The sequence below is a fragment of the Coregonus clupeaformis genome, chromosome 4, assembly GCF_020615455.1.
Source record: "Coregonus clupeaformis isolate EN_2021a chromosome 4, ASM2061545v1, whole genome shotgun sequence".
NCBI classification, from domain to species: Eukaryota; Metazoa; Chordata; class Actinopteri; order Salmoniformes; family Salmonidae; genus Coregonus; species Coregonus clupeaformis.
Window position 1 is genome coordinate 18,291,131 of NC_059195.1, and position 144,179 is coordinate 18,435,309.

General features: G+C 43.7%; 3 protein-coding genes across 4 annotated transcripts; all 3 read left to right on the plus strand.

Annotated features, from left to right (window-relative positions):
* The first annotated feature begins 14,231 nt into the window (after positions 1-14,231).
* On the plus strand, positions 14,232-15,102 carry LOC121556037 (zinc finger protein 16-like). The gene has a single exon (XM_041869894.2). The coding sequence runs from the start codon at positions 14,247-14,249 to the stop codon at positions 15,099-15,101; it is 855 nt and encodes a 284-aa protein (XP_041725828.1). The 5' UTR covers positions 14,232-14,246; the 3' UTR covers position 15,102.
* Positions 15,103-33,379: 18,277 nt separating this feature from the next.
* On the plus strand, positions 33,380-87,490 carry LOC121552069 (potassium voltage-gated channel subfamily H member 7). Of its 2 annotated transcripts, XM_041864744.2 has the most exons (16): positions 33,380-33,880; positions 34,314-34,544; positions 46,150-46,305; positions 51,787-52,242; positions 52,454-52,474; positions 54,575-54,789; positions 56,960-57,385; positions 72,591-72,990; positions 73,132-73,331; positions 74,378-74,630; positions 79,547-79,752; positions 81,646-81,742; positions 81,893-82,117; positions 83,523-83,679; positions 85,302-85,485; positions 85,688-87,490. In XM_041864744.2, exons 1-16 carry the CDS (start codon positions 33,805-33,807, stop codon positions 85,946-85,948), a joined length of 3,564 nt encoding a protein of 1,187 aa, XP_041720678.2. In that variant the 5' UTR covers positions 33,380-33,804; the 3' UTR covers positions 85,949-87,490. The 2 variants fall into 2 exon arrangements, with proteins under 2 accessions (XP_041720678.2, XP_041720689.2); XM_041864755.2 differs by lacking the exon at positions 52,454-52,474.
* Positions 87,491-112,124: 24,634 nt separating this feature from the next.
* ifih1 (interferon induced with helicase C domain 1) lies at positions 112,125-135,704 on the plus strand. The gene is made up of 16 exons (XM_041864730.2): positions 112,125-112,835; positions 122,022-122,196; positions 122,428-122,628; positions 123,192-123,263; positions 125,642-125,856; positions 127,209-127,419; positions 128,500-128,717; positions 129,870-129,971; positions 130,113-130,236; positions 131,804-132,019; positions 132,130-132,386; positions 132,623-132,772; positions 133,053-133,214; positions 133,374-133,567; positions 133,811-133,904; positions 134,475-135,704. Exons 1-16 carry the CDS (start codon positions 112,404-112,406, stop codon positions 134,667-134,669), a joined length of 3,018 nt encoding a protein of 1,005 aa, XP_041720664.1. The 5' UTR covers positions 112,125-112,403; the 3' UTR covers positions 134,670-135,704.
* Positions 135,705-144,179: the final 8,475 nt, after the last annotated feature.

The following is a 144,179-nucleotide window of genomic DNA, read 5'->3' on the forward strand; positions in this document are numbered from 1 at the left end:
TCAAGCGCTAATGTTTACTCTTTGGTTTGGAAGGCTTTTGGATAGATTCTGTTTGAAGAGCTCCCTTCAAATTCGCTTATAGTGCTTCCACTGCTAGCTAGCTACCACTGCTAGCCACTCTTTATTCCTCATCTACCTGCACTCATGTGGACCTCGCCTGTCTCTTAAACCTGCCGCTGCCACTGGTCTCCGGGATCAGTCATTGTGTCGGGGAAAGAGATGAAGATGGGGAAAAAAGGCTCAGCTAATGACTAGCTCTTATGCATCAGTGCACTTACTAATGAGCTTCCAGGGAGAGGCTGAAGGAGCCGGGAGCGAAGGCTGAGTCGGGATGTGAGAGGCCTGGGCCATCACTTTCCCGCTGTGATCCCTGCCTTCCCACTCACAGGGAGCCCGGCTCCCAGACACTAATGAGTGTTAGAGGGAAAGTCCAAGCCAGGCGTCCACCTACCAGCCTTGAGAGCCCAGCCCGGTGCAAGACAGCAGGGGTCAGACGCATTCCTGAGCTCTTAATAATTTACATCATATTGATTTCCTTACTGTTAGACACTCTCACCTGCATGGGCTCGCTCTTTCACAAAGAAGCACATTCCAACCAGAGAGAGGAATTATAACGATATAAAAGAAACCATGTTTCTCTGCCACGGTTACAAACGAGTTAAATGTAACATTGAATTGAACCATCTGTGCTCTAGTCAGACTACTGTGCTTTATGCGTGTCAACTAGGGGCCTGTAGACATACAGGTATACAGTTGACTTTCTGCTCATCTAAGGCCCTTACAGCAAGATATGAAATGTACCAATAACAGTGGTTTAATTGTTATGTTTAATATGTTTTAGTGGTAAAGGGGTGAATACTCCTTTACCTTCTTTGTCATGTAAAACATGTGCTCTCTCATTTGCCTGCAGCGTCTTCCAATACATACATCTTTCAGGGGAAATCATTATTTTTCATAGGAAAAAAAACCAGAGAAGTTATTCAATCAAAAAAAGCCCTATCAAAGGTAGGAAAATGCAAAAACTCAAACTAAATTATGCAGTTAGCATTCTGTTTAACCTCAGAAACAGAGAGGAAGAAATTATTATTCTCCCACTGTCAATATGCTGATCTGTATACTCAAATATGCATCAACTTAGAACATAGACTTATCCTCACTCTGATTTATAATTCAAATGATATGAATGTTACATAGGTATGGTGGCATTTTGCCCCTCAATAGTGCCACTTCCAATACGATATTATCATAGCCAGGCTTTTGAATAACTCTCTCCATCTTCCTGCTTCATGGGAGGGAAAAGAGAACTACAAAGTTTACTCCGTCTGTCTCTTGGTTTAGAAAAACATCCAGACTGTGAGCACACAGCCATGTGGTCAACTGAAAACAGCCATACAGCCATTGGGGCCATAATGTGTTGGGGACGGATGCTCTCCTCTCCTCAACCGTCCCTGGCTCAACTACAAGAGCCCATATGACGGGCTTTTAGCCCAGCTCTGCTCGTCTGACTACAGTATGGTATTCTGACACTGTCACGCATGGCCAGAGCACCACTTCTTCATATCACCAGTCACACACGTCTGTCTTCTGTCCCACAGAGGTCACTATAGGAGCATCTGTCTGAAAACATCCAGTTGTTTTCCTCTGCTTGAGAATGGATAATTAGCACAGGTTGGGACGAATATTACAGTGTAAGTGTGATCTGTAACATATCAAGTTTAGTTAATAAATGAGTGTTAAAACTGGGAGGCAACCGCACAATTAATGCAAAGAACGAGGCCCTCCATTACTGGATTCAACCTTCAATGTTTAGTGATGAATTCAAAGAGCTTGCCCATAGTTCTTAAATATCATTATTTTGACTTCAAAGTACCTGTACCTTACGTACAACAACTGCTGCTTTTTACTGGCCATTGATGCTATGAGAAATGACATTAATGTGACCATTAAAAACCAACCCTAATAATAACAGTGTCAATGTTTAATATTTTGATCACCAACAATTATGTGCTTTCTTTGGAGAGTAATCTAAAATTGTGCTGGGCTTCATACCTATAATGGTCAATCCTGCCCTCTGCTGGTAAGAAAAGGTATCACTATCAAAGTCAGTTCTATGGCCATTCTATGCTATCTCTCTGGCCTACTGGCACAGGTCAAAGAGTAAGGATATAATGCTATTGTGAATATAGGGGTTGCAGTTATAAAACATTGTGTACAAGGATATTAAAACAGATGAAAAACAGATGAAAAACAGTTCTCCAGCTACTGCTGCATCATAAAGTCAGAGTGAAACTGAACAAAACACCACTGGTGTGGATGGTTGAGAAGAACATTAGACAAATTACCATTAGGAAAAGCGACAATGAGATACTAACTGTAAGGGCATATAATACTTCCACTCCTTCCACTATAAGATTTCCAAGTGTCTTTGAGCTACCTAAAATAAATATTTGATGTTGGTCAATGTCAGTCAATGTTTCCATTGCTGTTAAGCAATCTATTCAAACATAAAAGTCAATCTAACTTCATAATAATTATCTATGTATTTATCTAAATATTTATCTCAGAAACCTAAGCCTGATAAAGAATGTCTCAAGTGATGTGAAGCATTTATTAGGAGTGCAATGCTTACCATCCACAAATATGAACCCATCTTTAAACAATAATGTTTCCAGACTGCTTATACCCGATAGCCAAAACCTCCCTGTGCTGAAATAAAGACCTTGGATCTGCTTTCTGCTTCATTGGGTCTCAGTATTTATTTTAGATGTCCTTAAAAAAACCTGGTAAATTGCCCAGCCATGACTGTAATTGTTTATGAGGTTGTAAATTGCTTTGCAGTGGCTGAAACTAATAGCCGTTGCACATGGAAATTCATCCTGTGGGCTATTTTCCTTACTTCTATTTTAATGTGAACTAGTTTTATTTCCTATTCCTCCACAGAGGTAATGTAGCCTGCCTCTTGCCATGCAGTTCCCCGGGAGCATTTACAGTCTGTCTGCCTATAAGAAATTAGATCCGATAGGCTTTAGCAGTGGGGAAAAGACAGTCTAGTCACTGTTTGAAACCCATATGGATTGTGTTCACTTCACAAGTCAGTGAGTAATCAATAGTGTGAAGGGCTTTGCTTACATTTCTGCAAAGTCACATTTCCCAAATAACATTGTTTACAAACCATGAGTACAATGTCCCATTTTTCCTTATACCCCATGACCGCGATCGATAATAGACAGTACTGTGCAGCCGTTTTCATTGACCTGGCCAAGGCTTTCGACTCTGTCAACCACCGCATTCTTATTGGCAGACTAAATAGCCTTGGTTTCTCAAATGACTGCCTCGCCTGGTTCACCAACTACTTCTCAGATAGAGTTCAATGTGTCAAATCGGAGGGCCTGTTGTCTGGACCTATGGCAGTCTCTATGGGGGTGCCACAGGGTTCAATTATTGGGCCGACTCTTTTCTCTGTGTATATCAATGACGTCGCTCTTGCTGCTGGTGACTCTCAGATCCACCTCTACGCAGACGACACCATTTTGTATACATCTGGCCCTTCGTTGGACACTGTGTTAACAAACCTCCAAACGAGCTTCAATGCCATACAACACTCCTTCAGTAGCCTCCAACTGCTCTTAAACACTAGTAAAACTAAATGCATGCTCTTCAACCGAACGCTGCTTGCACCCGCCCACCCGACTAGAATCACTACTCTCGACGGGTCTGACCTAGAGTATGTGGACAACTACAAATATCTAGGTGTCTGGTTAGACTGTAAACTCTCCTTCCAGACTCACATTAAGAATCTCCAATCCAAAGTTAAATCTAGAATCGGTTTCCTATTTCGCAACAAAGCCTCCTTCACTCATGCTGCCAAACATGCCCTCGTAAAACTGACTATCCTACCGATCCTTGACTTCGGCAATGTCATTTACAAAATAGCCTCCAACACTCTACTCAGCAAATTGGATGTAGTCTATCACAGTGCCATCCGTTTTGTCTCCAAAGCCCCATATACTACCCACCACTGTGACCTGTACGCTCTTGTTGGCTGGTCCTCACTACATATTCGTCGCCAAACCCACTGGCTCCAGGCCATCTATAAATCACTGCTAGGCAAATCCCCGCCTTATCTTAGCTCATTGGTCACCATAGCAACACCCACCCGTAGTATGCGCTCCAGCAGGTATATCTCACTGGTCATCCCCAAAGCCAACACCTCCTTTGGCCGCCATTCCTTCCAGTTCTCTGCTGCCAATGACTGGAACAAATTGCAAAAATCTCTGAACCTGGAGACACTTATCTCCCTCACTACATTTAACCATCAGTTGTCAGAGCACCTTACCGATCACTGCACCTGTACACAGCCCATCTGAAATTAGCCCGCCCAACTACCTCATCCCTATATTGTTATTTATTTTGCTCATTTGTACCCCAGTATCTCTATTTGCACATCATCTCTTGCACATCTATCATTCCAGTGTTAATACTAATTGTAATTATTTTGCACTATAGCCTATTTATTGCCTTACCTCCATAACTTGCTACATTTGCACACACTGTATATATATGTATTTCTGTTGTATTTTTGACTTTGTTTTGTTTTACCCCATATGTAACTCTGTGTTGTTGTTTTTATCGCACTGCTTTGCTTTATCTTGGCCAGGTCGCAGTTGTAAATGAGAACTTGTTCTCAACTGGTTTACCTGGTTAAATAAAGGTGAAAAAAATAAATAAAACATTTAAATAAAAATGGCATTGCTCAGATATCAAGTTAGTGAAGCCATGTCTGAAGTATAAATCTAGGACCCATACAGTGAGGGAAAAAAGTATTTGATCCCCTGCTGATTTTGTACGTTTGCCCACTGACAATGAAATGATCAGTCTATAATTTTAATGGTATGTTTATTTGAACAGTGAGAGACAGAATAACCACAAAAAATTCCAGAAAAACGCATGTCAAAAATGTTATAAATTGATTTGCATTTTAATGAGGGAAATAAGTATTTGACCCCCTCTCAATCAGAAAGATTTCTGGCTCCCAGGTGTCTTTTATACAGGTAACGAGCTGAGATTAGGAGCACACTCTTAAAGGGAGTGCTCCTAATCTCAGTTTGTTACCTGTATAAAAGACACCTGTCCACAGAAGCAATCAATCAATCAGATTCCAAACTCTCCACCATGGCCAAGATCAAACAGCTCTCCAAGGATGTCAGGGACAAGATTGTAGACCTACACAAGGATGGAATGGGCTACAAGACCATCGCCAAGCAGCTTGGTGAGAAGGTGACAACAATTGGTGCGATTATTCGCAAATGGAAGAAACACAAAATAACTAACAATCTCCCTCGGCCTGGGGCTCCATGCAAGATCTCACCTTGTGGAGTTGCAATGATCATGAGAACGGTGAGGAATCAGACCAGAACTCCACGGGAGGATCTTGTCAATGATCTCAAGGCAGCTGGGACCATAGTCACCAAGAAAACAATTGGTAACACACTACGCCGTGAAGGACTGAAATCCTGCAGTGCCCACAAGGTCCCCCTGCTCAAGAAATCACATATACAGGGCCGTCTGAAGTTTGCCAATGAACATCTGAATGATTCAGAGGAGAACTGGGTGAAAGTGTTGTGGTCAGATGAGACCAAAATCGAGCTCTTTGGCATCAACTCAACTCACCGTGTTTGGAGGAGGAGGAATGCTGCCTATGACACCAAGAACACCATCCCCACCGTCAAACATGGAGTTGGAAACATTATGCTTTGGGTGTGTTTTTCTGCTAAGGGGACAGGACAACTTCACCGCATCAAAGGGACGATGGACGGGGCCATGTACCGTCAAATCTTGGGTGAGAACCTCCTTCCCTCAGCCAGGGCATTGAAAATGGGTCGTGGATGGGTATTCCAGCATGACAATGACCCAAAACACACGGCCAAGGCAACAAAGGAGTGGCTCAAGAAGATGCACATTAAGGTCCTGGAGTGGCCTACCCAGTCTCCAGACCTTAATCCCATAGAAAATATGTGGAGCTGAAGGTTTGAGTTGCCAAACGTCAGCCTCGAAACCTTAATGACTTGGAGAAGATCTGCAAAGAGGAGTGGGACAAAATCCCTCCTGAGATGTGTGCAAACCTGGTGGCCAACTACAAGAAACGTCTGACCTCTGTGATTGCCAACAAGGGTTTTGCCACCAAGTACTAAGTCATGTTTTGCAGAGGGGTCAAATACTTATTTCCCTCATTAAAATGCAAATCAATTTATAACATTTTTGACATGCGTTTTTCTGGATTTTTTTGTTGTTATTCTGTCTCTCACTGTTCAAATAAACCTACCATTAAAATTATAGACTGCTCATGTCTTTGTCAGTGGGCAAACGTACAAAATCAGCAGGGGATCAAATACTTTTTTCCCTCACTGTATGGACTCCAAACTTTCTATAATTCTGAACTCTGACCTAATCAATCAATTTCCTAAGGACTAACATGTTGATCACAAGCATTGATGTATATCAATATACAATTTTGTCATAAAATAGAACATATTGTGTTAACATCCCCTGCCATGTGGATCATGTTGTCAAGTCTACGGCAGCAGCATCCAAAAATGCATTCTGATTGGGCACCTAGTCATGCAATGTCATAAGGTATCACCTTTATTGCCTTGTTTAGGAAGCTCATTGGATCCCAGGGTGGGGTCAAATTGACATTTTTTTTCTCACAGAGAGGGAAAAAGGTTGTTCACTTTTGCAGACAGCTACAGCTAGCTGGGGGTGTGGGGGTTCTATGCGGACATATGGAATTGTTTTAAGAAGGTCATAACATGGATCATTTAGCCATTTTATTTTCAATTTTAGGACCCCTTTAGGTATGAAAAAAATATTAGATAAAATATTGCATTTAGCCTTTACTACTGTAGCCCATAGAAACGCATTGAATAACAGTCAAAAAGTGAATCATAAGAAATAGGGCTTTGAAGTGTCTGTCCTATATCTAGGAGATATAAGAAAGCACAGAAAATATTTATAGCCTAGATATTTTTTTACATACTGTATATTTAACCCCTTTGTTTTGTTGCCACAAAACTACCTCCATACTTCCATTCATTTGAATGGGTTTCCTTTAGAGGAGTCCCCTGACAATTGTGGGGGTCATAGAGTAGAACAAAGAACACAATCATGTCCGCGAGTCTCATCTTTCCATAGAGAGGTCATATTATACTGAACAAAAATATAAACGCAATATGTAAAGTGTTTGGTCCCATGTTTCATGAGCTGAAATAAAAGATCCCAGAAACTTTCCATATGCACAAAAAGCTTATTTCTCAAAAATGTTGTGCACAAATTTGCATACATCCCTGTTAGTGAGCATTTCGCCTTTGCCAAGCTAATCCATCCACCTGACAGGTGTGTATGTTACTTAGATTGACGCACAGGTGAGTCAATAGACTATAGGGGGTTAAGTTCTGGTAGTGGCGCAATGAATAATTATAGCTAGTTGGCTCAACTTTGATCAGCGTGGATATCTGAAAATGGCTGGGCACTGCCAAGAGCAAAAAAACTGAGGAGCACTATGTCGGGACAATGCAGAGCTCACCGAGCAGCCTGCTAGCCCGACCACCAAGGTTGAGAAGCAGCAAATGCAATACCCACCCACCCCCCACACTGCCCAACAAGATCGAGAAGAGCCATGGCCTACCACCAGCAGCACGAGGGTAACGTCACAACAAGCACATGCACCTCCGTTACCCCAGCCACTTTTACCTGACAACCTCGGTGATGAACAGCCAGCGTCGGTTTGTCTTGACACTTACCCGAGCCGCATTTTCAGTGGGAGAAAGCGGGCCTTTTGTAGCGCCTGGTTCAAGGTCTGCATTTGGTTATGGTGCACTTTATGTCGTCTGAGAAAGCGAAATGACTTTTTCTATGTATGTAGCTCCCTGTACAATCTCTCTAGGAAACCCACAGTGGCTGCACAGTACACACTTGGGGAAAACTGAAAAGACTTCTTGATCAGAGATGGACTGGCATCCTCGCCACGGTGTCAGTCATTTTGAAATCAAGTGACATCACAGAGTTGCTCGGTGAAATCGAATCTCCTCGCGCAAAAGGCACAGATGTGAGACTTGAGGTCACAGGCTTATTGAAAGAGGTGACAGAGCCAAACTTTAAGTTTATTGCTAACATGACTCACACAATCCTGGGGCTCCTTGACCCTTCTAACAAGTTACTGCAGTCTGAAGCTACTGATCTGCACACCAGTGTCAAAGTTGTCCATAGTATGTATTGGTGTGTTGAAAAACTGCGTTGTGATGCTGAATTCGAAAAACTTTGGTAGGCATGTCAGGAGCTAGGCCACAAGCATACCATCTCCAAATGCAAGAGTATGTAGCCTAGTTGAGAGCACAGTGGGTCAGCATGATGATGGACATGAGAGGGAGTGTAGATGAACGTTTTTCAGCACTTTGGATGCCGTGCTGGGGAAATGTCATCACAATTTAGCAAAGGAAATAGTCAACTGGTGGAAGCTCTGTGTGCCATGGATCCCGAGAGCCCAAACTTTTTGGATGTGAACAAGGTTAAGCCATTGTTGGATCTAACCAAAACGTAACCAGTGGAAGCAGGAGTTCATTGTGGCTTGCACATTCTTGCGAACTGAATCGCAATCACAGCAAGCAACAACAAATGGACCCCACTCAGTGTTCTTCGATGGTTACGGTGTGTGATGTTTTAATGAGCGCATCCTGGGCTACCAGTCTTCGTGGAGCTTCTCTTCAACATCGCATGCTTTCTTGTGCACAAAATGACAGTTGTTGTGTATATGGCTGCATTTCAAATTGGCCTACATTTTTGTACATATTGTATGTCGCAGTTGTATAGGACCAATACAATGTGTAGCCTACTAAAGGAAGTAGGCAAATGTTCACTCTTATCATTCATTTGCATTACACACAGTCGTAATGTGATGTCAATACTATGAAAACGACACAGCCTATTTTTTCGGCCCCTCCCTGCACTCTTGCTATTGTGTGTGTGGTGTGTGTGTGTGTGTGTGTTGCTCTCTGAATGGGCATTTACTCTTATTCGTGGCAGATTCAAATTGGCTACTGTCATGTAGGACATTTCACATCAGCTATGAATATAGAATATGCACTTAGTTTGATTGTTTGCTTTTCTGAAAGTCTCCCACAGAAAATATGGTGCACCTGGAGAAGTGGCGGCTTGGCTTACTGTAAGTTACACTCATTAAGGAGGGTCACAAATTCGACAGAAATGTAGCTTATAGTTCTCAGTAGCGGTGCGTGGGTAAAATCACTGGGGAAGCTAGAACAAAAGCCATATTACAACCTATGTGTTGTGATAATTGCGTTGTTTGCTCTATAGCCTGTTAGTTCATATGCCTTGCGACCATGATATATAGGCCTAAGGCCAAGACAATAAGAAGACAGTGGCAGAATAAATTCAACCACACATTTGTTTCATCACAAAACCGGAGAGCAACTTCTGTCTGGTGAAGTCCACAAAAGCATATTGCATTAAACAGACCGCATAGTCTGGGTAGCCATTTGATTAGATGTTCAGGAGTCTTATGGCTTGGGGGTAGAAGCTGTTTAGAAGCCTCTTGGACCTAGACTTGGCGCTACGGTACCGCTTGCCGTGTGGCAGCAGAGAGAACAGTCTATGACTAGGGTGGCTGGAGTCTTTGACAATTTTTAGGGCCTTCCTCTGACACCCCCTAGTATAGAGGTCCTGGATGGCAGGAAGCTTGGCACCAGTGATGTACTGGGCCGTACGCACTACCCTCTGTAATGCCTTGCGGTCGGAGGCCGAGCAGTTGCCATACCAGGCAGTGATGCAACCAGTCAGGATGCTCTCGATGGTGCAGCTGTAGACCCTTTTGAGGATCTGTGGACCCATGCCAAATATTTTCAGTCTCCTTAGGGGGAATAGGTTTTGTTGTGCCCTCTTCACGACTGTGCTTGGACCATGTTAGTTTGTTGGTGATGTGGACACCAAGGAACTTGAAGCTCTCAACCTGCTCCACTACAGCCCCGTCGATGAGAATGGGGGCGTGCTCGGTCCTCTTCTTTTTCCTGTAGTCCACAATCATCTTTATAATCATTATTTGGATTTCATGTAATGGACATACACAAAATAGTCCAAATTGGTGAAGTGATATGAAAAACAATTACTTGTTTCAAAAAATTCTAAAACATAAATAACGGAAAAGTGGTGCGTGCATATGTATTCACCCCCTTTGCTATGAAGCCACTAAATAAGATATGGTGCAATTACCTTCAGAAGTCACATAATTAGTTAAATAAAGTCCACCTGTGTGCAATCTAAGTGTCATATGATCTGTCACATGATCTCAGTATATATACACCTGTTCTGAAAGGCCCCAGTGTCTGCAACACCACTAAGCAAGGGGCACCACCAAGCAAGCGGCACCATGAAGACCAAGGAGCTCTCCAAACAGGTCAGGGACAAAGTTGTGGAGAAGTACAGATCAGGGTTGGGTTATAAAAAAATATCAGAAACTTTGAACATCCCACGGAGCAGCATTAAATCCATTATTAAAAAATTGAAAGAATATGGCACCACAACAAACCTGCCAAGAGAGGGCCGCCCACCAAAACTCATGGATCAGGCAAGGGGGGCATTAATCAGAGGCAACAAAGAGATAACCCTGAAGGAGCTGCAAAGCTCCACAGCGGAGATTGGAGTATCTGTCCATAGGACCACTTTAAGCCGTACACTCCACAGAGCTGGGCTTTACGGAAGAGTGGCCAGAAAAAAGCCATTGCTTAAAGAAAAAAATAAGCAAACACGTTTGGTGTTCACGAAAAGGCATGTGGGAGACGCCCCAAACATATGGAAGAAGGTGTTCTGGTCAGATAAGACAACATTTGAGCTTTTTGGCCATCAAGGAAAACGCAATGTCTGGCGCAAACCCAACACCTCTCATCACCCCGAGAACACCATCCCCACAGTGAAGCATGGTGGTGGCAGCATCATGCTGTGGGGATGTTTTTCATCGGCAGGGACTAGGAAACTGGTCAGAATTGAAGGAATGATGGACGGTGCTAAATACAGGAAAATTCTTGAGGGAAACCTGTTTCAGTCTTCCAGAGATTTGAGACTGGGACGGAGGTTCACCTTCCAGCAGGACAATGACCCTAAGCATACTGCAAAAGCAACACTTGAGTGGTTTAAGGGGAAACATTTAAATGTCTTGGAATGGCCTAGTCAAAGCCCAGACCTCAATCCAACTGAGAATCTGTGGTATGACTTAAAGATTGCTGTACACCAGCGGAACCCATCCAACTTGATGGAGCTGGAGCAGTTTTGCCTTGAAGAATGGGCAAAAATCTCAGTGTCTAGATGTGCCAAGCTTATAGAGACATACCCCAAGAGCTGTAATTGCTGCAAAAAGTGGCTTTACAAAGTATTGACTTTGGGGGGTGGGGGGGTGGGGGGGTGAATAGTTATGCACGCTCAAGTTTTCTGTATTTTTTGTCTTATTTGTCTTATTTCTTGTTTGTTTCACAAAAATATATATTTTGCATCTTCAAAGTGGTAGGCATGTTGTATAAATGAAATTATACAAACCCTCCAAAAATCAATTCTAATTCCAGGTTGTAAGGCAACAAAATAGGAAAAATGCCAAGGGGAGTGAATACTTTCGCAAGCCACTGTATATAAGTTATATTTAAAAACTGGTTCTCCAGTAGATTATTAAGAAAGGCTCATGCTTTGTTCAAAAATGGACTTTTTGCCTTTATACAGATTACAATTTATAATTTTGGATTAATTGAAAATGAAACTTTGTTCAAAGTATCACTGTTTCTTAAACAAGCCATACAAATCTGGTTACAATTTCAATTTTATCCTCCAGAAAAGACAGAACAAATATTACAACAAATATTATGGTTAAACTCAAATATACTGATTGAAAAAATATATCCTTATGGACAAATATATATTATATGTATTAATTATATTATGAATAGAAATGGTAGTGTTATGTCCCATATGCAGCTATCGAAAATATATAGGAATGTTTGCTCAATCCAAAGTTACAACCAACTGATTGCAGCATTACCGCAAAAATGGAGGAGGCAAGTGGAAGAGGGAGAAGGTAGGTAACTTGTTTGTCTGCCATATATTAAAGATAAAAATTGGCTGGAAAGGATTGGCATAAATAGAAAAATATAACCGTTTCATTTGAGGACAAAAATGTTGACAGCTGCGCCATACAGGTATAGCTGGGAAGAGATTTTCGATATACCGATTCCATGGCACATGGTATATGAACTGATACAGAAAACAACACTTGATTCAACACTTCCAGTTTTTCAATTTAAATTATTATAACAATTATTGCCACCAACAGAATGCTATATATATGGGGCATACATACAACAATCTCAGCTCTGCAGATTTTGCCACGAGGAGACAGAATCACTAGATCATTTATTCTGGTATTGCCCTTATGTAGCTTGTTTCTGGTCACAGGTTCAGGAATGGTAAAAAAAATCCCAACATTCATTTAAAATTAACCCTACAAATAACAGTGTTGGGTGATTTGGAAAGCCCATGCTTAGCTCCATTCCGTTAATTTTTTATCCTGAATAACTCCCCAGTTCTTAATGATTACAAGCATACCCATAACATGATGCAGCCATCACTATGCTTGAAAATATGGAGAGTGGTACTCAGGGATGTGTTGTATTGGATTTGCCCCAAACTTAACACTTAGTATTCAGGACAGAATGTTAATTTCTTTGCCAGTTTTTTGCAGTATTACTTTAGTGCCTTGTTGCAAACAGGATGCATGTTTTGGAATATTTTTATTCTGTACAGGCTTCCTTCTTTTCACTCCATCAATTAGGTTAGTATTGTGGAGTAACTACAATGTTGTTTATCCATCCTCAGTTTTCTCCTATCACAGCCATTAAACTCTGAAACTGTTTTAAAGTCACCATTGGCCTCATGGTGAAATCCCTGAGTTAGGAAGGATACCTGTATCTTTGTAGTGCCTGGGTGTATTGATACACCAACTAAAGTGTAAATAATAACTTCACCATGCTCGAAGGGATATTCAATGTCTTTATTTTTCTTATTTTTTACCCATCTACCAATAGGTGCCCTTCTTTGCAAGGCGTTGGAAAACCTCTCTGGTCTTTGTGGTTGAATCTGTTCGAAATAATTGTATGTGTGAGGTACAGAGATTAGGTAGTCATTAAAAAATAATGTTAAACACTATTATTGCACACAGAGTGAGTCCATGCAACTTATTATGTGACTTGTTAAGCACATTTTTACTCTTATTTAGGCTTGCCATAACAAAGGGGTAGAATTCTTATTGACTCAAGACATTTCAGCTTTTCATTTTCAATTAATTTGTAAACATTTCAAGAACATAATTCCACTTTGGCATTATTGGGTAGGCCAGTGACAAAAAAAATCTCAATTTAATCCATTTTCAATTCAGGCTGTAACACAAAATGCGGAACAAGTAAAAGGGTGTGAATACTTTCTCAAGGCACCAATGATAGTTTTTAAAACCTTTATGTTAAGTAGGCAAGTCAGTTAAGAACAAATTGTTATTTACAATGACGGCCTACACCGGCCAAACCCGGACGACGCTGGGCCAATTGTGCGCCACCCTATGGGACTACCAATCACGGCCAGTTGTGATACAGCCTGGAATCGAACCAGGGGGTCTGTAGTGACGCCTCAAGCACTGAGATGCAGTGCCTTAGACCACTGCGCCACTCGGGAGCCAGGTGTGCCAGATATATAAAGATGTTAAATTATTCACAGAATTTTGTGGTAAGAATGAGCCCAAAAAGCTGTCCAAATGGCTAATCTCTGAAGATCTTATGATCAATAATTGCAACATGTCATCTTTAAACATGTAAAATGTATATGCACATGTGTATAGTCATGGATAAGAGCTGATTAAAATGATATAGTCTGGTTCCAAGCCTGGGAAACCACCATCTTTTGAGCAACGGCACTGTAATGAAGACTTCATCACACAACCCAACATATCTCCTGAAGACTCAGTGGAACATTACCCCACTTCTGATCATCCAGAGGAACCAGGCACACCCCGGCTCGCGTCTACAGAGGTGTTCAGCACAGAGCAGCACCAGCCAGACAAGGACTCACTAGAGCTAGTGATGGTGAAGAATGAGAAAGAGGAGGAGCTGGATCAGACCATGGCCCTGGCAGGACCTGACCAGTTTGTCATGGATGAGACTGATGGGCAGCTGTGGACCTCTGTGGATCCAGGCAGAGACGCTGACCCTGATGGCCACCCAGATTTCTCCTTTCATTCCACAGAAGAGTACTCTCAGAATATCTCAATTTTCCCATCTCATAGTGGGCTGCCATCCGTTCCTACTATGACAGATGATGTAGGGCCATCGCTTCACTCTTCTATATGGAAACCACATGCTAACATGTTCAGTGCAGGATCACACATGAAAAGACATGTCAGGACATTGGCTGATGAGACTAGACAACAGATGTCAGATGGAGAGAGCAGCGAGAGGCTGAACTTAAATAATGAAGGAAATAGTTTAGCTCTACAGCCAATGCAGCATCAATACAGGGCTTCAGAATCAACAGTGAGAATGAGTGAATGCATGACAGGGTCAAACATGGCCACCACCTCCACCTTCTCTGGATACAGCCTGAGTCGCAGTAGTTTTAACATGGTGAAGAGAATGAGGACTCAGTGGAGGTCGGGCGGCACCACCGAGAGGCGTTTCAGCTGCACCTTCTGTGGGAAGAGCTTCCAGCGTTTCAGCGAGCTCAAAGTACACCTCCGGAGTCACACTGGAGAGAAACCGTACACCTGTGAACAGTGTGGCAGGAGTTTCACCCAGCAGTGCAACCTGATCAGACATGCTCTGGTCCACACCGGGGAGAAGCCCTATGAGTGCACACAGTGTGGGAAATGCTTCACCCAGCGCTCCAAAATGAAGTCACATCAGAGAACTCACATAGGAGAGAGTCCAGTGACTCAATATGTGGTACCTACATACCCTGGGGATCCACACACAAGTGTAATGTTGTCTCAGAACAGATGGAACAAATAGTTCATAATTTCATAGTTTTTTTCTATAACACTTTCTATGTGAAAATGTGGTACAGAAGGTATTTTAAGACATTTTGACCAGCTTTTTCATCCAATTGATTTGTGAAATGGTTTTCATGTTTGACTGTTGACTGCTACTCGTTTTCATTGGTGGTCCTCTGTAGCTCAACTGGTAGAGCACCGCGCTTGTAACGCCAAGGTAGTGGGTTCGATCCCCGGGACCACCCATACACAAAAATGTATGCACGCATGACTGTAAGTCGCTTTGGATAAAAGCGTCTGCTAAATGGCATATTATTATTATGTTCAGCCCGCCTTTAATGTAGGATACGCGGGATCCCTTTGAGCAAAGTTATGTTCTATAAATCAGTTTAGTTCTTTCAGTTTAGTCTGGATTTTAAATGTGAATATGTCCATGAACAGAGTACCCTGGTGTTAATAATTCCAAATGTACATGCTCATAATTTCCACAAGAGGGCAGCCTACAACTTTTCATAAATCAATAAATTCAACATTGATAGTCTACTCTACACTCTCCAAAAGAGCATTACATTTTGCATGACAAAAGTTAACATTTTAAAGAGCGTCTTCATCCATACTAACATTGCTGTTCGGACATGCCAAACAGTTAGATTGTCATAGATGAATATTGTTGAATCAAAAAACCGAACTAAACCCAACTAAATATGAAAAACCCTAACTAAATAGGTTAAGATTATGCCTTATAAAGTAAATAAACTAAATCACACAAAAACAACTCCCTGTGACAGCCTCAAGCTACCTATAGAAAGAGGAAAGGCTTACTTACTAACTTACTTACTTATGCTTTGCAAGAAACTATATCTAAATAAACTTGAACAAAAACAAGCATATATCAACATATATAAGCACATTATAAGGAACATACAACCAATTATGCATTTAGGCAAGTATGTTGAGAACATTGGAGTGTGAGGTAACATTCTGTTAAAGATAGCAATTATAAATAGTTCACAGAGGCAATATTATTTTTTAAATAACAAAGCAGGTTGAACTACAATTTCATCACTGTGCCGGGAGTGATAGGATATGAGGCAGCTAAAATTCAAACAATAACGGAGCTTCTGATGAGCTGCTCCAATAACTGACGTCTGAATAGGGGTTGTGCACATTTAATAAACTGGATATTTTGCCTGGTCTTGGAATATTAGTTATTAATTAATTCTGCAGCTCATTTTCATTCAATAAAGGGTGACTAGTGAATTAGATTGCATCAAATGAGAGTTCCTCATCATTTCTGGAACACCTTAAATTATGCAGCATGAATTTCCAATTAGTATGGATGACCTTTCTGTAACTAATGCCATGCTGAGGTCTGATATACAGTATGTCAGTGAACAATTTACAGTAGAGGAAAACTCAGTGAATCCAAGACGCTTACTGTAGGCAAGCCATATTACTGAATAATAATAATATTTTCCCCTTGCAAAGGAATGGCCCTCACCAGGATATACAGTTGAAGTCAGAAGTTTACATACACCTTAGCCAAATACATTTAAACGTTTTTCACAATTCCTGACATTTAATCCCAGTAAAAAATACCTGTTTTAGGTCAGTTAGGATCATCACTTTATTTTAAGAATGTGAAATGTCAGAACAATAGTAGAGAGAATGATTTATTTCAGCTTTTATTTCTTTCATCACATTTCCAGTGGGTCAGAGGTTTACATACACTCAATTAGTATTTGGTAGCATTGCATTTAAATTGTTTAACTTGGGTCAAACGTTTCGGGTAGCCTTCCACAAGCTTCCCACAATAAGTTGGGTGAATTTTGTCCCATTCCTCCTGACAGAGCTGGTGTAACTGAGTCAGGTTTGTAGGCATCCTTGCTCGCACACGCTTTTTCAGTTCTGCCCACACATTTTCTATAGGATTGAGGTCAGGGCTTTGTGATGGCCACTCCAATTCCTTGACTTTGTTGTCCTTAAGCCATTTTGCCATAACTTTGGAAGTATGCTTGGGGTCATTGTCGATTTGGAAGACCCATTTGCGACCAAGCTTTAACTTCCTGACTGATGTCTTGAGATGTTGCTTCAATATATCCACATAATTTTCCTTCCTCATGATGCCATCTATTTTGTGAAGTGCACCAGTCCCTCCTGCAGCAAAGCACCCCCACAGCATGATGCTGCCACCCCCGTGCTTCACGGTTGGGATGGTGTTCTTCGGCTTGCAAGCCTTCCCCTTTTTCCTCCAAACATAACGATGGTCATTATGGCCAAACAGTTCTATTTTTGTTTCATCAGACCAGAGGACATTTCTCCAAAAATTATGATATTTGTCCCCATCTGCATTTGCAAACCGTAGTCTGTCTTTTTTATGGTGGTTTTGGAGCAGTGTCTTCTTCCTTGCTGAGCGGCCTTTCAGGTTATGTCGATATAGGACTCGTTTTACTGTGGATATAGATACTTTTGTACCTGTTTCCTCCAGCATCTTCACAAGGTCCTTTGCTGTTGTTCTGGGATTGATTTGCACTTTTCGTTCCAAAATACGTTCATCTCTAGGAGACAGAACGCGTCTCCTTCCTTAGCGGTATGACGGCTGCGTGGTCCCATGGTGTTTATACTTGCGTACTATTGTTTGTACAGATGAACGTGGTACCTTCAGGCATTTGGAAATTGCTCCCAAGGATGAACCATGATGTCAAGCAAAGAGTTTAGTTTAGTTTTTAGTCATTTAGCAGACGCTCTTATCCAGAGCGACTTACAGGAGCAATTAGGGTTAAGTGCCTTGCTCAAGGGCACATCGACAGATTTTTCACCTAGTCGGCTCGGGGATTGGAACCAGCGACCTTTCGGTTACTGGCACAACGCTCTTACCCACTAAGCTACCTGCCGCCTGAGGCACTGAGTTTGATGGTAGGCCTTGAAATACATCCACAGGTATACCTCCAATTGACTCAAATGATGTCAATTAGCCTATCAGAAGCTTCTAAAGCCATGACATCATTTTCTGGAATTTTCCAAGCTGTTTAAAGGCACAGTCAACTTAGTGTATGTAAACTTCTGATCCACTGGAATTGTGATACAGTGAATTATAAGTGAAATAATCTGTCTGTAAACAATTGTTGGAAAAATTACTTGTGTCATGCACAACGTAGATGTCCTAACCGACTTGCCAAAACTATAGTTTGTTAACAAGACATTTGTGGAGTGGTTGAAAAACGAGTTTTAATGACTCCAACCTAAGTGTATGTAAACTTCCGGTGGAGGAGGAATAATGGTCTGGGGTTGTTTTTCAGGGTTCGAGCTAGGCCCGTTAACGCTACAGCATACAGTCGTGGTCAAAAGTTTTGAGAATGACACAAGTATTGGTCTTCACAAAGTTCGCTGCTTCAGTGTTATGAGATATTCTTGTCAGATGTTACTATGGTATACTGACGTATAATTACAAGCATTCCATAAGTGTTAAAGGCTTTTATTGACAATTACATTAAGTTTATGCAAAGAGTCAATATTTGCAGTGTTGACCCTTCTTTTTCAAGACATCTGCAATCCGCCCTGGCATGCTGTCAATTAACTTCTGGGCCACATCCTGACTGATGGCAGCCCATTCTTGCATAATCAATGCTTGGAGTTTGTCACGCCCTGGCTCTGGGGACTCCTATATGTTGAACAAGGGTGTTAGTTTCTATGTTTAGTGTTCTATGTTCATGTTCTAGTTCATGTGTTTCTATGTTGGCCGGGGTGGTTCCCAATCAGAGGCAGCTGTGGCTTGTTGTCTCTGATTGGGAACCATACTTAGACAGCCTGTTTTGCACTTGTCATTTGTGGGATCTTGTTCCGGAGAGGTTTGTGTTTTGTTAACCTTAGGACTTCACGTATCGTTTTGTTGTTTTGTTGTATTATAGAAGTACTCATTAAAAGATGTACGCCTATCACGCTGCGCCTTGGTCCGGTTCTTACGACGATTGTGACAGAAGATCCCACCAAATAAGGACCAAGCAGCGTGTCCAGGAGCAAACGCCGGAGGTAACGCTAGTGGATGTCCTCCTCGGTTGGGGGAAGATCACCGAGGAGGAGGCCGTCCGCTACCGGAGGGCGATGAGGGAGGATGCCCAGGCAGGAGAGGAGAAGCGGCGCCAACCGGGCCGTCGTCGTACAGGCGAGAGGCAACCCCAAGACATTTTTTGGGGGGGGCACACGGCATGGACGACGAGGCTGCTGGAGGCAGCTACAGGACGAGTTTGTGGATTAGGAGAGGAGGCCACCGGGTTTGGGGGGCTGGAAGGGAGGTTGGCGGAGCCTAGAGGTAGAGCAGAGCCAACTCCCCGTACTCAGGCTAGGCAGCGTGAGACTGGGCAGGTTCCGAGGTATGCGGAGCTGCGTACTGTGCCGCGAGTGGTCCGGCACAGTCCTGTACGTCCTGTGCTAGCACCACGCACGTGTCGTGCTAAGGTGGGCATGCAGCCAGGACGGAGTGTGCCGGCTCAACGCTCGTGGCCTCCAGTACCCCTCCTCGGTCCCGGATATCCTGCGCCAGTGCCACGTGCTGTAGTGCCAGTACGAGTGCACAGCCCTGTACGTCCTGTGCTGATGCCTCACACAGAGTGTGTAAAAATATGCATTCAGCCAGGACGGGTTGTGTCAGCTCTTCGCTCCAGACCTCCAGTCCGTCTCCACAGCCCGGTCCGGCCTGTTCCTGCTCCCCGCACCAAGCCTGTGGTGCGCGTTGCCAGCCCAGTCCGGCCTGTTCCTGCTCCCCGCACCAAGCCTGTGGTGCGCGTTGCCAGCCCGGTCCGGCCTGTTCCTGACCCTCGCACCAAGCCTGTGGTGCGCGTCGCCAGCCCGGCCCGGCCTGTTCCTGCCCCTCGCACCAAGCCAGTGGTGCGCGTCGCCAGCCTGGCCTGTTCCTGCCCCTCGCACCAAGCCTGTGGTGCGCGTCACCAGCCCAGCCCGGCCCGTTCCTGCCCCTCGCACCAAGCCTGTGGTGCGCGTCGCCAGCCCGGCCCGGCCCGTTCCTGCCCCCCGCACCAAGCCTGTGGTGCGCGTCGCCAGCCCGGCCCGGCCCGTTCCTGCTCCCCGCTCCAAGCCAGTGGTGCGCGTCGCCAGCCCGGTTCGGCCTTTCCTGCTCCCCACACCAAGCCAGTGGTGCGCGTCGTCAGCCCGGGCCGGCCCGTTCCTGCTCCCCGCACAAAGATAGTGGTGCGTGTTCCCAGCCCGGCCCGGCCTGTTCCTGCCCCTCGCACCAAGTCAGTGGTGCGCGTCGCCAGCCCGGCCCGGCCTGTTCCTGTCCCTCGCACCAAGCCTGTGGTGCGCGGCGCAAGCCCGGCCCGGCCTGTTCCTGCTCCCCGCACCAAGCTAGTGGTGCGTGTTCCCAGCCCGGCCCGGCCTGTTCCTGCCCCTCGCACCAAGCCAGTGGTGCGCGTCGCCAGCCCGGCCCGGCCTGTTCATGCCCCTCGCACCAAGCCTGTGGTGCGCGGCGCCAGCCCGGCTCGGCCTGTTCCTGCCCCTCGCACCAAGCCTGTGGTGCGCGTCGTCAGTCCGGCACAGCCCGTGCCTGTTCCACCGGTGCCTGGTCAGGTACCGGTCAGCTGCTCCACACCGGAGCCTAAGCAATCCGCACCACCGATGTCCAGTCCAGCTCCAGCCAGCGGGACCAGACCAGGGGCGCTACGGGGGGGTAGCTAGAGAGTGGTGGTCACGCCCGGAGCCGGATCCGCCTCCGAGGCGGAATGCCCACCCGGCCCCTCCCCTGTTGGGTTTAGTTGGCGCGGTCGCAGTCCGCGCCTTTGGGGGGGGGGGTACTGTCACGCCCTGGCTCTGGGGACTCTTATATGTTGAGCCAGGGTGTTAGTTTCTATATTTAGTGTTCTATGTTCATGTTCTGGTTCATTTGTTTCTATGTTGGCCGGGGTGGTTCCCAATCAGAGGCAGCTGTGGCTTGTTGTCTCTGATTGGGAACCATACTTAGGCAGCCTGTTTTGCACTTGTCATTTGTGGGATCTTGTTCCGGAGAGGTTTGTGTTTTGTTAACCTTAGGACTTCACGTATCGTTTTGTTGTTTTGTTGTATTATAGAAGTACTCATTAAAAGATGTACGCCTATCACGCTGCGCCTTGGTCCGGTTCTTACGACGATCGTGACAGAGTTTGTCCGAATTTGTGGGTTTTTGTTTGTCCACCCGCCTCTTGAGGATCGACCACAAGTTCTCAATGGGATTAGGGTCTGGGGAGTTTCCTGGCCATGGACCCAAAATGTCGATGTTTTGTTCCCCAACCTAAGTGTATGTAAACTTCCGACTTCAACTGTATTTTACAATACATTTTCAATTACTGTTATTTGAAGTATAGCAGTTTCCCCTCTATATATACAGTGTAGCTGTAAAACGCTGTCTTTTCTCCTCAACATATTCTACTCCAGTGCAAGATAATGTCAGTAAAAATATGGGCTTCACATAATCAAATTTTTTGATGAATGTGAATGTGGAAAGATAGCTTAAGGAAAGAGACTGACGTAAATGTGGCTGCTTAATTGAAGCATAACAGAATTTGAGAGGGTAGAGAAGGGCTTTTTGTGTTGGCAGTCCTCCAGAGGAGCTCTGCTTTGCAGACAGACTACCCACAAAGACAGTCCCCGGTGTGGGCTGTGTCAAGCAGACAGAGCTGGAGGAGAGGGGCTTGTCTGTGCCTGACGAATACAGTGTAATGCACTTACGTGGTAAAGACACAAAGAGAGCTGTATGATGTAAGGGGATAAGCTTTCACCTGGTTGTTGCTTTCTATTGTATCAAACTGCAATAACAAGCTACATTTCAATGCTGCCAGCAGCTGAGTTTCCCAACAGTCCAAATGACTTTAAAATAGTTCACATTACAATGGTTTCGTTTTGATCCCGAGCCTCCATATTTGCAGGCCAGATGTGAAGCCTGGCCAATTGGTTATGAAGAGATCACAGCCTTAGAACTATGGGAAGTCAATTTACATTGAAAAAAAGCAGGCAGGGATCCATTGGGGTACAGCAGTTTCCATGGAAACGTCTGATCAAGCAGACCGGATGGATCTAGCAGCAATGAGGTAATCACTCCATTGAGGCCTGCCAGCAGTTTGACAACAATGGTAATGAAATGGTTCCCTTCTAAACTTCACAAAACGATGCTAATAGTTTTGAGCTATATCCTATGACAGCCGTATCAAGAAATCTCCCTAAGAGAAAAAGACAGAAAACTAACAGTTGCTTTCATCAACAATTAATATGTCCAGCTGGTTTGATAATGGCTGGTTTTGTGAGTGGCAGGATGAAATAATACTCCTAACCTGTTTGTGTAACATCATACCTGTTTTATCAGCTGTGTTCTAATGCTACTGCAGATAAAGGAAATGCATGTGCCTTTATAGGTGGTTTCATATCAATATAGTTTAAATATTATATTCTGCATATTTTCCATATAAAATACTTCCTGCTCCACCTCTCTTCCTCTCTGATCATGTACCCTTTTATCTTCTCTTTGTCTCCTACCGTAATGGTTTTGAGGCAAGATTTTCATTGTGCAAAACAAATTAATTATTAATGACGGAAAATTGGTACTTTGGAAAAGAGCTCAAGGATGTTACCTTTAGCGTTCCGTTGAAAATGGCAGAGCTATGCCCCTGGGTAAATGATCAACACTCTGGTGTTGTTGGAGCCTTGGAAAGCCATTTCCATCCGATAAATAAGGGCACTTATAGCTGGATCAGCTCAGTGGGAAACCATTACAAGACCATTTGGAAATGATAAAAGGTTTTAAAGTGAATTCTCAAACTAGATGGATTTATATCTGGGGCCTGATTATTTGATAGAATCCGAATAAGCCAGTAATGCAGACTGATATGAGATGTCCTACGTAAGTATATGTGCTTTTTGTTTTATCATTATATTGTTTTATTAAATTTTTAATTTGCTAAATGGTCATCCATCTGAATCATGTAAAAAATATTATAAAGACCAAAATATTATTCAAACTGAATTCAATTGGCTGTCACCAAGCATTTAAGTTCCTGCTTATGTTTTCTAAGTGCTGTGTATTTCTAGGGTGTGAGTCCTGGATGGGAGCCACCAGCCCACTAATACTGTTACACAGTGTTACACTAGAGATAATAGGAGGACCTGAGGACGACGCGTAGCTTAGAGAGATGAGCCTGCAGTCCCAGCTTGGACAGTGACCGTAGACAACGCCAGCGGTTCACCGTAGGGCATTGCCCTATTTGTTGGAGACATCAGGGTGACTTATCACTCCTGGCCTACAGTGTACCCTGCCTGCCTGCGTACTGCTCTATTCTCACGGGACCCAGCAGCAGCTTCCTACAGATAGAGGCACTGGGGACACATGGTGCCACACTTATCACCCTGCAAATTAATGGAAAAATATGAAGTGAGGCGAGGTCTCAAAGCAAGCTGTGGACTGAGCAGGATAAGTGGGAGGTTTTCACCGCAGCATGCATTCTCATTATGCCTTAGTGATGCATCCTCTACTACTGTACCACCTCTATCTAACTCTATTAGGCCATGACAATCGATGAATGAGCTTATTGTTTTCTTTTTGAAAGCAGATCTGTCCTTAAAACTCAGTACACACAGTATATAACTTTAAAATGTTGCCCAAGATGTCTCTAACAGGGTGGATATTCCCTGTTACTGGTAGCGTTCTTCAGCGTTTTCTATTGTGTTGAATGTGCTCTGGGTTTGATTGTGTTTGTCTGCTTGCTTCAGATAACGATCTGATTGAGCACACCTTTGCCCCTCCCGATAAATGAGGAGCACACGGTGCACTTTGGGCGCAAGCCAAGCCAGATCAAGTTGCAACGCCAGTCGTCATAAGGTTGAGTTTTAGTTTGATTGTTGATGGCCAAAGCTATATTTAAGCTGCAATATGTAACTTTTTGGGTGACCTGACCAAATTCACATAGAAATGTGTGTTATAGATCTGTCATCGAAAGCAAGTCTAAGAAGCGGTAGATCTGTTCTATATGCGGTATTTCTATGCTTCCCGTTCTTAAGTTTCGTGTTTGCGTCTTTTCCTTTTGGTTTCGTACACCAGCTTCAAACAGCTGAAAATACAATATTTTTGGTTATGGAAAATATATTTCACATTGGTTTAGATGCTACAATGATTCTCTCTACGCTATACTGAAATTAAGCAAACTATTAGAATTTTAGCAACCAGGAAATGTATGCATAGTACATCTTTAAAGTAAGAAAGAGTCATTGGTTGTATCTTGGTGTGGCAGCTTTGAGCCCAACAAGGTAAAGCGCAACCTACTGAATTGTTTGTATTCTGATATGTATACTCTTAAAGGGGAAGGCTAACATATTGAATTGAACGTAGCTTTGCGTAACTAACTATTACAGCGTTGTGTGGCTTCTGACTGTGTTCTGTTTGCTGTCTTATTCACCTGTAAGCATTGTCTGGCTTCTGAACCGTTTGCTGTGCCTTACCGAATAACTTACACTGAGTGTGCAACTCAATATTAGTAAGGTGTCCCTAATGTTTGGTATATTAAGTGTTTGATATCCTTGTAACTATACTGAACAAAAATATAAACGCAACATGTAAAGTGCTGGTCCCACCATGTTTCAAGAGATGAAATAAAAAGATCCCAGAAATGTTCCATATGCACAAAAGCTTATTTCTCTCAAATTTTGTTCACAAATTTGTTTACATCCCTGTTAGTAAGCATTTCTCCTTTGCCAAGATAATCCATCCACCTGACAGGTGTAGTATATCAAGAAGACATTTAAACAGTGTGATAATTACACAGGTGCACCTTGTGCTGGAGACAAAAGGTAGTTTTGTCACAATACAATGCCACAGATGTCTCAAGTTTTGAGGGAGTGTGCAATTGGCATGCTGACTGCAGGAATTTCCACCAGAGCTGTTGGGTGAGCGGTTTGCTGATGTCAATGTTGTGAACAGAGTGCCCTATGTTGGGGTTAGGGTATGGGCAGGCATAAGCTACGGACAACGAACACAATTGCATTTTATCGATGGCAATTTCAATGCACAGAGATACCGTGACAGGATCCTGAGGTCTATTGTCGTGCCATTCATCTGCCGCCATCACCTCATGTTTCAACATGATAATGCACAGCCCCATGTCGCAAGGATCTGTACACAATTCCTGGAAGCTGTAAATGTCCCAGTTCTTCCATGGCCTGCATACTCAACATGTCAATTGTTGAGCATGTTTGGGATGCTCTGGATCGACTTGTACGACAGCGTGTTCCAGTTCCCACCAATATCCAGCAACTTCGCACAGCCATTGAAGAGTGGAACAACATTCAACAGCCTGATCAACTCTATGCGAAGCAGATGTCACGCTGCATGAGGCAAATGGTGGCCACACCAGATACTGACTGGTTTTCTGATCCAGATTAGGGCCTAATTAATTTTTCAATTGACTGATTTCCTTGTGAACTGGAACTCAGTAAAATCATTGAAATTGTTGCATTTTATATTTTTGTTCAGTATAGATTGGAGTGTGAGGATTGGCAACAACACCTCCTCCACACTGATTATTTACACAGCTCTCTGCTGTATTCCCTGTTCACCCACGACTGTGTGGCTTTGCACGACACCAACTCAAAGTTTCTGACAACACCATGGTTGTAGGCCTGATAACCAATAACGATGAGTCAGCCTATAGGGAGGAGGTAGGTGAACTGTCATTGTGTTGCCAGGACAACATCTCCCTCAAAGTCAGCAAACAAGGAGTTGAGTCTTGACTTCAGGAAGCAGAGGAGGGAACATGCCCCGATCCACATCAACAGGACTGCAATAGAGAGTCAACAGTTTTAAGTTCCTCTACGTCCACATCAGAGGACTTGACAAGGAACAACAACACCACCACTTGTCAAGAGGCCTCAACAGGGTCTCTACTTCCTAAGGCGGCTGAAGAAATTCGGCATGCCACCCCGAGTCCTCTCCAAATAGTACCGCTGCACCATCGAGAGCATCCTGACCGGTTGCATCATGGCCTGGTATGGGAATTGCTCCGTCCATGACCGCAATGCCATCCAGCAGGTGGTGACGGCCCAATACATCACCGTGCTCCCACCTGTCCAAGACATCTACTCGAAACGGTGCCTGAGGAAGGCCCGCAGAATCATCAAGGACCCCACACACCCCAGCCACAAGCTGTTCTCTCCCTTACTGTCGGGCAGATGTATCGGAGCATGAGGTCTGACACCAACAGTCTTGGAGACAGTTTATATCTACAAGCCATCAGACTGCTGAACATTTGAACTGGACTGACCACCTGCTCTGATTCTCTGCACCTTAAAACACATGCACTCACTCACGTACACACCCACGTATACATTCATGTGGTCCTCTGTGGCTCAATTGGTAGAGCATGGCGCTTGTAACGCCAGGGTAGTGGGTTCGATCCCCGGGACCACCCATACGTAAAAATGTATGCACACATGACTGTAAGTCGCTTTGGATAAAAGCGTCTGCTAAATGTTATATTATTATTATTATTATATTATTATGTTACACACATCTCAACTGCTGCTACCAGACTCTTATCATGATTGCTAAATACTACACAATTTAAACACTTGCCCCCCAATACCCCCTTCCCCAAAACAAAATATTGGACTATAAATTGTGCCTTCCTGTATTATGCTAAAATGTTTATTATATTCTACTGAGACATTTACTTTGTTCCTATTCTTTTATTTCTTATTGTTGCATTGTCGAAGAAACCTGCAAGTAAGCATTTCGTTGGACTTTTCAGCCCTGTTTACATGTATATCCTACTACCAGTCACTTTTTATGTATAATCCCACCTCAACCACTCCAGTAGCCCTGCACATTCAATGGTACTGGCAATGACCTGTATATACTTGCATTCTCATGTTTCTAACTCGCATCATAGTTCTTGTGTGGTTTTATTTTATATTTTATTATATTATCTTTATCATAATTATCACTGCATTGTTGGGAAAGGTAAGAACTTCACTGTGCTGTTTTACACTGGTTGTATCCTGTGCAGGTGACTAAACTTTGAAACTTGAATAATACAACTTGAAACTTTAGCAAGATTCTTGTGCAACAGGCAATAATTTGTGGTACAGCCTTCAACATCTACCCCTGGATTGAGTCATTGAAACTCTAATTACCTATTTATAACATTGTAATAAACTATATATTTTTTACTGTTTAGTGTGATCTGTTTCCATGGCATTGTATCCAGTTGTAGTCCTGGAATAGTATTTCTTATGTAAAGCCTGCACGTTACACGCTAAACCTCAACCTCTAGGAGATTAGAGGATGCTGTTAGTTACATGAAATGGCCACAGGTGTGAGTCAGCTCTTGTTTTTCATTCTGTTTTTCTTTTCATCTCATTCATGGCAGATGGTTTTGGCTGCTTGCAGGAGTGGTGTATAAGCACAGCACTCTATTTTACGCCGGTGGATTATTCTCCAAGATGGGACAGTAATGGTTTATATGGACAATGAGTAAGCCCTCTGCTGTGCTGTGTTACCAGGGTCGCCCTAATCAGTGGAGATTGTGTGTGTGTGTGTGTGTGTGTGTGTGTGAGAGAGAGAGAGAGAGACAGGAGAGCAGCAGGGGCGGGCACTGCAGGGGACAGAGATTCAGTCCCTGCCTGCCTCCCTGCCTGCCGTGAGAGCTGGATTAGGCACTGTACGTACACTGGCTGCTGTTTTCAAATTGCTCTAAATTCTCTGAGATTAAGGGGAAAATGAATGAACAGTGACAGTCTGTCATGGGGGAAAATGCTTAATATCAAAACAACCATGCAATATACAAAACACATCCTTAAAAACCAATATGCAGTATACATGGGGTCGTGTTTCAAGATATACTGTTGAAGATACATTATCCATTAAGCTCACTGTATACCGGTCTTAAAAGTCATACAAATATAACTACAACAAGCAGGAACAGTGCTGGGTACAGTATTTATTTTATAAGGAGGTTTACATTGCTTTGCTCACTTTCAATGTTTAAAGAGTATCCTTTGGGCTGATGATCAATGTCCTTAGCTGAATGATGCTAATCATATTCTTATATAGCCTTCCACTACAGGCTGTTAGTGGGGCTTTTAATGCCAGTCTTAATGTCGGACTACTCCAGACTGCATAGTGAACCATATGGGAACAATAGATCCGAGTAACCGCTCCCTGCAATGTAATAGACCTGGGGATGTGTGTGCAGCCTACTGGTAGTATCTGTTTGTCAATGTTATAAGCCACAATACTTCTACTTCCATAGTACTGTTAGTCTCTGACATCTCTCAAGCAGTATAGACAGTACAGACATTTTCTTCTGCAATGCATCATATCCTTTTAATGACAGTTACTTAGTTAAAGGGGCAATCTGGGATTTAAAAAATGAATGTACCAATCCCAGATTAATTGCAAATAAAAAGCCATATCTCAGACTGCCCATCTTAATCTTTTCTTTTTACTGGCCAGTCTGAGATATGGCTTTTTCTTTGCAACTCTGCCTAGAAGGTCAGCATCCTGGAGTCGCCTCTTCACTGTTGACGTTGAGACTGGTGAAGCTGCCAGTTGAGGACCTGTGAGGCGTCTGTTTCTCAAACTAGACACTCTAATGTATTTGTCCTTTGTTCAGTTGTGCACCGGGGCCTCCGACTCCTCTTTCTATTCTGGTTAGAGACAGTTTGCGCTGTTCTGTGAAGGGAGTAGTACACAGCTTTGTACGAGATCTTCAGTTTCTTGGCAATTTCTCATATGGAATAGCCTTAATTTCTCAGAACAAGAATAGACTGACGAGTTTCAGAATAAAGTTATTTGTTTCTGGCCATTTTGAGCCTGTAATCAAACCCACAATTGCTGATGCTTCAGATACTCAACTAGTCTCAAGAAGGCCAGTTTTATTGCTTCTTTAATCAGCACAACAGTTTTCAGCTGTGCTAACATAATTGCAAAAGGGTTTTCTAATGATCAATTAGCCTTCTAAAATGATAAACTTGGATTAGCAAACACAACGTGCCATTGGAACACAGGACTGATGGTTGCTGATAATGGGCCTCTGTACGGCTATGTAGATATTCCATTAAAAATCAGCCGTTTCCAGCTACAATAGCCATTTACAACATTAACAATGTCTACACTGTATTTCTGATCAATTTGATGTTATTTTAATGGACAAAAAAATTGTTTTTCTTTCGAAAACAAGGACATTTCTAAGTGACCCCAAACCTTTGAACGGTAGTGTACATCTAATCAGGACTTCAGTAACCTGCAGCCATTAGAGACATCAAACCACTGCTGGTATGTAGGTGCCTTCACCATGTCATGGTTTGCAACCAAAGTGAGTGCCAGCCATCATACAAATAGCTGGCGCTGCTGGAGCTATTTCCAGTCTTTCACACTCAGGATGCTGACTGCTGAGAGATGAGGAGCCAGATTGGAGCATCTGTAATGTCCATACCCAAGGGCACTAGTGCCTCGGTGGGAGACTGTTCGCCTTGTGTGGAACACTCAAACGAGATCAGTAAATATCACCCCTCACCCACCCGTCGGTTCTCATCTGCCATGAACACTCAGCATATTTGATCACATACAGGGCATTCGGAAATTATTCAGACCCCTTGACTTTTTCCCAAAATTGTATGTTACAGCCTTATTCTAAAATGGATTAAAATAAATACATCCTCATCAATCGACACACAATAGCCTGTAATGACAAAGCAAAAACAGGTTTTTAGAAATGTTTGCTAATTTATTAAAATAAAAAACGTATAAATTACATTTACATAAGTATTCAGACCCTTTACTCAGTACTTTGTTGAAGCACCTTTGGTAGCGATTACAGCCTTGAGTCTTCTTGGGTATGATGCTACAAGCTTGGCACACCTGTAATTGGGGAGTTTCTCCCATTTTTCTCGGCAGATCCTCTCAAGCTCTGTCAGGTTTGTTGGGGAGAGTCGCTGCACAGCTTTTTTCAGGTCTCTCCAGATATGTTAGATTGGGTTCAAGTCCAGTCTTTGGCTGGGCCACTCAAGGACATTCAGAAACTTGTCCCGAAGCCACTCCTGTGTTGTCTTGGCTGTGTCCTGTTGGAAGGTGAAAATTCGCCCCAGTCTGAGGTCCTGAGCACTCTGGAGCAGGTTTTCATCTCTCTGTACTTTGCTCCATTCATCTTTCCCTCGATCCTGACTAGTCTCCCAGTCCCTGCTGCTGAAAAACATCCCCACAGCATGATGCTGCATTCACCATGCTTCACCGTAGGGATGGTGCCAGGTTTCCTCCAGACGTGACGCTTGGCCTTCAAGCCAAAGAGTTCAATCTTGGTTTCAACAGACCAGAGAATCTTGTTTCTCATGGTCAGAGTCCGTTAGGTGCCTTTTGGCAAACTCCAAGCGGGCTGTCATGTGCCTTTTACTGAGGAGTGTCTTCCGTTTGGCCACTCTACCATAAAGGCCTGATTGGTGGAGTGCTGCAGTGATGGTTGTCCTTCTGGAAGGTTCTCCCATCTCCACAGAGGAACTCTGGAGCTCTGTCAGAGTGAGCATCGGGTTCTTGGTCACCTCCCTGACCGAGGCCCTTCTCCCCCGATTGGTCAGTTTGGCCGGGCGGCCAGCTCTAGGAAGAGTCTTGGTGGTTCCAAACTTCTTCCATTTAAGAATGATGGAGGCCACTGTGTTCTTGGGGACCTTCAATGCTGAAGACATTTTTTGGTACCCTTCCCCAGATCTGTGCCTCGACACAATCCTGTCTCTGAGCTCTACGGACAATTCCTTCAACCTCATGGCTTGGTTTTTGCTCTGACATGCACTGTCAACTGTGGGACCTTATATAGACCATTGTGTGCCTTTCCAAATCATATCCAAATCAATTTTATTTACCACAGGTGGACTAAAATCAAGTTGTAGAAACATCTCAAGGATGATCAATGGAAACAGGATGCACCTGAGCTCAATTTCAAGTCTTATAGCAAAGGGTCTGAATACTTATGTAAATAAGGTATCTGTTTTTTATTTTTAATACATTTGCAAAAATTCTAAAAACCTGTTTTTGCTTGGTCATTATGGGTTATTGTGTGTAGATTGATGAGGGGAAAAAATTATTTTATCCATTTTAGAATAAGGCTGTAATGTAACAAAATGTGGTTAAAGTCAAGGGGTCTGAATACTTTCCGAATGCACTTTAAATCGACTCGGATATGTGCATTAGCCATATTCTGGCACCATCTCTAGAGTAAATACAAGTTATTTTGTAGTGTCTTGCACTGTTCTAAGAATCCGTTTCAACATAACAAATTCAGCTTTAATTGTACAACAGTACGGACGACATCAAAACACATGCCATGATTCTTTTTATTATTTTTATAACCCATAACTTGATTTTGGGTGAATGATGACCAGGCCTGGTACATATCTGCAGGGTCCCAGTGTAACTGCTGTAACTGTAGAATGAATAATGGGTGAGGCCTCGCAATTCCCTTAATGCAACTGTGATTGAATAAAAGCCCACAGATAAAGCCTTAAAGCTAGAGGAAGGCTGTGTTTTCCTGTAAGCCACACCAACAGCTCTGCTTAGCCACATTGGCACCACCACGCCTTGCAGAGATCACAACACATCAGGTCAAAGCTAAAAAAACACACACATTCACTCTGGGTCTAAATATGGCTTAATTGAGACTTGTGAAGAACTGTCACGGATTAAATAAAAAAACGCCTGGAAAACTAAGTTTCACAACGAAGCTGTGCCTTTTACTGGTCTTTGGAAAAAGTAGTGCTCAGCTGTTAATGTGACCTTTAGCATTACAATAACTAATAGTGTCTGCAGCTGCATATCTTTTACAAGATAATATACAGGTAACTGCCAGAACAGCTTCAATGCACCTTTGCATATATTATACAAGTGTCTGGAACTCTATTGGAGGGATGAAATGCCATTCTTCGACAAGGAATTCCATCATTTGGTGTTTTGTTGATGGTGGTGGAAAACGCTGTCTCAGACGCCGCTCCAGAATCTCCCATAAGTGTTCAATTGGGTTGACTGGTTACTGAGACGGCCATGGCATTTGGTTTACATATTTTTCATGCTCATCAAACCATCCAGTGCCCTGTGGATGGGGGCATTGTCATCCCATAGGGGACATAGCCATAGTAGCCAAAATAATGGCCTGCCCAGCATTTCTATACATGACCCTAAGCATGATGGGATGTTAATTGCTTAAATAACTCAGGATTCACACCTGTGTGGAAGCACCTGCTTTCAATATACTTTGTGCCACTCGTTTATTTTTTCAGTTACCTGTAGATGTCTTGTATGTGCTATATTGTGTATTTGCATGCAGTTCAAATACTCTGATATACATATCAGAATGAGATTAAAATAGTCCTCTAAAAAGAATGCTGGAAGACAAAATATGATGCAAGATTTTACACTCCACAAGTAAAAGCTTATAATGAAAGGAGACATAAAAAAAAAGGAGGGGACAGTGCAGTACACATGCCATCTATTGAATGTATTGTTTGTTGGAGAAGATGGGTGGTGCGCTCCTACTGAAATACATGGACAGATGTTGCAGGACAGTAAGAAGGGCTTTTCATTCTGCATACATTTGCATTTTTTTTTTATACAAAGATTAGCAGAGCTGTCGATTGGGCATTTATGGATTTCATGAGTTCAAATATAACACCCATTGAGTACATTTGAATTGTTTTTCTACACAATAAGACAGAACAATGCAAATAAAAAAATGCCAAAAACAGTGCTAAAGAGTATTTTATAAGGAAATCTAGCGTCTGAAACTTCAGCACCATGGACAAGTCTTCGTGTGCTATAACAGCATAGGCTTCTCACAAGCTGTTACGGAACGCTTTCATGTTATCATTTCGAAATGGTAAAGCTCAAGCTGCCCAGTAATGGCATAACAAATACTATGAATAAAGTACATCTTTCATTTCTCGTTGTGGATTAATTATTTTTGTACTTATGAACTCACTGAGCAAAGCCTTTTTCATGAATATATAGCCTATCCTGTCCATGGATGATATAACGTATATACTATACGTAAATAAAAACCACGTGCCTCAAAGATGTAAGGTTCGTGCTATCTGGGATCCTTAGGACGTCCCTACCCTAAACCCTACTCTTACCCTAACCCTAACCGTCTGACATTTCAACTTCAAAATTGGGCGGGGACGACGTCCCAAGGATCACAGATAGCAAGGACAAAAGATGCAACTCATAGCGCACATATTTCCTACGCACTGAACACGACATACTGTATGTACAGGTCGAGATTGCTTGACTGATTATGTAGTTTCTCAGCACAGCAAATTAACCTTACCCGAGGTGGCAGCGCTGTGCATTAAGCCCCTAGGGTGGTAACGTGACTCCCCCTGGCATATCAGCCCCTGTCCTCTATTCTCGTCCACCACATCGCCACAGAGGACGTCAAGATCGCATCCATCTTCAACTAGAAATGGTTTACAAACTATATCTGACCCAAGCAGCAATCCTCCCCGATTCCGTACGTATCCGCAAGGAGTCATTCAAATGCGCTGGTGTGCATGCTGGCTGAAGTGTACTCTAGTGAATTTGGGAAAGGTCATTTAAAGTGCAAGGTGAGTGCGCCGAGAATGATTTGTGACAAAGGAAATATCATCAAGAGGCAACAACAGTAACTTCAGGGTTTCATTGCGAAAGCGCCTTTACACAAGAGCACGGAATAATCATGCCTGTACGAAGAGGTCATGTTGCGCCACAAAATACATTTCTTGGAATAATAATACGGAAATTCGAGGGACAGAGTAAGTATACCATCCCTGGTATCCTCGTGTTAATCTAAAGTGTTGTTCTTGGCATTGTGGCGCTTGTGTTTTATTAGTCTGTTTGTGGGTATAGAGTTGGCATAAAGTTACATTTTTAAAGCTGTTTGATCTTATGAATCAACATGCATATTTATCCATTTAAGAATGGATTTGTTAATTTTAAGAATGCGTTAGAGTAACACATCAAGCAGTGTCAAGAATGTATTATGTTATGCTCTAGTCTAAGTCTGTTCTCAGAAATCAAGTGCTATTTGACAACTTCTCAAATTATACCACCTTTGTATTAATTATATCAAATACTGGACTGTCTTCAATTTACAAATACTCTTAAAATGTTCATAAACCTCCAATCTAGAGACTACATCCCAATTGGTTTGATAGCATTGTGTTTTTTTTCTCCTTTTTCTTGCAGATAGGAAATTTGTCATAGCCAATGCCCGGGTGCAGAACTGTGCAATCATCTACTGTAATGATGGCTTCTGTGAGATGACCGGCTACTCCAGATCGGACGTTATGCAGAAGCCGTGCACCTGTGAATTCCTCCACGGCGAGCACACTGACACACATGCCATCAGCCAGGTGGCCCAGGCTCTGATGGGCTCAGAGGAGCTCAAGGTGGAAATCACATATCATCGCAAAGATGGTGAGTCAGTGTCAACCGGGCCAGCAACAGAGAGGTGTTGTTATACACTAGGTGTGACATGCTGTCTCTGAGAAATCATAAGCTACAGTCTCGCCACAAGACGTCCACCTCAATATTTGAGTCCCAAATGGCACTCTATTCTCTATGTAGTGCACGACTATTGACTAGAGCCCTTTGGGTTCTAGTGCACTATAAAAGGGAATAGGGTGCCATTTGGGATGTAGACTTGTTTTGGTTATATGTGCTGATATCCTACTAGAGAGAATCGGTGAACACAGTAGAGATGAGGTTATACCGTTTTGACAGTGCACTTGACAGCGAGAAGTAATGAGAGCCTTTCTTTCCATTAAGAAAATGTCTCCATTGACCTGTGCAATAAATGTTGCTATTCATGTGGACGGAGCAAACAACATTTATAGGAAATGACTATCAATATCCATATTTCCTATCTATGTAGAATGTGGATCTTCCTTTGCATTTACTGAACTATGCTACTTTTTGAAAATATTGTATTTAGCTACCATCAATAACAATTTTGGTCTTAAACCATTATGGATATCATTGTTTTGATGAGGTATGATGTGAGAGAGTTTCAGCAAATGTTATTATACTCTAAGCGAGGAAGCAAGATAACCTTTGACAATGATCTCTGGCTTGATAAAAAAAAAAAATGCCATTGCATAATGGAGGTGTAATCAGTGGCTTGGCAGACAATACCAGAAGACTGAACATTCCAATTTATTAAAGACCTTGGCATTGGAGAGGTATTATAGCAATATACAGCATCTAGGAGCATGAACCAGCATATTATCAATTTCCAATGTATTTTATGTATAGTAGAGACTGGCAGTGGCAATATGGTAGTTTGTACCTTCTCTTAGTCCTACTGTGACTAAGATACATGCAGTAGAGAGAGTGGATCTTGACTCTGACAAGGTCAATGGGGCTTGGTCAGCTGCCATGACACAATAGGGAGTAGTGTGTTGTCTGTGACTGACAGAGGAAAGGAAAGTGCTGTCTCAGTTCACTCTAGAGCACAGTATACTGCGACTCACCTGCCTTCCTCCAAGGCTGTTCCAGACTATTTTAATGGGGATACGAATAGCTAACAGCGAATCAATGTAGTCTTGTTTCACAATGAAAATAAATCAATGAATGACTGCAGTATTTGCATGCCGTCCTATAAAATCTCTCAACAGTGGAGAGATGGGCCATGCCCAGCCACAACCCTTATAGAGAAATCTATGAGAGTCTGAACAAAATAATTCATCTAGTAATCAATGTACCATCATCAGAGTGGAACCAGGGCTACATTCCAAATAGTACCATATTCCCTACATAGTGCACTACTTTTGACCAGAGCCCTATAGGCTGTGGTCAAAATTAGTGCACTATATAGCAAATAGGGCACCATTTGGGATGCGGCCCAGCTTCAAAAAGGTGGGCTTTTCTGTTTTCCTCTCAATTTCTTTCCAACGCAAATTAGATCTAACTGTCAGTTCAGAGTTTTTCCCATAGAGATCCTATTCTAATTCCTTATTCTATGGCTTTTCCTGACCATATGAACTGAGCAGGAAAAGGACATGTGAGTTGCCATACTGAGCTTATCCCTGTGAGGGGTGACACCAGGTCTCATTCTAACTGTACTGTACATTATGTCTATGAGGCATTGTTATTCAAGCATAAGGTCCTTGACTCCTCTAGATGTAATCCAAAAGCAGATGTTGTTATTATCTAGTCTATCCTTGTTTGACTGTTCTCGTGAGGACCTTCAGTCCTCTTTGGGTTCCATTTTCTTGGGCCACTATCTCCATATGGGTGGAGTTCTTTTTTAGCTTGACTCTAGACATGATATGAACCATAGTCAGTGCAGGCAGCAGTACTGCCGCCCTCTGTAAAGTTGCAGTGAATTAAAATGAAGTTGCTGCTCAATGACATAAATCTACAAATGTAATGCCACCTCCTGCCATTTTCAGGCAGTTTTGGTCAGTATAATTCACCCCTCAAAGTCAATGCAGGGATAGTATATGATGACAGGAAGGCAGGTTGTATTTTTTGTTCCCCCGGTTCACGGCAATAAAGAACGTTGAACCCAACTTATTGTCTGCTGTTCACTATACTGTGTACATGACTGTAGATTCACCGAAAACTTCCAATAGTTCCATTTGTTTTCTTCCAGCAGCAGCAGTCGTCAGCCTAGACATTTCTGCTAATCACGTGGAAATCAGAGCCAGATGCTCCTCGAGTAAGTCGAATAGATTGTTTTAGAATCCTGGAGAAAGACAATTACACAAAGTACTCTAGGGAGCCAGTGGTGAGGAGGACTCTTTGAACATGTACCATCTCTGAAGAGCAGGGTTTTAAAGTCACTTTAGTCCCTGTGTAGTTCTGTATAAACTCAATGTGTCAATCATGGTTAATAAGGAATGGGAGCAGAGTAAAAGCCATACAACACATTCAAACTTAATCATTACACTTTCTCTCTCTCCCTCCCTCCCTCCCTCCCTCCTGTGCCTCAAGACAGGACTCTTAATACTCCTCCGAGGAGTCTAGAGTGAGCCGCAGAGCTCATGAATAAAGATGTCAGCGATGACACTGCAGTGACTGGGAGTGAGCAGCTTACAGCGTAAATGCATTACAGGGCTATGGAAGGACACAATCCACAGGCTCCCATAGATGGGGACACAAATGCAAGATTCATGACATCCTTGAGAGCAATGGGCCTATCGACGCAAGTTGTTTGTCGTCTTCTCCTTTGACCCCATTTTGCTAAAGCATTTTGCTAAAGCATTTTGCTAAAGCCTATCACATTTCACCTAGTGTAAATGACATTAGAGACAGTGTTGACAGCATAGAGAAATAGTTGAGCATTAGGATGAATAGGCGATAGTGTCACGGCAAGTAGTAGGAAGTGTGGGTCTGACCAATATTAAATCATGACTCACAACTCGATGGTGTTAAACCTTAGGTGCTCTCTCCCTCTCACTGACTACAGGAGCACGATACTATCAAATGAATCATAGTCATGCAGACATGTTAGTATAAAACTGTAGATGGGAATAGTCATGCTTAATATAAGCATCTCCAATTGGGTTTTCATACTGTGTCATGTTCCCACTGTGGGGGGATCTTGAAATGCACTGTCAGTGTTTGAGAAAGCCCGGTGATGACATCATCAGCAACACATCTCTAGCTCTTTGCCCTGCAAAAAGCTGAAATGTTAAGCTGCTTATGTGTATGCTTCGAAATAAAGCAGAAGGACAATTAAGACCACAGTGAGATACACAGCCAAAACAGTCGCCACAGGGACATCATCTTTCATCTCGGTGTTGAACAGTAAATGGTTGCGAGAGGAGATAAATCCATAATCACGTCTTCCCTCTCAAAGAAGATTCCTAATCAATGAGATAAATACCTTCCTTTGCTGGGCTTTGTAAAACGATCCTATTCTGAGGGGTGTAATAATACTTTGGAACTGAATGAGTGAGAACAAAAGGAAGCTGACACTGAGCAGCATGCTGAAGTTAAATACATAACAGCCCCAGCATAGCTAGCCGTGCAGCTGAGGTATGCGTGGGTGCAGGGTTTCAAAGGTGACTCCCCTTTGAGGAGCTGAAGGGCCGTCTCCCCCCGCTGCAGGGTGATGGGGAGGAGGGAGACGACCCTTCAGGGGGGGACACAGGGAACCCACAGTTGGCTGCTGCGGGAGACCTGGATGGCTGCGCTCAAAAATAGGTGCATGCATTTTTTTTTTATCTTAGCCTCTTTGGTTACTCCCAGTATGTCGCAAAACACATTTAGTGTTTGCCAAGGTCAGATGTTTATTAGTTAATGATTGGATGAAATTAAAACATATCAGGTTTTAATTAGATTAGTAGATTTTGTAGAAGTCTTCAATAAAATGAGCCTGGTTTATTCTCCAAAGATATAAATGCTGTTCTAGACAGGCTCTCTGTAATTATTATCTGACAAAAAGCTAATTAACACTGAATTGGTAGCAGATGGAGTATTGGACAGCACATCACGAACACACGCCTCGGCCAGTCGCCCTACATATCCACATATGAATTCATATCTCCATTTCATGGGGGACCCTGTTGAATCCAATCCAACGGCCACCAAACCATCTGGTTTACTTCCAATTAGCTTTTGCCAGTAATTAGCTATTTCAGCCCATTAGATGACAACTATCAGCTAGCTGGCTAGCTAGCAAAACACATACAGTAAGATGCACTTGAAATTGGTGTTCATCTTGATGACTTGGAGGACACTGATTAAAGATGAAAGTAGGCCATGATGACTAGCTTAGGGCTGTCTAACACAGGCGAGATATGGCCACATGGCCAACAGACTCCAAACAAAGGGTTAGTATGCCTTCCCTCCCCTTACATATTCCCCTCTTGATTGGCTATGCCCCAGTGCGGTTGTGTATGGCCTCCGCAACACAGCCCTGCAACAACCATGTCACATTGTATTAGCACGATAACTATGGAGAGTGTCATGACTCATGTATAGCCTGCTCCATCTGGAACTGCTGTTTTTCTCTCTAAATGTTGTGATTCATAGCAAGCATAGAAAATGAAGATCAGTGTTAAATGTCTTTAATATGGGAATGTTTCTCCCTCATTGCACTAGCAACCCCATTTAACCTTAAGACAAGTCTGCTGAACAAAATAACAAAAATGTGTGCCTATATCAATGTTGTTTTCATTAATATAATGTACCCATAAACATCCTAAATAGTATGAGTGAGCACTGAAGATCATATGTAAAAAAAAAAAGAGATGGGAAGCACTGCTCATTACTAACTGTCCTAACCCCTTTAAAAATAATTGTAGACTTCTCTTTCTCGTAAGAATGCTTCTGTACAGAGAAGTATTTCAAGACTAAGAGCATCACACAGCTGTAGACCTTTAGCAATCAATAATGGCTTGATTAGCAGCCATATTTTCAATTATTGATGGTGGAAATAGAATCTAATGAAATGTCCATCATCTTGAAATGGGAACGGATATCAATACAGCACTGTATCTATGTATTCACACAGGCACAATACTTCTACTTGACTGGCAAGACATTGACCTTGTGCAGTCATTGGTAAGGAATAATATCTATTTTTATCCATACTTGAAAAGCGTTGAAAGGAAAATGATAGTTTGCAATGTGATGTACGGTCATCATGTGTACAGTATGCAAAGTAACAGTAATTCAGATATATCTGAAGACTTCACTTACTATTGTCAACACATTGAATATAGAGTAAATTAAGAATACATTTCCCTTATCAGCTTTGTCTCTTTGCAGACTTTTGGGAAAATTTGAAATTATAAGACTATCAAATCGTTCAGTTACAACATTATTTTCCTAAACCTAATATCTGTGCATCTTATAAATTACACAATTGCTTTGCCCACTGAGCTTATGCATTCATAGTCAGCTTGATAAAATATTTTTCCATGACAGGTGTATTATCCTTAAAGGTCACAATATCACTAAGATCTGCATTCCTCTGTGGCCTGGAATCTGACATTCAATGGGACCAAGGTAAAAGCGCTGGAAATCTCATTTGACCTTCTGCGAGTCTGAAGACAGTGATCATGCTGGGGGGCTGAGAGAGCACCTTAGGGGGTGAAGGGGCTGCTAGGGTGACACTTGAAGTGAAACTTGAACCCACCAACTGGAATTGATGATAGACATCCAATCACTGGTAGAGACACTAATGTACACTATTAGACCTTGGATTCTCCTGAACCTACCACTTTCAATTATCATTACCCAACCTGCCTGCAAATGATCTACAACTCACAGGTGTTAACTCGGTCGTATTCGTTAGTGCACACCATCTTTCTTATTGGACAAGTTCAGTTAGTCCCTCCCCGTTTCAGTCCGTTGTTTTCCATTTGGTGCCTAGTGAATACAACCCTGTACACAACTAATGACACACTCATTTAGGATATGTATAGCACTGAATAACACATCTTAAACCATAGGTCAAATGCACCACTAAATGCTCTTATTGCACATTTCTCAGTGCTTTTTAGTGTGATTTACCACCAACCTGAGAGGTGCACATACTGTACGCAACACTGTTTATTCTGGCAGCTTTCCACAATCATGCACGTAGTCTGATTTGATCCGTGTCCTGGCAGAGGGAATGAACTGGGGAATTCTCTATTCAATCAACACACCAGAGTCTGTCTGCCATAACAATCCTTCCTAATGACAATGAAAGGATGTGAATAGTCTCCTGACCACATGAAACCAGGAGTAGGAAATGATTGGAGTAAGCATGTGTTTGTGCATTTGTGTGTATGTTAACATTGTAACGTTAAACCATCTTATAATATGATAGAATCATCTTGAGATCACATGACTAGGCTGGATGTATCATCAGAACATCATAAATATCTAAAATGATGATTCGGATTCTGCCATTCATCGCCCCAGTGGAGGTAAAAGGAGGATGTTGGCTAACATACACCTGAGTAGAGGTGACTTTCAGCGGGGGAGGAGGCACCCAAATAGGGACCCAAATAGCTCAGCCTTTTAGCAGGGTATTGTTTTCCCATCTGGTAAGTTAAATCAATTCCCAAACATGCTTCCGCTGAATCATACTGGCCCCCTCTTGGGTCCAAATGGGTCTCCTCTTTCCTGCTGCATTTTCTTTACTCTGCTCACACAGTAGCTAGTTTCCACAGATCTAAAACATGACGCAATGTGAAACATTCATGTATGCCAACTAACAGATACAAGATCCGTGTATACACTGAATAATTTATTGCTGAGATAGATGTCTAAGAATATGAATAGGGGTAATTTCCATCATGTAATTGTGGGGAATCCTAAATGCAGTTAACTAAAATCGATGAATGATTAATGATTAAAAGCAATGACGAGCAGTATTGATATCAGAGGAGATGAGTGAGGAGTTTTGTACACCAGACTTTGTTATAACCCATACCAGATGAAGGTGCTACACTTATTACCAATACCCCACAATTACAATAATTGTGATATGTGGTTGACTTACCTAGCTATTTTAAGTTGAATGCACTGACTTTAAGTCGCTCTGGATAAGAGTGTCTGCTAAATGTAAAAATAAAAATCCAATAAAAATGTAAATGTTATTCACAGTTTTGGAAATAAAATATTGTTGTGAAGAATGGTCATTCCATGGGGGCTGCTGATGCATGGAGGCATCCTATTAAAGTCTGACGTGTAAATGCAGTCCAACAGAGGTTTGTTATATTTAATCAGACAGACAGCCTACTGCTAATGAATGTGACTGGCAGTGTGGATGTGAGATCCAGCTCTGAGGAGATTACTGTGAACACTGGTAATGTGTCCTCTGCTAGCCTGGCTGGTAGACGGGGAGAGACACATTTGCATAGGGACGGATGGGCATCTTTTGATATTTTGTGCGTATTGCTTATTATTGCACATCAGGTGTTCTACCTAGAAGAGCAGCAGATGTGTGGCTTGTTTTATGAGGGCAGCGAGACTCTGGGAGAAATGGAGTCCCATTGATGAAAGGTTTTATTTCTGTCTAGAAGTGATGCTTCTACTCTGCATGACTCTGAATTAGTCTGAACCTGCTTTTTACAATTCAATGATAATGCCGATGGCATTATAATGCAGTGGGAGATATAGGGTTATGGAGGCTGCACTAGGAGATTAGGGCTGGAAAATCAACAGTTGATCTAATGACAGATTTAGCCACCAGATAAATCGACATCATCAGTGGCAAGGCTGTATTAATTTTTAAACCATGTATATAGGCATCAGGAGACCACCCTCAACCTCCTGGCCCTCCATTTTCTGATGACAATGTGCGCTTATGAAATTATTTTCTTTGCGATAAGAACTGCAGTGGTCCATGTTTGCTGTGATGTAGTGTACTATAAAATAGATGGCTCTCCTATTCCTACCACCTTGCCCAGTCATATTCAAGGTTAGAACTACTTTTCTAGGGGTTCTGATGCTTCTAACCTTGATTTGCATTTTGATAACATACAGTATCTACAGTATTTCACTTTTTAATGTGTATAGTATTGCTTACTAGGTGTTGTCCAATGAATTCTGCAACCACTCCCTCTTCAAATCAGGGTTGATTAGAAGAAGCTGTTCAAAAGAGGATATTGCATTATCATATCTTTGTACTCCCTGACGAAGGCCATGCAGCCGAAATGCATCAGTTTTTACTCTTTGTTTCCATTGAACATGCAATACAAACAAAGGCATTTTAATTAATTATATGAAGAGTGCCTTGGTCTTCCTTTCTTTTGAAGGAATGCCTCTTATTCAAATTATATAGCCGCACAAACATACATAGTTTATACTTGTTTATATGGAAGGACCCTTAACATTTCAGTATTTACAGTGGGGAAAAAAAGTATTTAGTCAGCCACCAATTGTGCAAGTTCTCCCACTTAAAAAGATGAGAGAGGCCTGTAATTTTCATCATAGGTACACGTCAACTATGACAGACAAATTGAGGAAAAAAATTCCAGAAAATCACATTGTCGGATTTGTAATGAATTCATTTGCAAATTATGGTGGAAAATAAGTATTTGGTCACCTACAAACAAGCAAGAATTCTGGCTCTCACAGACCTGTAACTTCTTCTTTAAGAGGCTCCTCTGTCCTCCACTCATTACCTGTATTAATGGCACCTGTTTGAACTTGTTATCAGTATAAAAGACACCTGTCCACAACCTCAAACAGTCACACTCCAAACTCCACTATGGCCAAGACCAAAGCGCTGTCAAAGGACACCAGAAACAAAATTGTAGACCTGCACCAGGCTGGGAAGACTGAATCTGCAATAGGTAAGCAGCTTGGTTTGAAGAAATCAACTGTGGGAGCAATTATTAGGAAATGGAAGACATACAAGACCACTGATAACCTCCCTCGATCTGGGGCTCCATGCAAGATCTCACCCCGTGGGGTCAAAATGATCACAAGAACGGTGAGCAAAAATCCCAGAACCACACGGGGGGACCTAGTGAATGACCTGCAGAGAGCTGGGACCAAAGTAACAAAGCCTACCATCAGTAACACACTACGCCGCCAGGGACTCAAATCCTGCAGTGCCAGATGTGTCCCCCTGCTTAAGCCAGTACATGCCCAGGCCCGTCTGAAGTTTGCTAGAGTGCATTTGGATGATCTAGAAGAGGATTGGGAGAATGTCATATGGTCAGATGAAACCAAAATATAACTTTTTGGTAAAAACTCAACTCGTCGTGTTTGGAGGACAATGAATGCTGAGTTGCATCCAAAGAACACCATACCTACTGTGAAGCATGGGGGTGTAAACAACATGCTTTGGGGCTGTTTTTCTGCAAAGGGACCAGGACGACTGATCCGTGTAAAGGAAAGAATGAATGGGGCCATGTATCGTGAGATTTTGAGTGAAAACCTCCTTCCATCAGCAAGGGCATTGAAGATGAAACGTGGCTGGGTCTTTCAGCATGACAATGATCCCAAACACACCTCCCGGGCAACGAAGGAGTGGCTTCGTAAGAAGCATTTCAAGGTCCTGGAGTGGCCTAGCCGGTCTCCAGATCTCAACCCCATAGAAAATCTTTGGAGGGAGTTGAAAGTCCGTGTTGCCCAGCGACAGCCCCAAAACATCACTGCTCTAGAGGAGATCTGCATGGAGGAATGGGCCAAAATACCAGCAACAGTGTGTGAAAACCTTGTGAAGACATACAGAAAACGTTTGACCTGTGTCATTGCCAACAAAGGGTATATAACAAAGTATTGAGAAACTTTTGTTATTGACCAAATACTTATTTTCCACCATAATTTGCAAATAAATTCATTAAAAATCCTACAATGTGATTTTCTGGATTTTTTTTTCTAATTTTGTCTGTCATAGTTGACGTGTACCTATGATGAAAATTACAGGCCTCTCTCATCTTTTTAAGTGGGAGAACTTGCACAATTGGTGGCTGACTAAATACTTTTTTTCCCCACTGTATTTCTGTATACGATGCCTTTCTGAGAAGCTTGTTTGGTATCCTTTGAAATAAGTGAGCAACACAATTTTCCTGACATTGATGCACTACCGAGGCCTCGGGGAAGCTGGCCTAACATATTGCACCGGCTCTAAATAGATTGGAGGACCCTAAGGAATCGAAACCCATTTTTCCTGTATCATCATTATTGTTGGTAATTAGGTTGTAGTGCAGCTTTAGCATATGTGTTATAACTAATTGACACAGAATTCAGCCGAGTTGAGCTAACTGGAAGAGCACAGTCAGTTTCACTTAAAAAGGTGCTGATGGCGTTGTCAACTTTTTCTTCCTTTATTATTACAGCAAGTCTCAGCTATAGCATGTGAAGCATTCAGACTGGCAGATTGTTGTTGTTTTGATGTAGTGTCTCCAGCAGTGCTGAAATCATTTGCAATCTGTTAAAACCCTACTAAGTTCTGGTGTGGATATTCTGATCGTTTTTAGGGGTTTGCGTGACATTTGAAAGATTCAAACAGGCAACATTTGCTGTCATGTACAAAATATTTAGTATGACCATTACCTAATGTAACACTGATTTGGTGCTGAGATTATTAAGCTTTGATTAAATGTTGCATTCAATGTTTTGCATATACTATATTGTAGCCTAACTGTTTAAGTTTCCATAAAACACACATTCACTGGGTGGGGGTCGGTTGTTTTTCTTGCTCCATTCTGCCTGGAGAAATTCAACCCAAGGTACTGATCCTTCTATAATCCAGTCAGTGCATTCCAGATATTGCCACCTTATGGGCATAAGAAAGGGACTTTGTCTCAAATGGCAGCCTATTCCCTAGTGCACTACTTTTGACCGGGGACGCAGCCAAGGTCTTGATAGTGGATTTTTCCTGCACTTGAGGAGGCAGCTCAGCAGTAGTGGGTCTGGTATGACCCACTACAAACCCTGAGAGTTGACTCTGTTCCAAGCATAGTCCTGTCAGTCTTATGTGTGCATTGTAAATTATACCCTTTTCCCTGTATAGTGCACTGCTTTTTACCAGAGCCCTATGAACCCTAGTCAAAAGTAGTGCACTATAAAGGGAATAGGGTACCATTTGGGCACATTCTATGTGTGCAATGTGAAGCTCTGGCCTGTGTGCTGTAGCCAGGATGGGCTGAGGGCAACATGACCATGTTTTACCTCTGGGCCTTTTATCACATAAAAGCACGCTATAAGGTGCTCTCTTGACCAGTCTGTGTCCATGTCAAATCAGCAAACTGCCTTACTATCATAAAGCTAGGGAATTCATGATGAACACTTAGCACTAAGAGAGGTGTTAGCAACATGACATTACAATATCAATATTGCTAGTGGAAAAATAATAATTGGAATAATAATCATCCCTCTAAGTATTGCCGTCTAGGTGTTGAAGTAATTTTTTGCAGGACACTTTTTTCTCTCCTCGGAAGCTTTAGAAAAAATCCAACTCTCAACATTATATTATTATTAAAAAGGAGCCTTCTCAGGTACAGTAGCAGGCATCCATCTTAGAATGGGTTAGAAGTTATACTGTAGTGGAGCTCAACTATGGAAGGAGAAGATGAGGTGCATTAGCTTTTAGACATGACAGGTTTATTATTTCTTACAGGGACGGACTTCCAGTGCTACACTCACATAATCCCGGTGAAGAACGAGGAAGGCGTAGTGATGTTGTTCATTCTAAACTTTGATTACGTACTTGAGGAAGGAAGCAGCGACTCGACAGAGAAGCTGAATCACTCATCCCCGGAAAGAACTGATTCCAGTGAGTATCCAGATTCCTGCCCTGTATATGTCTGCTGGTAATGTGGTATTACCTTTGTTTTGTACTGAAATGTAATGTTTCATCCCAAATGGCACCCTATTTCCTATATAATTCACTACATTTGACCCTGGTCAAAAGTAGTGCACTATATAGGGAATAGGGTTCCATTTAGGACACAGCCTATGTAATGATGTAAGACTGCAGCTAGATCAGAGGAAGCTCATCCCATTGGAAGTCCTAACTGACTTTCCAGTCCACTAATAGAAGTGCCTTCCTTCCAGTTCCCAAAGACACACTCCTCTTCAATAGAAGGGCAATTGCACATATGGATTCTACTAATTGTGATTATTCATGCTATCCTCATCTACATCTGCAAGAGGCTAATTAAGCAAATCAGAGAGATTCAAATCCAAATTCCTGGAACAAATGTAGCTTAAAGAAACTGTCCAGTGTTTCCAGATTTTATGACATATGACCTATAATTAATAACAATATGAGTGAAATAGTTTTCTTAAAAAAAATTTGTAATTATGTACAGTGCCAGTCAAAAGTTTGGACACACCTACTCATTCAAGGGTTTTTCGTTATTATTACTATTTTCTACATTGAACCTATGTTATACATTTCTTACCTCCTGTTTTAGGAACTGAGTACTGCTCCTATATATAGGACCTTCCACCCCCAACTGGGATATGGATGCCTGATGAAGACCTAAGGGTCGAAACGTTGTTATAAATAAATATCACCTGGGAGGATGAGCAGCATTGTGCAGCGTTTTCCTTTCTGTTTTTCATGAATTTGCCTACAACTCCAGCACCTGCGGAAAGTACCTGGATGTGCCTATGTCCTTCAGCTTTTGTAGAATGATAGTGAAGACATCAAAACTATTAAATAACACATATGGAATCATGTAGTAACCAAAAAAGTGTTAAACAAATCAAAATATATTTAATATTTTAGATTCTTCAAAGTAGCCACCCGTTGCCTTGATGACAGCTTTGCACACTCTTGGCATTCTCTCAACCAGCTTCACCTGAATGCTTTTCCAACAGTCTTGAACGAGTTCCCACATATGCTGAGCACTTGTTGGCTGCTTTTCCTTCACCATGAAGGCCTGATTTACGCAGCCTCCTCTGAACAGTTGATGTTGAGATGTGTCTGTTACTTGAACTCTGTGAAGCATTTATTTGGGCAGCAATCTGAGGCTGGTAACTCTAATGAATTTATCCTCTGCAGCAGAGGTAACTCTGGGTCTTCCTTTTCTGTGGTGGTCCTCATGAGAGCCAGTTTCATCATAGCGCTTGATGGTTTTTGCGACTGCACTTGAAGAAACGTTCAAAGTTCTTGAAATGTTCCGTATTGACTGACCTTCATGTCTTAAAGTAATGATGGACTGTCGTTTCTGTATGCTTATTTGATCTGTTCTTGCCATAATATGGACTTGATATTTTACCAAATAGGGCTATCTTCTGTATACCACCCCTACCTTGTCACAACACAATTGATTGGCTGAAACGCATTAAGCAGGAAAGAAATTCCACAAATTAACTTTTAACAAGACACACCTGTTAATTGAAATGCATTCCAGGTGACTACCTCATGAAGCTGGTTGAGAGAATGCCAAGAGTGTGCAAAGCTGTCATCAAGGCAAAGGGGGGCTACTTTGAAGAATCTAAAATCTAAAATATATTTTAGATTTGTCTAACACTTTTTTGGTTACATGATTCCATATGTGTTATTTCATAATTTTGATGTCTTCACTATTATTCTACAATGTAGAAAATGGTAAACATAAAGAAAAACACTTGAATGAGTAGGTGTGTCCAAAGTTTTGACTGGTACTGTATGTTAAAAATAAGCTTTTATGTGTCTGAATGTTGTGGGCATATATATCGCTCATAAAAAATATTCATGCGAGTACACTGCTGATTGGCCAGCTCAGCCAATGAGCCAACATTACATCATGTTCGATGTCGGAAATAGCAATCATTTTTTAAACAGTCTGTTTGAGATACAAGTTTGAGGTGTTTGTTTTTAAAGTGTTTTCACCAATTTATGGTTTGGTCACAAATATGAGTATAGGACGAGTCAACAACATGATTTGGGTATGAGTTAACAGAATATTAACTTTTAAAAGTGATGTTCACCGGACAGTTACTTTAACATCTGAAAGACAGATCACTAGATTGTGTTTCTCTTCACAAGTCAACTGAATAGAAATCTGAACCTAATAGATAATGGGCTGTTTTTCTATCTATCTATCTGACTTGTTCTCCCCACTGTATATATATATATATATATATATATATATATATCAGCTGCTTCCATAGGATGAATGGATACAGATGCCTTTTTACCGGCGGGAGAGCTTTTGCATGGCCTTTTTTATTCCACAATTTATTTGGCCTCTGTCATTGTGGAATATTGGCATCTCTTTATTTTGCTTCAGCTGTGCTTATTTTTAGATGAGAACAAAGCAGTGGTATTTGAACTGGGGGCCGTGTCTCTTTACCATCTTCTCCACTGCTGTGTGTCAGAGGGTGTAAATGTCAACAAGACATCTCTGCTTGCTCCTGATTTGGAGGTGCCGAGCATCTCCTCTCACTGAGCAAGGCAGAGCCATCCGCACGTTCAGCATGAATCCTGAACACTGCACTGCACCCAAGGCGGTGGGGGTTGTGTGCGTGTCCTCTGTGTGTGTCGTGTGCGTGTTGTGGGTGTCATCTGTGTGTGCATCATCTGTGTGTGTGTTAGTGTGTGTGTGTGTGTTCATAACGCCACTGATCAGAGCTGATTGCTTGCTTTCATGCTAAAGGTCTTCACTGAGGGGAACAAACGCCACAGAAGGAAGGGACAGATAAGCATCTGGTGTGATCGATCAGCAGATTCCTCACCACAAGCACACTTATGACCAGTGCTTTATCCATTTTATGCATAGGCTTGCTGTTATTGGCCTCATATAAATATGCTTTCCTTGCAAAGTGATTTTGGGGGCAATGGGGAACTAATTATGAGCCTATGCATACTGTCTCCAGGTATCATAGCAACTAGCACAATAGTACGAGCAAAGGAGAGAATAATCCCTTCTTCACAGTCTGCACACAGAACCCCCTTCTCAGCATTTTCAAGATGCCATCAAGACCTGAGCAAATAGAAGTAAAAAATTACCAGGAAAAGTGATGCGTTGGACCGTATGAAAATGAATCTTTCCTCAATGCTATTTATAAGGAAATGACGGTGGTATAGATTCACATAAAATACAATACATTATTTGAATTTAGGACTTAATTGTCAGCTAAATTCACTGGGTGCAACCAAGAGCTTTTCTTCCTCTTTGAACCATTTAATTCTAATTTCATACAGAGTTATTGCGACGGATTAATAGCTGCTGTATGAAATGGAAAATGAATGTGTTTAGAGCAAATGACGCCTAGAAGGCTTAGTGGTATAATAGAGAAAGAGTACCACATGCTCTCTCTTTCTTCCCAATGGAAATAAATACTGTACAGTAGTGGGGATGAAACTAAAAGCATATTCTAAATTTAATTCCCTGTCTTCTTGCTTCTGTATTGCTTCTATATCCTGTTCCTTTGACATTTCTACAAAACACACAGGAACTGTGTTCTACATAAGTACATTTTGACATAAGCAGGAGTAAAATACTAAAACAGCCATTATTAATTCAGAAGGCTCAGTGAGGATCAAGTGCTCCCTGCCCTACCATTCATAAATCAACAGCTTCTATCTGCATTCATACAAAGCATGTGTCAGAGCTCGTGAAGGAGGCCTTGTCTGGTGATGCTGGGTTTACAGCTTGATGTCATTTGCATACAGATTAAACCAGTGAGAGGAGGAAAGCAGCAATAAATCCATTAGGCTACTACAAAAAAACTGTATGTAGGCTTGCAAAATGTTGGTAACTTTCCCACATTTCTTTCCCCAATATCCTGTTTGGAGGATTCCGGATTTCCTTCTTATTTCCTGCTGATTCCGGGAATCTTCCATCTGGGATTTCATGACATTTTGGAAAAGCTACCAGAACTTTGCAACCCTAACTTTATACTTCTGGAACTTGGAGTTCACCTGAAACAAGCAGCCCTCTACTTTCCTCTGGCATCTCAGATTATTGTAAATCAATACACCTACTGTGATGAGGTGATGTTGAAGGAGTCAGGCGCAGGAGGGTAAATCACAGAATAACAGGCTGTATTCCGCAAATACAGGGTTACACAGAAATGCGTCAAACACTCTAGTGCGCAAAACAAGCGCACTGGAAAATACAAGGCACACAGGGAAGTATCCCGGCGATACAAAATACACGGAGCTCCACCGAGCTTCACTATCCTCCACAATAAACAATCACACACAAAGACAAGGGGGCAGAGGGAACACTTATACAGGTACTGATGAGGGGATATGAACCAGGTGTGTGTAATAAACAAGACAAAACAAATGGAATGATGAGATGAGGAGCGGCAGTGGCTAGAAGGCCGGTGACGACGAACGCCGTAGCTTGCCCGAACAAGGAGAGGTGGCAGCTTCGGAGGAAGTCGTGACACCTACAGTAGAGACGCTGAGGCATCTATTCCTATGTCCATAAAGAAGGCAGGTCAAAATTGCAGATTTTCTGCCATTAGGGGCTATTTCAGTGGCCTGTCCAGGGGCCCTGTTGAGTGTGATGGCTTTATTGTGTATTAGGGTTGTAACATAAGCAAATGTGGTTGGGGAATGGAAACAGATGGCAGTGACATGATGCAAGGAGGGTGCTGAACGATGGCTGCCTCATATTTATGAGTGAGCCTGGGGCTCACTTTCACCCCTTCTATTGTTAATGAACCCAAACTACAGTTCCCTCACCGTTTTTATATGTGCCTGTGTGTCCACTCTGAAGACTTTACTGGACAGTGGACACACATGAGATACTGGACACACCATCTCAGTTAAATTAAGGAAGGAGATTCATTTTACGTTGTGTTTCCACTTATAACCTTGAACGCGATATGATACATTATGATACGCTGCGGCGTACGCCAATAGATAGTGCCCATTTATCAAAGTTTAATTTCTTAATCATCAAATAAGAAAGAACACTATGACAGGCGTAACAGCAGTATACACACTATGCACCGAGGGGTAATGGGGCGATCAAGGTTATTCAGTCACGTACCATTAAATGCCATTGGATTAGAGGTCGATTCTCCTGCTTTCTGCTTTCTCTGTTTGATCATGAACACATAAGGTAATCCAATTATAGAATTCCACACAATCAGAGAAATGAAAGTGCACCTTCCAGCTCAAAGAACAGTAATGACATTTGCATTCATTGAAAATGTGACTGAATTGACTAAAGAGTTGTTGCTATTGCTATGCTTTAGATCTTTTACATTTTATGTTATACAGTCAAAATCATAATTTCTCATCATTTAATCATTTGATTGTTTAATGCAGGAATAAACACGTCCATCATTTTCTGTTGTTTAGGAAAGGGACGATTCTTCAGATTCCGCCAGGCTGCCTTGAGTCTGGTCTCCAACAAACAGTCTCTTCCACAAGAAGACCCAGATGCCGTCATGGTGGACTCCCTCTCCCCCAAACAGAACGAGGACTCAGTGGCTCTGACCAACTTCCAGTCGCCCCTGACCGAGGACAACTGCAGCCCCACCGATGCCAACGACACACGGGCCCTCATCAGCTCCAGCCACCAGTCCTCCCAGGCCAGTGTGCATGAACCCGGACCCCTGGACCACTCCTCACCCAAGCAGCACCCGTGGGACAGGCTGTACCAGACGGAGGCGCACCAGTCCACCACCTGCCTGGCTCACACCATCTCCAGAGGCAGCATCAGCAGGAGCAGCATGAGGCGAGCCTCCTCCGTCCACGACATAGAAGGCTTCAGTAACTCCAAGAGCATATTCAGGGACCGACACGCGAGTGAAGGTAAAGTAGGAGGATGAAATGTCTAACGAAAGCTTTGTGGTCCCTAGATTTCAAATGGGGACAGAGCTATTATCATCTTTGTGTCCTGTGAGAGCTCCTTGCTCAGGAATTGTGTATTATAGTATACTATTATAGATCTATGCCAGCATTATTTGCATCCACACTATTTCTGTCTTCTCTCTTCCTCTCACCACTATGACGCTGCTTTTAGACAATGGTCGCTATATCAGAGGTAACGATGTGTTCCCTGACCATGCTTGTCGTGCATTGGACTGTTTGAAGCATGTATCCCAATCAAGCCAATTGACCAAAATGAGTGATGATGATTTCTCCCTGAAATTCTACTCTCAATGAAGTGCTGCACTTGAGAATGTGTTATGACTGAGACAGTTGAGTGCTTTTGTCATGTCAGCTATTTTAAATGTCTTTAGATGATTGATCAACACCTCCTGAATGAAAGCCTGCTGCCTCCACTGAGTGCTAATATTGCCATCCCCACCCAACCCAACACCTGCATGAAAGAAAGCTATTTTGCTTTCTTGGGGGGGAATCAGTGGTCACTATGCTCTGTCTGCTTCCCATGAGTTTCCCTGATCACCAACGCCAACCATCATCAAATATGTGATGTTTGGCTAACTGCTACAGCTTTGACCTCTGTCCACGTACTACACTGCTCAAAAAATAAAGGGAACACTAAAATAACACATCCTAGATCTGAATGAATGAAATAATCTTATTAAATACTTTTTTCTTTACATAGTTGAATGTGCTGACATCAAAATCACACAAAAATTATCAATGGAAATCAAATGTATCAACTCATGGAGGTCTGGATTTGGAGTCACCCTCAAAATTAAAGTGGAAAACCACACTACAGGCTGATCCAACTTTGATGTAATGTCCTTAAAACAAGTCAAAATGAGGCTCAGTAGTGTGTGTGGCCTCCACGTGCCTGTATGACCTCCCTACAACACCTGGGCATGCTCCTGATGAGGTGGCGGATGGTCTCCTGAGGGATCTCCTCCCAGACCTGGACTAAAGCATCCGCCAACTCCTGGACAGTCTGTGGTGCAACGTGGCGTTGGTGGATGGAGCGAGACATGATGTCCCAGATGTTCTCAATTGGATTCAGGTCTGGGGAACGGGCGGGCCTGTCCATAGCATCAATTCCTTCCTCTTGCAGGAACTGCTGACACACTCCAGCCACATGAGGTCTAGCATTGTCTTGCATTAGGAGGAACCCAGGGCCAACCGCACCAGCATATGGTCTCACAAGGGGTCTGAGGATCTCATCTCGGTACCTAATGGCAGTCAGGCTACCTCTGGCGAGCACATGGAGGGCTGTGCGGCCCCCCAAAGAAATGCCACCCCACACCATGACTGACCCACCGCCAAACCGGTTTGCTGGAGGATGTTGCAGGCAGCAGAACGTTCTCCACAGCATCTCCAGACTCTGTCACGTCTGTCACATGTGCTCAGTGTGAACCTGCTTTCATCTGTGAAGAGCACAGGGCGCCAGTGGAGAATTTGCCAATCTTGGTGTTCTCTGGCAAATGCCAAACGTCCTGCACGGTGTTGGGCTGTAAGCACAACCCCCACCTGTGGACGTCGGGCCCTCATACCACCCTCATGGAGTCTGTTTCTGACCGTTTGAGCAGACACATGCACATTTGTGGCCTGCTGGAGGTCATTTTGCAGGGCTCTGGCAGTGCTCCTCCTGCTCCTCCTTGCACAAAGGCGGAGGTAGCAGTCCTGCTGCTGGGTTGTTGCCCTCCTACGGCCTCCTCCACGTCTCCTGATGTACTGGCCTGTCTCCTGGTAGCGCCTCCATGCTCTGGACACTATACTGACAGACACAGCAAACCTTCTTGCCACAGCTCGCATTGATGTGCCATCCTGGATGAGCTGCACTACCTGAGCCACTTGTGTGGGTTGTAGACTCAGTCTCATGCTACCACTAGAGTGAAAGCACCACCAGCATTCAAAAGTGACCAAAACATCAGCCAGGAAGCATAGGAACTGAGAAGTGGTCTGTGGTCACCACCTGCAAAACCAGTCCTTTATTGGGGGTGTCTTGCTAATTGCCTATAATTTCCACCTGTTGTCTATTCCATTTGCACCACAGCATGTGAAATGTATTGTCAATCAGTGTTGCTTCCTAAGTGGACAATTTGATTTCACAGAAGTGTGATTGACTTGGAGTTACATTGTGTTGTTTAAGTGTTCCCTTTATTTTTTTGAGCAGTGTACTACATGTCCTTTACTAGAGCTATGCTATACTGTATTACCATCTCTCGACAGTAAATTCCTTTGCGTTGTCTTTATGTTCCAGGTCCGTTCAATCATCTCAAGTCCAGTTTGCTGGGCTCCACCTCTGAATCCAACATCAACAAGTACAGCACCATCAACAAGATCCCGCTGATTGCGCTCAACTTCACGGAGCGGAATAATGACAATAAGGCACACTCTCCCCCATCGTCAGAAAACACTATCATAGCACCCAAGGTCAAGGACAGAACGCACAACGTCACTGAAAAAGTCACACAGGTGAGACAATTGGCTGTCTGGAAAGCACATTTGACTGTTGTAACATTAGTTGGAATAATCACGTTAAAATATATTTTTTCATACAACCTTCATGTTACATTATGCGTACGAGCCACAAAATAAGACATTTACCAAATGAATGGCAGACACATTGCTGCCTATATTATTCATTATGTTTGCACTAATAGCTGCTTTTGAATCCTATGTTTCCACACTGTTTAATTCCTTCTAGGCTGAATGACATTGGTACTGATGCAATGAAATGACATGTGATTCAATATAATATGTCATTTACATTTTACATTTACATTTTAGTCATTTAGCAGACGCTCTTATCCAGAGCGACTTACAGTTAGTGAATACATTTTTTTTTTTTTTTTATACTGGCCCCCCATGGGAAACGAACCCACAACCCTGGCGTTGCAAACGCCATGCTCTATCAACTGAGCTACATCCCTGCCGGCCATTCCCTCCCCTACCCTGGACGACGCTGGGCCAATTGTGCGCCGCCCATGAGTCTCCCGGTCGCGGCCGGCTGCGACAGAGCCTGGATTCGAACCAGGATCTCTAGTAGCACAGTTAGCACTGCGATGCAGTGCCTTAGACCACTGCGCCACTCAGGAGACTTATCCAGAGCAACTTACAGGAGCAATTAGGGTTAAGTGCCTTGCTCAAGGGCACATCGACAGATTTTTCACCTAGTCGGCTCGGGGATTAGAACCAGCGACCTTTCGGTTACTGGCACAACGCTCTTAACCACTAAGCTACCTGCCACCACTAAGCTACCTGCCGCCGCTACCTGCCGCCCCAATGAATTGGAGAAACAATCTCATCAATTAATAGTCATACCGGTGTGATGTTTGCTCTGTAGAAAAACAAGTCCAGCAGTGTAATACAGTATGTAGTAGAAGCTCTCCTGCTTGTTCCTACGACAACTAAGCGCTGTATAGTGACTGTCCTCTAATTAACGTCAGTGTCAAACCTCAGCACAGGCTGTAGGGTAGAAGACCAAGCTTTCCCATACAATCGGACCTTCTTTGACAGGCGAAAACAGAGCACTCCTCCTGACAATGACAATCTATAGAAGGGACAAGCCATTCTCACTCATAAATACAGCCATCATCCTACTGAACTCTCTGAATTTTCTGGGTTGCACTACCTTGAATTGGCCATTCGATGTGTTTTTTTACGGTGCCTGTCGAGATGAATGGAAGAATCCATAATTCATCTTGTAGATGTGCTGAGGCAACATAAAACAAAGCCCTCTGTCCTCATCATTTCTCCAGCACTATTTATCAGCAGATAGGTCTCTCTTTGCAGCCTGTCAGAGCTCATTACGATCCAGAGCAGAGGAAAGCCACATACTTACTGGCCATTAGATTACAACATTGCTTAGATAGCCATAATAAGCCACAGAGTCAGAGTCCAACCATGGAGAGAAGCCAACCGAGATGTTAAAGAAGCTGTTGAGCAATGGACACTGTCTGTTGTATCTCTACCATTGTTATGAATAGAGTACTGCAAATGTAAAAAACATTTGCAAAATGTAGTATTTTCAAAAGATATACTGCTAGGATACGTAACCTGATTATCGTCCCTCAATTCTATCATTAAATCAAATTGCATTTTCAAAATGAGCTACCCCAAAGAATCTATACATGAATTTACTACCAGAATGTTAGACGGTAAGGCAGTGATTCTGTAGCCTGGTTGCTGTCTCTGTTCGGCAATTACATTCCACTCCTTGTAATTTGCCAAAGGCAGGAGTGGAATGTTAGCTAAAAAGACTGGTACCCAGACTTGTGATCCTGTGGAACACCTCTGATATTGGAAATCATATTATTCACATCCCAAGACGGAGGCAATCGTCCTGTCTGTCAAATGAGAGGAGAGGACTTGTCCTAATAGAGTTGGACTGTGCAGCACTTACTCTCAGGTTAGCTGAATCATAGCGGCTGTCAAGTCCTTGAGCCAGGAACATTACCTGGATTGCTCCGGCAATAGCCAGCTACTGAGATAAGGGAGTTAAAAGCTGCCTCGGATTGATGATTACATTGCCACTCAGAGAAACGTTTGACACTCAAATCTACAGTGTAAACTTTCTTTGTCAGAATTTCTTTTAATTAGTGCTCTTAGTGATTGCTGTCCCCTCTTCTCTCTGCTACTACAGGTACTGTCACTGGGTGCTGATGTCCTTCCAGAATACAAGCTCCAGACTCCACGCATGGACAGATTCACCATCCTCCACTACAGCCCATTCAAAGCTATGTGGGACTGGCTCATCCTGCTGCTGGTCATCTATACAGCCATCCTCACACCCTACTCTGCTGCTTTCCTACTCAATGACCGCGAGGAGCAAATGAGGCGTGAGTGTGGATACTCCTGCAATCCCCTGAACGTGGTGGATTTCATGGTGGACATCATGTTCATCGTTGACATCGTTATCAACTTCCGGACCACATATGTGAATCTGAATGAGGAAGTCGTCAGCCAGCCAGGGAAGATCGCCATTCACTATTTCAAAGGCTGGTTCCTTATAGACATGGTGGCTGCAATCCCCTTTGACCTGCTTATCTTCGGTTCAGGATCAGATGAAGTAAGTCATCCCTAATGCATTTCTTTCCCTGTGTTTTTCTCTCTCTGGGAGGTTTATTGCATATCACTTCAGCAGTGCTTCCACTCTTTTCCCATTTATTAAGCTCAGACTTATGCCCGTGGGCTACTTCTTAAAGGCTGAATTTTTCTGTCTCGGCTCTGAAAAGGATTACTGTATTAAATTGCATGTTGTTGTTGTTGTTTTTTTTGAATGGCCGTCGTTTCAAAATCCATTTACGTGGATTAATGGCTTCAATGATGCATTTAAATGAGGAGCGAGCCAGCAGACCCCAGCAGTGCTGTATGCACAGCTGACATACAGATGTGAAAGGCCCATTGGCAGGCAGGCCCAGGGCCGGATTAAGAAATCATAGGCCCCGGGGCTTTGGATTTGTATAGCCCCCCGTTCCCGACACACCCTAATTTTCTGTAAACAAATCCACGCACAAAGATGCAATTCGGTGCGTGGTAAATTTACTGTTGAAGAAAAAGGCCCTTTATTATAAAGCCATAACATTTGCGATGTGGCATAGGCTACAGTTGAGCAGAGACGTTTTTAGGCATGGGGAAAAATTTGTAGCAGGGTCCGGATTTTTTGTTGCCTTTTTATAAATGCATTTCATGGAATTCTATGTCATTTACATGGCAGAAGACATTAGCAGAATAATTTTTTAATACTTCACAAATGACGGAAATTAGTGGCTACTCTGACACTGACAAACTGAGATCAATAAAAATGATCTGGTCTTGAATTCAAACAATAGCCCAGTCCAATGAAGTGACACACATATTTTACAATATTAGGAGGAAATAAATAAATGAATATATAAAAAGGTAGGGCCTTGGAAAAACAAAAAAAGGTAGGGCCGTGGATCAGAAAACCAGTCAGTATCTGGTGTGACCACCATTTGCCTCACGCAGCATGACATCTCCTTCGCATAGAGTTGATCAGGTTATTGATTGTGGCCTGTGGGATGTTGTCCCAGTCCTCTTCATTGGCTGTGTGAAGTTGCTGGATATTGGCGGGAACTGGAACACGCTGTCGTACACGTCGATCTAGAGCATCCCAAACATGCTCAATGGGTGACATTGTCTGGTGAGTATGCAGGCCATGGAAGAACTGGACCATTTTCAGCTTCCAGGAATTGTGTACAGATCCTTGCGACATGGGGCCGTTCATTATCATGCTGAAACATGAGGTGATGGCGGAGGATGAATGGCACGACAATGGGCCTCAGGATCTCATCACGGTATCTCTGTGCATTCAAATTGCCATCGATAAAATGCAATTGTGTTAATTGTCCGTACCTTATGCATGCCTATACCATAACCCCACTGCCACCATGGGGCACTCTGTTCACAACGTTGACGTCAGCAAACCGCTCGCCCACACGACGCCATACACGCCATCTGCCCGGTACAGTTTAAACCGGGATTCATCCGTGAAGAGCACACTTCTCCAGTGTGCCAGTGGCCATCGAAGGTGAGCATTTGCCTACTGAAGTCGGTTACGACGCCAAACTGCAGTCAGGTTAAGACCCTGGTGAGGATGACGAGCACGCAGATGATCTTCCCTGAGACGGTTTCTGACAGTTTGTGCAGAAATTCTATTCTTCGGTTGTGCAAACCCACAGTTTCATCAGCTGTCCGGGTGGCTGGTCTCAGATGATCCTGCAGGTGAAGAAGCCGGATGTGGAGGTCCTGGGCTGGCGTGGTTACACATGGTCTGCGGTTGTGAGGCTGGTTGGACGTACTGCCAAATTCTCTAAAACGACATTGCAGGCAGCTTATGGTAGAGAAATGAACATGCCAATTGCATGCTCCCTCAAAACTTGAGACATCTGTGGCATTGTGTTGTGTGACAAAACTGCACATTTTAGAGTGGCCTTTTATTGATCCCAGCACAAGATGCACCTGTGTAATGATCATGCTGTTTAATCAGCTTCTTGATATGCCACATCTGTCAGGTGGGTGGATTATCTTGGCAAAGGAGAAATGCTCACTAATAGGGATGTAAACAAATTTGTGCACAACATTTTAGAGAAATAAGCTATTTGTGCGAATGGAACATTTCTGGGATCTTTTATTTCAGCTGATGAAACATGGGACCAACACATTTTGTACTTATATTTTTGTTCAGTATATATACAGTGCATTCGGACAGTATTCAGACCCCTTACCTTTTTCCACATTTTGTTATGTTACAGCCTTATTCTAAAATGGATAATATAAAATATGTCCTCATCAGTCTACACAATGCCCCATAATGACAAAGTGAAAACCGTTTTTTAGAATTTTTGGCAAATGTATTAAAAATAAAAATAAACAGATACCGTATTAACATAAGTATTCAGACCCTTTGCTATGAGTCTCGAAATTGAGCTCAGGTGCATCCTGTTTCCATTGATCATCCTTGAGATGTTTCTACAACTTGATTGGAGTCCACCTCTGGTAAAGTCAATTGATTGGACATGATTTGGAAAGGGACACACCTGTCTATATAAGGTCCCACAGTTGACAGTGCATGTCAGAGCAAAAACCAAGCAATGAGATCGAAGGAATTGTCCATAGAGCTCTGAGACAGGATTGAGTCGAGGCACAGATCTGGGGAAGGATACCAAAAATGTTTTTCAGCATTGAAGGTCCCCAAGAACACAGTGGCCATCATTTTTAAATGGAAGAAGATTGGAACCACCAAGACTCTTCCTAGAGCTGGCTGCCCGGCCAAACTGGGCAATCGGGGGAGAAGGACCTTGGTCAGGGAGGTGACCAAGAACCCGATGGTCATACTGACAGAGCTCCAGAGTTCCTCTGTGCAGAGGGGAGAACCTTCCAGATGGACAACCATCTCTGCAGCACTCCACCAATCAGGCCAGACGGAATCCACTCCTCAGTAAAAGGCACATGACAGCCTGCTTGGAGTTTGCCAAAAGGCACCTAAAGGACTCTCAGACCATGAGAAACATCATGCTGTATGGATGTTTTTCAGCGGCAGGGACTGGGAGACTAGTCAGGATCGAGGGAAAGATGAACGGAGCAAAGTACAGAGACATCCTTGATGAAAATCTGCTCCAGAGCGCTCAGGATCTCAGACTGGGGCGAAGGTTCACTTTCCAACAGGACAATGACCCTAAGCACACAGCCAAGACAACGCAGGAGTGGCTTCGGGACAAGTCTCTGAATGTCCTTGAGTGTCCCAGCCAGAGCCTGGACTTGAACTCGATCTAACATCTCTGGAGAGACCTGAAAATAGCTGTGCAGTGACGCTCCCCATCCAACCTGACAGAGCTTGAGAGGATCTGCCGAGAAGAATGTGAGAAACTCCCCAAATACAGGTGTGCCAAGCGTCATACCCAAGAAGACTCTAAGCTGTCATCGCTGCCAAAGGTGCTTCAACAAAGTACTGAGTAAAATGTCTGAAAACCAGTTTTTGCTTTGTCATTGTGGGGTATTGCATGTAGATTGATGAGGGGAAAAAACTATTTAATCCATTTGGGAATAAGGCTGTAACGTAACAAAATGTGGAAAAAGTTAAGGGGTGTGAATACTTTCCGAATGCACTGTATATACATACTACAGTAGGCTACTAAATAAACTTTTCAGTGCCGCACTGACTCACCCAATGATGAAGATGAAGCCATAGGCTTCTCTCCTCGTGGCAATAGCTTATCTCAAGATGAGCTACATTGAAAAACATTGCTGTTGTTCGCTCAAAATTGGGAGTTGTTGATGGAGTTAATTATTTTATTTTATTTGTTCTACAGACAGATTAGTCTTCTCTTTTCAGCAGTAGGCATTTGCTTTCCAAACTATACATTTTTCTTGTGATTGTAGCCTAGAAGTTAAGAGCGTTGTGCCAATAACCAAAAGGTTGCTGGATCGAATCCCCGAGTCGACTAGGCGATAAACTGTCGATGTGCCCTTGAAAGGCACTTAATCCTAATTGCTCCTGTAAATCGCTCTGGATAAGACCGTCTGTTAAATTACTAAAATGTAAATGTATGTATTTTCAAATGTGTAAAAGGCAAACTGACAGCTGCAAACAACCATAGAAATATAGTCCATAGATAGCAGTTCCCATTCAAGTCAGGACTGGCAGCCATTGCTAGTGTACCCATGAGTTTAACAGTCAAATTGCCAGGGTAAGAAGTTCCAAAACCCTTCTATGGATTATATGTCTATGGCTATAATGCAACAAGCTGTTCTATATTTTGCTGGCATTCTGCCCAAATTGTGGCCTTCCGACTGTAGGCATACCTGTAACTGCCAAAATAAAAGAAACAAGTAAATGAGGGATAGAAAGTATATATTATGGTGTGGGGTGCATTTCCCTGCCATGGTTTAGGTCCACTTCTAGAATCTATGCCAAGGCGCATTGAAACTGTTCTGGCAGCTCGTGGTGGCCCAACACCCTATTAAAACAGTATGTTGGTTTCCTATTATTTTAGCAGTTACAGTTGAAGTTGGAAGTTTACATACACTTAGGTTGGAGTCATTAAAACTCGTTTTTCAACCACTCCTGTCACGACTTCCGCCGTGACCCTGGACAACACCCTGTCGTTCTCCACTAACATCAAAGCGGTGACCCGATCCTGTAGGTTCATGCTCTACAACATTCGAAGAGTACGACCCTACCTTACACAGGAAGCGGCACAGGTCCTAATCCAGGCACTTGTCATCTCCCGTCTGGATTACTGCAACTCGCTGTTGGCTGGGCTCTCTTTCTGTGCCATTAAACCCCTACAACTCATCCAGAACGCTGCAGCCCGTCTGGTGTTCAACCTTCCCAAGTTCTCTCACATCACCCCGCTCCTCCGCACACTCCACTGGCTTCCAGTTGAAGCTCGCATCTGCTACAAGACCATGGTGCTTGCCTACGGAGCTGTGAGGACAACGGCACCTCCTTACCTTCAGGCTCTGATCAGTCCCTACACCCAAACGAGGACATTGCGTTCTTCCACCTCTGGCCTGCTGGTCCCCCTACCTCTGCGGATGCACAGTTCCCGCTCAGCCCAGTCAAAACTGTTCGCTGCTCTGGCACCCCAATGGTGGAACAAGCTCCCTCACGACGCCAGGACAGCGGAGTCACTGACCACCTTCCGGAGACACTTGAAACCCTACCTCTTTAAGGAATACCTGGGATAGTATAAAAGTAATCCTTCTGTGTCATTGTTTAATTTCAGCCTGTCACAATTTCATTCAATCCAAAATCATAAAATTTAGCCCCATTGTCTTCTATGCCACCAAGGTTTGTCTCACCTTTTCATGTACTGTATGTGTTAGATGAAAGTGACACTGCACCATGCCTATGAAACAGGTTGTTCAGTAGAACTACAGCCTGTTTTTAGGGATAATTGGTGACCATTTTTATCAGTTTACTTTATTGAGCTATTTTATCATAACCTGCAAGTGTGTAACGAGTGTTAGTGTATTGTGGTGGATCGAAGTCAGGCGCAGGACACAGAACTCGAAGAAACGTACTTTACTGAAAATGAGTAAAGAAAACAACACAGAAATACATCCACACAGGAAGGAACTAATCCGCTCACCAACGACACACAAAACGAAAAACAACCACGCACAAAACACATTGGGAGCCACTGGGTAAATAGGGAAGGCGTGATACAATAATGGGCAACTGGTGTGTGACATTAGACAACAGGTGCAACATAGAAACATAGAACATAGATCGGCAGTAGCTAGTATTCCGGTGACGACGAACGCCACAGCCTGCCCGAGCAAGGAGGAGGGGCAGCCTCGGCAGAATCCGTGACAGTACCCCCCCACCCCTCGGGGACGGCCAGGAGGACGCGGCGCGGGGCGAGTCGGATGACTACGGTGGAAATCCCTCAACATGGAGGGATCGACGATGTCCCTCCTAGGGACCCAGCACCGCTCCTCCGGACCGTACCCCTCCCACTCCACGAGATACTGCAGGCCTCCCACCCGACGCCTCGAATCTAACATGGAACGGACCGAGTACGCCGGTGCCCCCCCGATGTCCAGTGGGGGCGGAGGAACCTCCCGTATCTCAGACTCCGGGAGTGGACCAGCTACCACCGGCCTGAGGAGAGACACATGGAACGAGGGGTTAATACGATACTCAGGAGGAAGCTGTAACCTATAACATACCTTGTTTAATCTCCTCAGGTCTTTGAATGGCCCCACAAACCGCCGACCAAGCTTCCGGCAGGGCAGGCGAAGGGGCAGGTTTCGGGTCGAGAGCCAGACCTGGTCCCCCGGTGCATACACCGGAGCCTGGGCAGTGTTCCAGGTCTCCTGCGAGCGCCGAAACCATTAATCCACCACAGGTGCCTCGATCTGGCTCTGATGCTAAGATGCCAGAACCGGCTGATAACCTAATACACACTGGAATGGAGTAAGGTTAGTGGAGGAGTGGCGGAGTGAGTTTTGGGCCATCTCTGCCCAGGGGAGGAAAACCGACCACTCCCCCCGCCAGTCCTGGCAATACGACCTCCTACCCACCTCCTGGTTGACTCTCTCCACCTGCCCGTTACTTTTGGGGTAAAACCCTGAGGTCAGGCTGACTGAGACTCCCAGACGTTCCATGAACGCCCTCCAAACCCTCGAGGTGAACTGGGAACCCCGATCAGACACTATATCCTCAGGTATCACATAGTGCCGGAAGACATGTGTAAATAGGGCCTCAGCAGTCTGTAGGGCCGTAGGGAGACCGGGCAGAGGAATGAGGCAGCAGGACTTAGAAAAACGATCCACAACGACCAGGATCGTGGTATTCCCTTGTGAGGGAGGAAGATCCGTCACGAAATCCACCGATAGGTGGGACCACGGTCGATGTGGAACGGGTAGGGGTTGCAATTTCCCTCTGGGCAGGTGTCTAGGAGCCTTACACTGGGCGCTCACCGAGCAGGAGGAAACATAAACCCTCATGTCCTTAGCTAAGGTGGGCCACCAGTGCTTCCCACTAAGACAATGCACTGTCCAACCGATACCAGGATGACCAGAGGAGGGTGACGTGTGAGCCCAATAGATCAACCGACCGCAGACCTCCAGCGGGACGTACACACGACCCTCTGGAGTGGGTTCATTACGCAACGCCCGCTCGATGTCCGCGTCCACCTCCCACACCACCGGTGCCACCAGACACGACGCCGGAAGTATGGGAGTGGGCTCCACGGAACTCTCCTCCGTGTCATACAGTCGGGACAGAGCATCTGCCTTAGCATTCTGGGAACCTGGCCTGTACGAAAGGGTGAAACAAAAACGGGTGAGAAACATTGACCACCTTGCCTGGCGAGGGTTTAATCTCTTCGCCGCCCGGATGTACTCCAGATTGCGGTGGTCAGTCAAAATGAGAAAAGGGTGGTTAGCCCCCTCAAGCCAATGTCTCCACGCTTTCAGGGCTTGGACCACGGCCAACAGCTCTCGGTCCCCCACATCATAGTTGCGCTCTGCCGGACTGAGCTTCTTAGAAAAGAACGCACAGGGGCGGAGCTTGGGTGGTGTGCCCGAGCGCTGGGAAAGTACTATCCCAGCCTCCGACGCGTCCACCTCAACCGTGAAGGCCAAGGAGGGATCCGGATGAGCCAGCACTGGAGCCGAGGTAAACAGGTTCTTCAGATGATTGAACGCCCTGTCCACCTCAGCTGACTACCGCAGACGCATCGGTCCCCCCTTCAGCAACGAGGTAATGGGAGTTGCTACCTGACCAAAGCCCCGGATAAACCTCCGGTAGTAATTGGCAAATCCCAAAAATTGCTGCACCTCCTTCACCGTGGTTGGAGTCGGCCAATTACGCACGGCCGAAATGCGGTCACTTTCCATTTTCACCCCAGACGTGGACATGTGGTACCCTAGGAAAGAGATGGACTCCTGAAAGAACAGGCATTTCTCCGCCTTGGCATACAGGTCAGGCTTCAACAGTCGTCCAAGTACTTTACGCACCAGGGACACATGCTCGGCCCGTGTAGCGGAGTATATGAGAATGTCATCAATATACACCACTACACCCTGTCCGTGCAGATCCCTGAAAATCTCATCGACAAAGGCTTGGAAGACTGATGGAGCATTCATCAACCCGTATGGCATGACGAGGTACTCATAGTGTCCTGAGGTAGTGCTGAAAGCCGTCTTCCACTCATCTCCCTCCCGAATACGCACCAGATTGTACGCGCTCCTGAGATCCAATTTCGTGAAGAAGCGCGCCCCGTGCAGTGATTCCGTCATACATGCTATCAGAGGTAAGGGATAGCTGTACTTGACAGTGATCTGATTAAGCCCACGGTAATCAATGCACGGGCGTAAGCCACCATCCTTCTTTTTCACGAAAAAGAAACTTGAGGAAACAGGTGGAAGGCCGAATGTATCCCTGTCTCAGAGATTCGGAGACATATGTTTCCATAGCCGCCTCCTCTGCCTGTGACAGAGGATACACGTGACTCCGGGGAAGTGCAGCGCCTACCTGGAGATTTATCGCACAATCCCCCGGACGATGGGGTGGTAATTTAGTCGCCCTCTTCTTACTGAAGGCGAGAGCCAAATCGGCATACTCAGAAGGAATGTGCACTGTGGAGACCTGGTTTGGACTCTCCACCGTAGTAGCCCCCAAGGAAACCCCTACACACGTCCCTGAGTACTGACTGGACCATCCCTTGAGAGCCCTCTGTTGCCAGGAAATAGTGGGATCATGAGTGGTTAACCAGGGAAGTCCCAACACCACAGGATAAGGTGGTGCAACATAGAAACATAGAACATAGATCGGCAGTAGCTAGTATTCCGGTGACGACGGACGCCGCAGCCTGCCCGAGCAAGGAGGAGGGGCAGCCTCGGCAGAATCCGTGACAAAGTGTTAATGGGTTCACATCTTTTCCCTTTCAAAGCACAGTTGATGTCTAAGAGAATGATCAGGGAGCTTTATAACCAAGCCAGCAGGCTCCCTCGCTGTGTTTAAGGTCTCTCCCATGCTTTAGCTGCTTAAGTGTAAATCATAGTCCACAGACACTGAGACGCGATAGTCCAGCGTCCCATTGTGACATAGCTACGCCGCTCTGAGAACACCATCCGCGGGAGACGCACAGCCAGAACGTGTTTTTATAATAATAATAATATAATATGCCATTTAGCAGACGCTTTTATCCAAAGCGACTTACAGTCATGCGTGCATACATTTTTGTGTATGGGTGGTCCCGGGGATTGAACCCACTACCTTGGCGTTACAAGCGCCGTGCTCTACCAGCTGAGCTACAGAGGAAATTGCTTGAGCTGCGCTGAGAATTCGAAAAGTATGAAAGTCAACGGTCCAATATATATTTTCTCTAGCCTTTTGGGGGCCCTAATCAAAATGTGGATGCGGGCCCCCTCCCCACCTTGCGGTAAAACATTTTAGTGGCCCCCTCTCTTGACGGCAGAGAGAAAAATAAAGTTTGAATGTACATTTCCTGCAATTCTACACATTTTGCCATGGGGTGTAGCGAAAATGTAGCAATTTTATAACAAATTTAACGCAATTCTACTAATTTTGCCATGGGGCAGTGAGAAAAATGTAGCAGTTTTACAGCTAATTTCCCACAATTCTATCCATTTTGGCATAAGGTGGATATTTTGTTTTGCAGTTTTAAAGCAAATTTCCTGCTATTCTATACATTTTGCAATGACTTTTAATATGCAGTGGTGGAAAAAGTACCCAATTGTCATACTTGAGTAAAAGTATAGAAACTGTAACACCCTGGCTCTGGGACTCTATATGTTGAGTCAGGGTGTGTTCTTTCTATGTGGTGTATTTCTATGTTGGGAGTTCTAGTTTGTTTATTTCTATGTTGGCCTGAGTGACTCCCAATCAGAGGCAACGAGTGTCAGCTGTGGCTGGTTGTCTCTGATTGGGAGCCATATTTAAACTGTCTGTTTTTCCCTTTGTGTTTGTGGGTTCTTGTTCCGTGTTGGTCTATGTTACCTAGGACGTTACGAGTCGTTTGTTGTTTTTGTTTACTGTCCGTGTTTATCGCTAATGATAAATAAACATGTTCGTTCATCACGCTGCGCCTTGGTCTACTTCCTACGACGATCGTGACAGAAGAACCCACCTTACAAGGACCAAGCAGCGTGTCCAGGAGCAGGCAGACTGGACATGGGAGGAAGCGCCGGGAAAGGAGATGGAGAGGTTGACGATGGCCCAGGTGGGCAAATCGTGGTCCTGGGAGGACATGCTCGGGGGCAAAGGGCCATGGGCTAGGATTAAGGCCCTGGCGAGAGAGGAGCAGCGGCGTCAGCAGTGTCATCGTCGGACGGACGAGAGGCAACCCCAAAAAATGTTTAGGGGGGGCACACGGCATGGTCGGCTGGGCAGCAGGAGGCTGCCACAGGGCGATTAGGAGAGGAGGCCACCGGGTTTTGGGGGCCAGAAGGCAGGTTGGCGGAGCCTGGATGGAGAGCAGAGCCAACTCCCCGTACTCAGGCATGGCAGCATGAGACTGGGCAGGTTCCGCGGTATGCAGAGCTGCGCACTGTGCCACGAGTGGTCCGGCATAGTCCGGTACGTCCTGTGCGAGCACCCCGCACGTGTTGTGCGAAGGTGGGCATGCAGCCAGGACGGAGTGTGCCGGCTCAGCGCTCGTTGCCTCCAGTGCCTCTCCTCGGTCCCGGATATCCTGCGCCAGTGTCACGTGCTGTTATGCCAGTACGGGTACACAGCCCTGTACGTCCTGTGCTGATGCCTCACACAGAGTGTGTGAAGGTAGGCATTCAGCCAGGACGGGTTGTGGCAGCTCTTCACTCCAGGTCTCCTATCCGTCTCGTCAGCCCGGTCCGGCCCGTTCCTACTCCTCGCACCAAGCCTACGGTGTGCGTCGCCAGCCCGGTCTGGCCTGTTCCTGCCACTCGCACCAAGCCTACGGTGCGCGTCGCCAGCCCGGCCCGGCCTGTTCCTGCCACTCGCACCAAGTCTACAGTGCGCGTCGCCAGCCCGGCCCGGCCTGTTCCTGCCACTCGCACCAAGCCAGGGGTGCGAGTCGTCAGCCTGGTCCGGCCTGTCCCTGCTCCTCGCACCAAGCCTACGGTGTGCGTCGCCAGCCCGGTCCGGCCTGTCCCTGCTCCTCGCACCAAGCCTACGGTGTGCGTCGCCAGCCCGGTCCGGCCTGTCCCTGCTCCACGCACCAAGCCTACGGTGTGCGTCGCCAGCCCGGTCCGGCCTGTTCCTGCCACTCGCACCAAGCCAGGGGTGCGAGTCGTCAGCCTGGTCCGGCCTGTCCCTGCTCCACGCACCAAGCCTACGGTGTGCGTCGCCAGCCCGGTCCGGCCTGTCCCTGCTCCTCGCACCAAGCCTACGGTGTGCGTCGCCAGCCCGGTCCGGCCTGTCCCTGCTCCACGCACCAAGCCTACGGTGTGCGTCGCCAGCCCGGTCCGGCCTGTCCCTGCTCCTCGCACCAAGCCTACGGTGTGCGTCGCCAGCCCGGTAAGGCCTGTTCCTACTCCACGCACCAAGCCAGGGGTGCACATCGTCAGCCCGGTCCGGCCCGTTTCTACTCACGCACCAAGCCAGGGGTGCGAGTCGTCAGCCCGGTCCGGCCCGTTCGGCTCCACGCACCAAGCCAGGGGTGCTGCGTCGTCAGTCCAGCACAACCCGTGCCTGGGTCACCGGTGCCTGGTAAGGTACCGGTCAACTGCTCCACTACGGAGCTGAAGCTAACCGCTCCTGCTACGTCCAGTTCAGCTCCAGCCAGCGGGGCCAGACCAGACCAGGGGCGCTATGGGGGGTTTATTGGAGGGTGGTGGGCAAGGCCGGAGCCAGAACCGCCGCCGAGGAGGAATGCCCACCCAGCCCTCCCCTGTTTTGCTCTAGTTGAGGCGCGGTCGCAGTCCGCGCCTTTAGGGGGGGGTACTGTAACACCCTGGCTCTGGGACTCTATATGTTGAGCCAGGGTGTGTTCTTTCTATGTGGTGTATTTCTATGTTGGGAGTTCTAGTTTGTTTATTTCTATGTTGGCCTGAGTGACTCCCAATCAGAGGCAACGAGTGTCAGCTGTTGGCTGGTTGTCTCTGATTGGGAGCCATATTTAAACAGTCTGTTTTTCCCTTTGTGTTTGTGGGTTCTTGTTCCGTGTTGGTCTATGTTACCTAGGACGTTACGAGTCGTTTTGTTGTTTTGTTCATTGTCAGTATTTATCAATATAGATAAATAAACATGTTTGTTCATCACGCTGCGCCTTGGTCTATTCCGTACGACGATCGTGACAGAAACCTTAATATAAAGTTACTCAAGTAAAAGTGAAAATCACCCAGTAAAATACTACTTGAGGAAAAGTCTAAAAGTATTTGGTTTAAAATATACTTAAGTATCAAAAGTAAATGTAATTGCTAAAATATAATTTTATACTAAGTATAAAAAGTAGAAGTATAAATCATTTCAAATGTCTTATATTAAGGAAAGCAGACTGCACCATTTTCTTGTTTTCAAAATGTATGGCTAGCCAGGGGCACATTCCAACACATTATTTACAAAAGATGCATTTGTGTTTAGTGAGTCCGCCAGAACATAGGCAGTAGGGATAACCATGTGTTATCTTGATAAGTGCGTGAATTTCACAATTTTCCTGTTCTGCTAAGCATTCAAAATGTAACGAGTACTCAGGGAAAATGTATGGAGTAAAAATAAACATATTTTCTTTAGGAATGTAGTGAAGTAAAAGTAAAAGTAGTCAAAAATATAATAGTCAAGTAAAGATACCCCCAAAAAACCTACTTAAGTACTTTAAACCACTGTTAAAATGATATCTGAGTGAGAATGACTAACAAAATTAATGGGGGGCCCATGGAGGTCAGGGCCCTGGGCACGTGCCCTGCGTGCCTGGTCGGTTTTCGTCCATGATTACTACAAGTTTAGATAGCTGGCTAGACTAACTATCAAAAAATTGTTAGCTGACAATGGCTATTTAAGTGACTGTCAGTGACTGACATAAAAGAAAAACTGCTGAATGATACACATTGCACATGGTGTATTCTACTATTCTTACTCTCAACAGTAAGTTGAGACCCCGACTGAGTTACAAAATAAATATATATATATATATATACACTACTGTTCAAAAGTTTGAGGTCACTTAGAAATGTCCTTGTTTTCGAAAGAAAAGCAATTTCTTTGTCCATTAAAATAACATCAAATTAATCAGAAATACAGTGTAGACATTGTTAATGTTGTAAATGGCTATTGTAGCTGGAAATGGCTGATTTTTAACGGAATATCTACATAGGCATACAGAGGCCCATTATCAGCAACCATCAGTCCTGTGTTCCAATGGCACGTTCTGTTTGCTAGTCCAAGTTTATCATTTTAAAAGGTTAATTTATCATTAGAAAACCCTTTTGCAATTATGTTAGCACAGCTGAAAACTGTTGTGCTGATTAAAGAAGCAATAAAACTGGCCTTCTTGAGGCTAGTTGAGTATCTGGAGCATCAGCAATTGTGGGTTCGATTACAGGCTCAAAATGGCCAGAAACAAAGAACTTTCTTCTGAAACTCGTCAGTCTATTCTTGTTCTGAGAAATGAGGGCTATTCCATGGGAGAAATTGCCAAGAAACTGAAGATCTCATACAACGCTGTGGACTACTCCCTTCACAGAACAGCGCAAACTGTCTCTAACCAGAATAGAAAGAGGAGTGGGAGGCCCCGGTGCACAACTGAGCAAGAGGACAAATACATTAGTGTCTAGTTTGAGAAACATACGCCTCACAGGTCCTCAACTGGCAGCTTCATTAAATAGTACCCGCAAAACACCAGCCTCAACGTCAACAGGCGACTCCGGGAAATCTCCCACTTTACCACCACCAAAGCACCCCCAGCCCATCACATTGCCTCCACCATGCTTGACAGATGGCATCAAGCACTCCTCCAGCATCTTTTCATTTGGTTTGCGTCTCACAAATGTTCTTATTTTTGATCCGAACACCTCAAACTTCGATTTGTCTGTCCATAACACTTTTTTTCCAATCTTCCTCTGTCTAGTGTCTGTGTTCTTTTGCCCATCTTAATATTTTATTTTTATTGGCCAGTCTGAGATATGGCTTTTTCTTTGCAACTCTGCCTAGAAGGTCAGCATCCCGGAGTCGCCTCTTCACTGTTGACGTTGAGGCTGGTGTTTTGCAGGTACTATTTAATGAAGCTGCCAGTTGAGGACCTGTGAGGCGTCTGTTTCTCAAACTAGACACGAATGTATTTGTTTTTGGCCATTTTGATTCTGTAATCGAACCCACAATTGCTGATGCTCCAGATACTCAACTAGTCTCAAGAAGGCCAGTTGTATTGCTTCTTTAATCAGCACAACCATTTTCAGCTGTGCTAACATAATTGCAAAAGGGTTTTCTAATGATCAATTAGCCTTTTAAAATGATAAACTTGGATTAGCAAACACAACGTGCCATTGGAACACAGGACTGATGGTTGCTGATAATGGGCCTCTGTACGCCTATGTAGATATTCCGTTAAAAATCAGCCATTTCCAGCTACAATAGCCATTTACAACATTAACAATGTCTACACTGTATTTCTGTTATTTTAATGGACAAATAAATTCATTTTCCTTCGAAAACAAGGACATTTCTAAGTGACCCCAAACTTTTGAACGGTAGTGTACATAAGAATCACTGTCAGTTTTATTCGTCAAAGAGCCTCTGAAAATAACCAAACAGCTACTAGCCTCACCTTCCAGGGCCATATTATAATTCTCAGGTAAATAAGTGATCTCCCTGGAGGTGACAATTGTATAAGTGTTGCAAGAGCCGTTGCTGATGAGACAGAGCGAACAGCAACCTCCCTGGGACTCGTTCATTGTGTTACCTTCCTCCTGCCCAGACTTCAATAAAGCAGCTTTGTTTAACAGCTCTGTGTTAATTTAGCCTTGACCAGAGCCATTACGTAGAAAGTCGCCAAGATTAAGAGTCTTTGAATTGTAGTGTTGAGAGGAGTCTAGAGAAAACTCATTACTAATGTTGATGAAGTGACATTTACTCTTTTTTTGGTAAAACATCTGTTGGTAATGGCTGAGCGCTGAAATATATTTCCAATGCATCTTTGTGATATCTATATAAAGTAAATCAGTACCAACTTTGCATAACATGTATTATCTATTCATATTTGGTAAAAGGTGAACACAAGGAACATGTTTCACAACGTCTGATCATGTCTCTCTTATTACTTGAGTCCTTGCTAATTATGTACAATGTCTTGTCTCTTTAGACCACCACTCTGATTGGCCTGTTGAAGACAGCCCGACTTCTGCGATTGGTGCGTGTTGCCCGGAAACTGGACCGTTACTCTGAGTACGGAGCTGCTGTGCTCATATTACTCATGTGCATCTTTGCACTCATCGCTCACTGGCTAGCCTGCATATGGTACGCCATTGGCAATGTGGAGAAGCCTTACCTGGAGCACAACATTGGTTGGCTCGACAATCTTGGGGTTTCCATTGGCAAGAGGTATAACTACAGTGACCCTAGCTCTGGGCCCTCCATCAAGGACAAATACGTCACAGCACTTTACTTCACGTTCAGCAGTCTAACCAGTGTGGGCTTTGGGAATGTCTCCCCAAATACCAACTCAGAAAAGATCTTCTCTATCTGTGTCATGCTGATCGGCTGTGAGTCTGATACTTCCTACTTTCTTTTACTTAGCTGCTCAGAATGTTAGAATGAACTAACATTCACATTGACAAGATTCATTGTACTAATAGATAGCACAAAGGACTGCTGACTTTTACTTTTGTCTGTGTGTTGTGTAGCCCTCATGTATGCCAGCATCTTCGGTAACGTGTCAGCCATCATCCAGCGGCTATACTCGGGCACGGCCAGGTACCACACCCAGATGCTTCGGGTTCGAGAGTTCATCCGCTTTCACCAGATCCCCAACCCGCTAAAGCAGCGGCTGGAGGAGTACTTCCAACACTCCTGGACCTACACCAATGGCATCGACATGAACACGGTAAGCAGCAAAACCTCAACTCAGCATACCAACATAGTTCAATCCTCTTTCTTGCCAATGTGATCCTCATGCAAAATGTTTAAAAAAAAACTTTTTTCATTTCTGCTTTTCAAATGGAATAACATCTACGCTGGTAAGAGCAGGAGGTACATATGTGAAAGTATGAATTGTAACCATTTCCATGTTAAGCTTAATTGCTTTACATTTTTGTTTAGCTTTCAAATCATAATATTTTGCTCTCAAAATATCTCATAATAGACAGTAGATGACCAGCAACACGATAAACCATCATCATCATCATCATCACTTTTCTTTTCAGTTTTTGAGTGAGGTATTTGAGTTTCCATACCATCTCCTGTGTGCCAACAGCCCAACGCTGAGCTTCCACATGCATGGCAGATTCTAATTACCCAAGTGCTTTGAGCTGAGGCCAAGGGCATATGTCACAGATTGGCTTTATTTGTTTATTTGGATCCCCATTAGCTTTTGCAGAAGCAACAGCTACTCTTCCTGGGCTCCACAAAAAACACCAAACATAACAAGTAACAAAATACTGCTAGACAAGGACTGTCACACAAATACAACGATATACAAACAATACAATTAAAAATACTAAGAAGTGTGCATGTGGCTGCATGAGCTTGCTTGAAGGATACAGTAGTGCCTTTTCCTTTTCAAGTACAGCGTACTGCATAAAAACTTAGGACAACTTACTGTATCTTTCGTTGTGAAAAAAGGTCCTAACGGCCTGTGTTTTTTATAGTACATTTGCATCACTGAAACACTGTTGTGGGCCAATAGAGGAAGAGTTTAGCCCAGATTAATTCCCGTGTATTGTAGAGGTAAGTATATTCTGTTATTGTTTTTGTCACAACCGGTAGCCTATTTTAAATTCCAGGAGATGAAAACACCTTGAAACGCTAACCATTTGAGAAGGGTGATAATAACAATGAAAACATACATGTGAAAAACTGTTGCCTGACTCCTGAGGTGAATCCATGGTGGCTGCATTCTATAATTGTTTAATTTCTCTACAAATACTGTAGGTGTTAAAAGGCTTCCCTGAGTGTCTGCAGGCAGATATCTGCCTCCACCTCAACCAGGCTCTGTTGGAGAGCTGCAAGGCCTTCCACGGAGCCACCAAGGGCTGCCTGAGAGCCCTGGCCATGCGCTTCCAGACCACCCACGCTCCCCCAGGGGACACCCTGGTCCACAGCGGAGACGTCCTAACTGCACTTTACTTCCTGTCTCGGGGCTCCATAGAAATCCTGAAAGATGACGTTGTGGTAGCCATTCTGGGTAAATGCATGTGAACTATAGAAACTGGTGTTTTTTCCTGGTCATGTGGTCAGGGAAAATGAATGATATGTTATTATTAGGCAGGGCTCCAGACTGCGACCATTTAGTCGCATTTTGCGACCCTTTGACTTGGCTGTGAGAGTACAATTCTTAACTGGTTGCATCGGTGCGAGCTGCAAAATCTAGCTACTCATTCAAAACGTTCTGTTTTTTGGGTTGGCTAAAACTATGATTTGGTCAAACAGTAAATTCTTACACTCAAACTAGTGTCTGCCCTGTCCCTGTTTCGCTGCCCCTGTGCTGTACCTGTTATGAACTGTGATGAGCGAGCCACACTCCCTCTCCCCACTGGGCGCTCTGAGTGGATGGAGAGGAAAAATGCGTTCTGATTGCCAACATTTCGAAATGCAATAGCAGGAAAAATCTGTTTTTTACCGTTGAAGAGAGGAGGGCCTCAGCTTTCTGTACATATTACATTTATTCCTCAACTCTCAATATTGAGCATTCTACCACTGTCTAACAACCAAAGTAATTGGTATGGCTTTGAGATATTGATCGCTGGAAGCGCACGACTGCCATTAGCGGCGATTGCATAGGCGGCCTATATATACATCATTGGGTAGTAGCTAAAAAATAAATAATTGGGTAGTAGCCTATGCTACTACCCATTCAATTTACTGTTAGATTAATCAATTACACGGCTAACGAGGAGTATATTATATTTAGCGATCTAGTTAATTAGTTGAGTTTCCACTTCCTCAGATGGTGAATAATCCCCAAATGAATTAGTCTATGTGATGTTAGTACACAAAAGTAAATTAGTCTATTGAACAAAAAAAGTCTGAAATTCTGGAGCCCTATTTGGATATAGCAACAGTAACCTAATTGTCAACCCAAAATTCATGACAATCACTGGTTAAGGTTGCATATCAAAATAATGTAGCCATGGTGGGGCAGGCAAGCGAACCCACATCGCTGGCATGAAAGGCAAACACCCTACACATCGCGCCAATAAGGTCAACTCACTTGGTGGGAATTGTAAGGTGGCTCATATAGCAAGAATCACTACACTGCCCCATCCAAACGGGAAGGCAAGTTCCTGTGCTTTGAATACTCAGCCCCCTCACACGTCCGGGCCGTGCCTTCCGATGGCCTCATGGCCGCCATTTCACTTCTTACACCAATGCAGCAAAAGGTGGGTCTGGAAAGCGAACCCCACGTCGCTGGCATGAAAGGTAAACACCGTACGCATCGCGCCAATAGGGTTAACCCACATGGTGGGAATTGTAACGTGGCTCATATAGCGAGGATCACTACAATATCTTGAATTATGCATTCCTGCTGCTTGGATATGTTAGATCACAGGTGTCAAACTCATTCCATGGAGGGCCGAGTGCCTCCTGGTTTTTGTTATTTGCTTTCAATATGTGTCCAATTAAGACCTAGACAACCAGGTGAGGGGAGTTCCTAACTAATCAGTGAACTTTAATTGATCGATCAAGCACAAGGGGGGAGTGAAAACACGCAGTGCAGACTGAGTTTGACACCGGTGTGTTAGATGAAACAACTTATTTCTTGAATCATACTATTTAAGTAGCACTTTGAATGATTTTATCATGGGCTGGTGCCACCAGGGGAAAGGTTAGTTTGGAGCCCTGTTAGGGCCAGGGGAGTTTTCTGACCATGTGATCTGAGCAGGAAAAACTCCAGGCTCTATATATGCTGATTGGAAGACAGCTAATGCTGATTGGTAGCTTTTTAATGCATGATAAGACAGATTGTTACTTACTGTCAGGGCAGTAAAGAAGAAAAAAAACTAAGTAGAGAACTGGGGTTAGTGAGGCTTTTTTATAACAATGGTTTCAGGAGCACCAACTCTTACATGAGCATTAATATTTAAATTCCTTTTGTCTGTGTTTATAGATACATGGTTGGACATTTAATTAAAGCTGTAATTGCATGTTTCCTGGATGGGTTGAATTGAATTATTGATTTGAATTATTCCATCCTGGCCAGTGTAGGGTTTCGTGCTCATATGATATTTGCCAATGTGTAGAGCTAGATGTCAACTCAGGCAGAGATACACAGTGTCACCTCCCAGAGGAAAGATGGCTGGTTATTTAAACACTGATCCACTGCAGCAGACCTGCAGTGGGAGTTCTCTTGTCTAAATCTGACAACTGACTGCAACAATGTGTTCTGTCTAGCCTATCCGAATCTTAACATGCTCCTCGTAAGCGTGAAAACCTGAATGTATTTTATACTAGTTGTCTTATCTGGGTATGATTTTCCTTAGCACACATTTAAACTATAGTGACTAGAGAAGTTAGATAAGCTTCCATTCCTAAGGTCTTGTCTTATTTTTTATTTTACTTTATTTAACCTTTTATTTTAACAGGGAAGACATATTGAGACCTATGTCTCTTTTACAAATGTGCTCTGTATATGTAGGTACAGTGTTATTGCATTAGGATTGATCATCTGACAGAATGGAGGCTCTGACATTTATATTAAGTGGCTCCGTGTGAGACTGTTTGGCAACTTCAAAGAGCAAAGTGAAACAGCTGTCATTGCATAGCACCCCTGCTCTTTTAATAGCTGCAAAAGTGAGGGAACACAACGGAGGCATATAGGCAGAGGCATAATAAAAAATAAAAGGAGATGTTATCTTCTGTTATCTGATTGTCAACAGTTCTTAGCAGTATTGTCTTATAGGTATAGTGTTTAATCTATATGCATTTATCAGCGGCGCACCGCTACTGCTAAATCGTGGCCACACCTGCAAAAATAAAATATTACATATTTGTGATGGTAAAACGTTTGTGTAAACTTAACCAACTATAACCAGATATAAAGTATTTAGAATTTTTCTTTTTTCTTTTTTTTTTTTCACCTTTATTTAACCAGGTAAGCCAGTTGAGAACAGGTTCTCATTTACAACTGCGACCTGGCCAAGATAAAGCAAAGTAGTGCAATAAAAATTTAGAAAATATAATGGAGCGATATATTTTTTAATGAGACCATCTTTGAGAACCAACAATCACCAAAATAAAAACTAAACAGTCAGGGAGAATCTAAAATTACAAAAATGTCATGGCATGGGGCCCCCATCGATTTTGTTATAATGTTTGAGTCACACAGATAGCATAAGAACACAGCATAAGCCATGGCAAAATGTGCAGAATTGCAGGAAATGAACTTCCGCTGCTGAATAAAATCCTAGTGGAAGCACTGAGGTAATATTGGTTAGTGGTTATTAAAATGGCCTACACATGAGAGTAATAACGAGTGGTTTTCCATACAGTAATATCACACCTGGAACCCACTGACTACCAGGTTTTGCAGGCTAAGCCTAGATTAAATTGAGCATCTTTCATCACATGAAAGACCTGACATAATAAGGTCAGAACCAGGCCAAAGCTGCTGTGTAATACAAAACCAATAATATGAATTACACTGGAAGATTCATATATCATAGATCCGCATATTTGGAAACAATACATTGATATATCACAACAACCTTCCAAAAGCCAATTAAATTAATTCTGCCACTAGAGCATATCTGCCCAGGGAACACTTTTAAGAAAGTAAAACTGCAATGAGCCACAGGGAAATCAATTTGTATGTATAACATATGCTTTTGAGAACCAAAAACCTCCAAAATGACGATTGTTTGTATGCTAATATTCCATTGTAGGCTTTTGTTCTATTGTAACCCTGGTACAAAGCCCTGGTGTGAAAGCTATGCGTAGGCTTCCATGTTGGAGGTGTCTGGTCCCTGCTGAGGTGGAACACTAAGGCTGCAGACCACTCCTCATAAGTCACTTAAAGCCACACAGCAGTGCAACCTATTACATCTCATTCACACAAAATGCTGCACAGGGGTTGACATTTGTTAAGAATTGGCACCACTGAAAGGTCTCTTAAGATGCCCTTTAAGGCCAGGCACCACACCCTAATAGGGTATTTTTTTCCCTTAATCCTATCACAATCAACTTTTACCAGTTGAATGTGGACACAAATCAAATATATTTTTTAATGTGTTCATTATACCATATCTCATTAAATATTTGCATATCATGCAAATAATTTTTTGGGACACTGGATGAAGTCAGCCTAAATATTTTGGTTTACTTTTGTTAAGATACTCCAGGACCGGACTTACACATAGCCAAATTGTGGATACATATTTTTTTCATCTTTCTATCTGTAAAATACTAAAGAAAGGTACTTAAAATGCAATTTTGGTGCCTAATTATTTTTTTTTAATGTCATCTAGAATATACATTTGAAAACATATCAACAATTCCCTATGAATAAGTCTGGAGAATATGTCTAAGGATAACCACACACATTTTGGTGAATGCAGATGCTTCTGAGGTTGAGAAAAATGAGTTGGCATGTGACAAGAGTCTGACTTTCGGGAAATGGCAGTTAAAGACAAGGACACTGAATTTAGACTACCAAACGTAAATTACTACATATAGTCCAGTTTGTAACATTCTCTATGAAATGGCCTTTTAAATTATTTGTGATTCAATGTAGTGAGCTTTGAAATTATGGATGTATGTCCATTTAAAAAAGTGTTTACATTATGACATTTTGATGACGGTAGTATGATAAACTAACAAAAATATACAACAGACTGACGGACAGAATAGGCACTCTACTTTCATATCCTCAAAAGGCAAACCCAGGCAGGCCATCCTCCTCTGCATCAGTCCAATCCATTAGTCTGCACACAGACAGACACAGAGCAATTCTCCTAATTTTCTGAGATTATATGATCATCCTTTATTCACTTAGACTCATACCAGCTCTCCTGTCTGGTGTATTCTCCTGATAATTCTATCTAAGAAGAACCTCATCTACAATCTCTCTCTCTCTCTCTCTCTCTCTCTGTCTCTACTCACCAGGAAAGAATGACATCTTTGGAGAAATGATCCATCTGTACGCCAAGCCTGGGAAGTCCAATGCGGACGTCAGAGCCCTGAGTTACTGTGACCTACATACCATACAGAGAGATGATCTCTTAGAGGTGCTTGACATGTACCCTGAGTTTGCAGATTTCTTCCTGACAAATCTGGAGCTGACGTTCAACCTCAGAGACGAGAATGGCAAGGTACATCTACACTGAACAAAAACATAAACGCAACATGCAACAATTTCAAAGATTTTACTGAGTAACGGTTCATATAAGGACATCAGTCAATTGAAATACATTAATTAGGCCCTAATCTATGGATTTCACATGACTGGGAACACAGACATGCGTCTGTTGGTCACAGAGACCTTAAAAAAAGGTAGGAGCGTGGATCAGAAAACCAGTCAGTATCTGGTGTGACCACCATTTGCCTCATGCAGCGCGACATCTCCTTCGCATAGAGTTGATCAGGTTGTTGATTGTGGCCTGTGGAATGTCCCAATCCTCTTCAATGGCTGTGCGAAGTTGCTGATTATTGGCGGAACTGGAACACGCCATTGATCCAGAGCATCCCAAACATGCTCAATGGATGACATGTCTGGTGAGTATGCAGGCCATGGAAGAACTGGGAACTGACATTTTCAGCTTCCAGGAATTGGGTACATGCCGTGCATTATCATGCTGAAACATGAGGTGATGGGGGCAGATGAGTGGCACGACAATGGGCCTCAGGATCTCATCACGGTATCTCTGTGCATTCAAATTGCCATAGATAAAATGCAATTGTTTTCATTGTCCGTAGCCTATGCCTGCCCATACCATAATCCCATGCCAACATGAGGCACTCTGTTCACAACGTTGACATCAGCAAACCGCACGCCCACACGACGCCATACACGCCATCTGCCCGGTACAGTTTAAACCGGGATTCATCCATGAAGAGCACACTTCTCCAGCGTGCCAGTGGCCATCGAAGGTTAGCATTTGCCCATTGAAGTCAGTTATGACGCTGAACTGCAGTCAGGTCAAAACCCTGGTGAGGACAATGAGCACGCAGATGAGCTTCCCTGAGACGGTTTCTGACAGTTTGTGCAGAAATTCTTTGGTTGCGCAAAAACCCACAGTTTCATCAGCTGTCCGGGTGGCTCTGCAGGTGAAGAACATACTGCCAAATTCTCTAAAACAACGTTGAGGCGGCTTATGGTAGAGAAATAAACATTACATTCTCTGGCAATAGCTGTGGTGGACATTCCTGCAGTCAGCATGCCAATTACACGCTCCTTCAAAACTTGAGACATCTGTGGCATTGTGGTGTGTGACAAAACTGCACATTTTAGAGTGGCCTTTTATTGTCCCCAGCACAATGTGCACCTGTGTAATGATCATACTGTTTAATCGTCTTCTTGATATGCCACACCTGTCAGGTGGATGGATTATCTTGGCAAAGGAGAAATGTTCACTAACAGGGATGTAAACAAATTTGTGTACACAATTTGAGAGAAATAAGCTTTTTGTGCGTATGGAAAATGTCTGGGATCTTTTATTTCAGCTCAAGAAACATGGGACCAACACTTTATGTTGCGTTTATATTTGTGTATGTCAGACAATGCACATGGTCATAACACTAGCCTGTTGGGTCCTCTGTCGAAACTGTATGGTCAATAAACACAGTATTCTGTAGCATATTCTGACAATGAAATAGTCCTGACTATAACAAAAAAATATAAGATTTGCCATATGAGATTGTGTAAGACAAAATGTTATATAATCAGTAATAGCATTTAAAAAGTGCACTCCCTGTATTCTTAAGTATTTCTTAACTATGTGTTCGGAAAGGTCATTGCATGACGTTGTTAATTATGCGTTATGACATGTTATGTTAATGTATATGTTGAGGGTATATGACTACATTGACATTACTTAGTATTAATTTACTATGCTCACGGCCACCGCTATTAAATAGAGATGTTACATTGTGGCTTTAATTAGATGTTGCTGTAGCAAATGATGTAATATTTATGATATGATATTACATTAGCCAGGTGGGCCTAGTTTCAGTGATTGTATGTTCTGATGTTTCCATCGTTGCAGGCCGCGTATTCTCATGCTAGTGACTCAGATCCAGAGGAAGACGTTAAGAGCACAAAGATCACAAGAAGGATCTCCTTCACACCACATCCAACTAAAGGCGAGTTCTGTATCCATACTTTGCACGAGCGCTTCCTCTTGTCATTTTTCACTGAGCAGCTCTCTCAGTCCCAGAGGAGTTCAGTGCTTTCTCTCTGTAACACTAGAGCACGGTGTGTTCCACTGCCTCGTCTTGATTACAATTCCACAGGGGGAAGCAACAAGGAAACAGAAAATGAATCCGGGAGGGAGAGGGAGTCCTACTCGTGCCTAAAGAGAACTTCAGTTGACCTGAAACACTCAGGGAAGGAGGAGCAGAGGTCCATGGGGTCGGCCATCCAGGGTTGTCCCTCGGTGGAAGACCTTGCACTGGGGCTCGAGTCCAATCCCCCTGGAGACATCATGGAGAAAACTCCCTCTTATGATGATAACATTGGTGAGCAGCAATACAATCATAACCCTTTCTGTGCTCACACATTAATACCCAAGTCAATTATTAGAGCACGGGAACTAAATGTCCCCACATTAATCATCAGATGTTTCTACTCATACTACTTTCTAAAATGATCTACAGTTCATTAGTGGATTTGAAATGAGCTGTACGGTACGGGCTGTACGGTCTCTGGACCACGTGCTGTTAAGGTCATTGATTGGGCCACTGTGTTCTAAGAGCGATGACTTTATATCAGTGGGGAAATGGCCACTGTTGTAAACATCCCTTTTAAGAGGATCATAGAACATCATCCATTTATCCCCCATCAGTGTCTTGTCACAGGCATACTGTTAAGATAGGCCTCTGACTTGGTCATTGACTCAGCTACATGGTGACGAAAAGTACCACGTACTGTACAGCCAAAAACACCCCAAGATGTCAGTGGGTGTGTCCAAGACGAAGTATCCAGAAACAGTAAGACAGTAAATGCACCTGTGTAGGAGGCTAGGAGCGAAGACACAAAGACAATATAGGCCTATCAATCAAATCCCACCCCAGTGTAAATCCCTGAGTAAAGCCATGTGCATGGAGCTGAAATGAGTACCAAGACTAGTCTCAGTGGAGCAGCTTCTTTCACCAGCTTAAGTCACAGGCAGCATTTTTTAGAGGCTTTAGGAAAAGCTGCTGCACTGCTTTCGCACAGATGCGCGCCCTCCAAATGTGCACGGTACGTCCAAGTTAGTTCTCGTCCCAGAATTGTAATACCTTATAGGAAATAGGCCTACAGCATTCCCTGAGGTGGCTGTATATGACTGTCTGTAGGAGAACAGCAATTGATTTCCATGCTCTGATGGAAAAAATCAATGTTATCCACACGTCTTTACAAGACACACACAGTGTGTCGCTGACTAAGTCATACGTGGAATTCGCAATGATTACTATTCCAATAGGCTCACATTGTTCTATGAATGGCCTAATGTTTACAATAGAGACCACAGAAAGAGGAATGTGTATTTCAGTCTGGGCATCCCAAAGGCTCCTGCTACAACAGATAAACGTGATTAAAGTTTATTATCAGCCTGTCAGTTGTTTCAAATCATAAAAGAGCTGCTCTTACCCACACCAGCATTAATCAGTGTACACAGCACGTATTAGCAGTGTGTTTAGCAGAGATAACACCAGAGTTAGCCTGAATGTCCCACCACGACATAGAAAACCATTGTCTCCTGAAACACTAGCTAGGCTAATAAATTACAAACACAAGGAACAACACACAACAGCTTTTCACCCAAAGATGAATAGAATAGTGTTCTATTTTCAATGGTTGGTTGGTTTAGTGATTACCAGGCACCTGTGCTCTGACCCACATGTGAGCTTGTAAAGGATGCGTGTTTCCCTCCCTTGCCAGATCTGTGCAATGACAAATGGGCCTGCGAGAAGCCCCGAGACTACCTGGATGAGTCAGCACAATTGCAGGACCTGAGGGGCGAGGACGACGATGCCAGTGAAATCACATACGGAGAGGTGGAGCAACGCTTAGATCAGCTCCAAGAGCACTTGAACAGGTAGGCCTACTGTACTGCACACCTTTGGACATCTCTGACCTCTACAATGTAATGTCAAACATTCATGAAAATCTAGTTTCACTCCAGCTATAAAGACCAATAAAAAGATGTGCGAGCCAGAAGGGAGGCGAAAAATGACAGCACGCACTCTCCAGAGATATTAATTAAATTTGATAACATCCAGTGATGGAACTTAAAGGAAAATACCACCCAAATGCTAGCTTTTTGTATTTGTAAAACGCATCATACTGTGCCACTTTCTGTATTTTGAAAGTTCTATATCTTGAAAACTTGATTGCTGACATGCAAAACATATTGGGACTGTATCAACAGTGCACTAATGAAACAAATACCAAAATATAGTTTGAGTGGAATTTTCCTTTAAGTATTTTGGGCACTAGTAGACCGCATTTCCTACTAGCCTGGTCTGAAAAGTAGTCTGGTCTGAAATCTGCTATGCGATAATGGAAAAGACAACATTTGATCTGGATCTCGGGCTAGTTTGGCACATTTCCTACCAGCCTGGTTTGAAAAGTACTAGCCTCGGGCTAGCGGGCTAGCTTAATTTCCATCCCTGTGAACATTACATGTAACTGGGCTACTTGTTCCATGTGCATTAATACAGTACATTTGAATAACCTTTATATCCTGAGGCAGACAAACAGGTTGAAAGGAGAGATAACACACCTGCAGCCAGCAGGCTGCCAAGAGCAGACAGACAAACAGCAGGTGGTACAGTATTTTTAGCAGGAATTATCACAGAATAGGAGACATCACATTGGAGGGCTCCTGCATCTGTGTGGCCCATTTTTCTGTCTCCAAAAAGACACATTATCCAGTGCACTCTTTCTGACCCTGAGTTTTACTCAACTGTTAGCAGCTACCGTTTGTGTGGTTTTTAGCAACATGTCTCCGCCATTTAGGCTCTATTTCAGCGGTAGCCTAACGACCATCGTTCATTGGGGGAGAGAAGCGCTAAAATAATTGCTAATTGCTTGTCTCCTCAACACAGCTATTATATTACACTAAACAAAACAAGGTTGTCTATTATTTGAATGGCAGAGAATCCATCTTGTTACTTTGTATTTCCCTTATGTGTCAAGAATGACGGCCTGCTGAACAAATGATGAAGGCATTTTACTAAGCATGTGCATAATGGCACTATTTCTGATTGGCGGATGGCTGCTAAGGGCAATTAAAACGATTAATCAGCATCAACACAGATAATGCTCTATATATAGCAGCTGGAGGATATCCCATCCATTATGACTACCGGTAATGTGTAAGTGTGAGGTAGCTAGACATTGTTACCCCACCCTTATTGAATATTCATTATGACTCCTAGAGAGAGAATCGGTAGTACTATTAGAGAGAGAGACGATAGAACATGTTCCCAAGCCTTTTGATTTAATTGACAACCGTGATGATACTGTAATGTCAACATAGATCACAAGCGCCCCCTAGTGCTAGAATTTGACACATACAACGACTGTACAATAAAAACAAAACAACGATAGCCTAGAGACAGTATGGTTGTTGATTTGTGTTGAACTTATCTTCCATTAGCCTCCAGTCCCTATAACCAAGAGTAGCCGTTCATTTTCTGCCTTCTGTTTTTGTAGGCTGGAGTCCCAGATGACATCAGATATTCAGACCATCCTGCAGCTCCTGCAGAAGCAGTCTACCCTGGGACCTCCTGCCTACAGCACTGTGACTGCTAGTCCAGACTATCAAAGGCCAGCTGTTAGGGTCCAGCCAATTGCTGCTTTGACCAGCAGCCATTGCTTCAGCCATTCATCATCACAAGTACGTACTGAACTGTTGATTTCCACAGAACAAACAGACAATGGAAATCAAGGACTAAGACTTTTTAAACATGGAATGGATATCATATTTGAAAAGTGATGACCGACTCCAAGGGTTCTAAGGTACTTTCTAATGGTCAAAGCACACACTTACGTTGAAATGTGTGTGTGTGTGTTTGCTGTTATTTATTTTACGTTATCAGAGTCCTGAACTGAACTTGGAGAGGAGCCATCAGGAATCCAAAGACTTGCTGTCAGGCTTGGCTTACATGGATGATTCACCCATAGAGGACAGCCTTACGGTACTGCTTGTACAAAGACACACACAGAACAAACCCGCAGGACATCAACATTCCAAATCTCTCTTTCTTCCTATTGAGGACTCCTCTCCACTATCAGACTCATCATCTCCCAACACAGGACTCCATAGGCCAGTCTCAGACCCAGGACCTCCAAGGCCATAGAGCAAGATCTCTTATTTTCTGTTTGCCTGTCTTCTCTGAAGTGTGACTCAGGGTTTCACTCACTATTTATTGCATTGCAATATGTGAAGTATCTTGTAGTTTTCCTCCTGAAATGATTTGCATTATTAATGATGTACATGCACACCCTTGATGTTACACTGCCAGCAACAAAGACACCATACATGATTGTCCAGGTAGATAGGCTGTGAATGACAGATTGTTTTCGTTGCATGGTAGCTTTGATTCAGACCTCTGACAGACAAGTGTGATGTTGGTAGGTTTACAAGGCAGTACATTTATTTTCACCTTAGTATGTAAATTATTTTGCACTGCTTATTTGAACCAAAAGTAGCATATAATATACTGTATGATAACGGCATTGTCCATATACTTCAGACTTTGTTTTAGATTACAGTTTCTTTTACTAAATGGTTATGCATACATAGTATTACATGTTATGTAACACATGCAGAGATATAATGTTAGCTTATCAATAGGCCCAGGAAATATAGATGGGGTATTGTGCCTATAACTAAATCCAAAACTCAAATCAGTATCTTTATGTAGCCTCACACTGCTCATTCTCAACATCAACTAAATCACATTGTTTTCCAATGTATTCTGCTCTCATAGTAATTGCACATTAATAACATCTTATAGGAAAGACATGTACAAATATGTACATTCATTTTATTTATTAAGGAATACATTATTAAAGGATGGGGTGCAATTGAAATTTTAGTGGTAGCATATGTTTGTCCTGAATATGGGAGCAATACAATTAAACAAAAACATTTACTTTTGAAGAACTTCCAATTGGCTGACCTTTTTTCTAAAGATTTTGTCCACCATACCTTTTTGTGGAGAAATGTATTTTGCACTAAAAGCTGCTTGAATACTCAGCAATGCAATTATTTTGTCTCATGCATGCATTTAGCATCCATTATCAATGTTGTACTATAATATTTACAACATATGGGATTACAAATGCCCTTGCTTTCTCTTCAATATAAAGTTATGAAGACAAAACAGTATACCTGCATGTCCAAAGCACTAAAACATTCAAGCGGTGGAAGGATTTAAGTTCCATGATTACTGTATAATAATTATAGAATGAGTGTGTCACATTAGTCCATTCCCAAATAAGGACACATACACCAGAGTAGCAGGCAGTAAACATATGATCACAATATTCCAACTAATGAATTTGTTTATTATTATATGGATTATGTCATCTGTCAGCTGTCACCTATATGAACATTCCCTGAAATGAGTAGCCTAGGTATTGTATGGAAAGTAAATACATGGTAAAGTCCTTAGTAAGCTTTTGTGTAAATTGGCCTGATTCACACAAACTAGGCGGATAGAGTAACATTAATTAGTTGGTCTAGTTTTTCACTTATGTTTTTGATGCATTTTCAGTGTTTGACACTTTCTACACCCCACTACAAATAATTGGAATGTTTCTGCTCTGAAGTGATTACAGATACAATGTATAGAGTACAATTGATTTAGCTAATTACCTTGCCTATTTCAAGGAATATAAAGTATATTTAATACAATGTCAAGTGTACCAAGTCTTTTATATTATAATTTTTTAATGGATGGTCATCATCAATGCACATCAACCATCCTGTGTAAAGCATTGACTCTTCATATTGATGCCGCTAATGCACAGGAATTCAGAACTTAATGCAATGTTTTTCTAGGAACTCACAGGTAGGCCCTATTTGGCAAAACAACAACCAAAAGGCCTGCAACATAAAAGCCATGGAACTGTTTATTGGCCAGGAGTGAGAGTGTGATTTGAAGGAATCAGGCGCAGGAGGGTCAATCACAGAATACAGAGTTTATTCCGTAGTACACAGTTACGCTGGATAGCGTCAACAGTCCAGTGCGCAAAACAGGCGCATTGGAACAAATACAGGCACACGGGGAAAATATACCCCGGCAATACAAAGTACAGGTAGCTCCACCGAGCTACACTCATCTCGCACTGCTAAAGCTAACTCTCTCTCCTCTGCTCTTGTCCTTCTAGACCTGTCTGCTGCCTTTGATACTGTGAACCATCAGATCCTCCTCTCCACCCCCTCCGAGCTGGGCATCTCCGGCGCGGCTCACTCTTGGATTGCGTCCTACCTGACCGGTCGCTCCTGCCAAGTGGCGTGGCGAGAATCTGTCTCCGCACCACGTGCTCTCACCACTGGTGTCCCCCAGGGCTCAGTTCTAGGCCCTCTCCTATTCTCGCTATACACCAAGTCACTTGGCTCTGTCATATCCTCACATGGCCTCTCCTATCATTGCTACGCAGACGACACACAACTAATCTTCTCCTTTCCCCATGCTGATAACCAGGTGGCGAATCGCATCTCTGCATGTCTGGCAGACATATCAGTGTGGATGACGGATCACCACCTCAAGCTGAACCTCGGCAAGACGGAGCTGCTCTTCCTCCCGGGGAAGGACTGCCCGTTCCATGATCTCGCCATCACGGTTGACAACTCTGTTGTGTCCTCCTCCCAGAGTGCGAAGAGCCTTGGCGTGACCCTGGACAACACCCTGTCGTTCTCCGCTAACATCAAGGCGGTGACCCGATTCCTGTAGGTTCGTGCTCTACAACATTCGGAGAGTACGACCCTGCCTTACACAGGAAGCGGCACAGGTCCTAATCCAGGCACTTGTCATCTCCCGTCTGGATTACTGCAACTCGCTGTTGGCTGGGCTCCCTGCCTGTGCCATTAAACCCCTACAACTCATCCAGAATGCCGCAGCCCGTCTGGTGTTCAACCTTCCCAAGTTCTCTCACGTCACCCCGCTCCTCCGCACACTCCACTGGCTTCCAGTTGAAGCTTGCATCTGCTACAAGACCATGGTGCTTGCCTACGGAGCTGAGGGGAACGGCACCTCCGTACCTTCAGGCTCTGATCAGTCCCTACACCCAAACGAGGGCATTGCGTTCATCCACCTCTGGCCTGCTGGCCCCCTACCTCTGCAGAAGCACAGTCCCTGCTCAGCCCAGTCAAAACTGTTCTCTGCTCTGGCACCCCAATGGTGGAACAAGCTCCCTCACGACGCCAGGACAGCGGAGTCACTCACCACCTTCAGGAGGCACTTGAAACCCCACCACTTTAAGGAATACCTGGGATAGGATAAAGTAATCCTTCTACCCCCCCTTACCCCACCCCCCTAAAAAAAAAAAAAAAAACTTTACAAAAAATAAAATATATATATAAGGTGAATGCACCAATTTGTATGTCGCTCTGGATAAGAGCGTCTGCTAAATGACGTAAATGTAAATGTAATTGACAAGACAAGACAAATGGAATGATGAGATATGGAGCGGCAGTGCCTAGAAGGCCGGTCTGTACCCCCCCTTGACGCGCAGCTCCAGCAGCGCGCCTACACCGGTCTCAGGGACGGCCAGGAGGACGCGGAGCAGGGCGAGACGGATGGCGACGGTGGAAATCCCGCAAAAGGATCAAGGATATCCCTCACCGGGACCCAGCACCGTTCCTCCGGACAGTACCCCTCCCACTCCACAAGGTACTGAAGGCCCCCCACCCAACGCCTCGAGTCCAGGATGGAACAGACGGAGTACGCCGGGGCCCCTGCGATGTCAAGAGGAGGCGGAGGGCCCTCCCGCATCTCAGACTCCTGGAGTGGACCAGCCACCACCGGCCTGAGGAGAGACACATGAAACGAGGTTTTAATATGGTAACCAGGGGGGAGTAATAACCTATAGGTAACCTCATTGATTCTCCTCAGGACTTTGAACGGCCCCACAAACCGCGGGCTCAGCTTCCAGCAGGGCAGGCGGAGGGGCAGATTCCGGGTCAAGAGCCAGACCCGATCACCCGGTACGAAGACCGGGGCCTCACTGGGGTGGCAGTCAGCGTTGGCCTTCTGACAACGCACGGCACGTTGGAAGTGGACGTGGGCAGCGTCCCATGTCTCCTCCGCGCGCCGAAACCAGTCATCCACCGCAGGAGCCTCGGTCTGGCTCTGGTGCCACGGTGCCAGAACCGGTTGGTAACCTAAAACACATTGGAATGGCGTTAGGTTAGTTGAGGAGTGACGGAGAGAGTTCTGGGCATATTCGGCCCATGGCAAGAACACCGACCACTCCCCTGGCCGGTCCTGGCAGTAGGACCGCAGGAACCTACCCACATCCTAATTTACCCATTCCACCTGCCCATTAGACTCGGGGTGGAAACCAGAGGTCAGGCTGACCGAGACCCCTAGATGTTCCATGAACGCCTTCCAGATCTTGGATGTGAACTGGGGACCTCGTCAGACACTATATCCTCTGGTACCCCGTAGTGCCGGAAGACGTGTGTAAACAGGGCCTCCGCAGTTTGCAGGGCCGTGGGGAGACCGGGCAGAGGAAGAAGGTGGCAGGCCTTGGAAAAGCGGTCCACAACGACCAGGATGGTGGTGTTACCTTGGGAGAGGGGAAGATCAGTCAGGAAATCAACACTCAGGTGAGACCATGGTTGTTGTGGAACTGGTAAAGGTTGTAACTTACCCGCTGGGAGGTGCACACTCTGGGCGCACACCGAGCAGGAGGAGACATACACCCTCACGTCCTTAGCCAAGGTAGGCCACCAGTACTCTCCGGTCAGGCAGCGCACTGTACGACCGATAACTGGGTGACCAGAGGAGGGTGACGTGTGTGCCCAGTAGATCAGACGATCACGGATAAGAGCAGGCACGTACTGCAGCCCAGCTGGACACTGAGGTGGAGATGGCTCTGTGCATAACGCCTGCTCTATATCCGCGTCCATCGCCCATACTACCGGCGCCACAATGCAGGAGGCCGGGAGTATGGGGGTGTTGTCTCTGGGCCTCTCCTCTGTGTCATACAGCCATGACAATGCGTCTGCCTTTACGTTCTTCGTACCCAGGATGTATGATAGTGTGAAATTAAACCGGGTGAAGAATAGGGCCCACCTGGCCTGGCGAGGATTCAGCCTCCTCGCTGCCCGGATGTACTCCAGGTTACGGTGGTCCGTCCAGACGAGGAAAAGGTGTTTCGCCCCTTTGAGCCAATGCCTCCACATGGTCAGGGCTCGGACAACAGCCAACAGCTCCCGATCACCAACGTCGTAGTTCTGCTCCGCCGGGCTGAGCTTCTTAGAGAAGAAGGCACAGGGGCGGAGCTTGGGTGGCATGCCTGAGCGTTGAGATAGGACAGCGCCTATCCCTACCTCGGACGCATCCACCTCCACTACGAACGGTAGTGATGGATCAGGGTGGGCCAGTACCGGGGCTGAGGTGAACAGACCCCTCAGGTTACTGAAGGCCCTGTCAGCCTCAGCAAACCAGCGGAGCCGGGACGGCCCACCCTTCAACAGAGATGTAATGGGAGCTGCGACCTTGCCAAAGCCCCGGATAAACCTCCGATAGTAGTTGACGAAGCCAAGAAAGCGATGCACCTCCTTAACCGTGGTGGGAGTCGGCCAATTACACACGGCTGAAATGCGATCTCCCTCCATCTCCATATCTGAGGTGGTAATGCGGTATCCAAGGAAGGAGACGGACTGCTGGAAAAACATACACTTCTCTGCTTTGGCATGAAGGTCATTTTCCAACAGTCGGCCCAGCACTTTGCGAACCAGGGACACATGCTCGGCGCGCGTAGCGGAATACACCAGAATGTCATCGATGTAGACCACTACACCGCGACCAAGCATGTCCCGAAACACCTTGTTCACAAAGGACTGGAAGACGGATGGAGCATTCATCAAACCATAGGGCATCACCAGGTATTCATAATGCCCCGTGGTTGTGCTGAATGCTGTCTTCCCCTCATCCCCCTCTCGGATACGCACCAGGTTGTACGCACTCCTGAGATCTAATTTGGTGAAGAAGCACGCCCCATGCATTGACTCGATAACTGAAGGAATGAGGGGGAGAGGATAACTCAATCTTATCGTCTCCTTGTTCAGTGGTCGATAATCAATGCAAGGGTGCAGACCGCCGTCTTTCTTCTTCACAAAAAATTAACTTGAGGCGGGTGAAGTGGAGGGACGTATATACCCCTGGCACAGGGACTCGGTGACGTATGTTTCCATATCCTCCGTTTCAGCCTGTGACAGGGGATACACATGACTCCTGGGAGGCACGGCGTCTACCCGGAGGTTTATCGTGCAATCCCCCACCCGATGAGGTGGTAACTTGGTCGCCTGCATTTTAGAAAACGCATGCGCCAAGTCAAGGTATTCGGGGGGAATGCGAACGGTGGAGGTACTGTCTGGACTTTCCACCATGGTTGCACCAACGGAAACACCTAGACACCTTCTGGATGCAATTAAAGACTTTAAGTCCGGGAAAACTCCAGGGTTGGATGTCATACCAATCGAGGTATACCAAACCTTTTTTGATATACTAAGAGGACCGTTATTAGCATGTTTTAACCACTCCTATGTAAATGGTAGATTATCTGACACTCAAGAAGAAGGTCTGATCTCATTATTACTGAAACAGGATACAAGTGGAAAATATAAAGATCCAGTCCATTTACAAAATTGGAGGCCCCTTACACTTCAGTGTTGTGATGCAAAAATTCTAGCAAAATGTATAGCGCATAGAATTAAAAAGGTATTGTATCATTCTAATCAGACAGGTTTTTTACATGGAAGATACATTGGAGATAATATAAGGCAAGTATTGGAAACAATAGAACACTATGGAAAATATGGGAAACCAGGCCTGCTATTCATAGCAGACTTCGAAAAGGCATTTGATAAAGTTCGACTGGGGTTTATATATAAATGCCTGGAGCATTTCAATTTTGGAGAATCTCTTATAAAATGGGTCAAAATCATGTATAGTAACCCTAGGTGTAAAATAGTAAATAATGGCTATTTCTCAGAAAGTTTTAAACTGTCAAGAGGAGTGAAACAAGGTTGTCCACTATCAGCATATCTATTTATTGTGGCCATCGAGATGTTAGCTATTAAAATCAGATCCAATAATAATATCAGAGGATTAGAAATACAGGGCTTAAAAACAAAGGTGTCATTGTACGCAGATGATTCATGTTTTCTTTTAGATCCACAACTAGAATCCCTCCACAGCCTCATAGAGGATCTAGATACATTTTCTAACCTCTCTGGATTAAAACCAAATTATGACAAATGTACTATATTACGTATTGGATCACTAAAAAATACAATTTTTACATTACCATGTAGTTTACCAATAAAATGGTCTGATGGTGATGTGGATATACTCGGAATACATATCCCAAAGGAAATAAATGATCTCACTTCAATACATTTTAATAGAAAGTTAGCAAAAATAGATAAGATCTTACTACCATGGAAAGGAAAATACCTGTCAATTTGTGGAAAAATCACCCTGATTAACTCTTTAGTATTATCCCAGTTTACCTATTTGCTTATGGTCTTGCCTACGCCTAGCAAACAGTTTTTTAAATTATATGAGAAAAAAATATTCAATTTTATTTGGAACGGCAAGCCAGACAAAATTAAAAGAGCATATTTATATAATGAATATGAATTCGGAGGACAGAAATTATTAAATATTAAAGCATTAGACCTATCACTAAAATCTTCAGTCATCCAAAAGTTATACTTAAATCCGAACTGGTTCTCAAGCAAATTAGTAAGATTGTCTCACCCACTGTTCAAGAAAGGCCTTTTTTCCCTTTATTCAGATTACAACCTCTCACTTTCAGTTATTTGAAAAGGAAATAATCTCCCAAATGTCACTATTTCTAAAACAAGCCATAGAAAGTTGGTTGCAATTTCAATTTAATCCTCCAGAAACTACAGAACAAATAATGCAACAAATATTGTGGTTAAATTCAAATATACTAATTGACAAAAAACCTTTATTTTTTGACAGAATGTTTAAAAAAGGTATAATCTTCGTAAATGATATCATCGGTAGGACTGGTGGAGTTATGTCGCACATGCAGCTAACAAAAACATATGGAAATGTCTGCTCTACCCAAAATTACAACCAAATAATTGCAGCCTTACCGCAAAAGTGGAAGAGGAAAGTTGAAGGGGGAGAAAGTAAGGAACTTGTCTGTCGGCCTTGCATTAAAGAACATAATTGGTTAAGGAAAACTGTGATAAATAAAAAAGTATATTCGTTTCACTTAAGGACCAAAGGATTGACAGCCGTCCCATATAGATTGCAAAATAGTTGGGAAGAGATCTTTGACGTACCGATCCCATGGCATAGTGTTTATGAACTGACACGCAAAACGACACCGGATTCAAAAATTAGAATCTTTCAATTTAAATTATTATATAAAATTCTTGCTACCAATAGAATGTTATTTATATGGGGGATACAATCTTCCCAGCTCTGCAGATTTTGCTGTGAAGAGACAGAATCATTAGATCATTTGTTTTGGTTCTGTCCATTTGTAGCTTGTTTTTGGACACAGGTCCAGGAATGGCTAAAGGATTGCAATATTTACCTGGAACTAACCTTGCAGATAGCATTACTGGGTGATCTGAAAAGTCATAGTCAATCAATCAATAATATAATAATACTTTTAGCAAAAATGTTTATTTTTAATTCACAATCTGTAGAAGCAATGAGAATAGAAAGGTTCAGAACTTTTGTAAAACATCACAGTACGGTTGAAATATATATGGCAAATAGAAATCCTATATGGATGGTGTTAAGAGATAGATGGGAGGTATTGAATAGAGTTGAAGGATGGGACTAATAACAAATAACAACAAATAATAACAAAGATAGCTAATAATGTAAGCATACTGTGTCCATAATAAGTATATAGGTTGTATGTTGGGAGCTTTTGGGAAAGAGCACAGTTAGAAAGATATGGCATTTAGAAGCAAACCGGATGGACATCATGAAAATGATCGGAGAGGTTGAGAGTAGAAGAAGTTCAGGAGCAAAAAAAATAATATATATATATATATATATATATATATATATATATAGAATTATTGTAAAATTAACTCTGTCCATAAGGTGTAGATAGTAAGTATAGACCGGAAGTAGAGGCCTGGGCGTTGTTGTTCACTAATTTACTCCAAGTAGGGAAAGGATGGTGGGGTTGAAAAGTAATAAAGGGGAATATACAGTGGGGAAAAAAAGTATTTAGTCAGCCACCAATTGTGCAAGTTCTCCCACTTAAAAAGATGAGAGAGGCCTGTAATTTTCATCATAGGTACACGTCAACTATGACAGACAAAATGAGAAAAAACATTCCAGAAAATCACATTGTAGGATTTATAATGAATTTATTAGCAAATTATGGTGGAAAATAAGTATTTGGTCAATAACAAAAGTTTCTAAATACTTTGTTATATACCCTTTGTTGGCAATGACACAGGTCAAACGTTTTCTGTAAGTCTTCATAAGGTTTTCACACACTGTTGCTGGTATTTTGGCACATTCCTCCATGCAGATCTCCTCTAGAGCAGTGATGTTTTGGGGCTATCGCTGGGCAACACAGACTTTCAACTCCCCTCCAAAGATTTTCTATGGGGTTGAGATCTGGAGACTGGCTAGGCCACTCCAGGACCTTGAAATGCTTCTTACGAAGCCACTCCTTCGTTGCCCGGGCGGTGTGTTTGGGATCATTGTCATGCTGAAAGACCCAGCCACATTTCATCTTCAATGCCCTTGCTGATGGAAGGAGGTTTTCACTCAAAATCTCACGATACATGGCCCCATTCATTCTTTCCTTTACACGGATCAGTCGTCCTGGTCCCTTTGCAGAAAAACAGCCCCAAAGCATGATGTTTCCACCCCCATGCTTCACAGTAGGTATGGTGTTCTTTGGATGCAACTCAGCATTATTTTCCTCCAAACACGACGAGTTGAGTTTTTACCAAAAAGTTCTATTTTGGTTTCATCTGACCATATGACATTCTCCCAATCCTCTTCTGGATCATCCAAATGCACTCTAGCAAACTTCAGACGGGCCTGGACATGTACTGGCTTAAGCAGGGGGACACGTCTTGTACTGCAGGATTTGAGTCCCTGGCGGCGTAGTGTGTTACTGATGGTAGGCTTTGTTACTTTGGTCCCAGCTCTCTGCAGGTCATTCACTAGGTCCCCCTGTGTGGTCCTGGGATTTTTTCTCACCGTTCTTGTGATCATTTTTACCCCGCGGGATGAGATCTTTCGTGGAGCCCCAGATCGAGGGAGATTATCAGTGGTCTTGTATGTCTTCCATTTCCTAATAATTGCTCCCACAGTTGATTTCTCCAAACCAAGCCGCTTACCTATTGCAGATTCAGTCTTCCCAGCCTGGTGCAGGTCTACAATTTTGTTTCTGGTGTCCTTTGACAGCTCTTTGGTCTTGGCCATAGTGGAGTTTGGAGTGTGACTGTTTGAGGTTGTGGACAGGTGTCTTTTATACTGATAACAAGTTCAAACAGGTGCCATTAATACAGGTAACGAGTGGAGGACAGAGGAGCCTCTTAAAGAAGAAGTTGCAGGTCTGTGAGAGCCAGAAATCTTGCTTGTTTGTAGGTGACCAAATACTTATTTTCCACCATAATTTGCAAATAAATTCATAAAAAAATCCTACAATGTGATTTTCTGGATTTTTTTTCCTCAATTTGTCTGTCATAGTTGACGTGTACCTATGATGAAAATTACAGGCCTCTCTCATCTTTTTAAGTGGGAGAACTTGCACAATTGGTGGCTGACTAAATACATTTTTTCCCCACTGTATATATAAAAAATAAAAATAAACATGGGGGATTGGAAGTGATGCAGACAATTACATTGATAGAAGATACAATCTATCTGCAATATTAAGCTGATCCATTCCCCCCCCCCCCAAAAAAAGAAAAAGATTTTTTAAAAAAGAAAAAAGAAAAAAAACAACTAGACACCTACCCTGACACTCTCGCGACCACCCTGTGAGAACTTTCTGCGGCCATGAGAAGGTGGTGTTGTGGAGTGCTAACCAAGGGATACCTAATACCACAGGGAAAGCAGGAGACTCAATAATATAAAAATTGACTTGCTCGCAATGAGTCTCGTGGGTAATCATGGTGACTGGTGCTGTAACTTCCCTAACAAACCCGGACCCTAATGGTCGACTATCAAGTGCTCAGATGGGGAGTGGAATGGATAGGGGAACCAATGAAATGCCTAGACTGTGTGAGAATGCCCTGTCCATAAAGTTCCCAGCTGCGCCTGAATCGACTAGCGCCTTACACTGGGGAACTACCATGTGATCAGGAAAGTAGATGGGTATGGTACTCTGAACGAGTGTGGGTGTTTGATACCTGGGGTGATGCGAGAATGCCCTGCCTGCCGCCTCCAGACCCAAAAGAACGCTGACGAAAACACGCAGTGTAATGTCCCTTCATGCCAGCAGAGTGACACTGGCGCTGTCGTCCTCCGCTCTCTCGGATAGCGGTTCCACCCAGCTCCATCAGCTCGGGATCCTTGTCGGCCGGGGTGGGAACGGGCAGACCCCCTCCAGGACGTCCTCTGGCTGCCAGCAGGTTGTCCAAACGGATGGCCATGTCCACCAGTTGCGTGAAGGACAACATGGTGTCCCGGCAGACTAGCTCCCTTCGGACATCCTCCCGCAGATGGCACCGGAAGTGGTCGATAAGGGCCCGCTCGTTCTACCCAGAACCAGCTGCTAGAGTCCGAAACTCCAAGGCGAAGTCCTGCGCAGTCCTCGTCCCCTGCCTCAGGTGGACCAGCCGCTCGCCCGCCTCTCGACCTTCGGGCGGGTGAGCGAGCGAACTCCCCGTAGTTGTCCAACGCGGCTCTTCCTTCGTTCCAGACCGCGTTGGCCCACTCCAAGGCTTTCCCCGAGAGGCAGGAGACGAGGGCGGACGCCTTCTCCGGCTCCGATGGGGCCGGCCTGATGCTGGAGAAGTAGAGCTCCAGTTGGAGGAGGAATCCTTGGCAGAGAGCAGCTGTCCCGTCGAACTCCCGTGGTCGGGATATATTTTCCCTGTGTGCCTGTATTTGTTCCAGTGAGCAAAACAGGCGCACTGGAACAAATACAGGCACACAGGGAAAATATACCCCGGCAATACAAAGTACAGGTAGCTCCACCGAGCTACACTCATCTCACATGAAACAATCACCCACAAGGACAAGGGGGCAGAGGGAACACTTATACATGTACTAATGAGGGGAATATGAACCAGGTGTGTGTAATTGACAAGACAAGACAAATGGAATGATGAGATATGGAGCGGCAGTGGCTAGAAGACCGGTGACGACAAACGCCGAAGCCTGCCCGAAAAAGGATGGGAGGCAGCTTCAGAGGAAGTCGTGACACCAGGACAGATGTTTTAACACAGTCAATGGATTGGAGACTGAAGCTAGCTCAGTGCACTTTAGAGGTTTAAAATCAAAAGGACCAAGATATCAAAAGTTGAGGATATTTTCAGAACAGACAGGTTAAAATTATAAAGGTAAAGAAGGTTTAAAATGCTAAAAACTTGTCTACAAACCTTCCTCTTCAAACAAAGAATTCCCCAGTCTGAACTTGCAAGCTCCAGGAGTTCAAACAATCAAGAACAGGTGTGTGGCCAATCAACTAAAAATACCTGCAAAATCCTTCTTCTACGTGTGAATTTCCGGCAGACTAGACGCTTTTTGGCGTATGGCTGCCTTTCTCAGTTCAGAATGTGCATTCCACATTGTGACAAAACAAAAAATAAAGAGAAGGGGAAAAAGTTAAATTGCACCACACATAACCCTGCCACTATAAAACCAAAACCGCTAAACACCCCCATTATCCCACTACTTTGCCCTAACCATTCCTACCCCTGGCCACCAGCCTGGGAGGACGGGACTCCTTCATTCAACACCTCCTGTAACTCTTCTGCCGTAAAACCTCTCACTCCCAATAACTTTTCTGCTGCTGCTACTACTACTTTTAGCTTCTGCGACGTCCTTTCCACACTTTGCAGTACAGCTAATTACCATAGCAATGAATGCCAAGAAACCAACCTTGATAAAACACAAACTGTTCGGGTCACTCAGTCCTTGCCTACTACTTAGTGGTATCTTCTCATGATCCCTCACCTTTTGTCCATCATCCTCTACTTTCCTCACTGCCTCAGCATATGACACTTTCTGCCCTGCTCGAACCCTGGCAACCTCAACCTGTGTCACTCACACAGGACATTTCTGATCCCCAGCAACATGGGCTCCCCCCACAATTGAAACACACTACTTTATCCTCCGAAACTACACACTCCTTTGTCTCATGCCCTCCTGCACACTTCTCACACCTCAGCATCTTCATCCTACACACTGCTGCTACATGACCATAGCCTTGGCACCTGAAACATCGTAGTGGATTTCGAACAAACGCTCTCACAGGATAACTCATATATCCTAGCATGACTTTATCAGGCACTCAATATCAAAACTCTAAAGGATAGACATGGTCTCCTCATTCTCGCGCTCGCCACCAGGTCTGCGTCTCACCAAACTGCATACATCACAGACACCAGGGATCCTCAACTTCAGTTGATCCATCTTCACACTCAAAGCCACCCCCAAAATCACTCCTTTCAGCGGTGCTATGCTCCTGAGAGCAAAGCAATATACAGCTCTTGTCCTGAGGGCGTGAGGCAGAGCGCACGCTCCTTCTGGGCGGAAGACATACAGAAAATCTAAATAAGTCCACTTCTGGATACTTTGAGTGAGTTAACAACACCCAACTTCTTTTCCACCCAGCACGATGCCACAAATAGGTTGGCCAAAATGCTCTCCCACTGGGCCAGAATAATCTCAGGCGTTTTCCTGCTCATTGGGGTGAGGCTCAGAAGCCTTCCCCACACCTGTCAACGCAGGTTCTTCCTCTTCACTTTTGTCAGATTCTATCTCTGAACTCCCACTATCCGCCTCCATCTCAAGGTTCTCAAGGTTCTCAAGCGATAAAGTAGATTCATAAGTAATTCCAATTGGCTTGTATTCCGGGGACGTAGGTTTATACTTAACACCATTGTTTCGCCATCGCGTCATCGCACTTCCTCCGACAGTCCCACTTCTCGACCTGCACAATGAACACAAGACAAACAATTAAAGGTACGCTTTGTAGTGTTGGACTTCAGGCACAATGTCGATTCCATGCCTGTACTTGAACACGCTTTATCTCGTGCCCCATACTCTATGAACTAGACTGACTAGAGTGGAAATGACAATTCAGAGGTGTTTTTACTTAATGGATATGATGAATATCTATCAGAGGTCAGAATATAGAGGTAGTAGAGGAATACAAATATCTGGGTGTCCTCTTGGACAATAAGCTTCAGTGGAGTAAATGTACAGACCTGATCTACAAAAAGGGTTAGCAGAGACTGTACTTTCTAAAAAAGCTGGGACCTTTTAATGTTGACTGTACTATACTGTTTTACAAATCTTTCATTGAGAGTATTTTAACTTTTTGTATTGTTTGGCACTACCACTGTCAGTCAGAAGATACTTGGAGCCAAACAGGCAGGCTTGGATGAGATCTTTAAGGTCAGGGCCCTCAGCAGGCTCACAAAATCATTTTAGACCAAAGCCACCCCCTGTACCTGGACTTTGAACTAATCCCCTTTGGGTGCAGGTATAGGGCACCCCGCAGGAAAAACAGAACCAGACAATCATTTGTGCCAGGTGTGATAACTCTCCTAAACAGCTCAGGTTAATGTTCCTATCCACCCAGTAAGGCCAGCAGGCTGGTGTTCTTTTATCGGTATATACTGTATGTAACTGTTATGGATTTTGCATTGTCAGTTTGTTGTCAACTGTTTTTAAACACCACTTTAAATGTGTACATGATACTGCAACAACATTTCCCCATGGGGACAATAAAGTCAGTAAAGTAGAGTGGAAATGACAATTGAGAGCCGTTTTTACTAAATGGATATGATGAATAGATAAGTGTGCCCAGATAAATAGAATACACAAAATTACAGTTAAAACAGTTTGGTGATTAAAAATGGTGTCCAATAAGGACGTTATCCTCACAGAAACATAGGTAAATTCACCCAAAAACTTGTGTTATTCTTTTTTTAAATGTGTCCACTGTTTGATACAGTCCCAAAATGTTTTGCATGTCAGCAGTCAAGTTTTCAAGATATTGGACTTTCAAGAAGCAAAGTGTCACTTGCCACATCGATTAAGTGTCACTTGCCGATGATGTCGATTAAGGCAGCCCCTCGCACCGCTCTGATTCAGAGGGGTTGGATTAAATGCGGAAGTCACATTTCGGTTGAACGCAGCTCATTTTGCTTATTGGAACTATTCTAGTTTTGCCGGGGGCATAGGAGGGGCATTTTTTTTGTCTTGCCTATGGAGGCAGAATGGCCATGACTGGGCCTGCTTGGAGGCCAGTAAAAGTTGATAGAAGTGCTTATTTTCGTCCCTTAGCCGCATCCATCATGGTTTTACAGATGGGAATTGGCGGATTCGATTATGCTGAGCCCCGTCACGTGAACTAGGTTTTCCCTTCCTCAACCGTGGACTAATCAGAGATGGGACCAAGTCCTAACTTTTGTGTCTCAAGTCAAGTCCCAAGTTTTTGAATCATTATTACAAATGCCATCCAAATGATGATTTACAGCTAGTGTTGACAGTCAGCTACCATTTGACTGACATTGTGAAATCTCCAATTAGAATCAAGTGTTTTCCCCGCGCCCACTATATGCGCGTTGAGAGGACTGTAGTGGACTGAGAATAAACATTCACAGAAACTCTTGCTCAGAGTGCATATTTTCAAGTGATAAGCATTGAAAATATAGGAGAGTGCTCTATTTTTCCCCATGCCTTTCCGCACCTGCCGGCGTAGCAGCGCTAAGAACATAATTTAATGGTCATTTCCCATATGCGATTCTCCACTTTGAGCAACGGAATTGCCACAAATGTATATTGTTCCCGGTGTAATAACAGAATTTAACAGGAGAGGAAGGTGGTGCTGCTCTTTTGGGAGGGGGAAATCCAAGTCTCTTGAGTGTTACAGCTCAAGTGTCCCCTGTAGCTCAGTTGGTAGAGCATGGCGCTTGCAACGCCAGGGTTGTGGGTTTGTTTCCCACGGGGGGCCAGTATGAAAAATGTATGCACTCACTAACTGTAAGTCGCTCTGTATAAGAGCGTCTGCTAAATGACTAAAATGTAAATGTAAAATGTAAGTAAAAGTTCAGTCCTGAGTCATAGATACTCAAGTCGAAGTCGAGTGTCAAGTGTTTTTTCTTTTTGCCATGTCAAGTCACGTGACTCGAGTCCACATCTCTGGGATTAATGACAAAAATACCTAAATATTGTTTTTCAGTGGAGTTTTACTTTAATCTGTAGGTGCTCTAACCAGTAATCTTGGAGGCATGGCCAGCCCACCCATTAGGCAGGATTACACAAGAGATCCTTATAGCACGTTGGGGGCGATGAAACAATGGAAGCCCATTCATTTTCAATGAAGGAAGCAAGGTGGACGAGGGGGGAGGACTACCATTGGGCGATGCGAGCATGGGCGAGGGAGCGTGGACAGGGCGGGACCAAAGTTGGGAAAAGCTGAACATTATGCAAATACTCAGCGACATCGCATTGCTATTGGCCAATCGAAGCGCACTATAGTTTCCAGCCCCGACTGTTGATACACTACATGACCAAAAGTATGTGGACACCTGCTTGGAGCCTATGAAGACTCACATCATCTTCTCCCTGCCTACCCGAGGCACTCATCAGCAGCTCCCGTGGTTCCGCACCCAGCTCCAGCTCCTGTGGTTCTGCACCCAGCTGCAGCACCTGTGGCTCCGTACCCCGGACCAGCACCTGCGGCTCCATGACCCGGACCAGCACCTGCGGCCCCATACCCCGGACCAGCACCTGCGGCTCCATGCCCCAGACCAGCACTTGCGGATCCATACCCTGGACTAGCATCCGCAGCACCACATCCTGCACCAGGATTTACACCTACCCTGTTCCAGGTGAACCCTACTTACCTGCAGGACAAAGCATGCCTTATCCAGTTCCAGCAACACCAGGCTTCCATCCAGGTTTAGGCGTGCCCTATCCCAATCCAGCAGCACCATATCCTTCCCTGGGACAGATGGCACCCTACTGCCACCTGGCACGGATCAGCTGATTGCCTCATCATACGGCATGCCGAAGCCGTTGTTGCCCTACTTTGAGAACGGTAGAGAGAGTGACTTCCTCAAGATGGCCCTAGATAACCTGATGAGCAGTCACAGACCCCTAAACAAGCGGTATAAGTATCAAGTGCTCCTGGCCCACCTGAAACTACAGAGTGCAGTCCAGCTCGCTTAGGCCTACATGCACGACCCGAGACCTTACACTGCTGCCTTACAAGCCCTGCAGAACAAGTATGGTCAGCCCCGCCAACTCGTCCAGTGTGAGCTAGCCACCATGCTATGAGCTCAGATGTGGATCCCACGTCGACCGGCTCTTGAGCAAGATGCCACAGAGCTACCGGGATGAATTTGTCAAGTACTGCTTCGATCGTGGCATCCTCAGGACTGGCATGGACCAGACGTACACCCTGCACAACTTGGTAGCCTGGTTGCAGAAGAAATCCCAGGCTAAGTGCATATCAAGCAGAGCCGCAGCCCTCTATCAATGTGATATGCCTACGCCACGAGACAGAAGGAGAAATCTGCTTAAATCCTTTTCAATGCAAGTGAAGATCCAAACCCCAAGGAGCCTGCTCAATCCAAGGAGAAATCCAAACCCAAGCCATACTGTCCCCACTGTGACAATAAATAAAACTTGTGAAGGGTTCAAGAAGCTGAACACAGGACAGATTGTCAAGTGGATAAAGGATGGAAAAAGGTGTTTGAAGTGCGGATGATCCCATAAAGCTGGTGCTTGCACCTTCAGATGACCTTGCAAGACATGTAAAGAGCAGCACCTAACGATCCTTCATGACACCATACAGAAAAACCAGAAAACCGGACTCATGGTGAGTGTCCATACGACCAAGGTGCACCTGGACAGACCCAACCAATCGGAGAAAGTATTGCTAAAGGTCGTGAAGGTCTTACTTCACAAGGGGACCGAGCCCTGGAGACATATGCCGTGCTCGACGATGGCTCGGAGCGCAGCATCGTCCTGCCAAAGGCTGTTGAACAACTAAACCTTACTTCTGAGCCGAAGACCCTCACCACAGGACAGTTCGACAAGATGTTGTGCAACTACAAGGTGCCTCAGTTACCTTTGACGTGTCCCCCCTGCTCAAACCTTTCAAGAAGTATCAGATACGTCAGGCATTTACCGCAGACAACCTAGGCCTTTCCGAACACTCCTACCCAGTAGCAGCTCTCCAAAGGCGATACGACCACCTCCGTAAGCTGCATTTGCCACCGGTGGACCAAGCACAACCTCTGCTGCTGATTGGTTTCATAATGCCTCACCTCCTGATACCCATACAGCCAGTGTGTACCGCCTGGTGGACCCATTGCCGTCCACACCGAACTCAGCTGCTCCCTGCAAGGCCCCACTAGCTTTGTCCACACAGCACCAGCTGAACAACAGTGCCTGCTCACCACTACCGTTCCGCCTTTCACCCAAGCTCTTCAGAAATGTGGAGCGACATTCGCAGGTCGATACCCTTCCCTATGTGAGTGAGAAGCTGGCGACTCGCTCGAAAGAAGACCAGCAAGCCATAACGCTTCTCCAGTCATCCACCTCTAGGATAGAAGTTGATGGCGTTCAGCGCTACGCTACACCCCTGCTTCGTCGAGTCAACGATGCAACTCTCCATGCTCCAAAGGAAGCTGTACTGCCAAGCCTCCGAGTCATTGTGCATCACAATGGAAAGGATAGGATTGTGTTTAACTGTTCGTTCCAGCATAAAGGACAGTCGCTCAATGGACCAACCTTGAGGCCATTCCTGCTCGGTGTCCTCCTCAGATTCCGTAAAGATTCCGTAGCAATTTAAGTGGTCAAAGGCATGTTTCATCATATCCGTATTTTACCATATGACAAACCTGTGCTATGCTTCATCTGGTGGAACATGCAAAGAACTGAAGAACTGAGCATCTATGAGTGGCAGGTCTTGCCATTTGACATGACTTGTAGTCCCTGTTGCACCATCTGCGCTCTGCAGCGATACGTTCAGGACAACGTAGGAGCCAACCAAGAGCTTGTGAAGTCAGTTGAGAAGTCATTCTACGTGGACAACTGCCTTCGAAGCATCCCCTCTGTCGATGAAGCAAGAAACCTCGTTAATGGTCTGCGGCAGTTGCTCCATACTGGAGGCTTTGAGATACGCCAGTGGGCTAGCAATGTACCAGTTGTCATCGAACACCTACTGCCCGAGGACAGATCGGAAAGCAGTTAACTGTGGCTTTCCCAAAGTTGCACGGATCTCCAGGACCCAACCATGGGGCTACGATGGAACTGTCTCAGAGACTCCTTGGGATACAAGCACCGCACTGTGTAGCGCTCCAAATCTACAATGAGGAATATCTACAGCATGCTCACCCGTCAATACGACCCGCTAGGCTACATCACGCCTTTCACAAACCGAGCTAAGGTACTCGTCCAGGACCTGTGGAAAGAAGGGATAGGTTGGGACGACCCCATTCAGCCTCAGAGCCTGCTGGACAGATGGCTTGTCTGGGAACAAGATATTCCTGACCTTGTCCAGGTGGAACTCCCCAGAACTTACGCACCACCATATGTGGACAACCCAAAGTCAACCAGAGACCACATATTCTGTGATGTGTCAGAGAGAAAATATGGCTCTGTTGCCTACATGCGGACTGTGGAAGACCAGAAGCAGATACACATTTCCTTCGTTCTGGCAAGGTCTCGCGTTGCGCCAAAGAAGCAGCTGTCAATGACACGCTTGGAGATGAGTGCTGCACTCACTGGGGCTCAACTGGACAGTGTCCTCCAAGCAGAACTCACCCTTCCCATCGGACAAGTCATCCTCTGGTCCGATTCCACCACAGTCCTTCATTGGCGCAAGTCAGAATCTTGTAGATACAAGGTCTTCGTAGGAATTAGTGTTGCAGAGATTCAGAACCTTACGGATGTAGCCAACTGGAGGTATGTGGATACCGCGAACAACCCGGTGGATAAACATCCCTTGGGGCAAGACCTTGAAAGAGAGTTCCTCCAACACTCAGAATATCATTGGCCTTCAATGCCTTCTGCTGACCCGGAGCCTGGTGACAGCGAACTGAAGAAATCAGCCTTCAGTTACAGTCCTCAGCTCCCAGATATCAGCAAGTTTGATAGATGGAAAGACCTCATGAAGCCAACAACTAGAGCCCTATACGGGGCGGCCGATCCACTCTCCAGTTCACCCAGCGAAGCAGCAGACTACATGGCCACAGAGAACCTCCTCCGCAAGCTCAGATGGAATCGTTTCCTGAAGAGGTCATGGCTGTCATGTCAAAACGGTCTATACCTTCTAACAGTCGTCTAGGTCCCTTGTCTCCTGAGTACGATAAGGAATGAATATGCCCCCCGTGTAACTCAGTTGGTAGAGCATGGTGTTTGCAACATCAGGGTTGTGGGTTCGATTCCCACGGGGGGCCAGTATGAAAATGTATGCACTCACTAACTGTAAGTCGCTCTGGATAAGAGCGTCTGCTAAAATCACTTTAAAAAATTATGTATCTCGTTTTTATGCTAGCTATCTAAAATTGTTAGCTACATTTTCGCCTGTCATTGTTAGCTGGTTAGTCTGATGTTGCTAGCTACTTGTATTTTCGTTTCAGTCATTGGATTATTATAACAGATGAGAGTTGTATATCTTGTTTTGTTATTGCTAAATGAATGTGCCTTATCTTAGTATTGATGCCATTGTATTCATGTTTATTATTTCCAGACCACATCTTGTGTGGATAAATGGACAGTTAATTGGATAATCATAGCTGAGTGACATGGCACAGAATTGCAAACATTGTTAATCTCCAATCAACATTAAAGAACCCTAAACTGTCTCTCTCACCGTCTCTCTAACAGGAGTACAATCTCCATAACTTCACCTACTCAATCAGTGTATAAATTCCAGAGTCATCACCCTCTAATTCAAAAAGAATAATATTTTTTTATTTTATTTTATTATTTTATACATCCTTAGCCTTTCTCTTAAAGCGTAGAAGGCCCTCATTGTTCCCCAGTGTGTTTGGGTTAGTAAAAATGTATAGAGTGGCTCTATTTGCCCTTGCTCTTAAAGCATGTACAGTTGAAGTCGGAAGTTTACATACACCTTAGCCAAATACATTTACACTGAGTTTTTCACAATTCCTGACATTTAATCCTAGTAAAAATTCCCTGTCTTAGGTCAGTTAGGATCATCACTTTATTTTAAGAATGTGAAATGTCAGAATAATAGTAGAGAGAATGATTTATTTCAGCTATTATTTATTTCATCACATTCCCAGTGAGTCAGAAGTGTACATACACTAAATTAGTATTTGGTAGCATTGCCTTTAAATTGTTTAACTTGGGTCAAACATTTCGGGTAGCCTTCCACAAGCTTCCCACAATAAGTTGGGTGATTTTTGGCCCATTCCTCCTGACAGAGCTGGTGTAACTGAGTCAGGATTGGAGGCCTCCTTGCTCGCAAACGCTTTTTCAGTTCTGCCCACAAATTGTATATAGTATTGAGGACAGGGCTTTGTGATAGCCACTACAATACCTGGACTTTGTTGTCCTTAAGCCATTTTGCCACAACTTTGGAAGTATGCTTGGGGTCATTGTCCATTTGGAAGACCAATTTGCGACCAAGCTTTAACTTCCTGACTGATGTCTTGGGATGTTGCTTCAATATATCCACATAATTTTCCTTCCTCATGATGCCATCTATTTTGTGAAGTGCACAAGTCCCTCCTGCGGCAAAGCACCCCCACAGCATGATGCTGCCACCCCGTTCTTCACGGTTGGGATGGTGTTCTTCGACTTGCAAGGTTCCCCTTTTTCCTCCAAACATAACGATGGTCATTATGGCCAAACAGTTCTATTTTTGTTTCATCAGACCAGAGGACATTTCTCCAAAAAGTACAATCTTTGTCCTCATGTGCAGTTGCAAACCGTAGTCTGGCTTTTTTATGGCGGTTTTGGAGCAGTGGCTTCTTCCTTGCTGAGCGGCCTTTCAGGTTATGTCGATATAGGACTCGTTTTACTGTGGATATAGATACTTTTGTACCTGTTTCCTCCAGCATCTTCACAAGGTCCTTTGCTGTTGTTCTGGGATTGATTTGCACTTTTCGCACCAAAGTACGTTCATCTCTAGGAGACAGAACGCATCTCCTTCCTGAGCGGTATTACGGCTGCATGGTCCCATGTTGTTTATACTTGCGTACTATTGTTTGTACAGATGAACATGGTACCTTCAGGCGTTTGGCAATTGCTCCCAAGGACGAACCAGACTTGTGGAGGTCTACAAAAAAATGTTGGAGGTCTTGGCTGATTTCTTTTCATTTTCCAATGATGTCAAGCAAAGACGCACTGAGGTTGAAGGTAGGCCTTGAAATACATCCACAGGTACACGTCCAATTGACTCAAATGATGTCAATTAGCCTATCAGAAGCTTCTAAAGCCATGACATCATTTTCTGGAATTTTCCAAGCTGTTTGAAGGCACAGTCAACTTAGTGTATGTAAACTTCTGACCCACTGGAATTGTGATACAATGAATTATAAGTGAAATAATCTGTCTGTAAACAATTGCTGGAAAAATTACTTGTGTCATGCACAAAGTAGATGTCCTAACTGACTTGCCAAAACTAAAGTTTGTTAACAAGAAATTTGTGGAGTGGTTGAAAAACGAGTTTTAATGACTCCAACCTAAGTGTATGTAAACTTCCGGTGGAGGAGGAATAACGGTCTGGGGTTGTTTTTCAGGGTTCGAGCTAGGCCCCTTAACGCTACAGCATACAGTCGTGGTCAAAAGTTGAGAATGACACAAGTATTGGTCTTCACAAAGTTCGCTGCTTCAGTGTTATGAGATATTCTTGTCAGATGTTACTATGGTATTGTCACGAACCGGCTCAAAGTTCGTAACAAAAGGGAGACAACATGGAGACAAGGAATACCAAAATATATATTTATTAACTAAAGTAAACTAAGTATAATTAACAATGGTGTGTAATCAGTAATCAGTAGTGTAAGTGAGTGTTTTGCATGCATAAATGTAATAATGCAAGGTGTTGAAAGGTGCCAAAGCAAACAACCAAAAAGCCACAAAACTACCACAACAAAAATCAATCAAGGTGTCTGCATGGAGAGAGTCTCCTCAATGAATGTGGAAGAGGTCCATTTATCCTGGACCAAGCCCAGGTGTTTCCCATGTAGCTGACGACCCTCCCAACTCCGCCCACTGGCATCCTAATAAGGAAACAAGAGCAAAGAGAGAAAATACGTCAGAGATTGGGAGGGTCGTCACAGTATACTGAAGTATAATTACAAGCATTCCATAAGTGTCAAAGGCTTTTATTGACAATTACATTAAGTTTATGCAAAGAGTCAATATTTGCAGTGTTGACCCTTCTTTTTCAAGACCTCTGCAATCCGCCCTGGCATGCTGTCAATTAACTTCTGGGCCACATCCTGACTGATGGCAGCCCATTCTTGCATTATCAATGCTTGGAGTTTGTCAGAATTTGTGGGTTTTTGTTTGTCCACCCGCCTCTTGAGGATCGACCACAAGTTCTCAATGGGATTAGGGTCTGGGGAGTTTCCTGGCCATGGACCCAAAATGTCGATGTTTTGTTCCCCAAGCCACTTAGTTATCACTTTTGCCTTATGGCAAGGTGCTCCATCATGCTGGAAAAGGCATTGGTCGTCACCAAACTGTTCTTGGATGGTTGGGAGAAGTTGCTCTCGGAGGATGTGTTGGTACCATTCTTTATTCATGCTGTGTTCTTAGGCAAAATTGTGAGTGAGACCACTCCCTTGGCTGAGAAGCAACCCCACACATGAATGGTCTTAAGATGCTTTACTGTTGGCATGACACAGGACTGATGGTAGCGCTCACATTGTCTTCTCCGGACAAGGTGTTTTCCGGATGCCCCAAACAATCGGAAAAGGGGATTCATCAGAAAAAATGACTTTACCCCAGTCCTCAGCAGCCCAATCCCTGTACCTTTTGAGGAATATCAGTCTGTCCCTGATGTTTTCCTGGAGAGAATTGGCTTTTTTGCTGCCCTTCTTGACACCAGGCCATCCTCCAAAAGTCTTCGCCTCACTGTGCGTGCAGATGCACTCACACCTGCCTGCTGCCATTCCTGAGCAAGCTCTGCACTGGTGGTGCCCCAATCCCGCAGCTGAATCAACTTTAGGAGACGGTTCTGGAGCTTGCTGGACTTTCTTGGGCGCCCTGACGCCTTCTTCACAACAATTGAACCTCTCCCCTTGAAGTTCTTGATGATCCGATAAATGGTTGATTTAGGTGCAATCTTACTAGCAGCAATATCCTTGCCTGTGAAGCCCTTTTTGTGCAAAGCAATGATGACGGCACATGTTTCCTTGCAGGTAACCATGGTTAACAGAGGAAGAACAATGATTTCAAGCACCACCCTCCTTTTAAAGCTTCCAGTCTGTTATTCTAACTCAATCAGCATGACAGAGTGATCTCCAGCCTTGTCCTCGTTAACGAGAGAATCACTGACATGATGTCAGCTGGTCCTTTTGTGGCAGGGCTGAAATGCAGTGGAAATGTTTTGGGGGGATTACGTTCATTTTCGTGGCAAAGGGGGACTTTGCAATTCATTGCAATTCATCTGAACACTCTTCATGACATTCTGGAGTATAAGCAAATTGCCATCATCAAAACTGAGGCAGCAGACTTTGTGAAAATTAGTATTTGTGTCATTCTCAAAACTTTTGACCAAGGCTGTACAATGACATTCTAGACGATTCTGTGCTTCCAACTTTGTGGCAACAGTTTGGGGAAGGCCCTTTCAGCATGACAATGCCCCCGTGCACAAAGCGAGGTCCATACAGAAAGGGTTTGTCGAGATCGGTGTGGAAGAACTTGACTGGCCTGCTCAGAGCCCTGACCTCAACCACATCGAAACACCTTTGGGATGAATTGGAACGCCGACTGTAAGCCAGGCCTAATCGCCCAACATCAGTGCCTGACCTCACTAATGTTCTTGTGGCTGAATTGAAGCAAGACCCCGCAGCAATGTTCCAACATCTAGTGGAGCGCCTTCCCAGAAGAGTGGAGGCTGTTATTGCAACAAAGGGGGTACCAACTCCATATTAATGCCCATGATTTTGGAATGAGATGTTCCGACAAGCAGGTGTCCACATACTTTTGGTCATGTAGTGTATGTTACATTTCGTATGGTATGTATTAATTTGTGGATGTCCATCACCTGTTTCTTATGATATGTTACATATTTGCAAAACGTACATTATGTTACAAATTCTAGCTAGGTGGCTAAAGTTAGTTAGCTCGCTAACATTAGCTAGGCTAGGGGTTAGGGTTAAGTTTAGGAGTTAGGTTAAAGGGTTAAGGTTAGGGGAAGGGTTAGCTAAAAGGATTAAGGTTAGGGGAAGGGTTAGCTAATATGCAAAGTAGTTGCAAAGTAGTTAAAAAGTAGTATGTAGTTGAATTTGCTAAAATGCTAAAGTTGTCCATGATGAGAATTGAACTCACAACCTTTGGGTTGCTAGATGTATGTAATATATGCCCACCCATCTGTTTTATTTAACCATACCAGACATAACATATCATCCTAAATCGAGTCTCAGATTTACCTATAGAATAATACGAAATGCTCTGAGACCGGGCTGGTTTGTTTTGTATTATGATTGGTCCCTGAATCCATATGTGACTGTTTTGAAATGTATGAAAGCCATCTTCACTTTTCTATCTGTAAAGCGTTTATGAAAGTTATGAAACCGAAATGCGTTGTTTTTTACTTGTAATAATTAAGCACTTTATCAAGTGTTGCTGAATTTCCTATTCACCTCAGTTTGCTCCTGTATTCATGCGCCTTGGTTGGAGAGCGAGGTGTTCCCTTCTCTTTGCTAAAAATCACACAGGTGTTCCTTAATCGTTCCATTTATTGGAAGTGTAGTAGTCAACAGCTAGTTTTATGATCAATACAGGGCTCTAGTGGTGGGCAATTATATGGCAGTTCTTCCTCGAGACTGCAGGGTCGTCACTAGTTTCCACAGCCACAAAGTAATACATCTCCCCTATTTCTACTATTTATCTTCTTAAAATGTTATTTTGAAACTAACCTTAACCACACTGTTTACCTTATGCCTAACCTTAAATTAAGACCAAATAGCTGATTTTAAGTTTTCATGAATATTGTGACTTTGTGGCTGTGGTAACTAGTGGAATCCAGACTGCAGAGGGAGAACTGAAACTGAAACTGGTTGCATTTCCTGAGAATAGAATCTCGGTTGACGCATGTTGATTTAACTATTTGCACTACAGTTAGCCTACTCCTCCGTGTGCTTGTCTACGGTACTCAGGACTTTGAAGTGACCAAGTATTTCGTGTATATCTCTGATCAACCTGATCGATGGCCTCTAACGCCGCCAACATCAGTCTGATTGAGGACTTCAGACCTAGGCTACGGAAACTCATTGAAGTCGAGTATGTGCTGGATCTCCTGAATTTCTTAGACAATGACCACAAGGACTTGATCCGAACTAAGGCGAGAAAGGAGAGCAATCTAAAGGCAGTGGATCTACTTATTGATACAATCATCAGGATCCGGCCACATCCGGACGGTTGGTTCAGGGAGTTTGTGGATGCACTGTCAGCTGGGGGTTGTAAACATGCGGCCATCTACGTGGAGGATAGCCCGCCAAGTCCTTCTCTGGAGGCAGAGAATGACTACTGCGTCAGACTTATTGAACTTCTGTCTCCAAGTCTTTTGGGGATGAAGACTACTGATGTTTGCTTGGCCTGTTTTACTAGAGAAATTCTCACCAAAGAGGACCGTGAAATTGTAAGTAATTGTATGTGTGTAGACTGTATGAGCCATATGGGATCTTGTCCATAGCCTAAACTCTTATTAAATCAGATTATTGATGATGACCTAAATGCACGAGAAGTGTGCAATTTCGGCTGGCAATCGGGGCGTTCCTGCACGGTAATATTCTGGATTTCCCCTGATTGTCTGTGCGATTAAAATGTGGGTCAAAAGGGAAATAACAGTATTATGTGAGTTTTTAACTAGCTACCCAGCCAGGTCGTTCAAGATTGACGTCGAACTTGGACGTATATCGATGTCCTGAGAATGTCTGGAAATGCCTTCAAAACTGGCCACTAGGGTTTTGCTAGAGTTGAAAGAGAGCGACCCAGCTCTATGTATTTTACTGGTTTGTGACTCTCTGACACCGCCCAGGTTAGAGGGGAATAAATCAGCCCAAGAGTTAACACGCACAGGAACTTTAATCACACACAGGAGAAGATGAACATGGTTATGTTCTTGGGTATGTAAATGGTTATATACATGGGTATGGTTCTGTAATGGACAGAAACAGAGATATAATAAATATGCTATACAGGAGATAAATACACTGGCCTAAATAGATATTTGAAAAGTACGATAGAATGGGATAGAACAACAAGGACTGTATCTAATAATAACCATAGTAACACCCGATTAATGACTAGCATGGCAATAGCATATTAAGAATAATGGCAAGGATTATACAAATGGTAGGCTATTGCACAGCAACACATAAGAGCAAGGACACATCATTGCAGACAATATCAGTAGTAACATAATAATAATAGGAATGAGAACTACATAGAATACTGCTCCTCTACATACTGCAATGATAACAAGAGCGAACCCAACTTACTTTGTAGTCACACATTCCATGCACATATGTCCACTCACAGACTGGAATAACATCATTCACGTATGGGCAATATTTACTCCCTTGAAGAGCATTGGTCAGGTTGGCTAGCCAATCAGGGCCTAGAGAGACTGCATGGCTAGAGCGTGCACAGGGGTGAGACACTTGGCTATTGTACAATTGGCTGAAGCCATGAGCTGGAGGAGATACTGATCTATTATGTGAGGTGGAGAAAGGGTGAGGATTGGTGAGAGTCAGACAGCACTGCTCCAGCCACACATAAACAACAACACACACAAGTGCCCTTGGCAGGGGGGTTCTGTAGTGGTGTGGGTGGGGGTGGTGGATGGACATAATCCCTTGGCTCTGGATCAGAAGGTGAATTTAATGTTATAACCCTATCCCAAACCCATATCTTCACCATTCAGAATGAGTGCCTAAACGGAATGTTTTAACCCTGTCCCAAACCTTGACCCTTACCTTAACCATTCGGAATGAGGGCCTAAACTTATTCCTTAACTTTGAAATTTGACTTTGGAGAAATGGAACGATACAGAGCAACAATCCCATGACTCTGGATCAGAAGGTTTCATGTTCGATCCCAGTCGTGGACACTGGTTTTAATTTTTATATTGGAACCCTACCCTATTTGACCTTTGGAGAATTTGAATGATACAGAGCAGCAGGAGCAACAAAAACACGTAGAAATTTGGCTTTTGGAGAATGTGGATGAAAGTCTAATTCTGCAGTGAGACCTTGTTGAGCTACCGGTGTCACCCCCGCCGCCTGCCTGCTGTGTACCGGAGTCCTTCTAGAGATAACTATCTAGCTAGCTAGCACACAGTGTCCTTCGCTCCCACCTGCCCTCGCCGCCATTAACAGAACTGCGGGAAAACAGTGCCTACAGGCAGGGGGCGAAGGACACTGTCTACCAGTGTCCTATCTATCATTAGCTAGATATATACCTATCCCACCTGCTGTGTACCGGTCCTAGCTAACTAGCTAGCTAGCACCCAGTATCCTTTCCTAACACCTGCCCTCGCCGTCGTTAACAGTACTGCGGGAAAACAGTGCCTGACAGGCAGGGGCGAAGGACACTGTCTACCGTTGTCCTAGCTAGCTACCGTTGTCGCAACTGTCGCCCCGTCTCTTCTTCTGTAGGCGGTTGGCATCCAACGTTATGGTCCATTACCACTACATACCAGAGCACCCCGTCTCCCGCCTGTGTACCAGAGTCCTAGCTTAAAAATGGACCAATAGACGTATAAAGAGGGTTTCCTGAAGGTTAAATCCATATGAATTCAATCACTTTTTGACAGCATCCCTTTTGAAACTTTCCATTCATGTTTGCCCATGGAAGAAGTGGTTAGAAAGTGACTTTTTGAACATGAATGCCAAAACATTCAGGAGATCGAGGTCCTCAAAGTTGACCCATTTTGGATACCCAACCATACCATGAGACATCCATGTCTTCATCACTGTAAAATAATAAACGTTTGAGTTTGATATCAAGAGCATTATGTGTCTCAACCAATGGCGGGCACAACACAAAAACTTCAGATGTAAAATACGGTCTAAGCTACAACATATGTGAATCAGAAAAAAATATTGAGTTTACGCATTTTTCGATAAGTGACATTTAACAGTAAAACATTTTTTTTCAAGGAATTATAAAACAGTTTGACAACCCTCTTTGTAAGCTTTTAAATTATATATAAATCTCAAAGGATTATCTTTTCCAGTGATGAAGACATTGATGTCTCATGGTATGGTGGGGTATTCAAAATAGGTCAACTTTGAGCACCTTTATCTCTCAAATGTTTTGTCATTCAAGTCCAAAATGTCAATTTCTTAGCACTTCTACAATGGGCAAATACAGTGCCTTCAGAAAGTATTCACAACCCTTGACTTTTTCCACATTTTGTTGTGTTACAAATTGGGATTAAAATGGATTTAATTGTTTCAACGATCTACACCAAATACTATGTAATGTCTAAGTAGAAGAGATATATATACACTGCTCAAAAAAATTAAGGGAACACTAAAATAACACATCCTAGATCTGAATGAATGAAATAATCTTATTAAATACTTTTTTCTTTACATAGTTGAATGTGCTGACAACAAAATCACACAAAAATTATCAATGGAAATCATTATCAACCCATGGAGGTCTGGATTTCAAAATTAAAGTGGAAAACCACACTACAGGCTGATCCAACTTTGATGTAATGTCCTTAAAACAAGTCAAAATTAGGCTCAGTAGTGTGTGTGGCCTCCACGTGCCTGTATGACCTCCCTACAACACCTGGGCATGCTCCTGATGAGGTGGCGGATGGTCTCCTGAGGTATCTCCTCCCAGACCTGGACTAAAGCATCCGCCAACTCCTGGACAGTCTATGGTGCAACGTGGCGTTGGTGGATGGAGCGAGACATGATGTCCCAGATGTGCTCAATTGGATTCAGGTCTGGGGAACGGGCGGGCCAGTCCATAGCATCAATGCCTTCCTCTTGCAGGAACTGCTGACACACTCCAGCCACATGAGGTCTAGCATTGTCTTGCATTAGGAGGAACCCAGGGCCAACCGCACCAGCATATGGTCTCACAAGGGGTCTGAGGATCTCATCTCGGTACCTAATGGCAGTCAGGCTACCTCTGGCAAGCACATGGAGGGCTGTGCGGCCCACCAAAGAAATGCCACCCCACACCATGACTGACCCACCGCCAAACCAGTCATGCTGGAGGATGTTGCAGGCAGCAGAACGCTCTCCACGGCGTCTCCAGACTGTCACGTCTGTCATGTGCTCAGTGTGAACCTGCTTTCATCTGTGAAGAGCACAGGGCGCCAGTGGCGAATTTGCCAATCTTGGTGTTCTCTGGCAAATGCCAAACGTCCTGCACGGTGTTGGGCTGTAAGCACAACCCCCACCTGTGGATGTCGGGCCCTCATACCACCCTCATGGAGTCTGTTTCTGACCGTTTGAGCAGACACATGCACATTTGTGGCCTGCTGGAGGTCATTTTGCAGGGCTCTGGCAGTGCTCCTCCTGCTCCTCCTTGCACAAAGGCGGAGGTAGCAGTCCTGCTGCTGGGTTGTTGCCCTCCTACAGCCTCCTCCATGTCTCCTGATGTACTGGCCTGTCTCCTGGTAGCGCCTCCATGCTCTGGACACTACGCTGACAGACACAGCAAACCTTCTTGCCACAGCTCTCATTGATGTGCCATCCTGGATGAGCTGCACTACCTGAGCCACTTGTGTGGGTTGTAGACTCCGTCTCATGCTACCACTAGAGTGAAAGCACCGCCACCATTCAAAAGTGACCAAAACATCAGCCAGGAAGCATAGGAACTGAGAAGTGGTCTGTGGTCACCACCTGCAAAACCAGTCCTTTATTGGGGGTGTCTTGCTAATTGCCTATAATTTCCACCTGTTGTCTATGCCATTTGCACAACAGCATGTGCAATTTATTGTCAATCAGTGTTGCTTCCTAAGTGGACAGTTTGATTTCACAGAAGTGTGATTGACTTGGAGTTACATTGTGTTGTTTAAGTGTTCCCTTTATTTTTTTGAGCAGTGTATATACACAGTCGTATGAAAAAGTTTGGGCACCCCTGACAATTTCCATGATTTCCATTTATAAATAATTGGGTGTTTGGATCAGCAATTTCATTTGCTGATCCAAACATTTCATTTTGATCTATCAAATAACTGATGGACACAGTAGTGAAATGAGGTTTATTGGATTAACAGAAAATGTGCTATATGCATCAAAATGAAATTAGACAGGTGCAAAATTTGGGCACCCCAACAGAAAAATCACATCAATATTTAGTAGAGCCTCCTTTTGCTAAAATAACAGCCCCTAGACGCTTCCTATAGCCTCTAATGAGTGTCTGGATTCTGGATGAAGGTATTTTGGACCATTCCTCCTTACAAAACATCTCCAGTTCAGTTAGGTTTGATGGTTGCCGAGCATGGACAGCCCGCTTCAAATCATCCCACAGATTCTCAATGATATTCAGGTCTGGGGACTGGGATGGCCATTCCAGAACATTGTACTTGTTCCTCTGCATAAATGCCCAGGTAGATTTTGAGCAGTGTTTTGGGTCGTTGTCTTGTTGAAATATCCAGGTGGTCTGTGGGCTGTTTTTGACCGTTCTCACCATCCTTTGCCTTTGCCTCTCCAATATTCTACTTGGCCTGCCACTTCTGGCCTTAACAAGAACTGTGCCTGTGGTCTTCCATTTCCTCACTATGTTCCTCACGGTGGACACTGACAGCTTACATCTCTGTGATAGCTTTTTGTAGCCTTCCCCTAAACCATAATGTTGAACAATCTTTGTTTTCAGGTCATTTGAGAGTTGTTTTGAGGCCCCCATGTTGCCACTCTTCAGAGGAGAGTCAAAGAGAACAACAACTTGCAATTGGCCACCTTAAATACCCTTTCTCATGATTGGATGCACTTGTCTATGAAGTTCAAGGCTTAATGAGCTCACCAAACCATTTGTGTGTTCCAATTAATCAGTGCTATGTAGTTACAGGTATTCAAATCAACAGAATGACAAGGGTGCCCAAATTTTTGCATAGCCTATTTTTCACATCTGATTTAATTTAATACAACTTAATATTGCTACACTAAAAATCTTTGTCTGGACAATACCCCAGTACTCAGCTTTTATTAGAAAATGAATGGCATGCCACTGTGATCATTTTTCTGTGACGACAGAGTAAATTATTATGCAGCCTCAGAGGGGTGCCCAAACTTTTTCATACGACTGTATATAAAGTGCTGTTAAAAAGTATTTGCCTCCTTTCTAATTTTCTCTACTTTTGCATATTTGTGATACTGAATGTTATCAGATCTTCAACCAAAACCTAATATTAGATAAAGGGAACATAAGTGAACAAATAACACAACAATTACATATTTATTTCATTTATTTCAGAAACAAAGTTATGCAACACCCAATTCCCCTGTGTGAAAAAGTAATTGCCCCCTTACACTCAATTACTGGTTGTGCCACCTTTAGCTGCAATGACTCCAACCAAATGCTTCCTGTAGTTGTTGATCTGTCTCTCACGTCGCTGTGGAGGAATTTTGGCCCACTCTTCCATGCAGAACTGCTTTAACTCAGTGACGTGTGGGTTTTCAAGCATGAACTGCTCGTTTCAAGTCCTGCCACAACATCTCAATTTGGATTAGGTCTGGACTTACCACATGAGGGAGGAGGATGTCTTCCCTGTAACGCACAGCGTTGAGATTGCCTGCAATGACAACAAGCTCAGTCCGATGATGCTGTGTGACACCGCCCCAGATCATGACAGACCCTCCACCTCCAAATCGATCCCGCTCCAGAGTATAGGCCTCGGTGTAACGCTCATTCCTTCGACGATAAACGCGAATCCGACCATCACCCCTGGTGAGACAACCGCGACTCGTCAGCAACGGTGGGTTTGTGCTCATAGGCAACGTTGTTGCCAGTGATGTCTGGTGAGCACCTACCTTACAACAGGCCTACAAGCCCTCAGTCCAGCCTCTCTCAGCCTATTGCGGACAGTCTGAGCACTGATGGAGGGATTGTGCGTTCCTGGTGTAACTCAGGCAGTTGTTGTTACAATCCTGTACCTGTCCCGCAGGTGTGATGTTCGGATGTACCGATCCTGTGCAGGTGTTGTTACACGTGGTCTGCCACTGCGAGGACGATCAGCTGTCCGTCCTGTCTCCCTGTAGGGCTGTCTTAGGCGTCTCACAGTACGGACATTGCAATTTATTTCCCTGGCCACATCTGCAGTCCTCATGCCTCCTTGCAGCATGCCTAAGGCACGTTCACGCAGATGAGCAGGGACCCTGGGCATCTTTCTTTTGGTGTTTTTCAGAGTCAGTAGAAAGGCCTCTTTAGTGTCCTAAGTTTTCATAACTGTGACCTTAATTGCCTACCGTCTGTAAGCTGTTAGTGTCTTGCCATAGATTTTCAAGCTGATTTTAAGTCAAAACTGTAACTAGGCCACTTGGGAACATTCAATGTCATCTTGGTAAGTAAATCCAGTGTATATTTGGCCTTGAGTTTTAGGTTATTGTCCTGCTGAAAGGTGAATTTGTCTCGCAGTGTCTGTTGGAAAGCTGACTGAAGCAGGTTTTCCTCTAGGACTTTGCCTATGCTACATTTTTTGCTCTATTCCGTATCTTTTTATCCTAAAAACTCCCTAGTCCTTGCCGATGACGATCATATCCATAACATGATGCGGCCACCACCATGCTTGATTATATGAAGAGTGGTACTCAGGGATGTGTTGGATTTGCCCCAAACATAATGCTTTGTATTCATGACAAAAGTTCATTTCTTTGCCAATTTTTTGGCAGTATTACTTTAGTGCCTTATTGCAAACATGATTCATATTTTGGAATATTTCTGTTCAGACTTCCTTCTTTTCACTCTGTCATTTAGGTTAGTATTGTGGAGTAACTACAATATTGTTGATCCATCCTCACAGCCATTAAACTTTGTAACTGTTTTAAAATCACTATTGGCCTCATGGTGAATTCCCTGAGCTGTTTCCTTCCTCTCCGGCAACTGAGTTAGGAAGGACGCCTGTATCTTTGTAGTGACTGGGTGTATTGATACACCATACAAAGCTTAATTAATAACTTCACCATGCTCAAAGGGATATTCGTTGTCTGCTTTTTTTATTTACCCATCTACCAATAGGTGCCCTTCATTGTGAGGCATTGGATAACCTCCCTGGTCTTTGTGGTTGAATCTGTGCTTGAAATTCACTACTCGACTGAGGGACCTTATAGAAAATTGAATGTGTGGGGAACAGAGATGGGGTAATCGTTCAAAAATCATGTTAAACACTAACTTATTATGTGACTTGATAAGGAAATGTTTACTCCTGGACGTTTTTAGGCTTGCCATAACAAAGGGGTTGAATACTTATTGACTAAAGACATTTCAGCTTTAAATGTTTTATTAATTTATACATAAAAACATATTATTGTGTGTAGATCAGTGGCACAAAGTCTCAATTTAATCCATTTTAAATTCAGGCAGTAACACCATTTCTGGGGGAAGTCAAGGGGTGTCAATACTTTCTGAAGGCACTGTATGTATGGAAGGTTTCATTCAAATAAAAAGGGGTGCTGTAAAAAAGTGATTGATTTCAAATGGTTTTATCCCACATGCAGGAACGCAATTGCGCCCTTCTCGGTACACAGGTGGGAGGCGGGGGTGCTCCAGTACAGTAATGCACCAGGACGGTAATGCACCGTAACGTTGGATGCCAACCGCCGATAAACGCCACAGAAGAAAAGGCGGGGGCGACAACGCCACTAGCTAGCTAGAACTCCAGTACACAGCAGGCGGGAGAGGTAGCTAGCTAACGATAGCTAGGACACCGGTAGACACAGTGTCCTTCGCCCCCGCCTGTCAAGCACTGTTTTCCCACAGTTCTGTTAACAAAGCTGAGGGCAGGTGTTCGGCAGACGAGAGGAAAGGGTACTGTGTGCTAGCTAGCTAGTTAGCTAGCTAGAACTCCGGTGCACAGCAGGCGGGATAGATAGCTAGCTAGCTAACGATAGCTAGGACACAGGTAGACCGTGTCCTTCACCCCCACCTGTCGGGCACTGTTTTCCTGCAGTTCTGTTAACAACGGCGAGGGCAGGCGGGAGCGAAGGACACTGTGTCTACCGGTGTCCTAGCTATCGTTAGCTAGCTACCTCTCCCGCAGGCGGGAGTGTACAACAGTGGTGTACAGAACGGCATCTCTGAATGCACAACTCGTCGGTCCTTGTCACGGATGGGCTATTGCAGCAGACAACCACACCGGGATCCACTCCTATCAGCTAAAAACAAGAAGAAGTGGCTCCAGTGGGCACGCGATCACCAACACTGGAGAGTTGAGGAGTGGAAAAAGATTGCCTGATCCGACGAATCCCAGTTCCTGTTGCGTCATGTTGATGGCAGAGTCAGGATTTGGCTGAAGCAGCATGAGTCCATAGCCCCATCCTGCCTAGTGTCAACGGTACAGGCTGGGGGCGGTGGTGTAATGGTGTGGGGAATGTTTTCTTGGCACACGTTACTTCCCTTGATACCAATTGAGTAATGTTTTAATGCCCCGAAGAATTCTGGCTGTTCTGGAGGTAAAGGGGGGTCCATCCCGGTACTAGATGGGTGTACCTAATAAACTGGCCATTTAGTGTATTAATGTGATACATCTCTGGACCAGATGAGGGCAGACTATTGCCACTAACTGTACTGCAGCTATTGATGTGAGTACATAACTCTCACATTAGCCTATATTTAACCCATTCTATTTCTGTTCTAGATATTAGCTGAATGTCAAAACCGAGGAAATATGAGTGGTGCTCGTGAACTTCTCAGGAGAATCGTGAGATTCCCGCCAGGATGGTTCTCCATCTTCTTGAAGGCATTACAGGACACTGAACACCCTGACCTGTTTAAAGAACTGACAGGGGAGACACCTGGTGATAACCTGATAGGTAAGGATTCATAGATTGCCCATATATTGCCTTCATGCTAGCCTAAACCATGCTCCTTTGAACTTGAATAGATGTTGTGAGGAATAGTAGCTTTGAATAAGTTGTAAATATTGACTAGCCTATCCCTGTCTTTTTCTCATCATTATATAATTTATAACATGATCAATACCCCAGATATGATGGTATGATGAGGGTGGTTGGTCTTTGAAATGTTCTGCTTCCTCATTCTAGAGCCAGTGGTGGGTGTGAGTGATGAGCCAGGTGTCCTGATGGATGTGAATGACGCTCCAGGGAATGTGGACCACATGGTGGAGGAGGGGGGGCCTGTAGAAGCAGCAGAGAACTCTGTTCTCCCAGAGCAGGAGACACTGGACAGCAGTGTGACCAGCATGCATCTGGATGAACCTTCAGAGGCTGCCCCAGAAACTGCAGGTGCAATATAACAGAGTCATACCCTTTCACTGACCTTTATAGCCTTGATCATGAGAGTCAAGGTTGTAGTACTGGGCCTTTTGTTCATAAAGCGTCTCATAGTAGGAGTGCTGATCTAGGGTCAGTTTTGCATTTTAGATTATAATGAATGGACACTGGGGGGGACCTGTTCATAGAGTGGCTTTTTATTGTCACCAGCACAAGGTGCACCTGTTTAATAATCATGCTGTTTAATCAGATTCTTGATATGCCACATCTGTCAGCTGGATGGATTATCTTGGTAAAGGAGAAATGCTCACTAACAGGGATGTACACAAATTTGTGAACAAAATTAGAGACCAATAAGCTTTTTGTGCGAATGGAACATTTCTGGGATCTTTTATTTCAGCTCATGAAACATGGGACCATCACTTTACATGTTGCATTTATATTTTCTTCAGTATAAAATCTGTGTAAACAAATGTTAAGCCATTAAACTGAAAATAACACATTGAGATGGATGACTAACTTTTGAAAATGATTAACATGTCAGTTGTGTAAATAATTATTGTTTGATTTTTTAGACCTATACAGTGGCACAGAAGAACAAGTGGAAAACGGGCAACCTGAAAATAGCTTGAATCTCTCAATGTCAGGTAATGTTTAATTTACCTTGTTTTCCTGTTCTGTTTCATATGCAGCATTTTGGGGAAAATAGCTCAACCCCTAATCATTCTTTGAACAAAAGTTAGATACTGTATCTGACATGACCTTAGAAAATAATGCAGTTGGATTACATGTTAGATTCATAGCAGAGGCTCTTTTTAAAACAGTTTGAAGTGTTGCTAGTCAACAGTCAATCACAAATATAGTCCTACTGAACTCCACCTTGTACAAAATGGGGAACCATCAAAGTCACACTTGAAGGGGAGTTCTAAGCCACCCCTCACTATAGTCTGCAGTCCGCAGCTCTGGATTAAGTTAGCATTAATCTTGAAATGATAATGGTGGAATCAGTTGAACACTTTTGGGAATGAGTGATTAAATGCAGGAAATATGTAGGAGAGGGAGCTTGCAAAGCTTGCTCAAAGGAAGGCCAAATGTGCAATGGAATCCAGTCTGCTGTTCCCTTCATACGTTTACCTCAAGTTCTTCACTCAGTCAAGTTTCCTGAAAAGTTGTTTCTTCTCAACCTGCTGTGATGTTAGTCTTATATTGCATCATGTCCTCATAACATTCTTTGAAAGCTCTCTTCATTGTTTTATGGATTTAAAACATTCCATAATATCTTTCAGGACCATCTATTGAATTTCAAAACCAGGTGTTGCGCTGATGAATAAAATAATTCAGATCACTAAAAATAATGAGATGAATTTGTAATTATAGTAAAGTTTAAATAAGCATTGTTGCTCGTATTTTAGTTAACATTTTGAATATGATAGAATGAAAGGAACTTTCAATTGGTTTTCCATTTGGAGGAGAATCCATAGTTTGGGTAAGAGAGAAATGGAATGAGAGACAAGTTTGAATGGAAGAGTTCCTAGAGCCTATACTATTTGGCTCATTTGGCTCATGTGTATCATGACAAGCCACACAAGTTAAAAGAGGACGGAGCATAGCCAAAGATCCCAATTGCAAACACATGCTATTTAGACTCCGTATAGGGACTAAACGAAGAGTTGGATGTTGTTACATGGTTATGATTCAGTAATATGAAATAGCATTTTTCCAAACAAAAAATGATTACTTTCTCCTCAAAACTGAATTTAGTAAAGTAAATTCCCAACACAACTCTGCAAGCATCAGGTCAAATAGAAGTGGTGTTTCATTTCACTTTCATCATCACATTTGTTTAGTAATATGACCTGTCATTGCTTTGTCTACATAGATAGGTCTTGGTTTTCCAGGAAGACTCTCCTTTCTTGTTCATATCAGGAAGAGGCTTGAATGTATGTTAGACAGCGATGCCTTGGGTTCATAATCTTTCACACGCTTGAAATCAATTTAAGTATGAAGGAACATGCCCTTTTAAAGGCAACACTTTTACTTTTCTCACCTCACATAAAAAAGGTGACTGATTAGTTCACTTTAATAGGCTTTTTTAAATCAGCCAATTGATATTTATGCCATGAATCCGCCAGAAGGGGTCTGTGACATCATGATGATGTCAGGTGAGCTAACAAGAGGACACAGCCAGGTGAAGCGTAACACACCGATGCGGACAGCTCCTGTCACTCAAACCAGCCTCTGATGACACCACAGTGTGTCTGTTGCATCGCCTTGATTTTGAGTTACTCTCAATCTTGCTTACATTACTCTGCTATCAAGACCGTGAGTCACCATATTCAGCTACATGTTGGGGATTTTTTATTTATTTAGCTACTCTGGAAGTTGGGCAGAATGCCTGATGTGAGCAGATCCAATACATATGGGGTTATGGTGCGTTTCCATAAACCAGTGGTATGTGTGCTCTGCTGCTTAAAGAAGACATTGGGAGTACTTAATTAAAATACAGTATATTGCATTCTGCTTTCTCTATCAGACAGAAAAACAGTGTGTGTGGGATTCATATCTTATTGACATGATATTAACCATGACTAATAGAGGAATTTCCTCTAATAAGTCTGGGATTTACTGACCAGGAGACCACAATGTTCACTGTCTATTTCCTATTGAGTTTAGGACACCATATCTCTCCATCTCCATAGTTTTGTGTTGCAAGAGTCCAATTTAATAATGTTACTTCAGACAAGACTGAGACCTCTAACATACAATGTATGAGTAGGGAGATTAAAACGTTTTCCATGTAGTTATACACTGAGTATACAAAACATTAAGCACACCTGCTCTTTCCATAACATAGACTGACCAGGTGAATTCAGGTGAAACCTATGATCCCTTATTGATGTCACTTGTTAAATCCACTTCAATCAATGTAGGTGAAGGGAAGTACACGGGTTAAAGAAGGATTTTCATGGTGCTGATGTGGACAATAGTTTTGATCTGAACCTCTCTCCTCTGCTCTACTCTACAGGCTGCGCTGCTGCTGAAAGCCCCCCAAAAGCTGACATTGTTCTTCGAGATTATCAGATGGCCGTGGCCAGGCCCGCCTTGGAGGGAAAAAACATCATCATATGCCTCCCAACAGGAAGTGGTAAAACCAGAGTTGCTGTCTATATTACCAAAGAACATCTGGACAGCAGGGGGAAAGAGGGCCGACCAGGGAAAGTGGTTGTCTTGGTTAACAAGGTACTCCAGTTTCCCATGTAATGTCCTGTGCACACAACCTGTCTGTACTGTATGTGTGTGTATTGTAACATACTGTAGCTTATAGAGATCACAAAGAAAGCTGCTAGCAAAGTACAGTACAGTACTGGGCATGACACAGTTAGTCTCTCTGCTCTCCACAAATAATTATGTTAAGAGTAATAAAATACACCACTTTACAACATTTCAGTTTGGAACAGACATTCCCATGCATTTTTTCTATATTGGACAAACCATTGTCATATCACATCTAGCACGGTTCACATGTAGGGTAAAACCTATTTTCTTCTCTATATAAAGGGTTGCATATAAACAGTGCTTGGACTTAAATACAGTCTCCTGAGTGGCGCAGTGGTCTAAGGCACTGCATCGCAGTGCTAACTGTGCCACTAGAGATCCTGGTTCGAATCCAGGCTCTGTCGCAGCCGGCCGTGACCGGGAGACTCATGGGCGGCGCACAATTGGCCTAGCGTCGTCCAGGGTAGGGGAGGGAATGGCCGGCAGGGATGTAGCTCAGTTGGTAGAGCATGGCGTTTGCAACGCCAGGGTTGTGGGTTCGATTCCCACGGGGGGCCAGTATAAAAAAATATGTATTCACTAACTGTAAGTCGCTCTGGATAAGAGCGTCTGCTAAATGACTAAAATGTAAATGTAAATGTAAATAGGTGCCAGTACTCATTTTGGGTGCCGGTACTGTTTATATTTAGGTGCAGGAGCTCCACAATACTTTTGAGGTGCAGGAGCTCAAGCAGTAGAAGAATGTAGGTGCCGGTACTCCGCTCCGGTGAGCTCCTGCCCAAGTCAAGCACTGTATATAAACAATGCACATCCCTACAAGTATGACTGTGTTATGAAGTTACTTTTGAAGTTACTTAGTGTTCGTTTTCTCAGCATATAAAAAATACATCCCGACCCAATTTGAGAAATTAATTCAATAAAACCCACCACATGATATGCATCTTCATTGAAGTAGAAATAACCTTTCTAGTGCTGTTTTTGGCAGGAAAGTGAGTGTTTTCCTCCGAGTACCTTCCCAAACTAAAAACCACTAAATATACCATCTTGTTGCACACGTTATCGTAACACACGGCCAATTTAAAACCCTCCGTCAAACAAACTCCACCACTTCAGTGTTATCAGTCTAGTCTGAACAATATTTCTTATTAACTCTGTTCATAAGTAGTTTTACTTTCAAACATAAACTGTGCATATGCACCAGCTAAGTACATACTGACAGTGAGAAATACAGTATAGCATTCTTTTTAGAGGCAGACCCTCACATATTGAATGTGAATAATCTCTAGTCTTTGTAATAATGATATGTTCTCCTTCAGGTGCCCCTGGTAGAGCAGCACTACTCCACAGAGTTCTGGAAGTTCCTTAAAAACAAATACAGAGTTGAGAGGGTCAGTGGGGACTCCCAGCTCAAAATCTCCTTCACAGAGATTGTCCAGAAAAACGATATCATCATCTGTACAGCCCAGATTCTGGAGAACTACTTGGAAAGGGCTCACAGTGGAGATGACGATGGGATTAAACTTTCAGGTTTGACATCATTTTCTTGAATTTAGTTGCCTAATTACTACATCTGGGATGGGAGTAAAGGTAATGGGAAACATATCTACAGGTAGCTAGGCATGTTTATGCAAATGTTCGACTGTGGGTTTTATCTCCACCTTATTCCAAAGTCAGTTTGTTGCCCACAGCTATGGACGCTAGCGGGGTTTGGAATTGGAATTGAAAGTAAACTGACTTTGGACTCATTCTGAGTGCGTTTCCTCTGAGAATTCATTTGACAGGTTCTTGTCAGTCAGTTGCTTCCGGCTCTCCTGCTTGCTCTTGCTGGCACTCGCCAGTCCAAGGTGGAATATCCCTCAGTGTAACATATGCTGTTTGTTGAAATGCCTCGAGGGTTAGGTTTTTTCTGGTGCTTTCCAGGCCACACGTCTGTTCAAGCCATCAGTGTGTGGCTGATCAAATTCACATGAGAGCCTCTGTCACTGCATCAGACTGAATGTTCCACTTCAGACTCTTATACCCTCTGGGGAAGGGATTTGTAGCACTCCTATTTAAAGTTGTATTTGTGAATGTTCATACCTCATCACACTCTAGCGACATAGCAGTCATGCAGTGTGGTGGAAACTGCATCATAGACTTCCTAGAAAAGTGGTGGTTAGTCTGGGAGGGCCTCAGACACAGAGGCAGTCCAGGGAGGGTGTAATTTGTGGGTGTCAATAAGCCACTTGTATATTTACAGCACTAGCATTATGGGAGATAAAACAAAGGTTTTGAATACAGGTAGTAAAGCTAGAGCAAACTATTGTTCCTAGGAACCCTACAGCAATGTAACCAGACCCACGGCACAATGTAATGGGAAAATCAGGAGACAAAGTGACCAGCAGACCAAGCTGGCCTCGGCAGAGGCTTTTCTACAGTCTGAGGGTCAGACGGTTATAGATTGTTGAATGAGTAATAGCAGGAATGTTTATGATTTGAAATATACACCAGATGTCTCCTATATGCATTATATGACACGTTCTTATGTTAAACCAATGTATTTAATTTGTCTTTCTGTTAACTTCAACAATCGCATGAGTGTATTTGCTCCTTATTTCTGTTGTGTAGATTTGTCACTGATTGTGATCGATGAGTGCCACCACACACAGAAGGGAGGAGTCTACAACCACATCATGATCCGCTACCTGAAGCAGAAGCACAAGAACGCCAAGTTAAAGAAAGAGCAGAAGGATACGGTGGCCATCCCACAGATCCTAGGCTTGACCGCCTCACCTGGCGTCGGGGGAGCCAAGAAAATTGAGAAAGCCGAGGAGCACATTCTACGAGTAAATAACATGCACTACTAGGCTACATCTCTCCTTCTTTCTCATTCTCTCTCTCTAGACATACACCCTCATCATTCTCATTCTTGCCTTCCCTCTGTTCATTAAACAATTTCCTCCCTCCCTGTCAAGCACTTTGTCCTTCCCTCATTCAGTTGGTACTCTGCTCAGTGCTCACCCCTGCTCAGCCAAGCTGTTTCCAATGTTCCACATGGCCTCCGCACTCCAGGCAGCCGTAAACCTCACCATGCCTCTTTTAACCATGCCTACTTTCTTTCACCACACAGGAAAATATTGGAAACAGCTTTTGGTTTGAACTCTACAGGTCACACTGAAGTGGTGACGCAAAATAGTTGTTATTGTTGTTTTATTTTAATATACTTAGTGGTGTAAAGTACTTAAGTAAAAATACTTTAAAGTACTTAGGTCGTTTTTTGGGGTATCTGTACATTACTTTACTATTTATATTTTTGACAACTTTTCCTTTTACTCCACTACATTCCTAAAGAAGATAATGTACTTTTTACTCCATACATTTTCCCTGACAGCCAAAAGTACTCGTTACATTTCGAATGCTTAGCAGGACAGGAAAATGGTCCAATTCATGCACTTATTAAGAGAACATCCCTGGTCATCCCTACTACCTCTGATCTGGCAGACTCTCTAAACACAAGTGCTTCGTTTGTAAATGGTGTCTGAGTGCTGGAGTGTGCCCCTGGCTATCCGTAAATAAATAAAAATTAAACGAGCAAATCGTGCCGTCTGGTTTGCTAATATAAGGAATGTGAAATGATTTATACTTTTACTTTTGATACTTAAGTATATTTTATCAATTACATTTACTTTTTGATACTTAAGTATATTTAAAACCAAATACTTTTAGACTTTAACTCAAGTAGTATTTTACTGGGTGACTTTAACTTTTACTTGAGTCATTTTCTACTAAGGTTTCTTTACTTTTACTCAAGTATGACAATTGGGGACTTTTTCCACCACTGAATATACTGTGTGATTGATTAATAGAGCACTACTTTGGAAGTATTGCATTGCTAAGCATTGTGACTGATCTTTATTACAGATGTAGATGGTTTCTAATAAATGTATTTGTTTTTATGTTTTTGCTCATTCCTTCAACTCATGTTCTGTCTTTTGTAGATCTGTGCAAACTTGGACGCATACAAAATAATGACGGGGAACCTTGGGGAAAACAAAAAAGAACCGCACAAAAAAATTGACACTGCTGAAGAGAGAAAGGAGGTACTCTTTTAAAAAATTCCCAGTAGAAAGAGAAGTATACATATTTTTTCATGAAAATCCACATAATCCTGAGTTTTTTAAGTGTGTAACAGTGCAGACTTATATTTATGTACTTACATCTGTATAATTATCTCTTGTCAGGATCCCTTTGGCGATGTTATCAAAGGAATCATGACTGCCATCCACATCCATGCTGAACTGAACCCTACCTGCGACCTAGGCACACAGAATTATGAGCAGTGGGTGGTCCAGAAAGAACAAAATGGTGAGGGAACACATTTATTTTCATGTTCTTTTGTACTGGAGGGCTACTGATAAGAGGCGCAATCTAAATATTTTTTAACCATTCTTCATACCAAGTGTCATAGCTGAATAAATAGACACCCTGTCATACCCCAAAAGTATACTAAACAAAAATATAAATGTAAAGTGTTGGTCCGAATTTTCATGAGCTGAAATAAAAAATCCAAGACATTTTCCAGATGCACAAAAAGCATTTTTTTCTCGAATTTTGTGCACATTTGTTTACATCCCTGCTAGTGAGCATTTCTCAGATGCCAAGATAATCCATCCACCTAACAGGTGTGGCATATCAAGAAGCTGATCATTACACAGCATGATCATTACACAGGTGCACCTTGTGCTGTGGACAATAAAAGGTCACTAAAATGTGCAGTTTTGTCACATAACACAATGTCACAGATGTCTCAAGTTGAGGGAGCATGCAATTGGCATGCTGACTGCAGGAATGTCCACCAGAGCTGTTGCCAGAGAATTCAATGTTCATTTCTCTACCATAAGCCGTTTTAGAGAATTTGGCAGTACGTCCAACCAACCTCACAACCACCGACCACGTGTAACAACGCCAGTCCAGGACCTCCCCAGCTGGCTTCTTCACCTGCGGGATCATCTGAGACCAGCCACCCGGACAGCTGATGAAACTGTGGGTTTGTACAACCAAAGGATTTCTGCACAAACTGTCAAAAACCGTTTCAGGGAAGCTCATCTGCGTGCTCGTCATCCTCACCAGGGTCTTGACCTGACTGCAGTTCTGCGTCGCAACCGACTTCAGTGGACAAATGCTCACCTTCGATGGCCACTGGCACGCTGGAGAAGTGTGCTCTTCACGGATGAATCCTGCTTTCAACTGTACCGGGCAGATGGCAGACAGCATGTATGGCGTCGTGTGGGCGAACGATTTGCTGATGTCAACTTTGTGAACAGAGTGCCCCATGGTGGCAGTGGGGTTATGGTATGGGCAGGCATAAGCTACGGACAACGAACACAATTGCATTTTATCGATGGCTATTTGAATGCACAGAGGGAGGTCGGAGACCTGGCTGTGTGGTGCCAGGATAACAACCTCTCCCTCAACGTGATCAAGACAAAGGAGATGATTGTGGACTACAGGAAAACATTAGCATGTTTGGGATGCTCTGGATCGGTGTGTACAACAGCGTGTTCCAGTTCCCAAAACTCCAGTAACTTCGCACAGCCATTGAAGAGGAATGCGACAACATTCCACGGGCCACAATCATCAGCCTGATCAACTCTATGCAAAGGAGATGTGTTGCGCTGCATGAGGCAAATGGTGGTCACACCAGATAATGACTGGTTTTCTGATCCACGCCCTTTTCTAAGGTATCTGTGACCAACAGATGCATGTCTGTATTCCCAGTCATGTGAAATCCATAGATTAGGGCCTAATGAATTTATTTCAACTGACTGATTTCCTTATATGAACTGTAACTCAGTAAAATCTTTGAAATTGTTGCGTTTTATATTTTTGTTCAGTGTACATTCCTAAGCGATTTATCTATGTTTTCCTACAGCTGCAAAAGAGGAGAATCAAAAAGTGCGAGTTTGTGCTGAGCATCTACGGCAGTACAACGAGGCTCTGTACCTAGGCAAAACCATCCGCATGTGGGATGCCTTTAGCTTCCTGGACAAATACTTTGACGAGGAGCTGAAGAAGAAAGTGGCCCCAGAGGACGAGGAGGCCATCATTAAGACCGAAACAGAAATATTCCTTTTCACACTCTTTAAAGGTAGCTTACTGTACATCTAATGTTTTTAGTACATTGTAATGTAGCCCTACATAGATATCTGGGAGTTTAACTATTTTTCACTGCTTTCTTCAAAATCTACTTTCTTGCAGATAGCAAAGTGAAACTGCAGGAGTTGGCTAAGCTTCCGCAGTATGAAAATAATAGCCTATCTATGCTGAGAACCAAAATCCTGCAAGAGTTTACAACTAGAGAAAAGGCTAGAGGGATCATTTTCACAAAGACCCGTCGCAGTGCCATCGCATTAGCTCAATGGGTTCAGGAGAACTCCAAGTTCGAGGAAGTCGGAGTAAAAGCTTGCCATGTGATTGGAGGAGGAGGCCAGAGTGTAGTGAAACCAATGACTGCTGTGAGGGCACTTTTTCCCCATTTTACAAAGGCTGGCTGCTAGACAAGTCTGCTTTTTTACTTAAATAGATTACTTTGAAAACATTTACTGTTAAAATGTACTTAAGTGGATGATTGTAGTATTACATCAAAGTGGTTCATCTTTGTTTGACTAATGCACACCGTCATACATCCTCTGCTGTGAAAAAGTTGTGCTTGTATTCAATAATTTATTTTGACCACATTTGTGTTTTTCAGGCAGAACAAAGGGATGTTTTGAACAAGTTTCAGCATGCGGAGATCAACTTGCTGATTGCAACAACAGTGGCTGAAGAGGGTCTGGACATAGCAGCATGTAACTTTGTGATACGATATGAGCTTGTGACCAATGAGATCGCTATGATTCAGGTCAGTGATTTAAAGGTTAACTGGCTTTGCCAAAAACATGTCATTATTAGTCAATATCCACGGTGTCATTATTAACTAAGAACTATGAACTTAGATTCTGTATTGTCTGCTAACTCTTCGGCATGCGCCACATGAGATTTTCAAATAAATAGTATTCACTGGTTAGCAGACAATGTATTCACTGTATAACTCAAACCGCATTATCATACTGTTAGCATGACTTCAAGCGCTCACTGCCATGGTTTAATGAGAACATGTTCATTGTGTTTGTGTCTTGTAGGCCCGAGGCAGAGGCAGAGCTGAGGACAGTAGTTACACCTTAGTGGCGGGGGAGGGTTCTGGGGTTGCTGAACGAGAGAGTGTCAATGAGTACCGTGAGAAGATGATGAGCAAAGCTATCGATAAAGTCAAGAAATTAGATCAAGAGGAATATGAGAAGAGAGTAAGTCTCCTCTCAACTCTTAACTGCCAGCTTGATATTAAATGAAATGTTTTCCTGCAATTGAGAAAAATAATTTAAAGATTTGATTTGATTTCTTAAACCTAGTTGAGTAATGTCAAAAAAGTATATACTAATTGCGTTTTAATTGTTTGTTGCTAGATTAAGGAATTCCAGATTCAGGCGATCATGGAGGAAAGAGTGCGAACAACCAAGAAGAAGCAGAAAGGAATGAAAAAGGAGAGCCCGTCCAAAGTGAAGTTCAGCTGTAGAAGCTGCAACAAACCAGTCTGCTCTGGGGAAGATGTCGAAATCATTGAAAACATGCACAGAGTCAACGTGACACCCCAATTTAAGTATGTTCTGTTGCAAACAGCTGTCCTCTTGTCAAAGTAACCCAACCTGTGCAAGTTTGTAGCCTAATTGACAGTACACAGTTGTTGGTAAAGATGTGTTGTCATACACACATTCTAGCATTAGAAAACTAAAAGATATACCCCAAACCTATATTCACATTTAAAATGCTTGCCTTGAGTCCGCATACAGCCCCTCAACCACAGATTTAAGTTATGAAACAATGTCTGATTTCTCTTTTGCAGGGAACTTTTCATTCAAAGAGAAAACACCTCACTTGTTCAGAGGCTACTGGATTACGAGACCAATGGTTTCATAGCATGCAAAGACTGTGGACAGGTAGGCCTATGTCCTGTCCTAATTCTGTAAAGAGAGAAAGATGTTGGTGTTGACCTATAATAGACAACATTTGACGTTAAAGTCTGAAAGGTACTTGCTCATCTAGCAAGTAAGGAGTTTTTTTGGTTGCCTGAAGATTATGATCACTTGCCTGAACATGTAAATTTGCTTTTTACATGAGGAGAGACATATAATGTATTACCTACCTTTCACCTACACATAGCAGAGGAATCAGAAAGATCAGTACTGGAATTCTTTATATTTTGGTTATCAGTAAAAGATTCTCAGAGCAGGCTCAACTTGCCCGACTGCCATAAATGCCATGAATTGTCTATCTTTCATTTAAACAATTGGGAGAAACCCAAATGATCCGTTTTAGGCTACTAGAATTATTTCTGTTTGGTTGTTTTCAGAGAAGGCCTGACTGCTTAGTTAATTTGCCCCAGGCAATAGGGCAACCCTTAATGTCAATCCCTGAATAGATATTCAAACATTTCAATCTATATCTACTGGAAGTGCATGTTACAAAGCTAATGCCAATTGTCCACTCACATCGATTTCATCCTGCAGAGATGGGGTTCAATGATGCTCTATCGTGGAATCGAGTGTCCTTGTCTTCACGTCAAGAACTTCCTGGTGACGTATGATGAAAAGAGGAAGAACATCAACAAGTGGAACGAGCTGGGTATCCAGTTACCTGCCTTTGACTATGCTGAACATGCTCGATCTGTGGCCGAAAGCTCAGAAGATGAAGAATCAATGTAATAATATGGTAACTACAAGAATTGCTGGCGAATAGTAATAATCAAAACAAATGCATGCGTCTCCCTGTATCTGTGGTAGTTGGATTTAATAAATCAGCCTTACATTTTCACTGGAAATTACACGTGCAAGCTTTTAACTAAATGACTTTGCTTTTATCTTTTTAATTGTGAAAAGGGTTATTGATGCAGTATGATATGGGGGTTTCAGGTGTCTTTTTTTAGTTTTAAGAAGTTGCTGATTTTAATTAAATGAATCATTGTATTAAATGTATTGACAATGACTAGCAGTAAATGTTGAATCAAATGAATAATGTGCTTGTATGATTGAAAAAAGGATCATGGAGAAAATATGACATTTATTTATAACTATGTGCCCTAGATATCTCCATGCTTAATCACTGACGTGGGAAAACTGGTTTAGCAGGAAGAGAGATTACTAGTTGAATATGCTGTGCAAACATTTTCTTTTCTCCATTTTCTTTTTCTTTAAAAACATTTCTAATCTGTGCTCCTAGATGAGCTGTTATTGTGTCAGACACCGTAATTTGCTTCCATCAGTAACAATGAAGGTAGACACTGCATACATCATGAATGGATCAAACTAAAGATGATATTGCACTTCTTGACACACTTCCTCTCCCTTGGGATCCGCTGGTGTTTTCCCGGACCCTATGGTACTTTCTTACTACAGTGCACCTGTCAGCACACATGTTCATGTTAGATCTGACATACTGTAGACGGGTGTTTTTTTTGTGCACTTTCTGTAAATTCACTTATTACTTTGCCAATGTCGCAGGTGTGACCTGTCCAGGGATATGGTGATGTGTTGGCATGGCTACTGTGATTCGATAGTTCAGGGAGTAATCAAAGGAGAGAATATGAGAGCTTGCCTTATAGATTGTACCAATAACTTTGCCACAAGGTTTCTTCATTGTTTTGTTTAATCCTAAATGCATAGCTTTCTAAATATTTCCAGAATACAATTCCTGCCATGTGTAAAGTGAATGAGGAGACAATAAATTGAGCAGACATTTTGCTTCGATGTGTGTTTGCTTTCAATCCTCTGTCACTTGGCACACACCTGCATTTCATAAACGGTATATACTTTACAGATATACAGATTGTTTATTTATTCCCAAAATGCATAGAACTCCACAACTTGCAAATGTATTATATATAATTACAAAGGTTACCCATGTTCACTGATAATAACTGGACTACTTATGATATGTGGTTAATGTAAAAGCCACTTCCTAACACTTAACAAATTCAGCGCCCTCGGAAAGCTATGTGGGCTGCTGACTTTGAGGAGGCATCCCTGTGACTAGTAAGCATTTCCAACTCTTCCTTATTGTTGCATCCTGGAGTTCAAGGGAAGCCAAGTTCAAATTTAATTGGACAGAGTAATATTTATTTTTGGTGCTTAAGTTACGGTTTAAGACTTTTTTCTGCGTTATGTTAATTATTTGACATCCAGAGAGTACGAAGAAGTTGACTGTCATTCCACATCAGCAAACTTATGAGAATCCTCAGGTTGAGATCTGCATGTCCACTCGCCGGTGAATGCCGATACAGAATCGGTGCAACTATGGTCAGTAAAACTAATGCACATTAGAAATACATACAAATTATGTTTTTTAATTAATTAATTACATTAATATGTAGGCCTAGTCATATTAATAAGGCAATATACAAACTTACAGTGGGGAAAAAAGTATTTAGTCAGCCACCAATTGTGCAAGTTCTCCCACTTAAAAAGATGAGAGAGGACTGTAATTTTCATCATAGCTACACGTCAACTATGACAGACAAAATGAGAAAAAAAAATCCAGGAAATCACATTGTAGGATTTTTAATGAATTTATTTGCAAATTATGGTGGAAAATAAGTATTTGGTCAATAACAAAAGTTTCTCAATACTTTGTTATATACCCTTTGTTGGCAATGACACAGGTCAAACGTTTTCTGTAAGTCTTCACAAGGTTTTCACACACTGTTGCTGATATTTTGGCCCATTCCTCCATGCAGATCTCCTCTAGAGCAGTGATGTTTTGGGGCTGTCGCTGGGCAACATGGACTTTCAATGGGGTTGAGATCTGGAGACTGGCTAGGCCACTCCAGGACCTTGAAATGCTTCTTACGAAGCCACTCCTTCGTTGCCCGGGCGGTGTGTTTGGGATCATTGTCATGCTGAAAGACCCAGCCACGTTTCATCTTCAATGCCATTGCTGATGGAAGGAGGTTTTCACTCAAAATCTCACGATACATGGCCCCATTCATTCTTTCCTTTACACGGATCAGTCGTCCTGGTCCCTTTGCAGAAAAACAGCCCCAAAGCATGATGTTTCCACCCCCATGCTTCACAGTAGGTATGGTGTTCTTTGGAAGCAACTCAGCATTCTTTGTCCTCCAAACACGACGAGTTGAGTTTTTACCAAAAAAGTTCTATTTTGGTTTCATTTGACCATATGACATTCTCCCAATCCTCTTCTGGATCATCCAAATGCACTCTAGCAAACTTCAGACGGGCCTGGACATGTACTGGCTTAAGCAGGGGGGACACGTCTGGCACTGCAGGATTTGAGTCCCTGGCGGCGTAGTGTGTTACTGATGGTAGGCTTTGTTACTTTGGTCCCAGCTCTCTGCAGGTCATTCACTAGGTCCCCCCGTGTGGTTCTGGGATTTTTGCTCACCGTTCTTGTGATCATTTTGACCCCACGGGGTGAGATCTTGCGTGGAGCCCCAGATCGAGGGAGATTATCAGTGGTCTTGTATGTCTTCCATTTCCTAATAATTGCTCCCACAGTTGATTTCTTCAAACCAAGCTGCTTACCTATTGCAGATTCAGTCTTCCCAGCCTGGTGCAGGTCTACAATTTTGTTTCTGGTGTCCTTTGATAGCTCTTTGGTCTTGGCCATAGTGGAGTTTGGAGTGTGACTGTTTGAGGTTGTGGACAGGTGTCTTTTATACTGATAACAAGTTCAAACAGGTGCCATTAATACAGGTAACGAGTGGAGGACAGAGGTGCCTCTTAAAGAAGAAGTTACAGGTCTGTGAGAGCCAGAAATCTTGCTTGTTTGTAGGTGACCAAATACTTATTTTCCACCATAATTTGCAAATAAATTCATTAAATTCATTTTTTTTTTCTCAATTTGTCTGTCATAGTTGACGTGTACCTATGATGAAAATTACAGGCCTCTCTCATCTTTTTAAGTGGGAGAACTTGCACAATTGGTGGCTGACTAAATCCTTTTTTCCCCACTGTACCTAGAGATATTGATAGCATGTCAGTGAGTTCTCCTCCAAGACTATATTATAGGCTACTTTATAATTCACACAGAGCTTTTTGCAACATTGTTTCACCCTCATCTTTAATAACCGTGCTACAACAAGGTGCTTTGGGTGGTACTTGGGGGTTGCTGTCGTCATCACGTTAATTGTCCCCATGGCAATATATCTGAATAGTAAGTTGCTTTATCTTATCATTCATGGATGATTTCAACATTTAATTTTATGAGAAATGGTTTTATTTCAATCTGTAAACAATTTGCACATTATGGTGTCCACTGGGTAGCTTATTATGCATATTTGCTGACCAAAGACCCTTCAAATGGATGATTGTTCAACTTCACCAAGTTCAATTTAGTCAGTCATCATAAATAGCCAACACAACTCTGATTTTAGGATTCAAATTAGTTTGTTGTTCACTGAAACTTCCAATATGAGCATTAATTAATTAGTGTTGAGAGTTCTTAGAATTCTAGAAATCTTTACATTTCCTGTATCACTAAATCCAAAGATGAGATAGGATGGGGTTTATTGAACCACCAATGTGAACATTTCAAATTCAAGTAGGCCTACTACATGCAATACAGTATACTGATAACCATGTGTTGCCACCAAGTGATTGCTATTGCCTCTGTGGATGCTGTACAATTTCCAAGGATTTGTTGAACATATCCACTTTTGTGGCAGTACTAACCTATTGTTTGATTATCTTCAGTCGTTGATTTGAGTAAAATGCATTTGTCACTAATTCAAGTTCATTTTTATTTAATGGAAAGGACGGAAGACCCACGAGTCCTTTTACCCTGGCAGATTATTTCAATGACACCATTAGGTATAAAATATATAATTTGCCGTGGATATCTGGTATTTCATTGTTTTGTTTATTCAATTGCTTCCAATAGAGTATGCATGCATTCCTTGTCATTATCTGTTTTGATTTTGAAGTGACCGCGTTTTGCTCATGTGCCTCAAAAAGTTACATTTCTGTCTTATTCTCCTATAGATAACGAATACCTGCATAAAATGAGACAAGGCAACATTATGCTTCACAATGCTGAAACAGGGGATTTCTTTATATACACTACCGGTCAAAAGTTTTAGAACACCTACTCATTCAAAGGTTTTTCTTTATTTTTACTATTTTCTACATTGTAGATGTCACGTTGTATAATATGATTAGAAGACAGGCGCAGGAATACGTATAGGGGTTTTATACTCCAACCAACACAAACACGTACACTACCGTTCAAAGGTTTGGGGTCACTTAGAAATGTCCTTGTTTTCAAAAGAAAAGCAATGTTTTTGTCCATTAAAATAACATCAAATTGATCAGAAATACAGTGTAGATATTGTTAATGTTGTAAATGGCTATTGTAGCTGTAAACGGCAGATTTTTTATGGAATATCTACATAGGTGTACAGAGGCCCATTATCAGTGTCACGATCGTCGTAGGAGTGAGTAGACCAAGGCGCAGCGTGTGAAACAAACATGACTTTAAATTGTTAAAGTATACCAAACAAAACACGACTCGTGAAGTCCACGGTAAACAAATACCGACACGGAACAAAAACCCACAACACCCAAGGGAAAACATACAGTTTAAATATGGCTCCCAATCAGAGACAACCCACAACAGCTGACACTCGTTGCCTCTGATTGGGAGCCACTCTACCAACATAGACATAGAACAACTAGACACTCAAACACAGCACATAAACACACGGAATCTACACACCCTGACTCAACATATAAAGTCCCCAGAGCCAGAGTGTGACAGTACCACCCCCAAAGGCGCGGACTGCGACCGCGCCTCAACAAAACCCCAAACAGGGGAGGGCTGGGTGGGCATTCCTCCTCGGAGGCGGCTCCGGCTCCAGGCTTGACCACCACCCTTCCATAATTCCCCCGTAGCGCCCCTGGTCCGGTCTGACCCCGCTGGCTGGATCTGGACTGGACATCGACGGAGCGGATTGCTTACGCTCCGTTGTGGAGCAGCTGACCGGTACCGGATCAGGCACCAGACTGACGACGCGCACCCCTGGCTTGGCGCGTGAGGCAGGAACGGACCGGACCTGGCTGACGATGCGCCCCCCTGGCTTGGTGCGTGGAGCAGCAACGGACCGGACCGGGCTGACGATACACACCCCTGGCTTGGTGCGTGGAGCCGGAACGGGCCTCACCGGACTGACGACTCGCACCCTTGGCTTGGTGCGTGGAGCAGCGACGGGCCGGACCGGGCTGACGATGCGCACCCCAGGCTTGGTGCGTGGAGCCGGAACGGGCCTCACCGGACTGACGACTCGCACCCCTGGCTTGGTGCGTGGAGCAGCGACGGGCCTTACCAGGCTGACGACTCGCACCCCTGGCTTGGTGCGAGTGGCAGGAACGGGCTGGACCAGGCTGACGATGCACACCGTAGGCTTGGTGCGTGGAGCAGGGACAGGCCGGGCTGGGCTGGCGACGCACACCGTAGGCTTGGTGCGTGGAGCAGGGACAGGCCGGGCTGGGCTGGCGACGCACACCGTAGGCTTGGTGCGTGGAGCAGCGACGGGCCTTACCAGGCTGACGACTCGCACCCCGGGCTTGGTGCGAGTAGCAGGAACAGGCCGGGCTGGGCTAGCGACGCACACCGTAGGCTTGGTGCGTGGAGCAGGAACAGGCCGGGCTGGGCTGTCGACGCACACCGTAGGCTTGGTGCGTGGAGCAGGGACAGGCTGGGCTGGGCTGGCGACGCACACCGTAGGCTTGGTGCGTGGAACAGGGACAGGCCGGACTGGGCTGGCGACGCACACCGTAGGCTTGGTGCGTGGAGCAGGGACAGGCCGGGCTGGGCTGGCGACGCACACCGTAGGTTTGGTGCGTGGAGCAGGGACAGGCCGGACTGGGCTGGCGACGCACACCGTAGGCTTGGTGCGTGGAGCAGGAACAGGCCGGACCGTACTGGGAACACACACCACTGGCCTTAAACGGGGATCAGGAACGGGCCGGACCGGACTGGCAATACACCTCAGTACCTCTCGCCGTGCCTCTACAACTACCTTCCCTCCTCTCGCCAATGGCTCCCGTAACCCGGTGGCCTTCTCTCCTCGTCTCCCATTTCGCCCTGTGGCAGCCTCCTGCTGCCCAGTCGCCCATGCCGTGTGCCCCCCCCTAAAAAATTATTGGGGGTGCCTCTCGTCCGTCCGACGATGGCACTGCTGATGCCGCTGCTCCTCTCTCGCCAGGGCCTTAATCCTACCCCAAGGTCCCTTGCCCCCGAGCATGTCCTCCCAGGACCACGATTTGCCCACCTGGGCCATCGCCAGCCTCTCCATCTCCTTTCCTGGCGCTTCCTCCCATGTCCAGTCTGCCTGCTCCTGGACACGCTGCTTGGTCCTTTTATGGTGGGTTTTTCTGTCACGATCGCCGTAGGAGTGAGTAGACCAAGGCGCAGCGTGTGAAACAAACATGACTTTAAATTGTTAAAGTATACCAAACAAAACACGACTCGTGAAGTCCACGGTAAACAAATACCGACACGGAACAAAAACCCACAACACCCAAGGGAAAACATACAGTTTAAATATGGCTCCCAATCAGAGACAACCCACAACAGCTGACACTCGTTGCCTCTGATTGGGAGCCACTCTGGCCAACATAGACATAGAACAACTAGACACTCAAACACAGCACATAAACACACGGAATCTACACACCCTGACTCAACATATAAAGTCCCCAGAGCCAGAGTGTGACAATCAGCAACCATCAGTCCTGTGTTCCAATGGCACGTTGTGTTTGTTAATCCAAGTTTATCATTTTAAAAGGCTAATTGATAATTAGAAAACCCTTTTAAAATTATGTGAGCACAGCTGAAAACTGTTGTGCTGATTAAAGAAGCAATAAAACTGGCCTTCTTGAGACTAGTTGAGTATTTGGAGCATCAGCAATTGTGGGTTCGATTACAGGCTCAAAATGGCTAGAAACAAATAACTTTCTTCTGAAACTCGTCAGTCTATTCTTGTTCTGAGGAATTAAGGCTATTCCATGCGAGAAATTGCCAAGAAACTGAACATCCCGTACAACGCTGTGTACTACTCCCTTCATAGAACAGCGCAAACTGTCTCTAATCAGAATAGAATGAGGAGTGGGAGGCCCAGGTGCACAACTGAGCAAGAGGACAAATACATTAGTGTCTAGTTTGAGAAACAGGCACCTCACAGGTCCTCAACTGGCAGCTTCATTAAATAGTACCCGCAAAACACCATTCTCAACGACAACAGTGAAGAGGCGATATGGTATTATTTTATGTATCAGTAAGGCAAATGTAGGGAGAGGTCAAAGGTAAAATAATAATATTAGGAATAAACATGACTATGGTTAAATGTATGTATGTGCTCTGTCGCAGGGGCTCTCAAACTGTGGCCCATGGGCTTGTTATGGACACATGGTATGCATTACATTAGTTCTTTTTTAAGAAGGGGCCTAAGCCACGCAGCCAATAGAATTATAGAATGAGAGGCTTCATATAGAAAAAAGCATTCATGACCTTTTGGAGTGGACATTGTGTGACAGCTGGACATTGAAAAAGAAGGGTGGTGCAGAACTAAAATAAGTTAGGAATGTACGCATGTTTGTTCATTTGTGTGTATGTATAAAAGGGATGTCTAAGCCAGAGAGAGACAGTTGTTCCATGGAGCAAGCTCGGCTTTGTTATGCAATAAAGTCTAATTCTTGGATTCACAAGCTCTGGTGTCTTGAGAGATATTTTTGAGTTGATTAATTATTAGTCAAATATTTCTACGACATAATTGGCGAGCTTTTGCCAGGAGTTGAAAAATAGGGATCAGAGACGGTATACATCTGCAGTTGTGAAACGGCTTGGACGGACCATACAAACAAAAGCGGCCGCTTTTAAAAGGTAAGCCAAGTTCTTACTTATATAGTATAACGTTTGTGTGGTCCGATCCGGGGCTCGGTAACATCTAAAGAAATACCAAATAGGTCTCTCCAAATTTAAGAACCAGAAAATTAAAGACTAGGAGCTTTTGAATGTAAGAATACATGTCGCTGTTGTTTGTCTGAACCGTCTGTTCAGTTGATTTGATTCATTTGATTCATTTGATTCATTTGATTCATTTGATTCATTTGATTCATTTGATTCATTAGATTCATCCTGCTGATCGCTTTGTCTGAGTCATTTCGGCACGGGTGGTTGTCCATCTGGTTGAGCGATCAGACAATAACATGTTAAGTCCTGTGAATACCGCTCTAGACGTGTAGTGGAAGTGAATCGTCTTGAGGACTGCTTAGGTAGGCAGAAATCCTGTGTAATACCGCTCCTTTTTCTGTGTTGAGGAAGTGTAACAGAAAAAAAAATAGGGCAGAATTTACAGGTCGCTTAGGAAAGCGTAGTAGAAGTCCAGGTGTGTAGAGGAAGTGTAACACCTGGGCTAAATAAATAGAAATCCTGTGGATACCGCTTTGGAGAGCTAAAATTAGCACTCCAGAGGTCTGAACGGGCAGGTGGCTACCTACGGTTACCGCTCTGATGAGGAATTCTTTGTTAGAGGTCTGCTCGGGTAGGTAGGGCATCATCCTGTGTTGTGGTGATGCCAAAATTAGGTAGGGTCGATCAGGTAAAAAAGTTAGGTCATCCGGCGTAGGTGACACCATAAATTGGAGTAACACCGGTCATCCTGAGTAGGTGAACGGGTTAAGTAGCTACAAGGGCTTCAAAATATTGAGAAAGTGTTAAATAGAGTAGGTCTGCTCATCTTGTGTGAGTGAGTGATTTGCTTTGGCGGCTGTGAGTCATTCAACTGTCTGATTCATTTGGGCACAAGTGGCTGCTCATCTATATGAATGAGAATAATAAGAAATCCTGCAGATAACAGCTTATTTTCTGTGTTGAGGAGAGAAGCTGTGTTTGAGGTCGTTTGAAGTGTCGGTATTTGGTGGAGAAAGGTTGGCGCACCTTTTCTGGACCGTTACTTAAGTGTAACCTGGTAAGAAGGACGCACCCGGTCTCACACCAGGAGAGAAAGAGTGAATTGTGTGTGGATGCTCGTAGGGGTAGGAACACACATATAGCTGAGTGATTTAAAGCTAAGATAAAACACTAGCAAGGGAAAGATTTATGAGGTGTCCACACAAAGGAAAAGTGGACATCAGGATAAATCATTTTATTATTACATAAAGAATATAGCTGAGTGAATAGCACCAATTAATAGTGGGTTCTAG

What these genes read in the sequence shown, in the direction of transcription:
- LOC121552069 (XM_041864744.2), top strand. Translation starts at nt 33,805, where the DNA reads ATGCCTGTACGAAGAGGTCATGTTGCGCCACAAAATACATTTCTTGGA. An exon ending in TCGGTTCAGGATCAGATGAA is followed by an intron (nt 57,386 to 72,590) that starts GTAAGTCATCCC and finishes TTGTCTCTTTAG; the next exon opens with ACCACCACTCTGATTGGCCT. An exon ending in CTCTTATGATGATAACATTG is followed by an intron (nt 82,118 to 83,522) that starts GTGAGCAGCAAT and finishes CTCCCTTGCCAG; the next exon opens with ATCTGTGCAATGACAAATGG.
- ifih1 (XM_041864730.2), top strand. Translation starts at nt 112,404, where the DNA reads ATGGCCTCTAACGCCGCCAACATCAGTCTGATTGAGGACTTCAGACCT. An exon ending in CCGAGGAGCACATTCTACGA is followed by an intron (nt 128,718 to 129,869) that starts GTAAATAACATG and finishes TGTCTTTTGTAG; the next exon opens with ATCTGTGCAAACTTGGACGC. An exon ending in CCTTTTCACACTCTTTAAAG is followed by an intron (nt 132,020 to 132,129) that starts GTAGCTTACTGT and finishes ACTTTCTTGCAG; the next exon opens with ATAGCAAAGTGAAACTGCAG.
- LOC121556037 (XM_041869894.2), top strand. Translation starts at nt 14,247, where the DNA reads ATGGATGAGACTGATGGGCAGCTGTGGACCTCTGTGGATCCAGGCAGA.